This window comes from Leopardus geoffroyi, chromosome D2 (assembly GCF_018350155.1).
Source record: "Leopardus geoffroyi isolate Oge1 chromosome D2, O.geoffroyi_Oge1_pat1.0, whole genome shotgun sequence".
NCBI lineage: Eukaryota > Metazoa > Chordata > Mammalia > Carnivora > Felidae > Leopardus > Leopardus geoffroyi.
Genome location: NC_059334.1, coordinates 14,165,753 through 14,309,931, shown reverse-complemented (window position 1 = coordinate 14,309,931; position 144,179 = coordinate 14,165,753). Strand labels below are relative to the sequence as shown.

Below are 144,179 nucleotides of genomic sequence, written 5' to 3'. Positions count from 1 at the left end.
TCAACCCAGCAGCCACTGTGACAGAATGTGTGATCATCCAGCTGATGAAGATGTGAGTATTGTTGGGATCTGGAAGCATTCCCTTTGCAGTGTCATAGATACCGAAGTAGACAACTTGGTAGGTGATAATACCCTACAAAGACACACTAAATGCTTGGCACAGGCCCTTAATCCCATGAGATTTGTAGATCTTAACCAGGCAGCCACTGAGGCCTCTGAATTCCTCTTTAGCTCCAGCTTTGCCACATCAGCTGCTAAACGCATATGGGCAAAATTAGGAGGATACACGAAACACAAGGATATATAACCCCAGCAGCACTACCTGATGCCAGATTCCCTGCAAAGTAGCACCAAAACTGGGTTCTCTTGTCCACACCACCCAGGAAGGTCTGCTTGTGTTTATCTTTGAAGGCAAAGTTGAGAGCCTGGGTAGGAAAGTATCGGATGACATTGGCCAAGTTACCACACCAGGACAGGACTGCCTGCTCCTTAGGGATATGAGCCATGCAGTCTATAGTGCCCTTGTATTGCTTATCTGTAGTGATTTGCCTACTGGCATGCTGCACCTGCAGCAGCAGCTTGACCTGCTTGATAGGACCTGTCGCGGTCTTAGAGATGGCCACGGCCAATTCACCCACCAGGAAGTCCTTGGCAATGAAGGATATAGCAGCATCTGTCATGCTGAAAGGAAAGAGGAGGGAGGCAACTGCCTGGTTATTGAATTCTTCATCTCTGACTTGTTCTGTTTTATGTTTTCTATCTCTTTGTTGAAGTCAAAGAACTCCACTCTTCTCAAGTCCAGTGTCTTTATGATCATCACTTTGAATTCTTTATTAGACATATTGCTTATCTTCCTTTCACTTAGCTGTTTGCTGTGATTTTGTCCTGCTCTTTCATTTGGGACATATTCCTCCATATCCTCATTTTGTCTAACTCTCTGTGTGATTCTCTGTATTAGGGAGGCCAGCTTTGTCTCTTGGTCTTGAAAGTAGTGGCCTTGTATAAAAGAGGTACTGTGGTTCCCTGAGCACAATGCCCCGTAGTCACCAGAACCAGATGCTCCAGGGGGCCTCCTGTATGCTCTGCATGCATTCTGCTGTTGTGCCTGGGCTCCACTTGCCTTCAGCCCAATCTTCTGGAATAACTTGCTTTGCCTTCTTTGGGCCCCTTGGGCAGGGTCTGGTCCGGGCACTATTGAGAGGCATATCTGAGGCCTCTGTGAACTCCTCAGTGGGTGGGGTCAGAGTTGTGTTAAGTGGTTGCAATTGGCCTTTCTGTTGCAGCTGCAGCTGTACCAACAGCAGGGCTCTCTCCCTGCATGGTCTGCTGAAAGGTGTGGCTGCTGGAACAGCAGATGCACTGGGGTGTGGGGTTATCTCCCCCTCTCCCTCAGACTTTGGAGTAGCACTAGTCCCTGCAGGGGCTGCTTTGGATGGATGACTGGGTGGGTTGGCTGGGAAGGGTCCCCAGGGGAATCCAGGGATAGGTTACGTGTTGCTGGGAATATAGGTGGAGAGTGTTAGGGCTGGTTCCCACCAGCATCTTGCTACCTAGGCTGGGGGAGGGGAAGAGAAAAGGCACCTACCAGCATTTTTGTTCTTGGAGAAGTCCCCTAACAATCCCTGCCCCTCCAGCACGTGCTTTGAGATTAGTAAATAGGTCTTCATGTATACGTATATCTCAGGTGCTTTTCAAGTTGCTGCTTCAGTGCTGTGTTTCAGGCCAGGTGGTTACATATGCTGGCTCTTTAAGGACATAGATTCCATTTCCTACCTCACTCTGACTCTTTTCGAGTTAAGCCTGCTGATTTTTAAAGTACCCAGAGATAAGACCCGTTGGTTTTCAAAGCCAGAAGTTATGGGGACTCACCTTCCCAGAGCAGATCTCCAGTGCCTAGGGTGCCGATGTGGGGTCTGACCCTCTGCTCTCTCGGCTTGTGGTCTCTCGCCTGGGGTTTGGTTCCCAGCTGCTTCTCCCCTGCTACCCTTTTCAATGTGGCCTCATCTCCACGATTCACCGTGGAAGGTCTTAACACACCTTCCAGTCTGTTGGGTCTTTGGGTCATTTCCAGAGTTTGTTGCACAAATGTGGCTGTTAGCTCGGTGTGTCTGTGGGATGAGGTGAGCTCAGGATTCTCCTCTGCCATTCTCCTTTATCTCTCGTGAAAATACTTATTTAGCAACATAATTTTGCTGAAATGAAGAAAATGCATTTTGTAAAATAAATATATACTTTTGTATAAGTTAGTGTAATACCACTAACCCATTGCTACGGTCTAAATATTTGTGTCCTCTCCCCCCGCCCCCCCCCCAATTCACATGTTGAAATCCTAACCCCTCAGGAGGTGGGGCCTCTGGGAGGTGATTAGGTCACAAGGGAGGAGGAGCCTTCCTGAATACTATTCGTGCCCTTATAAAAGAGATCCCACAGAGCTCCTAGCTCCTTCTGCCATGTGGGGATACAGGAGAAGTCTGACCCGGAAGAGGCCCCTTACCTGACCCTGCAGGCACCCTGACCTCAGACTTCCAGCCTCCACAACTGTGAGAAATGATTTCTGTAGTCTATAAGCCACCTAGTCTGTGGCGTTTTCTTATAGCAGTCTGAACAGATACCCATCAATAGGACTCGCAGATACGCAAGATTTTAATTCATCCATCTTTGACTTTTTGCAACTTTTAGTCATATAGAAAGTATATCTTTAAATGTACTGTGTAATGTTGCCATGATGAAGCCATACTTATCAAGGTAAAGGATAGAACATATTTTGTTTTCAGCTTGATTCATAATCTTTACTAGCCATATGAACACGGGCTCCCATTTGTTCCAATTTCCTAGAAACAGGTCAGGATAGGCTCAATAATGTGCAACATATTCATAATCCTTGTGAATGAAAACATATTGCAATCGCCCATTTAAAAACAGGTTCTCAGATGAGATTTTAAAATGTCACTGTAGGCTGTGCATAGTAGGTAAAATGAACACAAAATCATAGGGAAAAAAGGTAAAAATAAAGGATTGAACAATATATGTACCGGGGAAATGCCACAAAAAAGAAAGATGAGATAATATCAGATAATGTAATATCATTCGAGGCCAGAAATATTAAACAAGTAAATAGGGACTTCATATTGGTGGAATATAGAATTCTATACACCTAACAAGACAACTGTGAGCTACTAAAATGGTTTAGGAATACAAAAAAGAGAAATAGGTAAATACATAATTATAGTGACATACTTTAATATACTTCTCCACGGAATCAACAAATAATTCATAACAACAGAAATGCATGGGGTTTGAGTGAACAACACAATGTAAGCTTAGATAATAGATGATAGATTCATAGATAGATAAATAGATACATGTATACACATATAGTAGATAGATAGAGTGACGGATTTACCCCGCAGAGGCTATAAATATTACAAACACCCATGGATTCATCTGAGATCTGAAATTAATGCAGCAAGAATGGAATGTTCATACTGGTATGGGACAATGGAATGAAGGAGGTGGGCACAGATTTCCATTTGGGGAGATCTGATAGGATCTGGTGAGCAAAGACTTGGAGGAAAACAGGTGGTTGGGAGGAAATGTTCCAGGCAGAGGGACTCCAGGGACCAGCCGGCACAAGGGCTCTAAAGCAGGGAAGTGCTTAGTGAGTTTGAGGAACCATAAGATGGTCCGTAAATCCCTTTGACAGACAGCTCCGGGCCTTTCACGTGTGGGTCTCTCTGTTGCAAATGCCCTCTTTCCCATTCATATCTGGAAAATGTCCACGCACACTTTAAGCTGAGCTCAAAGTTCACGTCCTCAGCGAAGGTCCCCAGCTCTCCCCGGAAGGATGTGTCCCTCTGTCCTTTGCGCTCCCAGCACTTGGCCCGTAGCTCGGTATTTGCATTGATCACCTTGTGGCTTGTGGATTTCATGCCTGACTCCCACCTCCAAACTAGGAACAAAGGAAAGGTAAGAACAGCTCTGCTTCCCCGTAGGTCAGGCTTGGTACCTGAGACCTTCAGGAAGTGTTTGTGGATCAAGCGAGGGACGTCCTGTACTAAGCAATGCAAGTCCTCTTTCGGCTACTTGTTTCCTGTCTTGCATGCAAGTGGAAAGTGTGCTCCTAAGTGCCTTCTGCGGGCAGTGGCAAGGTCTCTGTGCCATGCGGAATAATCGGGAGCTAATCAACCCCTGCTCTGGGTAGAGCTGGGAGGATCAAAGGACAGACGTGAAAGGAGTGGCGAGGGTTAACTGACAGCACAAAATGAATGTGGTGTCCTATCCCCCAGGCTTCTGGAAGGATCTCTGTCAGCTAAGTCTGGCAGAATGTATGGGATAGGCTGCTGAGCGGGGAGGAGAAGGGCATCAGGGAGGCAACCTGAGGCCAGGACTACGTCTGCATCACTGAATCAACCCCAGACCGGTGGCACGGTTGAAGAGATGTCTGCTGATATGTGAGTGGGTGACCGAAAGGGTCAGAATTTGGGCCAGAAAGAGTTGAGATGGGCTCCAGTGAAGGAGGGGACCTCATATCCGATGTCCCAGCCAAAGTCAGCCATTTACAATTTTAAGAGACCTGCTTTGCCCCAACTCTGAACATTTGCATCCCCTCCTGCTCTGCCTAGAAGGTTCTTCCCTCCTGTAGGAGGCAGGCCATAAGCACAACCTTTTGTCAAGATCCGAGTTGGAGTTTGTACTCTGCCCCATACTTAATGTGAGTCTTACAATTTATACCTGCCATCTGTAACTTTGCTGTCCAGCTGCTGGCCGTGTGTGGCTATCGGGCATTTGAAATGTGACTAGTCCAAGTTAAGATGTGTTTAAGTTAATGGGCGCCTGGGTGGCTCAGTCCGTTAAGTGTCCGACTCCGGCTCAGGTCATGATCTCACAGTCCATGAGTTTGAGCCCCACGTCGGCCTCTGTGCTGATGGCTCGGAGCCTGGAGCCTGCTTGGGATTCTGTGTCTCCCTCTCTCTCTCTCTGCCCCTCCCTCAGCTGTGCTCTGTCTCTCTCTCAAAAATAAACATCGAAAAAGAATTTTTTAAAGATGTGTTTAAGCTAAAATACATGCTAGATTTAGAAGACTTAGTATGAAGGGCGCCTGGGTGGCTCCGTTGAGCATCTGACTCTTGATTTCGGCTCATGTCATGATCCCAGGGTTGTGGGTTCGAGCCCCATGCCAGGCTCTGTGCTGAGTGTGGAGTCTGCTTGAGATTCTGTCTCCCTCTGCCCCTCCCCTGCTCGTGCTCTCTCTCTCTCTCTCTCTCAAATAAAAAAAAAAAAAGAAGACTTAGTATGAAAGAAAAGTAAACTACCTGATTAATTACAGGATAAAATGATAATATTTTAAATATATTGGGTTAAAGGAAATATATTACTGCAATTAGTTTCATCTCTTCCTATTGTACTGTGTTAATGTGGCTACTAGAAACTGTAAAATTGCAGCCCTATAAAAGGGGGATAATGGAGCGCCTACTTCAGGGGGTGCTTATAGAGAGATTAAATGGGATTATAATTATGAAATGTTTAGCCCAGTGCCTGACAAAGAGCAAATGCTCAGAAAAGAGATCACCACGTTATTACTGCAGTATTTCATGGACTCTAATACCCCCAATTTTGTTCCCGCATTTCTGCCTCTTGGACACTTGGATGTGTCCTACAGCTGACAGTAGACTCCCCAGATCCCAGTTATAAAACATGGTCGCCACCGACTGCCTACCCTTAGCCATCCAAACTTGCGGCGTCAGTGGCTTAGACGAAAATCTAGGAGATCTGAAGGGGGCGCTCTTAACCTCTACCAATCAAAATGTTAAGGGAAGGGGGTGGGCAGAGGGCAACTCCAACTTGTTGAGCAACATCCCCAAAATAGGAATGAAAACTGGGCGCCTTATACCTACTTACAAAGTGGGCAGCATTGTTCATCACCCTTTTGTGGCTCTGAAAAGTTTCACAGCCCGGGGAGGCGGGGCGCCTGGGTGGCTCAGTGGGTTAAGTGTCTGAGTCTTGACTTCTGCTCAGGTCGTGATCTCACAGTCATGAGCTTGAGCCCCCTGTTGGGAAGCTTCCCCAGAGAGAATCAGCTTAAGATTCTCTCTCTCTCCTTTCTTTCTGTCCCTCCCCCATTCTCTCTCTCTTTCTCTCTCTCTCTAAAAAAACAGCAAACAAACACACAAAAAAACTTTTAAGGGCCAAGAGAAGGGAAGGGGAGAAGATGAGGACTTGCTCAAAGTGCTTAAAAGCATAGGTGGTGAGATTGGTGGAAAAACACATTGGTGACTAGGTCAGAGAGGGACTCCAGGGACTAGAGCTCTAAATATAAAGAAGCTTTAGGAATACAATAGCTTAGTCAATTTCTGCTTTTGTTTTCCTTCTTATGTGTGTATGTAATATGATTTTTAAAAATTCATACATAAATATGCCTAAATAAGTTTACTAAATTTAAGATTAGAACCCTAGTTAAGAAAAAGGAATTGCATTACGGTTTAATTGGGAATGCTTTTTCTTTTCTTAGTGGAACATAAAATAACGGTGCAAATTATTTATAATGAATGCATCTTTGATTTGGTGAAACATGGTATTCTCTTCAAAGGACTTCTCTTCCTTGAAGTCCAAGGTCAAGTGACCTCTCAAATACAACATTAATAACTTACACTTACCTTTTTCTTTGTCCTGTAATACTTCTCTATAATACTACCTATAAAATTTCTTTTTTATGTTTGTTGTTCGTTGTCTCCCTGTTAGAATGCACATTCCACGAGGGCAGGAGTGCTCATCTGTATCGTTCCCTGATGTCTCGCAAGCCCCTAGACCAGCGCCTGGCACACACAGAACAAGCAGACGAGTGAAATCCTTTTGTGTGTCGGGCACTGTTCTGAGTGCTTTGCCGGGATAATTTCATTTAACATTTACAAGAAACCTAAGGTAAGTATGACTACCATTCACATTCTCTGTTGAGGAAACCAACGTAGGCAAAGTTCCAGCAACCTGCCGAAGGTCACATAGCTTGTCTCTGGGGGAGGCAGGATTCAAGCCATCTTGGCTCCAGAATCTACACTTTGCTGCCTCTACTACAGCCTATATTTCCCTTCTGGATCGCTTTGGGAGAACTCCTATGTGAGCTCCCACTGTCCTGGGCACAGGCGTGCCTCTACCATAGCTCTCACTCCCGTGTGTTAGAGGACGACGTGCCCCCCGTCCCCCCCCACTAGACTGAGCTTCTCGAGGGCTGAGACCTGTCCTCGTTCATCTTTTCCCCCCACAGCCTGGCACTGTGCCTGGCACTGAGCAGGTGCCTAATGTCTATGAAATAAACTGGCTGCGTGAGTACAGAGCAGGAAGCGTAACAGAGGATTCATAGGTCCCTGACTGGCAGACAAAAGACTTGTGGAACCAATGAAAAGGGAAAAACTGTTCTGGAGAGAAGACACCGTGGGTCCAGTTTTGAGCTTACTGGACTAATGGAAGGACATACAAGTGGGGATGTCCGGGAGGGACTTGGAAAGAGAAAAGTGGCACAGAGGTTCCCTTAGGACGAAACTGTAGGCTCAACAGGTCTTTCTGATAAGAGTGAATCAGCTCGCCAAGGAAAACGGAGCAAAGAAAATGCAAGCACAGGAAAAAATGAAGAAGGAAGAAGGCCAGCACCTTGGAGAGCAGATCTGTAGTTCACAGGAGGAGAGAGACCAGGGGCCGGCGCAGAGATCGCCGGGAAATTCACAAGGATCTCTGCAGCAACACTCAAGTCAAGGGAGGCTTTCTCCTGTTTGTGTGCCTGCGTAGGTGTCCGTGACACTGGTTGGTACAACAGTGCAGATTATAAATAAAAGTCTGTGGGCAGCAACAGAGAAACAACACATACGCTTTCCGTGCTCCGGGGTCTGTCTGGCCCTGCCCAGCCGTGCTTTGGGGATCGACTTAGCTCAGACTAGAGATACACCCACACGAAGTTTCCTCTGGATGGCAACAGCCAGCACAGCTCTCTTCCACCTGTTCACGCGGACCTCTCTTCACCCCCTCTCTCCTCCATACACGAGCGGAGACGACACTCCCTTGGTGGCAGGACAACACATGTGAAATCATCTTTTGGCAGCCCCGTTCTCTTCCTTGCCCACAGCCTTCCAGATTTTATAAGGCGAGTCTGGCTTTTGCAGTTCTTACCCTGTGTCATTTTTGGCTTGTCTTGTCAGCCTCTCAAAATGTCTCTTTCCTAGTTGTTTTGTGCTCTGTTGGATAAATCGGGCTTTCTCCGTTGGTGAACCACGGACCTCCTTGGAGGTAAGGGTGGGGACCATTACTTTAGTTCACTGAACCTCTTTAGTAATACTTTCCTGACTGGGGGCGCCTGGGGGAGGGTGGTGCTCAGTCACTTCAGTGTCTGACTCTTGATATCGGCTCAGGTCACGAACTCACGGTTGTGGGATCGAGCCCTGCGTCAGACTCTGTGTTGACAGCTCAGAACCTGGAGCCTGCTTCAGATTCTGTGTCTCCCTCTTTCTCTACACCTTGCCTGATCACACTCTGTCTCTATCTCTCAAAACTAAATAAACATTTTTAAAAATTAAGAAATAAAAACTGAAAATTGTGGCATATATCATTCATACAGAAGAGTGAATAAAACATGCTTGTACCATTTATTTAAAGAATAATTAGAAAGCAAGCACCCAAGTCCAGAAATAAAACTTTGTTGGCCCCTCAGAAGGCCCCTGTTCACCTCTTCCTTTTGTTAATAGTTTTACTACTCGTCTATGTGTCCCAAACATAGCTCAGTTTTGCCAGTTTTTGAACCTGAGGTAAGTGGAAATACACGGTATCTATTCTTTGGTTGACTTGCTTCTCAATATGAGATACATCCTGTTATTGTAAGTGGACTATAAATGCTCCTCTCATTGCTGCATCACGTTTCATAGTATGACTATACCATGCTTTATCCATTCTATTGTTGATGTAAGTTTAGGTTGTATATGGTCTCTAGCTAGAACAGACATGTGCGTGTAGAAGTCAGTCTGTAGAAGTGCTGAGCCATAGTGAATGTGTATCTTGAACTTCACTAGATGATGCCACACTGTTGTCCAAAGTGATTTATATAACCATCGATTTATATACCCATCTATAACCATTTATATAACCGTCTGTGTATGAGGATCCTTCTTGCTTCATTCTTCTTAAACTGGTTACTGTCAGATTCTCTAATTAATCACTCTTTGGTCTGGTTGGTGTCTAACAGCATTGCATTGTGATTTGAAAGTTCAAGTCCGTGGTTACTAACAAGGATATGGGTATTTTATTTTATCGGTCATGTGCATTTCCTCTTGCGTTCTGTGCTTATGTAAGCTTTGGCCTATTTTAAAAACTACATTGTCCCTTTCTTATTGATTTCTAAGTGTTCTTTATATATGCTGGGCACCAATTCTTTGTTTTACAAACTTCTCCCACACTGTGGTTTTGTCTGTTCCACTTGCTTTATGGTATTGTTTGGTAAACAAAAATTCTTCATTTTAATACAAATTTATTGATCTTTTCTTTTATGGCTAAAAATACTTCTTGACCCCCAAGTCATAAAAACATTCTTCCATACAGGCCTATGCATTTTATCTGAAATTCTTGGAGCTGGATGTGTTTTGGAATACAGACTTTTTGGACATTGGAAAGGTACTGTGGAAAATACAATATATATTATTTATGTAACACTCTCAGCAGGTACTGGGAGAGCACCTCTAGTCAATAACCAATATTCAAACATTACTATTTCTGCGGCAAAACATGTAATCACCTAAGTACATAAAGAGCCTATATAGGACTATAAAGAGCCTCACGTCACTAAGTCACATTTTCACCTAATGAGTTCCAAATACTTTGGTGTTTCAGAAGTGGGGGATTTTGTAATTAGCACAAAAGTTATGGTAGCCTCAAACAGGAAGAATGTAATTATTTCAGAGTTTAGAGGAACTTACTGGTGGAGCTGTGGACCTGGAATTTGTGTGTGAAAATTTTTTACTACTGATTCAAATTATGGTTTAGGCAGATTCATATTTTCCACTCTTGAGTCAGCCAGCTGTGTTTTGCTTGAATTTGTGCATTTATCTAAATTTTATTTGCATTAAATTGTTTATAAGATGTCCTAACTTTTTGGATGTCTATAGTTTTCATTACTGATACCGGTTAACATACCTTCTTTTATTGTTCAATACTCTCAGATATTTGTCAATTTTATTAGTCTTTTATTGTGTGAATACTACCATCATGGGCAATTTCAAACCACTAACTTGATGTTAGTGACCATGGAGTTGGGGAGAGGTGTGCACAATTTGCTCTCCTGGGTCAGTACCAACTGTCTCTAGCACACTACTTTTGTTTCCCATTTCATTTATTCCTGCTCTTAAAATTATTTGTCCTTTAATTTTTTGTCCTTTTACTTTCTTTAAATTTTCTCTCCTTTTTCTAACTTCTTGAAAAGGGGTGTTTCGCTAAAAACCTTTTAGCCTTTTTCCTAATATACTTAAGGCTACAAATTTTCCTCTAAGTTCTGTTTCAGCCTCACTCCACAGGCATTGCTGTTGTATTTTATTGTTCAGCTCAAAATATTTTCTAAGTACCATTGTGACTATTTAACTAGGTTTTATATGGACTTGTTACAGTTCTTTTTTTTTTTTTATTTAAAAAAATTTTTTTTTTCAACGTTTATTTATTTTTGGGACAGAGAGAGACAGAGCATGAACAGGGGAGGGGCAGAGAGAGAGGGAGACACAGAATTGGAAACAGGCTCCAGGCTCTGAGCCATCAGCCCAGAGCCCGACGCGGGGCTCGAACTCACGGACCGCGAGATCGTGACCTGGCTGAAGTCGGACGCTCAACCGACTGCGCCACCCAGGCGCCCCGACTTGTTACAGTTCTTTAAAAAATGTTTTTTTCATTAATTTATTTTTGAGGGAGAGAGAGACAGAGTGCAAGTAGGGGAGGGGCAGAGAGAGAGGGAGACACAGAATCCGATACAGGCTCCAGGCTCTGAGCTGTCAGCATAGAGTCGGATGCAGGGCTGGAACTCACAAACCGTGAGATCATGACCTGAGCCGAAGTCGGATGCTTAACCGACTGAGCCACCCAGGTGCCCCTGGACTTGTTATAGCTCTTTATTGATTTCTAGCCTAATTGTGTCATGGTCAAGAAACACTTACCAAATGATTTCAATCTTTAAAATTTGGTGAGAGTTGCTTTACAGCTAAGTATGTGGTTGATTTGGGAATCATGCCATGTTTACTTTGGAAAAAATGTACATTCTGATTTTGGTTGTGTTCAGTGTATATTCATTAAGTCAAGTTTATTAATCATGTTATTCAAATTTTCTATATCCTTATTGACTTTTCTTTTACTTGTCTTAAAAATCACTGAGAAAGGCTTATTAAAATAACCTAATAGGACTATATATTTTTTCTTTGTAATTCAGTCAAGTTTCACTTTTATATATTTATTAAGTACAAATAGCCTTAAATTTTTTAAAAATTTAAATGTATTTTTTTCAACTCACACGTCATCCAAGACCCGTTCTTTTTTTCTTTTCATCCTTTTTATATTTCATCAGTCATACTTAGAAGATATTATCTTTATATAAACTATCTTTGATAGACATAGTGTAAAAGAAATGAGTGGCTGCGGTAAAGATAAAGCATTCCACTATCATCTGAGTCCATTAACTATTACAGAAATACTTCCCCTATTGTAGAACATATGTTTGGTAGTACTTAGCTTCACATAGCTGCCCTGAAAATCTGCATATATTTAATTTGGAAAATATCAAACACCTGCATCGAATGCAGAACTGTACATTGCTTATGAGTTTTATAAGCACTTCAGAACAGGATTAGATGATGCAGGTGGAATATGTTAAGAGAACCAGACAGCAGATGACTGCCTGATCTTTATCCATAAACGTGCTTTTAAAGATTCTGCTCAGAGATATTAACTTGTTTATTAGAAAAAGGACACTTTTGAAATATCTGGAGCAGCTCTTTCCATTCTGTTTTAAGATACCTTGGCGTTTGGGGAGTAAAAAGCCACAAGACTAAATCAATATTACAGATACTGATTTTCTTCATTCTCCTGACCAATTTGTGCTACCTTTCCACAAATTTTATATCCAAGTCCACAGATCCTATCTGTAAACTATAATCAGGCTCACATTTTAACTATCACATCTCAGCCGAACGGCACTTTGCTTTCACATTCTCTTTCACTAGATGTCTCCCAATACCAACTAAAAAGACATTTTCTTTGCACAGAAGCAAGCCTCAAGGGTTCAAGGCAAGCTGGTGATGTTGAGAAATGTACCAAGATGAAATCTCAACCAGGGGGCTAGGAGTTCAAAGCCTAGGGTTCGCAGCTTGATGCACTTTTTTGCCAAGTCTTCTGGGTCGTGTCCCTTTCCCTCTCTACCCATCTCTCTTCCCCTCTTTCCTCTCCCCCACCTCCCCTCCCCATCTTTCTCTCTCTCTCCCTCTATCATCTCCATCTCTGTCTCTCTACAAATCTCTCTCTAGGAAGCGATGAGTCAGGCTTTTCATCTAGGAAGCGATGAGTCAGGCTTTTCATCTGTAACACTTTGTCTAGCTCTTATCCCTCAGGGGCAAATTTCCACCCCAAACTGCCTTCTCCCACAGGGCTGACGAGTCAAGCCTTCCAGGCGGCGCTGGAGGAAATATACATAGCCATTGATATTTACGAAAGGAGCACAGTTCCTCACAACTTTTCAAAGCTGTGGGGGGGAGAGACTTTACACACCAATAAGGTTCAGGTCCCTCTAAGCGGTGACAGAGTCACACCCAGCCTCCACCTCCACACCCCCAGGCACCGCCTCCCACAACACCGGAGATCCGGAAGGAAGTAGCTGCAATACGAGAGAGCGGAGCCGGAAGTCCCGCCTTCCTCGAACCGTGAACGGGATCCCGTAAGGGTCATTCCAAGCTGGAGGGCGGATTCACCGCGTGAGTTGCTTTCTCACGGTGGGGTTGTCTAACGCCGCTCGAGCCCCAGCGGGCGAGGCGACCCTCCGGCGCCAGGACTCGGCACCGCGCCTTCTTCCCCCAGTGTGTTGGGCTCCATGACCCCTGCCTCCCCCCACACCCCCGTCGGTGCCGAAGGGAACCTGGTTCTGGGCGGGTGAGAGGTCAGCGCGCGGTTGGGTCCGGGCGGGCGAGCGAGCGTGGAACGAGGACGCGGCGGTCACCGACTCCGCGCTCCTCGGGCTCCTCTTCTGCAGGCCTGGGTAGCACTCCTGGCCCTTGCGGGGTGATTTCGCCCCCGTGCACTTGTTTGTGCAGAAGTTTGGTTCCATCGGCAACCTTGTAAACTAGGCACTGCTACCCCGTTTCACAGATGGGCGGCAGGTCCTAGAGGATAAATGAGCTCCCCTAAGTGACAGCCCCGTGCCAGAGCCGTACTTCTAACTCGGGCTTCCCGAGACCAGGCTGGCACCCAGCAGTGGATGCGGTTCCATAGAGTAGGAGCTAAGCTTCAAAAGCAGGTGTTCTCATGGGATCGTTAATTTAGAACAGATTGATGTCAGTTGCATCATTTTTTTTTTTTTTAATTTTTTTTTTTTTTCAACGTTTATTTATTTTTGAGACAGAGAGAGACAGAGCATGAACGGGGGAGGGGCAGAGAGAGAGGGAGACACAGAATCGGAAACAGGCTCCAGGCTCTGAGCCATCAGCCCAGAGCCTGATGCGGGGCTCGAACTCACGGACCGTGAGATCGTGACCTGGCTGAAGTCGGCCGCTTAACCGACTGCGCCACCCAGGCGCCCCAGTTGCATCATTAAAAAGAGGAAGTGGGAGGGAACTGCGGCGTTGTCTGTGAATTGACCAGTTCCTCGTTAATGTCACATGTTGTTTCGGCCGACAGCTGGAGCCCACTGGGAATGGCGGCCCCTTCTATGAAAGAAAGGCAGGCTTGCTGGGGAGCCCGGGATGAGTACTGGAAGTGTTTAGATGAGAACACAGAGGACGCTTCTCAGTGCAAGAAGTTAAGAAGCTCTTTTGAATCGAGTTGTCCCCAACAGTGGGTAAGGCACACTCGGATGCGTTTCCCTCCGCTGTTAAAATGCATAGAGCTTACAGGGTGAGTGGTCGATGACGAAATGAAGCCTTGTCCGAGGCGTGTCACATCTAGTTTCTGTGAGCAGCAGAGAGACCTCTGGTAATCCAGGCGTGTTTTGTGCACTTACATCAGGGAGGCATTTGGGAGATGTTACCTGACACTTTAAAGATCACTGAAAACAAACATACAGACAGTAACCAAAAATTGTGACCCACTACATGGGTAGGTTTCTCCAGGATCTTAAGAGTCTTGAATCTTGGGCAAGGGTCGGCAAATTCATGGGCCTAGAGCTACTGTCGGAAATAAAGCATTCCCTGTCACCCACCCCAAATCATAGGGCCATAAACCCAAAATGCTCTGAGAATGGTTTAGAAAATAGAAGAGGATGCCCTTATGATGGCTTCTGCCACCCTCTGCCCCAGATGCCTCCCGGACAGGCCTTTCCCTGCTCTGTACTGCCTGCCCTTCTGGGAGTGGGTGGAGAGGGGAACTAACATTGAGCTCAGCAAATGGTCCTAAGCGGTGGACACTCCTGTATCTGCATCCTTTCAGATGGACGGTTTGCTCTTTGTCCGGAGGAGGCATCTGAAGCTTGGGGTATTGAAATAACTTACTCTATTGGTCCGTCAGTGGCAGAACTGCAGTTCGAAGTCAGGCCCCGCTGGCCCATGGCAGATTTGAACCTGAATTTGTCTGTGCTTTTTCACTCCCATCGTGCTGCTGCAGAGTGTGCTAGGTAGCGTGCGAACAGATCATCCTAGAGATGAGACGTGCCTTTAGGGTCTTTGCCACATTTTTAGAAGAGCGGGAGGTGTGCGGGAGACCAGGTGGAGGGGCGGGGGTGGGGGGGTCCTACCGGAGGGCTGGGCAGGGAGTGAGGCAGTCCGAGAACCTGCTTTAGATGAGCTCCTGGTCAGATCAGCATCATGCCATGTACCTCATGGGATTCCCATGGAGAGTCGATGTCTAACTTGACACAGAAACAGAAACCTGATAAATGTGGGGCTTTGTGATGATTGTATCATGATTTAGGCAAAAAAAATGTTGTGCCTCCCTGGTTTGCCCACTAGCCGGATGCACTGTGAACTGCCTGGTTTAACCAGCAGGTGGAGTTTGGGCTGATCAAACCCGACTCCTGGAAGGCCCTGATCCTTTACTGACTGTGCTGCCCACTTCCCACCGGGCCCTCCGCCCCGTGGTCACAAGGGGTTGCTGAGAACAGGGCAGGACTAGCCCTCCCCCCACCCAGGCGGGCCTCAGCTGGGGTGTTGGTTCCGTTCTCGCCCCACCCCCGCATTTTCTCAGGAGAATTTTGTCACTAGACCCGTCTTTTGACAAGTGTTGCCCTGATTTTCCACTCAGATTACGTCTTAATCATGTGGACGTTTGCTGAACAGCCATGTCCCAGACCTCACCTCCGATTTGCCGAATGTCTGGAAATAGAACCCGAGCTTTTCAAACTGGCTGTGGTTCTACAGGTGATTCTGACAGTAACCACCCTTGGGAATCACCGTCTTAGCCCCTGGCAGAGTCGCACTTCAGTCCTATTTTTATCCTTTCTCCATGGAAACCCACTGCTTTCTCTTCAACCCAGGGTTTGGCAGACCCTCTCCCTCCCCTGCCTTCAGGGCACCTTCTGTTCTCTGCATCAGAAGGGTTTTGTTTTGGTTTTTGGTTTTTGTTTGTTTTTACTGCCAGCCAGTTGCTTCTTCATTCTGTGTCCCTTCCATTCTGACACTGGCTGAATGTTGCAGCCCGAGGGCCAGCCCTCTCCCCAGGTTCCTGTGTCCCTGTAGCGCCTCTTATTTACTGAGGAAGGGCTCTGAGCATCTCAGATGTGTTCCTCCTAGCAGCTGCCACCTAGTTTTGCAGACAGGGACCCCGGGCACATTGAAAGGAAATCACCTGTAAGCGCGGAGCCTGGATTTGAGCCCAGGAGTCTGAGTCCAGACCCCACGCTTTCCCCTTCTCCACACGCTGCCGCTTGTGCTTGCCCCGCGCCACCGCGATGCCTGAAAGCAGCCTGCACGAGCCTCCTGCTGTTCTTGAACCTCAGTCCTAAGTTTCCAGTCCGTTCAAACGCAAGAGCCCCTTCTCCCTGGGCGCCTTTAGGGTTCACTGCCCTAGTTCCCCCTGCGTGTGCAGCAGCCACGCCTTTTGGAACGCCTGCCTAGGCGTGTTAAGGGCTGTGCCCGCTCTCCCGGGGCAGGCTGGTCTTAGTTGGTGCCCGATCTGCAGCTCCAGCTCCGGAGGCACCTGTCGAGCGGTCTAGTTAGATGTTCACAAGCACCAACCTTGCCCTCTGCGTACACAGGACTGAACTCCTCCCCATCCTGTACCCAGCAGGCCTCTCCTCCCATGCCCCTCACCTCGGTGATGGCCACCTGCATCGACACAGGCCCGGAGAGCAGGGCATCAGCCTTCACTGCGGGGCGTACTGAAGGAGCATCCTCAGGAGGGCAGCGGGACAACACAACGGCCCTGCTGTTTAAGGAACAGCAAGGAGGGAGCAGCGGAAGTCAGGGTCGGAGAGGCGACCGGAGGCCAGGGGCCGTGGCATTTAATCTGAGTGCTGCGAGAAGCCATTGGAAAGCTTGGAGTTTGGCTGTGAGGCGGCATGAGGAAAGGAGAGGGAGCCAGTGACAAGGTGGCGGGTGGGTTATTGGCGTCTGGGTCTCACAGAGAAAGGGAAGAGCTGGTGGTTGGAGAGCAGGATACTCAGAATTGGGACTGCGGACAAGCTGGATTTATTGGCAAGGCCGAGGCCTACACTTTGATCCTGGGAGGAAGGTTGGGGGACAAGGTCACGGATGAGGTCAAGGAGCCAGGAGGCCTGGGCCACGGGAGGACTGACCCCGCAGATGCTGGAGCCCCCTGAGCATTAGGACGGGAGCGTTGGTGGAGAGAACGAGTGTAGCCTGCAAAGCCAACCCCAATGCAGGAGGGCGGTGGGTAGTGCAGCAAAACAGTGAAATTGACTTCTGCAGCCTTTGACCATCGTGGCCACTTTCCTGGTTAAAACGGTCTGATTCTGCAGTGCGGTGCTCTTTCTCAGCTACCTCCCGCCTCACCGGAGCGCTCTGCGCAGGTATCAGCTGTTGCAGCCTTACCCCAGTAGCCAGAGTCTAGAAACGGAAAGATGTTTTCCGGAGCGGTGTGTGAGAAGGCAGGGGGGTACATGGGCAGGGAGGGGTCAGAAATGCAAGTATCGTTTGAGTCCATCCTGGGTGAGACATTTTTTTTTATGAGCTTTATTTTTCATTCGGTCTCGTGAGTACTTGTGTGTCTGTTTTACACGGTAGGACCTAAGGCTTAGAAAGGTGAAGTGACTTGTCCAAGATCAGCTGAGGTCCGGTAGGAAAAGGACCTTTGTTACCTAAGAAGCGTGGCCAACAGCTGAAATGCTAGGTGTCACCACAACGAATTACTCTTCGCTCTTGCTTTGTGGCTTTTAATGGTGCTCGTCAGCCTAACTTGTGTAACAGGCTGTGTAAAGTCTCCTGTCGGTTCAGCAGAGGAAGGAGCAGGGATGAGATCCATCATTCCGGCATCATCCGAGAGACCCGATCCCATTATCAATTTCAGATACTGTCTTTTTCGTATAAACCTTTGATACGTTGTGGAAATTCCAGAGCGTTGCCATTCGCACTGCTGTCCCGTATCTCATGTAGCGGCTTAGAGGATGCTAGCATTTCGCGTACACGGTCCTTCTCGGTAACTGCTCGTTGGCTTACTAGCTTGGAGAGAGAGAGCGCGTGCGCCATGTCGAGGATCCTGGACTGTGAACCGAGGAGGGGAAGGCCTGGGAAGAGAGCGGTTCGGGCAGAGGGTGGAGCACACAGAGGCCTGGAAGTACAGTGCGCAAGAAAGAAACACATCTAGGAGCTGGAGGGGCTCTGTGGGGCCGGCATTTCAGGGAGGACAGAGACCAAGCCACGAATGGCCTTGTCTGTCTTGCTGAGGAGTTTGGATGTGGACCTTAGAGTGCAGGGATACCCGGAAAGACCTTCCAGCAAGGGATGGGACCAGCTGTGGGCTGGGGAGAGACCATGCCTGGCAGCAGCACGACAGACGGATCAAGGAGGGTCAGGAACCCAGTTCGGGAGCTGTTGGGACAATCCGAGCTAGAAGGGAGGGCCTGTGCTGTAGCGACGAGGAGGGGGCAGGATCGAAGTGTGGGGGTGCGTACGGGCACATCCACCGAAGTGTTAGAGGACAGACGCGTTTGAAGCGGCGGCTGGGACCGAGGTGTTAGTAGGACATCTACGTGGAATTGTCGGTTAAGTGGTTGGCGATGTGACAGATGTTACAAAGATCTGTTAACTTGCCACAGATGTCCAGACCCTGTCCACTTCTTCCTGTGGGATCTTTAATAAAGAACACCCGTCCCAGCCACCAGGGATGAATCTGTAGTCTGACAGATGTATTAACACATAACCGGGGAGGGAGGCCACATATCAGAGGAACTGTGGGCACCTCACCAACCGGAGGAAAGGAGTCCTCCCTCCCCAGGCATAGGGGCAGGATGGGATACAGGCAATTGAAATGAAACAGGGCTGCATCTAAACAGGTTATTGTCAGCCCCGGACTGAGAAGGGGACCGAGGGGCCTGTTTTCTTAAAGATGAACATCGTGTTCAGAAATCCCTTGAGATCCTGCCCCTGGGTTGGAAATGAAGGCTGCTGCTTTGTGTTAGATTGCTTTAGATCCTCCAGGCAAAGGTAAGAGGTTTCACTTTTATTGATAGAACCACTAAGAGCAAATTTCTGATAGTCTCTGGTTGCAGAGGACAAGGTTTCTTGGTGAGGCAGAAAGCAGTAGTCCCTTAGCGGGGTCTGTCAGGACGTTCTGTGGCTGCGGTGTCCTGGGGAGAAATGGTCTGTGTCTCTCATTCCAGCTGGAGATAGGTTTACATTCTCAGTCTGATTTTCACTTAGGATTTAATTCTTAAATTATTTAGTGGATTCTAAGGAGGGCTTTTATCAAAAGAACTAGTGTTGTTTATTCTGCCAGTGAAGACGTGTAGTATTCTGCCTTTGCCTGGTCTGCAGAGCAGCTCAGATATAGACACGGAGAGTTTTGTGGTTGACCTTGATTTTCTGCTGGAATTTTACTGTTTCAGGATATGGGGCTTTAAGATACTTCAAACTCCCTAGGCAAGAGGAGGATGTAAATAAGAGGACGTCTTTGAGTGGATGGTAAAATTTCAATAAATTAGTTTATAAGTAAAATTTATAAGTATAATTTTTAACTATGTGTTTCTGGATGAGATCACCTTGCTAAAAATATGGTTGGTGAACTACAAAATTTATTGAAACTACAGTTGATAAGAAAAACTTGTACAATGTCTTTAAATCATGAGTGTTATGACCTATGAACTCTCAGCCTGCATGGCAAGATTCATACATCCAGGCACAGGGGCATTTTTCGAGAAGGTTCGTGGGTTCTTTGAAGTCTCAACAGGATCTATAACTCAAAAGGGGTCAGGGCTCACTGGTTTACATCCTCTTTGGAGACTCATATATCATATGCACGGATTCAAAATGATTCTAGAATGCAAATCACTTATACCACTTACTCAACTAAATCTGCACTTTTGTTTAAACTGCAAAACTTTCCCTTACTTCACTTTTTTTCCCCAACAGATAAAATATTTTGATAAAAGAAGAGACTACTTAAAGTTCAAAGAAAAATTTGAAGCAGGACAATTCCAGCCTTCAAAACCAACTGTGAAGTCCTAGGCTATTCCTGAACTTGTCCGAAGGGTTGAAACGATTCTCTCTGCACCTGCAGCAATGCTCCGCTGACCGTGGCAGTGATGGGACTCACCATCAGTACTTGTTCCACACGCAAATGGTCAAGTAACAGATTCCATCATTCACACTATGAAGAGTCGAAATGGTATGAAGTATGCTTAGTTTTAATGTAGTCAGAAATCTATATTTTAAGAAAAATTAAAGCCTATTATAAAAACCCACGTACTCTTTTTTTTTGTTTGTTTTGGTTGGAGTGTCAGTAGTAGGCAAATATGACAGATACAAATACAGGCAGACCTTGGAGATGGCACACGTTCGGTTCCAGACCACTCGATAAGGCAAAGAGCACAACTAAGCAAATCAGATGAATGATTGCTCAGGGTACATAAAAGTTACGTTTACACTATACTGAAGTCTTAAGTGTACAAGAGCACTATGTCTGAAAAAACAACGCACGTACTTTAAAAAAGATGATAACCATCATTTGAGCTTTCAGTGCGCTGTACTTTTTTTTTTCCCTGCTGGTGGAGGGGCTGGTCTTAATGTGGACGGCTGATCAGGGTGGTGGCATTCTCTTAAAAGTAATGAAGTTTGCCCCGGGTTGACTCTTCCTTTTACAAGTGATTTCCCGTAATATCTTAATGCCGTTTGATAGCATCTTACACACGGTACCGCTTCTTCCACATTGGGTGTCCATCCTCTCAAACCCTGCTGCTGCTTTATCAACTAAGTTTCTGTGATATTCTATTGCTGTTTGTTAGCATTTCAAGAAACTTGACAGCATCTTCACCACGGGTGGATTCCGCCTCACGAAACCACTTTGCTCGTCCATAAGAAGCACCTGCTTCTTCTATCAAGTTTTAACATGAGATTGCAGCTGTTCGTTCAGTCCCGTCTTTGGGCTCCGCTTCTGATTTCCGTTCTCTCGCTGTTTTCCACATCTGCAGCAACGCCCTCCCCTGAAGTCCTGAACCTCTCACAGTCATCCGGGAGGGCTGGAGTCAACTTCTTCTAAACTCCGTTAATGATGTTCACCTCTTCCCATGAGTCATGAATATTCTTCATGGCATCTAGAGTGGTGAGTCCTCTTCCAGGTGTGCTTTGCCCAAATCTGTCAGAGGGGTTCACCATTTCCGGCAGCTCTGGTGTATTTCTTAATAAGATTTGGGAGCTGAAATTTTGTGATCCACGGGCTGCAGAATGGATGCTGTGTTAGCAGGCATGAAAACCACAATCTGGGTGCATCTCCAGAGCTCATAGGTGACCCGGTGTATTACCAATTAGTAATATTGTGAAAGGAAACTTTTTGAGTAGGTTTAAAACCTGCAGTAAAACTATGTTGTAGACAGATGTGTTGTCATCCAGGCTCTTCCATTTATACAGCACAGGCCTTTATTGTATTATTATTACTTTTTACTTTATTTGATTTTAGAGAGTGGGGGAGAGGGAGAGAGAGAATCCCAAGCAGGCTCCATGCTCAGCACAGAGGCTGATCCCATAACCCTGGGACCATGACCTGAGCTGAAGTCAAAAGTCAGATGCTCAACCGACTGAGCCACCCAGGCGCCCCAGCACAGGCTTTTAGTTAAAGGCACCAACTGCGTTAGCCCCTAACAAGTCAAGCAGCCTGTGCTTTGAAGCCAGGCACTGATTTCTGCTCCCTAGCTAGAGAGATCGTAGATGGCCTCTTCTTCCAATAGAAGTTAGGCAGTTCTGCCTACACTGACAATCTGTCATTTAGTGTAGCCGCCTTCACTGATGATCTTGGTAGGTCTGGAACACTTGCTACCTCACCTTATACTTTGAGGTTATAGAGACGGCTTCTCTCCTTCAACCGCATGAACCAGCCTCTGCGCGCTTCAAACTTTTCCTTTGCAGCTTCTTCACCTCTCTTGGCCTTCATAATACTGAAGAATTAGGGCCTTGTTCTGCATTAGGCTTCAGTTTTAGGGAACGTCGTAGCTGGTTTGATATTCCCTGCACGCCGCTCAGATTTCCTCCGTATCAGCGGTAAGGCTGTTTCGCTTTCTTATTATCCATGTGTTCACTGGAGCAGCACTTTTTAACTTCCTTCAAGGGTTCCTCTTTGCATTCACAACTTGGCTGTTTGGCCAAAGAGACCCAGCTTTTGGCCTGTCTTGGCTTTGGACATGTCTTCCTCACCAGGCCCAATCATTGCTGATTTAAGGTGAGATGTAGGATTCTTCTTTTCGCTGGGAGACACTGTAGGGTTATTAACTGGCCTAATTTCAGTGTTGTTCGTTCGTTCTTAATAGCCAGTCAGTGGAACAGTCAGAACACACGCAGCTTTAAGTTTGCCACCTTCTATGGACACCCTCATGGTGCCCCAGAACAATTACAATAGTAACACCAAAGATCACGGATCACCGTAACAAATATAATAATGGAAACGTTTGAAATACTATCATAATTACTAAAATGTGACACAGAGACATGGAATCAATGGTGTTGGCAACGTGACATCAATAGACTTGCTCAACAGTTGCCATAAACCTCCGATGTCTAAAAAAAATGCAGTACCTGAAAAGTGCAATAGAACGAAGTATACCTCTATAGCTAAGGTAGTGAAGAAAGTCGGCTGGTGTGTGTCCTGGGAATTAGCATTTTAATATAGGCACAAAAAAAATGAAGACTGGAAGAAAAAAGTCGAACTTAAAACATAGCGGTAAAATAACAAAGACCATCTATAAAAAAAACCCTACAGCTAATATCATACTTAATGTAGGAAGATAATACATGCTTCTTCCCTAAAATCAGCTGTAGGGTAAGGATGTCCCTTCTCATGTCTGTTCAACATTGTGCTGGATTCCTAGCTGCTTCAAAGACAAAAAAGAAAGAGCATACAAATTGGGAAGGAAGAAATGAAACCAGCTCTACGAACGTAAGACACAACTGACAAATGTGGTAAGTTCACCGTCTTACGTGGGCATGCTTAACTGCTCCCCAAGACAATTTCAATAGTGATGTCGAAGATCACGGATTGCAGATCACCATAATAAATAATATAATGAGAAAGTCTGAAATATTACAAGAATTATGAAAACGTGACAGACACAAAGTGAACCAGTGCATTGGAAATACGATGCCTAAAGTCTTGCTGAACACAAACTTCAGTTTGTGGCAATGACAGTGTCTCTGTAGAAAGTCTCAAAGAACTGACCAAAAAGCTCCTAGAACCGAGCGAATCTTAGTCGGCAAGAAACAAGGTCAGTATACGCAAGAAAATCCTATTCCTGTAGACCAACAATGAATAATTGGAAGTTAAAATAAAAAGCGTACCATTTATAGTAGCACTAAAAAAATTAAAATACTTGACATAAATCTGCGTATAGGACTGTATCTGAGAACTACAAAGCCCAAAATATTTGAAGTCAGAGAAGATCTAAGTAGATATACTGTAGTCAAGATTTAGAAAACTCGTCTTAATTTTCTCAATACTCTTAAATCCTCCCAATTTGTTCAACACAACCCTAATCAAAATCCCAAGCTTTTTTGTGTAATTATTGACAAAAGCTGATACTAAAATTCGCATGGAAAGGCAAAGGACCTAAGATAGCCAAAGTAATTTTGAGAAGAACAAAAAGTTGGATGATTCATGTTACGTGATTTCAAGGCTTATTATAAAGGTACGGTAATCGAAACTGGTATTGGCGAAGGACTCCCACTGAGCTCGGTGGAACAGAAGAGTCCAGAAATATACCCACACAAATAAAGTGAACTGACTTTGAGCAAAGGTGCAAGGCAGTTCAGTGGAGAAAGAAGAATTTCAACATGTGGTGCTGGAGAAAGTGTCCTCCCACACACAACAAAGCGAACCTTGACATACCACACATCTTACTAAAAACAAACTCAAAATGGATCATAGACCTAAATGTAAGATACAAAACCACAGAATTCCTAGAAGAAAATACAGAGGAATTCTGCATTTTAATTTTTATGTAATGACATCACAAGCACAATCTGGAAAAGGACAAAAGTTTTGTAAAAGCTGAAACTGTATAAAAACTAAAAATGCTGTGTGAAAGATACTATTAAGAAAACGAAAAGATAAAATTACAGACTGGGGAAAAAAATATCTACAAATCACACAAAAAATTTGTACACAGAATAAAGAAGTTTTCCAACTCTTGACAAAAATAAATCACCCACCCAAGCTTTAAAAAATGGGCAGATTATGTGAATATTGTTGCATATCTACTCGTAGTGTTGACTATAACATTAGGAAAAGAAGCTTAATGCAAATTAAAATGAGGATGATCTCTCACACCTATTAGAATGGCTTAAAATTAAAAAGCTGATGGTACCAAGTGCAGATGACACGACCGAACAGAAACTCGTAGTCACCGCTGAGGGGAATGCAAAACAATAAAACCCCTCTGGAAAAGTTTGGAATTTCTTATAAAGTTAAGCATCTGCTTACCTTATGAGCCACCAATCACACTCCTAGGTAGTTCACCAAATGAACTGAAAACAAAACCTGTGTTTATAGCAGCTTCACTTATAATTGCCCAAAACTGGAAACAACCCAGATTCCTACGACAGAGGAGCAGAAAAACAGGTATAAAACCACTCAGCCATAAGAAGGACAACTTCTGAGTCTCACAGCAACAGGCACGAACCTTCCATGCATTTTTCTATGGGTAAAAAGCCAGACCCACAAGGCTACGTGTTATATGCTTCCATTTACAGGATTCTGGGAAAGATTAAAATTAGCATAGAAAACAGATGAGTGGTTGGGAATGGGGAAAAGGGTCAACTACGAAGGGGCCACACAAAGGAATTTTTAGGTGTCGAGACGGTCTTCTCTGGCCCTGTGGTGGGGGATTCGTGAGTATGCACTCGTCAAAGCCCAAAGAACTGTGCACGCTAAAAAGTGACTCTGTATGCACATTAAAATAAAATCAGCCAGGACTTTGGAGGGATTCCGGTTTGGAAGGTAGATAATGACAAATGAGTCTACTCGTATTAGAAACATATGCCATATACTCACTGGAAGGGATGGCTAAGAGAGGAGCTGACCCATGTGACTTTGAAAAATGGTGTTCTGACTGGATCCCGTAAGGCTCAAGACAACTTACAGAAATTGCGAAATTTCACAGGTTCCGGGTTAGCAACTCTCAAAGTACAATGAGAAGCATGTGCAAGTCAGAAAAAGCAGTTAAAAATAAGCTGTGTCAGAATTAACCTTGTAGAGCTGGACTGGTGTCCGAGAGCTCTAAGAATTCATGCTTACATTCAGACGTAGATGTTGTGTTTCTGTGCACATGCGTGGCAGACGCCTAGATTCCTTAGCTCCAGCCGCCGACAGGGCCTGCAGGGATACTCGGGCAGCCACGGGCACATCTGGAACCAGTGGTCCTTGGAGAAATGGCTGATTCTAGAACCAGGGTGGAGAAAATAAAAGAGCCTGGAGCACTGTGTACTGCCAGAGAGTAAGGAAGGTTTAAGAAAGAAAAAAGAATGGAAGAATGGGAACAGGTGAAAAGGACAGGAGCCATCCATCCACGCTGATCTAAACAGATGACTGAATAAGAAGGGACTAGTCTTCCTTCTAGCAGAATCCCAGGTCATGGATGTAGAAGAAATGAGGGAGACGGACTCTCACCGTGAGAACACGGCAGGCAGTACCCACTGACAAGTACTAAAATGAGTGGGCAACACACTCAGGAGCCACCTATCAGCATAGCCTCCCAAGTATCTCTCCCACAGCATTAATTATCATGGTCGTTTTAATAGGTGCCCCCAACAGAGGTTGAAGCTTATCTTCTACCCTTGAGCGTAGGCTAGGCTTAGTGACCCCACTTCTAACAAAGAGACCACGGGAAGCAAAAAACAGCAACTTCACTGAGGAGAACACGGCAAACGTTGCCTTCAACAAACGACCAGGGTGATGGTCGTGCTGCGATGTGAGGACAAGGGCACGTCATCCCTGCAGTGTCCTTCCTGAAACCCCGGACGCCTCAGTCCGACCATGAGAAGACGCTAGACAAACCCAAATTATGAGACATTTACAAAATACCTGACCAGTACTCCTCAAAAGTGTCAAGGTCAGGAAAGACAAGGAAGGATGGAGACCCGTCACAGATCACAAGACACTAAGGAGACTTGAAACCCTAAAGCGATGTAGCGTCCTGGAGTGGCTCCTGGGACAGAAAAGAGATGTCAGTGGGCAAATAAATCTGAATATAGGTCAGATTTGTAGTCTGCAGTTAGTCAACGGCACCGTTACCAAAGTTAATTTCCTAGTTTGGATAAATGTCCACAGTTGGAGAAGATTCTACTACAGGCATCTGGGCGAAGGGCATATGGAAACTGTGTACTTTCTTTGCAACTTTTCTGCAAAACAAAAATTATTTTAATAAACCTACAGAAGGAAACATATACACTGGTAACAGATTCTGAAATTTAGCTATTATTAAAAAGGACCCAGACATGACTGAAGTTCATTGCTGGATGGTGATAAATGGTCACCATTAAATACTGAGGTAATTGCAGTATCAAACAAAAGCCCCCTCAGAACAAGAGAGAGAGAAAATCAGCCTTCTTGGGCTCCATTCTCACTCTTGGTGATGATGTGCAAGAAAAATTCACGGTCTTTGGGTGGAGAGAGTGGGGAGGAGCAGAGAGAGAGGAAGGAGGGCAGGGCGGAGAAAGAGAATCCTAAGCAGGCTCCGTGCTGCCAGTGCAGAGCCCAATGCGGGGCCTCAAACTCAACAACCGTGAGATCATGACCTGAGCCGAAATCAAGAGTCACATGCTTAACCAACTGAGCCACCCAGGCGCCCCAGAATATAGTCTATTTCTGTGAACTCTGTGACCAGAAGTAGTATATGAAAAATTTCCCAGAACTTCCTATGAATGATAATGGCCTATTGTCTGAGTATTACGCATTCAGGAGGGGAGCTGGTTCAACATCCTGCTGAGCAGGTTCCCTCCCTGGGAATAAGGCGACAAAAAAGCAGCAAACAGAGGCTGAGGACTCCTCTCCCGTGCAGGACCTTGGCCTCCACCCCACCGTGCTTCCCGAGGACATTCGGGAGTGGTGTTCACAGATAAGAGCCGCTGTCATTCTGCCTTAGTCCCATCACTGTCCACATTTCTGACAATGCTAGCCCCTAGGAAAGAAATAAATCTTAAGACACGTTGTTTTATTTCCACAATTGCTTAAAATATTTTATTAAAGACAATGCAATTTAGCTAAAAATATTTATTAAAGGGGACGATATATAGTAATGTATTTAAGGCACATGAAGAAGTTTTGGCATTAAGTTGCAAGAAAAGGAATACAAATTATCCCAGTAAATTTCAGACTCTATTACATTAGCACACGTAGTTTTTAAAAAACGTTTCAAGAGCACCAGTAATCCATCCCCGATAAGGCACAAGCTTCATGACTCGGTGTCCCCATGCTTGAGCAGCTGCTGTCTGGTATACTCCCAAATCAGCAGCGCCCCACTCACGTGGACGTTGAGTGAGCGGATAATACCCTGCTGAGGGATTTCCACGCAAACATCCAGCTGCTGGATCAGGTTTGCTGGAATTCCTTCACGCTCGTTTCTGATGAAGAAAAATGAGAGAAGAAAGGTTAGTTTTTGTGTAAGACACTAATTTTTTCTTAGCTGTCATGAACGTCAGCGCAGAGCCAGATTAACAAAACGAAGTCTGTGGCCCCGGGAAACAACATGGAGATTTAAGGGTTGATCTCTGTTCACCTGACCATCCCAAACAGGTGACAGAAAACAAAAACCAGGGGTCTTTCCATAAGCGGGACACGTGAGAAGTCCTGATGTGGGCGTAACATCAGGAGTCTCGGTGAATCCTAAGATTTCCGAAGCATTTTCCAGACCGACTGCAACGCATCTTCTTACCCCAACAAGAGCAGAGACCGCTCAGGAAAGCTGTACTGGGTTAGGTCTACGCTTCTGGCGGTTTGTTCCACACCGATGACGGTGTAACCTTCCGATTTCTTCTGTTGCAGAAAATCGATTAGCTGAGGTGGTCTTACCTTAAAGTGAGTTTTAAAACAGAAGAGTAGTAAATTATTCATTTATAGCCTTGTCTGGAGTAAAATCAATTTCATAAAAGTTTTTTTGAAACTCAAGTCTTTTTACAAGGAAAAGGAATTATACGCCATAAAAAAGAATTCTCCCCAGCATCATATATATTTATAAAAGTATTCCTAAGAGTGAGTTGCAACTCACAGGACATATGTTACTGAAAAGAATTCTATGTTATTGAGGATCTCTAAAAATACCACAATGTGAAAGATAATTTGGACTAGGAGAACAGAGGGGACTGTATTTTAATTTAAGTTTATTTTAGGCTGTTTGAGGGCTGGACAACTGTAAAATACTCCAAAAGGACAGACACCTGAAGATAGAGGGCAATGAAAGATTTTAGTGAAGAAACATTTTAATAATAAGTTACTTTCCACCCACCTCCACTAAAGGAAGCCACTGCTCGGCCGAAACACTCAGGCACTGAAACTGCTTGTCTCGGGTGCACTGCAGGCTGCCTACTGTGAGCGCCGAAGCCCCGAACACCTCGCAGGTGCGGCACAGTCCTGGCAGAATGGGCCGCGTTACTGTTTCGCACGGTGCCGCGCTCACTGTGGCCCACACATCCCTCCAAAGCTCCCAAGGACGATTAAATGTGGAAAAGACAGGCAAAGTGGCATGGGACTGATTGTAGGTTTTCAGGATCCAGAGATTTTAAGCAACCCCCCTGGAAAACTAATTTTACCTCCTAAATTAGTTGGCTTATCAATGAGTGAGGCCACTACAATCAGTCTGCTAATCGACTTTCCAAGTTTGGCAACACGATCCTGAAACACGAGCTCCAGATCTAAATCTGGAACGTTATTTTTCCACGGGATAATCTTCTTCTGAACATCAGTCCACTCTGACTGGTCATCTGCTTCACCTGAGTTAGAACCTGGGAGGGAAAAAGAAAATAATCCCGTATCTAAAAATCTATTTATTTAAATACACACTTTTTTTTTAAGAGTTTAAAATGATAGTTTAGGATGAGATTCATTAACTAAAGAACTTTACTTGGATTGGGACACAACTGCCATTTTCAATAGTAATTTTAAATGTTCCAATTCAACTCTAACAACCAATGCTACATTTCATGAAAATTTAAGATGCACTGTTGTTTACGTTTTAGCATATGCAAACTTAGGAAGCATATTAGTATCCACAGGGTCTCATAGTTTGGTAAGATTTTCACATTTTTTCTTAGAGGTCCATAAAACAATGGTGTATCTTAAAAACAACAGAGTATTAGTATGGAATTTTCTGTAGAAATAGTGTATTCCTGAAAACAAATAGACAGTCTTTATCTTAAATTATTGGACAAGTACTTGGGCGAACTTTTCTAAAACAAAGGATATTCTCCGAAGCGATGCACCGAGTACGCAGAATGTTGTTGACCTCTCTCATGCAGTGTTGTGAGCTGTAGTGCGGGACTGAGACTATCCTTCCAGGCCCTTCCTCAACTGCTCCACTCAAAAGTGTTCACTGAACCATCAAGGAGCACTTAGCTCACGGGGATGGAAGAGACACACAAATACTAGAACACGGTACGACAGTGAGGGTAGGTAATGTCTGCTGGGGGAGGAAGGGAGGCGCAGAGACCCAGGAAGACTCAAGGGAAGTAAGAGTTTGCAAACAGAGAGGGGGAAGGGCAGCACTGACTGTGGGGACGGCGTGTGCATGGGCACAGGACGTGGAACGAAGACGACGGGCAGTGGCAGGACTTTGGTATAAGCTCACAGCCTGCCAGGATGGAACGAGGTGGCTCAGACCATGCGAAGAGCATGAAAAGCATGTAGACAATGATAAAGAATTTACAGGCAGGAGCCATTAGAGGCTGTTGAGAAGGGGGAGCACAGTACTGGTTTTGTGTTTTAGGAAAAACCCCTCATAAAAGTGAGGTGGAAGATCAGCCGGAGCCTTTGTACCAGTCCAGGCAAAGACAGAGACCGTCTAAATTAAGGCAAGAGCAGAAGCAGCCAGATCTGGGAGGCAGAATTACCACGATTCAGTAACAGATCAATGTGGCTGGCACGAGGGAAAAGAATGACCTCTGTGATGATCCAGTGACACCCATAATGGAAAGCGTTTATGGAGGAGGCAAGTTTGGGCAAAGAGGGAAATCCAATTTGTGTATGCTGAGTTTAAAGAGTTTATGGTGTATCTGGGTGTAAATGTCCAGCAGGCTCAGGAAAGAGGCCACAGAGAGATACAGATTAGAAGTTAGGCTAACTGGCAGTGGTTCTGCATTGTGGAAATTAATAAAAAGGTTCAGGGAGAGCATGCAGAATAAGGAGACCAGGCCCATGAAAACATTCAGGGGATACAGACACCTAGTCCTGCCATAAATACCGCACTGTGATACCCTTCTCCTTACCACACACCCAACAAAACAGACACAGACCTCCTCAGCATTTTTCCAACCAAACAACACCTGATTTCCCAGCTCCGCTCTATGGCCCAGCTCAAACCAGCTGCCCACATACGTCGTCCTTGTCTCTCCTCTGTCTCTGCTCAGCCTGCCCTGGCGGGGCTGTCCCCACTACACTGATGAACTAGCTTTTGTTGCCATCTTTTGCCCCCAAATCTCCCTGACTGATGTCCTGCTTTGGGAAAGCCCTTTCTCCAGATCTCTGCTCGACCTGCTCTCCCTTCACATGGGTCTCTGCTCATTGTCAACTCCTGAGAAACGTCTCCTTGATCCTCTGTCACTATCTCTATCTGCTCTGCTCTCACGGTACTGTTTTCATAGGAACGTAAGCTCCTCGAGGGCAGGGACTTGGTCTATGTCTAGCACACAGGAGGCAATCGCTAAATCTCTGTTGAAGGAATGAATAAACTTAAGGTGGTAGGTCGAAAAATGTATTCACAAACCATCTAGAGTGTCTGATAAAAAAAATTCTCCAGACATAGTGACTTAAAATCTAAGGGTGTCCCCCAGTATCTGTACTTTAACAGGCTATCCAAGGGATTCTTGAAAACATTAGCATTTTAGAGGAGTACAGATCTAAGGGACAAAGAGGGGAGCTCCTGAAGGGGCTCAGAAGAGTCAGACTGAGGAAGAAAATCATAGCAAGACGCTAGCAAATACATGCCCCATAAAGGGCAGTCCTTAGACTTTGTGAAGGAGGCGAAAAGACCACTTCTGATTTTCTGAAAGAAGCTTCAGTGGTCGTGGGTCAGGGAGGGCCAGAGCAAGCAGCGGCACTGCGACAAGCGTGGGGACTGTGGACCATGGCTACAGTCACTCAGATCAGCTGTGGTGTGAGAAGAGGTGGCATTCGTCCTTGGATGGGAGGAAGAGGAGATGAGCAATGAAGGAAATGAGAAAAAGGCCCCAGGGAAGCAGGAAGTGTAACAGAAAGTTGGGGAGACAGGAGAAAGAAGGCTGAACAAATGGGTGAGGTCCAACCAGTCCCCACAAGGGACTAGAATCAAGGGCTCTGCTTTACTCCTAAATGGGCAAAGAAGTGAGATTTCATAATTTGGCCCTTTCTAAAATCTATACTTTTACAGGAATATATATAATGGGAGAGTGATAAACAGTAATAATATTTCAAAAAAAAGAAAAGCTACTAGCTTGATATAATAACGCAATCAGGCTCTCTTGGCTTTTTAGAGCAAAGCTAACAAATTAAAATTGCTAGTTAGTTATACCACGTTTTTTCACAGTCTTTTCTCTAAGCCATCAAGCAGAGTTCACTTCAGTGAAAAGTGGTCTTATCAACTATGTGTTCTCAGTAACTGCACTGAGTAAGCTGAACCAAGTCAACAAGGGGAGGGAAAAATAAAATTTTTTTTTACCTATGTCCTGCTGAGCCCAGTCACCTGGTTTTCGTTCACAAAGTTGAGTTGGAGAAAGATACCACTGAAATCCTGAGTCTAAAGGAATGTCCGTGAATCTGGTAAATTTACCAATGGCAATCCATTCATCTTCAACAAGGCCTGAGAGGCGTGGAAGGATGTAAAATATGGTCTGAAAAGAGAATTGTAGAATCTCAAATTTTTTTCCTTCAAAAATAACAAAGAAACACATGGTAACATGCCTAAAATACAACTTTTACTTACTCTTACTGATGTATTCTCCCAAACTACCACAATGATCATATTATGTACTTTTATGTACATTTTATCTTGTAGCAACTCTCTCGACATATTTCTCATCTACTCTAAAGAATCAGGGGATTCATTTAGGAAAGCCTTGAGGGCAGGCACATCTTCCACCCTGGTACTTCTGTGTAATAAACCACTCTGTGCTTGATAAAAGCAAAAAGTGTTCAGTAGGATTGAGCAATATTCATGGTGGCAACATTTAGATAAGTGCTATTTATTGATAACCGGACACCTCCATAAGCGGTCAAAGTCAAGCTCTTTTGATGCCAAATCTTTACTCTTGTTACCATGAGACAAATTTGGAATCTAAACTTTGCATTGGCCGTAGATTAGCTGTGACGATAGGCAAACCACTTAGGCTTTCTTGGCTTCAACTTCCTCATTTGTAAAATGAGGATAAAATCAGGTTCAAATGGCACATCGAGGTGTCTATAAACTGCACGTTGTGACACCACTGAACATGGTAATTATTTAGTCATTACATAAACTATCCCCCTTTCCTTTCTTTACCTACGAAAAGAAACAGAACCAGAGAATCATCAAAGGAGAAAAGGCACATACAAAACAGAAGCACAAGTAACAGGCAATGTAAAAATGAAATGACGAACACCCGACAACGCGAAGCCTTCATGCTGGCCCTACTTGTACGAATTTAAACTGGTGTGAGGACCGCCCCACAGTGTCCACGGAGTAGAAACCAAGTACAGTCCAAATGTAGAAAGAGGCGGAATTTGTGAGCCGTTGTGTTATTTATACATACAAGTACAGCTCCTATCGTTCACGAGGAACAGAATACACAGAAAGGAGGCAGTGAGGAGTCGGACAGGGAGGAAGGAAAGAGGGAAGAGGGACTTACTCCTGCTGCAGAACTGAATAGAGAGTGCTGACTTAACACTAGAGAGCTAGTAAGAGTCCTTCAGAAAGATGTCAAACAAAGCATTCTGGGCACTAAAGAACACAGAACAGAGCATGTTAAAATAATCGAAAAATCCTACATTTTTTGCAACGAAGCAACAGAAGCACACGTTAATATTCTGGAGCGAATATCTCACAATATAAAGATTAATATTTTTTTAAAGACCAGCTTATTAGTAACCAATCCCCCCAACTGCATATGCACAGCAGCTCAAGTTACTGTGGAAAAACCCTAGGTCACCTGTTTTAAATTCAAAGGCAGAACACTGGAGAAAGTGACACGACTTACACACATTTTAATAATCTGTATATTAAGTTCACTCACATGCTAATTGTAATAAACGTGTTTTATGATTCTTAAAATTAAGTGAACACCTTTGGATACAATGAACGCAGGGGTGTGTGTGTGCTGTATAATTCTAGTCACCCAGCATCGGGAAAATGCGAGTGACAAAGGGACAGATCTTTTTGCTTTCACAAACAGCTTCGTCACAGCAAAATCTCACCTGCACACACGTTCTCACCCATCTCCTTTTAATGTCAGAACAGATTTCTGTTTAGAGTTAAATATTCCCCCTTCCAGTGTTTACAAGCCTGAGAAATAGAAAGTGACGGTGACTCGCCAATTTTCACTGCCTATGAGCGAAATGCGAGCAAGAGTCATCTGCACGAAGTGGCAAAGTTAAACTTAGGATTTTACGCCGTGAGGGTGATGCTGTAAGGAGGAAAAGTTCACCTCGTCATAACCCTCCAAGAACTGTGGCAGAAAGGGAGCGCCAGGATTAAAGACACAGTAGGGAATTTACAAACGACACTCTCCACTCACCTCCAGACAATAATCCTTAAGCGGGTGAAATGTTTCAAAAAAGAAATGCTCTTGGATGCGTTGCCAGTTCTTCTTGGCGTTCCTAAGGAGTAAAGATACAGTGTGAGGTCCAGACAAGTGAGAGAACTCTGGTGGGGGGCGGGGAGGGGGAATCAATCAGATAATCCTAGGGAGTGCAGAGGTTAAAATGCATGGAAAATCTTGGGAATTTTATCCTAAGGTTTATACACCCCCTGCCTACCTCCCAGATCAACGTACTTCATACAAACTGACACTGAATTTGACATTTTGAAATGAAAGTCAAAGAAATGACTGTTTCACAGTCCCACAACCATGACTCAACAGGACCCGAAGCCAGGTCTCCGTGCTTAAAAATACAGAGATCACTCCCATAGATGGTGCAGAGGCCTGCGCTCCATCAACACTGATAGGATGCGGAAATGGCTGTCCGCTGGCAGTGATGGGGAGCCCTCACAGGAGCAGCCTGTGACATGTAGCACTTACGTGCTCGGGGCAAAAGAGCTCTAAAAGGGAACCGTGTGAGAAACCTGTCCTTAAAGAGGACAGTCCTCAAGTCCCCACCTGGCAGTAAGCGCTTTTCCTACCGCGAAGATTCACAACGCACGCCAAACCACCGGAGCTCCTAAACCACACGGACAGAATAGGGAAGGTTTTAAAGTCTTAACACATCTGCCACGTTTTCAAAGGCAAAGGGGTAGGGATAGAACTCATAACCCAGCTGGTGGCAGGTTGCAGTGTGAATTCGTGATCAACAGCCCATAAGCCAAGTAGTTTCGAGGCTCCCACGCTGGCCTGGCCGGTGTGCCTTCCTTACCCCTCAGACCCCCATCCCGCCACCTGCTCTGACAGCCGAGCCTCCGGGCACTGCGGGGAGAGGAGAGAGTTCTCACCTCCCGCACCTCCTACCACCTGCCTGCTTGGCTCCCCACCCCAGGAGTCTCCTAGACCCGGGCTCCTCTAGCCTGGTCAAAGGGCTCCGTGTCTTATAAAAAAAGAACCGTACTGAAGCGCCATCAGGTGGGGCTGGAGAGCTAGCCTGAGGCCCACCACATAAGGGGACACCCACGCACAAGGGGATTCCTTTGGGGGGCAGGGGGCCGGGACGGGGGGAAGGAGACGGTCTTGCCTTTATCTGACACCTTTCTGCACTGTTCAGCTTCCTAACCACAAATCCTTATTTAAAAACAACTAACGTGGGGCACCTGGGTGGGTCAGTCGGTTAAGCGTCCAATTTCGGCTCAGGTCATGATCTCACAGCTGGTGAGTTCGAGCCCGTCATCTGGCTCTGTGCTGACAGCTTAGAGCCAGAGCCTGCTTGCTTCCGATTCTGTGTCTCCCTCTCTCTCTGCCCCTCCCCTGCTTGCACTCTCTGTCTCTCTCAAAAATAAGCATTAAATTTTTTTTTAATAAAAAAAACTGATGTTACCAAAGATAAAATACAAGCCCTCCTTGACACCACATCCTCTACAGCTGTTCTATGACAGTTCACAGAAGAGTTTTGGGAGAGAATTATCCCCTCAACATGGCTGTGTTTTTACCTTCTTCATTGTCTTTTAAAGACATGATGTATTTCAAGTATGCAAGTGAAGAAACTAAGCTAATAGGCAGCAATGAGGCCATCACCGGATTTAACATAATATATTGTCCCAACCACTCCTAATCCACTTTCATTTGGTTTCTGCCCCACCAATAAGGCTACTGAAATGGCTCCCCCTAAATCCAGGGGGTGCTTTTAGGCTCTCATTTAACTTACCTCAAACCTGTCCATTTCTCTACCCCCCAGTAACCTAACACATGACTTCCTCCCATTCTTTTTTTTTTCTTCTAGTTTATTTATTGTGGGAGAGAGAGACAGAACATGAGCAGGAGAGGGGCAAAGAGAGGGAGCGAGAGAATCCCAAGCAGGCTCCGCGCTGTCAGCGCAGAGCCCGACATGGGGCTCAATCCCACGGCCCTGGGATCTTGACCTGGGCCCGAATCAAGAGTCAGACACTTAACTGACGGAGCCACCCAGGCGCCTCTCCTCCCATTCTCTCCTGCGGTCCCCTGATCTGTTCTTCACACTTTAAAAAATGCAAAAGCAAACCCAATGATGTCATTCCTGAATTTAAATAATTCACTCAACAGAAGCCCAACCGGCCTGGCCTCTGCCCCTCGCTTCCTGCATGCACTGCCCTTGGGCAGACCAGCCCTGTTCAGGGCTCTGAGTGCACCATGCACACCGGCACACCAGCTTCGGGCCGCCCAGACATCACCGTCCTCCATTCCTCCATAATGGAAACATCATGTGACTTAGAAAGGCCTCCCCTCACCCACCCAGCCTGGAGAGGCCGCATTTTCTCATCACGATCCTTCCTTTTCCACTGGGGTACCTGCCATGATTTAATTTATTATTTGTTTTTTTTTTTTTTTTAATTTTTTTTTCAACGTTTATTTACTTTTTTGGGGACAGAGAGAGACAGAGCATGAATGGGGGAGGGACAGAGAGAGAGGGAGACACAGAATCGGAAACAGGCTCCAGGCTCTGAGCCATCAGCCCAGAGCCTGACGCGGGGCTCGAACTCACGGACCGCGAGATCGTGACCTGGCTGAAGTCGGACGCTTAACCGACTGCGCCACCCAGGCGCCCCTTAATTTATTATTTGTATGAGTGTTTACTTGATGTCCCATCCACCTGACTGGGAGCCACACGGAGATGAGAACTGTGTCCACCTTGCCTGCCGCTGATGCCCCACAACTCAGCCTGCATCGGTCACAGAACCGATTCTGCCATGCATCAGAAGAGCAGAGATGGTCCGATGCCCAGGGTTCCTTATCCTTATTGGTTAAATCTCCTACCTGGTACGAGGATTTTGAAAAGAATTAAGTTACTTTGTAGAAGAGTGTTTCACTGCTTAAGAAAGGAGCCGACCCAACTGTTTTTAGAAATCAACACACAGCTGCCCAGGAACTCTGACCAAGATCAACCACCAACCCAAACATCCCAACAGCAAATGATAAAGCCCTGGTTTCATCATAGAGAAAACCGTAAACGGACAAATGCCTATCCGTATGTAAAATGTATTGGTTTCCCTCAAACTTCCTTCCACCAGGGGAAGGCGGTGTGCTCCCACCCACCCACCCACCGAGGGGAAAGGAGACCTGCAGGACTGCCCGAGAAAGAGGAGGGATTCCAGCTGCCACCACCTATCTGGAAAGGTAGGAACTCTAAGCACTGCTTGGTCAGCTACTAATTTTAATGATCAGTCTTTGTCGTGACCAGAATTTCTATACAACGAACTGTGTACAATGTGTCACAGGTGACCGGCACCTTCCTTTGCACTTTTGTCCCTCACCTGTGAACCTGCCCTGTGTCCCCAACCTAATTCTCTCTTCTGGTTTTTCCCTGTTGTGTCTCACGCAATTGTATTTTAGTATTTGTATTTGCTGAATTGAGTGTCTTCCTCCTGACACGCCAAAAGCTCCCTCACCCACTCGATCACCTAAATGCCTCTTTTCAACCAATGTATGGGAAGTAAAAGCAGGCAGAAGGGCTATCGGGTACTTTGTGGCCGCAGGAGTACCTCAGTCCTGGCCCCACATGAAACTTCGTAAGGACTCAGTCTTATTTACACCATCTGTTAGCTTGATGGTCAAACAAAGACCCCCCCCCCCATATGTTACTGGTTTTCCAAACACTATTTCATGTGCTTAACATGCTGCCTCAAACCTTTATCTGTCTGTTTATAAGAATTTGTAACTATTTTTGAGCTTCTGAAAGAAACTTTTTATGTATTGACTGATATTGCCTGGGTCTCTGGAAGTTATAAAAATCCTGGCGTTCTTGGATAGTGATAATCAATGATAATCAATGATAATGAAGAAACAATAAAACAACAACACTCCCTTAGAGCTGGGGAAACAAGTTCAGATACCAGGAGACAGGATACTCGAGCCTGCCTTTGTGCGCTGAATTGAACAGGGCTGCGTGTGGGAGAAGCGGCCTGTATAGAATACCGAGCCGGGTGGCCTCCCTCCCCCATCCTGTACCAGTGGCATTTTATCTGTTCGATACTGAGCCTCTGTGCAGGATTTTGTTTGGGAAATAGAGACACTCGCTTAAAAAAAGGAAAAGAGAAAAGCTTCCATCTTTAATTAGTACACCTGGGCAGTTGGGAGCACGTCTTTAAAGCCAGATCGTTCTGCTTCCCAGCGCTTCTTTGACAACAGAGGATGGGGACATTCAGCTCTACTGAAAAGGAGTATCTAAAGGTATGTAAAACATTACTGTAAAATAAAGGATCAAGGATAAGAAAACAACGACGAAAAAGGTTGAGATGGAGCTGACCACAATGAGAAGTGTGACGGAACGAGGCATCCCGCGGTGCTCTGCCCATGCCCCACCTTATCCGAGCTCCAATATCCACGCGCAGAGTGATGACAGGCTAACGGGACAGAGGCACCTCCTCGTCCCCTCTGCTCTACTGGAAGTAAAGTGAAGGGGAGGGGGTCTGCTTACCCTGCTCCAGGCATGTTTTCCACTTGACTAAGACTGGACTCAATAACAGAAGTCAAAGCGTCAAATTCTTCAACGTGCCATGTCTTACACATGCTCCAGATTTTCTTAAGGGCCACTAACGCGTACAGGCGGATACTAAAATTGTGACTGAAGCACCACTGCAGGACGATGATAAAGGCTTGCTTCAGAATTGGTTTCTGAAAAGAAAAGGCAAAGATTCTTCAAATGTAAACCCGGGCCCTTGACTGTAGAACCACAAAGCAGACAGAAGATGATCTGATTTTGCCGGTTCTGCATTAGCGGGGCTCCTCAGACACACCCAGAGTGCTGGGGTTTGGGTCTCCTTGAGGGAGAATTTCCTCACAGCTCCAGGTTCTGCTTACAACGCAGCTGCAGTACATCCTCCCCACACTCCAGCACCTGCGGTACCATGGACAGCACCTCCACCCAACCCTTACTTTCCCACAATACATCCTCCCCACACTCCAGCACCTGAGGTACCGTGGACAGCACCTCCACGCCAACCCTTGCTTTCCCACAATGTGTGAACGACAGCCCCCATCACGTATGACCTTTCCCTGGGCTGGAAAAGTCAGAATGTTCTCTAAGAGCCCCACTTCTGGTGCACTCCAAAGTGCTTCTAGAGCAAGGCATCTCACACAACATTCTTTTCCTCCTCGTCTTTGATGTGAATGACTGTTTCCCCAATGGTACTGTTGGACTCATGTGGCACTGAGTGGTGGCAGGAAAATTAAAAGGTGGGGAGAAATATAACAAAGCAGTTTAAACTTCCCTGTAGTCTTTTCCTGTGAATTCACAGACTGTTCTATCTTCACAGCCTGCAGACTTCATGCAATGCCAGTCCCTGATTTCCAAAACCACACAGTTCCACAGATATCGAAAGGCAACAGAAGCGATGTAGATTAACGTGGAAACCAGATGGACTGAAACTTTTAATAAAATATCAGGAGCTACCTCGCTGCTTCTACCATGTGGGTCATCTGTAAATGTTTGCAAAGCTGCACCTAGCCAAGAGTCCTGAGGTTTCTACTGAAACAACTGTGCTCACAGAAGACTTTTACCAATACGTGGGCATGGTTAACAGCTCACTTCAATTTCCCAAAGCTCCTCAGAGAAGGACAAAATACAGACATATATGATCCTCTTATTTCATTCCTTTATTCAAAATATGGTCAACAGCTATCAAAGGTCACTGTACTGCCAGCATCACATGGACACTGTTGGGATATGTGAAAGTACACACACACGAAACCGTAATACGTAAACGACCCTCTCTGTGTGATGAGCAACCAACAAAGGCCATGTTTACGTGGAGCAAAGTGTGGTAACTAGTCAGATGGGGTCCAGCAAAAAGGCATCATGTAGGTTCCCCAACATAGTGCTTGAACTCACGACCCTGAGATCAAGACCTGAGCTGAGATCAAGTTGGATGCTTAACCGACTGAGCCACCCAGGTGCCCCAAGGAAGAACGAGTTTTAAGAAGAGGAGCAAGGGAGCTGAGGGGCACACCACATGTACAGCTGAGAAAACCAGGACATGCGGTGCAGAGAAAATATGTTTACTTGGCCAGGAGGAAGATGAAGAGAAGTATCTGGGCGCCGAAGGAAAGAGGCAACTTCCAAATGATACATGATTGAGTATTTAGTTGTATTTTACAAGTTGAAAACCAAGGCAGGTTATCCAAGACAGCCGAAACACCATGAGGAGTGAATTTAAAAATTAAAAGAGGGGAAAGAGAATGTTGATTATTAATTACTAATATATTACAGTCCTTTACAATTTTACGAAGCATACACGCGTGAGTGCCTAACCATGAACACTACTGCTGGTGTTAGTTACGTAACCCCGGTGTTTGTAACACGCGCAGCTTCACACGTGTGTCTTACTATCCATGAGCTCCATGTCAGACAACTCGTGTGAAGATGACGTGTACCAGAACAGCATCAGCACAAGGCCCGGCATCCCAGACACGACATGTCCAACACTGAACTCCTGACTTCTCCCACAACCTATGTGGGGTCCTACTGCCTCCACGCCGCCTCCCTTATTCCATGCCAATTGCTCTGACCTCCCAGGCAGGACAAGACCACTCACCTACGGCCCGCACCTGCTGTTTGTTCCCTTGTCCTGGAAAGTGTCCCACACCCTCATGTGGCTTGCTCACTCACTGCTTTTGGGTACATGTTCAGGATCACCTCCTTGGGCAGGTCTCCCCTGAACCCACCTCCTGAAATAGCTGTCCTGCCCCAGACACCCAATCTTCAGCCCCTTGTTCTGCTTTTTTCTTCACAGCCTGTGTCACCACCTGACAGTATCATGTCTAGTTGTCGTCCCTCCCTGCACCAGAATGATGGTAGAGATGGTTTGATTCACTGCAGAATCCCCAGGGCCTGGAACAACCCACCAGGACACACAGAAGGCACAGGACAAACACTGGAGGGGGGAGGGGAGGAAGAATTGCTCCAAAGTACCCCTCTGACGGGGCCTGCGGCCAGCTGCCCGCACTATACACCCCTACTCCAAGGTCTGGCTTCTCCCGGCTCCCTCAGAGTTTTCTCCCCACCCCTTTCATCCCTTCCCCTGCAGCTTCCAAGCCCTCCTTCCAGGCATGGTCTCCAGCCCCTCACTAACCTTTCTCTCCCACCTCCCTAAGTCACGAGAAAGTCTGCGCCTGTTCCAATCCTCAGCGTGACTTCTGGACCATCACTTCTCCAACGTCAAAGAAAAAGCCACGGCTTTTTCTACCCAGAGCCATGGCCCACACCTTGTCACAGAACCTGTAACTGTTCTCTTTTCTAAAATCTGAAAATCAGGTATTCCTACTGCTGACCCAAAGCACCTGTCTGCAGTCTCTCTCCTGGCCACCCCACCTCTTTGCCTCCTGTACTCATGGAATTCATCTGAGTCACAACCTCCTTGTCGCTGAACACTATGGATAAAGCCCTTACCTTTCCTGACCTTTCCAGGGCACCCCACTCTCTTGACCTTTCTCTCCTTGAGAAGACCTCTTCCTATGACCCTTAGAACACCCCATTCTTAAGGCTGCCCCCCTCGCCTTCTTCCTGTTTCTTCTCAATCTCTTCCTCTCCTGTCCCGTAAATGCTGGCGCACCTCTGGGCTCTGTGCTCGGCTTCCTCATTTTCTCAGGCTACACACACACACAGTCTGCATTTGTTTCCGTGGCTTCAGTCCATTCACGGCTCCCAAGCTTGTGAGTCACAGCTCCTTTTCTTCTTTTAACCGACACGTTCCTGAGATCACTGTAGATGCACATGCAGTCCTAAGAAATGATAGAGAGACCCCCTGTGCCCCGTACGCTTTGCCCAGCTCCCCCTACTGGTAACATGTGGCAAATCATAGTATGGTGTCACAACGAGGATGCCGTCACTGACATCACCCATGAATGTAACCTGGATCTCCTCAGCTTTACTGGAATTCGTTTGTGTGTGACGTGTGTCTGTGTTCAGTCCTATACCATTTTATCACACGTGTGGGTTCACATCCACCATCACGGTCACGATACTCAACGGTTCCGATGTGCAAGGATCCCTCCTGTTGTCCTTTTGTAACCACCCGCCTCCTTCCCACGCTCCTCTCCCCACACCCATTTTTTATACAACTGGCACAGGGTTTTGAAAACTATTTGAATTCGGGGGCACCTGGGTGGTTCAGTGTCCCACTTCGGCTCAGCTCATGATCTCCTGGTTCATGAGGTCGAGCCCCACATCGGGCTCTGTGCTGTCACCGCAGAGCCCGCTTCAGATCCTCTGTCTCCCTCTCAGTGCCCCTCCCCAACTTGCGTTCTCTCAAAAACACACATTAAAAAATATGTATTTGCATTTTAATCTGTCTGAGGTGAGCTTCTGGCGGCCAGTTTGGCAGAAATGGGTCTTCACCACGGAATCACTGAGGCACTGAAGAAACGGGCGCTCCGCTCTCTGCTGCACCACTAAGCTGGGGGTTACCAGGAGCCCTGGCTACAGGACGGTTTCAAAATAGAGGTTTTTGTGTTTCGGGCACTACAGCCCAGGGCTCACCAGACACAGAATGTGGTGAACCCCGACCCACGGCTCTTCGTATCTTCAGCAGGGTTCACCCCGGTTCACCTGCAGCCCCTCAACGCTCTCCGAGATACACTGGCAACAGCACCCATCTATCCGACACACCGTCCCTCCTGGTCTCGCAGCTGTGGTCCCAAAGCCAGTGACAGCTTCTGAGCTGTAGTTCCTATTCAGAGACCTACACGCGGCTGCTGCCTGCCATGCCTATGGGACACCCTGCGGGTGACACACTCATAATCCCATCCACTCATCGCCACCCTCCCCCCATCCTGGTCTACTCTCCTACTACTGCCCTGTTCCAGTGAAAGTCACCACCACCCCTGCCAGCCCAGGTCACTTCCCTGCTTCCCTCCACCAAAGCCATCCTCCAAACTCTGGCGTTTCTCACTAGCACGTACCCGTCACGCCTATCCACCCGCGACCTCCATGCCACATCCCAGCACCGCTCGAAGCATGAAGGTAGCTTCCCAGAGGTTTCCGGTTTTACCCCCATGACCGAACCAATCCTACACACCGCACTCACAACACCAAGTCTGCTCATGTCACGTTTCTGCTGGAAGTTCAGCAGCATCTCCCCAGTGCCCTCTGGATAAACTCCAAGTTCCTCCCATACGGAGTATTTACTGTACGTCTACATCACCGTTGAGTTACTTGACCGAGTTCACACACCACATAGGAAGTGGAGCCAAGATCCAATCGCAGGGCCCATTCACTCAAGCACTGGGCTCACCTCCTCCACCTGCCTGACAAGGGCCCTTCCGTGCTGGGCCCTGCCCGCCCTGCAGCCCCACCTCCACCCCAGCCAGTGTCTTCCGGATCCCGACTGCACCAGGCTTCCCTGCACTAGCCTGTTCCCCTCCCTGCCGTGCAGACCTCTGCACTCAGCTACGAGACTTGGGAGGTCTCGCCCGCACCCCGCAGTCTCGTGCACGCCGCGCTAGTCTGCATAGATCTGCGTCTTGCCTCCCCAAACCTCCACGGTCTAGTGTTGTACTTCGTTACAAGAAGCACTAAAACATATTCTGAATGAATGAATGAATGAATGAGAAAAACGGAAGCCTTGATCCCAAACTCTGACAGGTATCAGGAAGGACTAAGGACAACCGTGACAGGAGAGAAAGTACCTTCCGTGTTATTTAATCCTCACAAACATCCCGCCAAGTAGATAGTACTGTGTCCACTTTACCTAATAGGAAACCCGAAGGGATCAAGTCCAAACGCCTACCTTCCCTTCCCAGTTTCTTACGGCTCCTCTATAACCTTAATCCTCACTCCAGGCTTTGTTCAGATTCCCTTAGTCTTCACTGATGTGCCTGTCCTGATCCCGATTGCACCCCGGACACCACGGTACATCTAGTACCCTTACCCTTACCCTCCTCCCTCCTCTGGGCTGTGACAACTTCTCAAACTTTGCTGGTTTTTGACGATCTTGTCAGTTCTGAGGAGCAGTGGGCAGGGATTTTGTGGAATGTTGCTCGGCTGGGCTTTGGGGGATGTTCTTAAAACCTCATGATGAGACCGGGGTCATGGTGTTTTGGGAGGAAAACCACAGAGGCCATTTTCATCCCATCCTATCAAGGGCACAGACTGTCGTACGACTGACCGCTGTCGTGGGTGCCCCTGCTGCAAGGTCACTTTCCCTTCCACGCTCTAGTCTTTGGAAGGGCATCACCAGGGCAGCCCGCGCTTAAGGACTGGGCGGGTTATGCGCCCCCTCTTGCGGTCAGTGTCCATGTAAGTTATTTGGACCCTACACATCTGTCTTTCCCATTTGTTTATTTAGTCAGTCATTTATTTGTATCAGTATGAACTCATGGATATTTGTTTTATGTTTTGGTTGTAATCCAGTATGACTCTACTGTGTTGCGGGTCTCAGTGTTAGCAACTGGGAGCTCCTGTGCCCCTCTGCAGAAACACCCCGTGTCAGTGTGTGTGTGGAAAGCACTTCTTTTCTGGTACTACAAGATGCTCCAGATTTACCTTGTGTATTGTCTGCCCCAGTTCTAGAATCAGCTGTTTCTCCAAGAAGCCCTGGTTCCTGGTGTGAGAGAATGATACTAGAAACCAAGATCTGGGAGTGAGGTATAGATTACTCGTGAGTACGAAACAAAAATCCAGTAGAATTCTCAACAGGGAAAAGAATGCTTTTATGAACACTGCTCAAGATACACTGGTATTGCCTGTGACCATTTGCCTTGGCCAAGACTCAGCTACACACCGTTCACACTGGAACACTGGCAATGCCACCTCATGTTAGCTGACGAGGTTTGGACACAATGCACAAGACGACAGGACGACACAACGATGTGTGTACTGGAGAAAGGGGTTTTTGATTTCTCCCCCCTCTGCTTTTAATTTCCATAGAACATTTAGGGTTCTGACCTCTGTCCTGTTTGATGGTAGTTCGGAATCTTCTCGGACTACTTAGCACAGACCCACAAGGTTAAGTGCACATATTTCCATACTGTGCGGAAAATGGGAAGTTTTGAGACTGTTCCCAAGAAGTCTTTAAACAAAAACACATCTGTCAATTAAAAATGGACTTTACAACAGACACTGTGAGGGGTATGGAAACAGACTAACAAAAGTAAAGTAGTCTGGTCTTTACTTAGATGTCTGAATTTAGATTTTTTTTTTTTTTAACAGAGAGCACAAGCAGGGGAGAGGGGCAGAGGGAGAGAGAGAATCCAAACAGGCTCCACACCCAGCACAGAGCCCAACACGGAGCTTGATCCCATGACCCTGGGATCATGACCCAGGCCAAAATCAAAAGTTGAACGCTCAACCAACTGAGCCACCCGGGTGCCCCGAAATGGTGATTATTCTAGTCCGCTAATCAGCATTCCTTCTTTTGGATGCTTAAAAGTAAAAAATAAACCTAAAATATGTAATATACACCAGGTGCAAACAGGGCTGGGTGGGAAAATAGCCTGTTATTTATAACAGACCTAGCAGGAGATCTTCTAAGATGAATTCATTTTCAGAACTTGCCTGAATGATTCTTAAGCTATTCCAGCCACCCTGCCACAGGACAGTCCCTTGTCTGTCTTACCTCTCATGGTAGATTGCAAGCACATCTCTTTCCTGCACATATTTAAAATAGAAAGACAACATGTGATGTTATTCGATGCTCGAGCTTGCCTGATCTCTCCAGAAGGTGTTAACACGAGTTTTTACGTAACTGTAACTCACACACTGCCATCTGGCTGACAGACACTGTAAGACACGAGCAATTTTAAGATCATCATGATCTGAGGAGTTAAAATGTGGTGGGGGAAAAGGATGTCAGTCTTAGAACTGATGAAACAGGTTAACAACTGAATTTGACTGCTACCACTGTGTAAAGACAAGAACACAAGAACACTCTGAGAAATTCTAGGAAACCCTTTTCCCCCCGTACTTTTCTTCCACTTTTAACACCAAACAATACCTCTTCTTCTACATACTCAGTTTTCTCCTCGAGTTCACATCTCAGCGTGCTCTTTCCTGTGGGTTCAATAATGCAGAATCTTGCTCTAAATCTTACTGGCAGGTTTTCCTGAATTCTTACCGGCTTTGCCAAATTGATTAACCAGAATTAGCGACGATCTCTACTGGTCTGTGGGGTACAGCGCTACAGAGATGGCTCAAAGCCTGAGAAAGACGAAAGACTGGCCTCACGCTCCCAAAGATGATGACCACAGCTCATCAGCCTTCATGCAAGCTCCTCTGCATGAGCACATGCTCGATAACTATGTCAGTCAAGGAACAGTTAAAGATGCAATAAGAGAATTCCTACCTAAATAATCGTATGTAAATACCTGCATAAAATTGATGACCTATCACTAGAAATTGCCCATTATTTGTCTGCAGATTTAATACAGGCTCAGGCATCCCTCGGTGTGTATGTGTGCAGGTGGGTAACACCTGCCTGCGTATTTGTGTCGTACATGTGCACACTAACAGAGTAGTACAAGGGAAGAGAAGTAGCAAAAATCACAAGAAATACTTACGTTAAAAAAAAATAGTACGGGGTGCCTGGATGGCTCAGTCAGTTAAGGGTCTGGTTTGGGCTCAGGTCATGATCTCACGGTTCGTGAGTTCGAGCCCTGCACTGGGCTCACTGCTGTCAGCACAGAGCCACCTTTGGATCCTCTGTCCCCCTCTCTACCCCTCCCCTGCTCCCTTGCTCTCTCTCAAAAATAAATAAACATTAAAAATATTTTTAAAAATTAGTCCAAATCTATATAATTCTATTTTGATAGACTGCTCAAACTCCTCTTACAGACACATTTAAACTCACCTTTTCTGGAACATTTTGCGTAATGATGTCCAAATGTGACAAAACTGATAAAAATGTACAAATGCTTGTTTTAAGATTTTCTTCACCCTGGAAAAAAGTCAGATAAATAAAATAGTCATTCAAGGCTCACCGTGGCGCTGTGGGGCCCAGAACAGAGGCGGGATGTGAGGTGGCCGGGCCTGGGTGGGGATCTAGGATGAAAGGAAATAGCTTCCTAGAGCCAAATGCCAACACAACACTCAGCAGACACCACAAGGTTACAAATGAATTTAACTGTGAAGTAAGCGGTATGGCCAAGGACACACTCACCTCAGAAGAGACGTGGGCAGCACGGGGAGGGCAGGAAGGAAAAAGAACTTGTGAGAAGTAAACATCATGCCACTAAGTCTGAGATGATGGGGAGGCAGAGGTGGTGAGGCAGAGAGATGGGGGGAGGGGGGTGGATGGTAGCAACAGGCTCAAAAGTTAGACAGGACCTTGCAGATGACTTTAGAGCCAGGACAAAAAGCTACATAAGAGTGTTCAACTGGGGTTCAGAAACCTTCCCAATAACAGGGATTTGGAAGAACACAACATTCCAGTGATAATAAGCTGATGAACCCCAGACAGACTGGAAAGAGACTACAGACCCTACAGTCCAGAAATTGCTCCAAAGGCAAACAAGATGATTAACCTCTTTATGCACCTGGCAGTTACTGGTCTTCCGTGTGCCAGGGATGATGCCAGAAATCAGGGGAAGCAAAATTAGATAAGGTTCCTGCCTTCTGGGACCTTCGTCTAGTGGGGAAGGAGGACAAAATCACCCAATAAAGTAAAATCCCCATTATAACAAGCACTATTTATGTGCTACAAAGACCTCTAATCAGGGGATCTCCAAACCACTCTTCCTTTAAGAAATGACACCAAGGACATGTAGGTGGAGATCTAAAGGAAGAGAAACAGTTCTGTAGATGAAGACGAGAAAGGGCAGTTCAGGTAGAGGGCACAGCTCATGCAAATAGCCTGAGAGCCAAAGGACATGTGACAGAAAAGGTCAGAGTGACACTCAGTCCCATCTGTAGCTGCCAGTGACCCCGGCTCCCCTGTGTCCATGCCCTGATGCAGGCCCCGCCCACCGTCTGAGGCTCGGTCGCACCATCTGCTTTGGCCTGTGCGTCATCAGCGAGCAGGATGCAAGCGGAAGCTGGGGAAGCACATGCACGCCACGACACGACCTTCTGGGTTGCTCGTTCCGGGAGCCCGAGCCACCACAGAAAGAGGTCCAGCCACCCTTGCCGGTCAGAAGAAGCCCGTTGGAAGTTCTAGCCCCAGCAGGCACCACATGGAGCAGAAGTGCCCAGCCAGGCCCATGTGACCCAGAATCGTGAAAAATAAAACACTGTTGCCTACACTCATGTGTTCTGGACTGTTCTAGCAACAGAAAATGGGAGACCGTCAGTAGAAGTGTAAGAGCACCTGAGACCCGCAGGCCATTCTGAAGACTCTTGGTCTTTATTCCAAGAGCAATGTTTGAAGCAAGTGGGTAACCTGACCAAATTTTCATTCTGAAAAGCCTGCTCTGGCTTCAGCATGGAGAATGGATTCAAACGGAGGCAAGAATGGACGCAGGTGGCCCAGCGAAAGAAGGACTGCACTGGGTCACGGCGGCCTGGACCGAGACAGAATGCTAGAGACAGAAGGGAGGCAAAGGAGAAACCCTTGGGATGGAAGGGCCATAGGAGCAGGTCACGGATCAAGGTTTCTGTTCTGTGCAACTCTATGGAGCTGTTCACATAGTTGGAAGATCAAGTGTGGGGAAAATATGAGGCACATGGTGTCAGATATCCAAGTTCCAGATGATCTACAAACATTCAAGGAGAATGTCTGGAGCAGGGTGGGCTGACTTCTTCTGTAAAGGACCAAACAGTGGTCCTAAAAACGTGGCTTTGCGGGCCGCACAGACTCTGTTACAACCGCTGAACTCTGTCATTTGGCACAAATGTGGCCACAGATAGTAAATGGGCAAGGCTGTGTTCCAGTAAAACCATGAGGCCGAACTTGGCTGTAGTTTGCCAACCCCTGATTTAGCACTTAGGGGAAGGTGTCTGGAATCAATACAAATTAGCCATTACATCAGATAAGTGAAACTGTACCTTAGATACACCTGAAACTAGAAAACAAGGAAAAATGAAGGGGGGTTAAAAAAAAAAAAAAGGCCCAGCCTTGAGAAGCACAGACATTTCATGTTTGTATGGGAAGGGAAAGGCTGGAAAGGACACAGGAAAGAGGAAACAGAGGGAGGAGAGGAACCTGGAAAGTGTGTCAATGAACCGAAACCAAGGAAGTCATCAAGAGCGTGGATGGGGCCAAAAGAAGAAAGAGCAGGGTGATGACAGACTCTGGACAGTGTCCTCTGCAAAGCGACAGCGCTGGACTGCAGGGTCGGTGGGAGGAAGTGGGAAACCCAGCTGTGGAATACGGATGCCCCCTGCAGGACTTCTGACTATAACACAGGAGTGAGACAGGGGGACCACAGGGGAGGGGCGGGTGGTGCAGTGCAGACATCCATAAACAATGGAGGAGACGTGAGAACATGGAAAGCAATGGAAACCATTTGGTTAAGAAGGAGAGACTGAGTACAGAAGACAGACTGAAAACAGAAGGTTCCTGAGAAGGCAGGGGAAGAGGAGCCAGAGAAAAAACAGAAGAATGATCTTCAACAAAGATTCAGGTCCTTTATGATACAAGCAGGGAAGAAGTCTCAGATGGATACGGACACAGGCAAATGTGTACCGCTGTGGAGAAGGTAAAGGTATCCCTGTGTGAAGACTTCTGTTTTCTCTGAAAAATAAAAGTTGAGGTCCTCGGCTTCCAATAAAGGAAGAAAAGGGTGTAGTGGATATTTGCCTTCATTTGGGTATCTACCCTGAATCCCCTTCCGAGTTTAGGAAATTCTCCCACCTTATAGGTCTTGTGGGGAGCGAAAAATGCCTCATACACTCCTCTTCCCAGCCTCTTGGCAGCTAAAGAGAAGGTACCTGAGACTTGGATCCAGAAGCATCCACCCTGAACTCTGAATCGAGAACTCTTAACCTATAGGGGCAAAGCCCACGGAGGCAATAGGCGTACAACAGGTTAGACGGCACGTCATCTCCGGTGGGGTAAACCAACGTCCGCCAATGGACCAGCTCCATGGCATGGCTATGGTGCAGCTGTGGGCCGTTCAACCTCCTTTATTCTTATTTTCCAGCTTTCTGGGCATTCTGCATACCTCCTGACTCCCTGCTCCTCCTCTGCTTAAGTCCCCCCCCCCTTCTTTTTTTGAGAGCGAGCGAGCACGTGCATGCACAAGACAGTGGGGGTGGGGCATGGAGAGAGGGAGAGAGAGAATCCCAAGTAGGCTCCAAGCCCAGCACAGATCCCAATGCAGGGCTCAATCTCATGAACCGTGAGATGATGACCTCAACCAAAATCAAGAGTCAGATGCTTAACCAACTGAACCACCCAGGTGCCCAAAGTCCCTTCCTGATTCAATCAAAAGTTGTTTTATTTGCTTACAAGGAATACCCCTGACTGATATCCAGAGAAAGAGACCTGAAGACAAGATATAAGGTCTGAAAGCTCTTTATGAAGAGAGAGACTGAACTAAGTGGAAAAACGTCACAGAACTGCTGGCATTGCTGGGGCTACAGGAGAGACAGGATGTCTCAGAAGGACACCAGAGCCAACCTGCCTTTCCTGAGACTTCCTGAGGCAGAGCCTCCCCACCGGAGAGCAGACAAAGTAGACGATGTTAATAAAGCAGCAGACAGGGGAAGCAATTCAAGGGAAAATGATGGAGTGTTTTTCTTAGTTCCACGTACACGAAAAGGGGAAGGAGGAGCCAGACGGGGAATCTCACAACAGCGAAAAAGAACACAGCTTTGGAAATTAAATGGAGTTTGAATTAAAGCTATGTCATTTCTTTTTAAAAAAAATTTTTTTAACGTTTATTTATTTTTGAGACAGAGACAGAGCATGAACAGGGAGGGGCAGAGAGAGAGGGAGTCACAGAATCTGAAGCAGGCTCCAGGCTCTGAGCTGTCAGCACAGAGCCTGACGCGGGGCTCGAACTCACGGACGGTGAGATCATGACCTGAGCCGAAGTCGGACGCTTAACTGACCAAGCCCCCCAGGTGCCCCTAAAGCTATGTCATTTCTTACTGGTGTGACAAGTCAATCTCTCTGAACTTCAGTGTCTTCCTAAGTAAATTGTAAGAAAAAGAAAAAAAGAAAAGAAAAGAAAAGCCCGACAGATCTTTCAGGCTGAAGGAGCAGGATGAAGGAGCCCCAGGCTTTAGGGACACGCGGGTTTCGAGCGAGGAGACTGGGAGAAAAGAACGAGAGAAAGGAGATCGATATCAGGGAAAGGTGCTATCATCAGGCCGGGTTTACATGCGGATCGGAAGTGACCCTGTGAGAAAGCCTGGCCAGTGGCTGGAGGGGCAGGGAGCCACACACGTGGGTTTAGAGAGCAGAGTGCAGAAAGAGAAGCACCAGGGGCTGAATAAGGATTCTTCTTGTTCTCATACTGAGAGAGATTTCAGTTTATTCCAAACAATGTGGACGGGGCCTTCTTGTATAGATCTCTTCTTTATTAACAAATGTTTGTATTTGAGTACAGCTGACACATTACATTAGTACATTCGTTTCAGGGATTACAGTTCCTAGTGACTCCACGTGTTTATACATTATGCTTTGCTCACCACGAGCGTAGGATTCTTAAGATAAAACCAAGCGTGAGGGTTGAGGGAAGGAAAGGGAACACATCAAAGAAACAGGGAAGCCGTCCATCAACCTGACAGGGAAGGGGCCACATGGTTCACTGCAGCGGACGTCAGCTGTAGAGAAAGCAGGTGCCAGCACAAAACGTAAGGAAGACGGAGACAGAAGAAGGCGGTCTGGAGCTGCGTATGAAATCCTCAGTATAGGATTTCTGAAAACGTAGTTGACCACAGTCATTTACGTAAAGGAAGAGAGGAGGGCAAAGTTCACGCATCCGAAAGTGTAATTCAGGCATGCCTGGGAAACACTTCAGGCTTCAGGCTTGGTTCTGGACCATCCCAACAAAGCAAGTATCACAATAACAGGAGTCAAGCAACTTTTCTGGTTCCCCAGTGTATATAAAGGTGACATTTACTAGACTCCATGTACACCAGACTATAGTAGACTATGAAGTGTTTGGTAGCCATTATGCCTAAAAATGCAATGTGCATACTTTAATTAAAAAATACTTCACTGCTGGGGTGCCTGGGTGGCTCAGTCGGTTAAGCGTCCGACTTCAGCTCAGGTCACGATCTCGCGGTCCGTGAGTTCGAGCCCCGCGTCAGGCTCTGGGCTGATGGCTCAGAGCCTGGAGCCTGTTTCCGATTCTGTGTCTCCCTCTCTCTCTGCCCCTCCCCTGTTCATGCTCTGTCTCTGTCTCAAAAATAAATGAACGTTAAAAAAAAAAATTAAAAAAAAAATACTTCACTGCTGAAAAATGCTAACCATCACCTGGGCTTTCGGCGAAAGCCAAAAATGACCATAGATCACCATAATAAATGTAATAATGAAAAAGTCTAAAATATGGTGAGGATTACCAAAATGCAAACACAGAGCCCCACTGTGACTAAGTGCTGTTGGAAAAATGGCACCAGGAGACGTGCTGGATGCAGGGCTACCACAAACTTTGCATTTGTCTGGATCACGGTGTCTGTGCAACGTAACAAAGCAAATCACAACAAAATGAGGGGTGGCTGCGGTAAGGGAAAGATGGCACTAAGACAATGGCTGGACAGAAGAAAAGTCAACAGAAGAAGAATGAGGTCCCCCTAAAATACAAATAAGGATGGGGACAGATGTGACAAAGACAACAATTTCTTCCCCTGAAACAGAAAGGAAGAGTCGTAGGGTAGATCTATTTTTAATTTTTTGAGGAACCTCCACACTGTAAAAATTAAAAATAGGTCTACCCTATGACCCAGCAATAGCACTGCTAAGAACTTACCCAAGGGATCCAGGAGTGCTGATGCATAGGGGCACTTGTACCCCAATGTTTATAGCAGCATTTTCAACAATGGCCAAATTATGGAAAGAGCCTAAATGTCAACTGATGAATGGATAAAGAAGTTGTGGTTTATATACACAATGGAGTACTACGTGACAATGAGAAGGAATGAAATATGGCTTTTTGTAGCAACATGGATAGAACTGGAGAGTGTTATGCTAAGTGAAATAAGTCATACAGAGAAAAACAGATACCATATGTTTTCACTCTAAGCAGATCCTGAGAAACTTAACAGAAGACCATGGGGGAGGGGAAGGAAAAAAAAAAAAGGTTAGAGAGAGAGGGAGCCAAAACATAAGAGACTCTTAAGAACTGAGAACAGGGGCGCCTGGGTGGCGCAGTCGGTTAAGCGTCCGACTTCAGCCAGGTCACGATCTCGCGGTCCGTGAGTTCGAGCCCCGCGTCAGGCTCTGGGCTGATGGCTCAGAGCCTGGAGCCTGTTTCCGATTCTGTGTCTCCCTCTCTCTCTGCACCTCCCCCGTTCATGCTCTGTCTCTTTCTGTCCCAAAAATAAATAAACGTTGGAAAAAAAAAAATTAAAAAAAAAAAGAACTGAGAACAAACTGAGGGTTTATGGGAGGTGGAAGGGAGGGGAGGGTGGGTGATGGGCATTGAGGAGGGCACCTGTTGGGATGAGCACTGGGTGTTGTATGGAAACCAATTTGACAATAAATTTCATATTAAATAAATAAATAAAATAAAATAGAACAATTATAACTGGACTGTAATAAAAGTTATACGAATGTGCTCTCCCCCCAAAAAAAAAAAAAAAAAAAACAAAGAAGAAGAAGAAGAAGAAACAGAAAGGAAGAGACAGAAAGATACGTTGAGGAAGGAAGGCATCTCCATTTTCACACAAAGCAGAAGGCAAGGTCATTTGTATTAAGAAAAGGAAGTTGCTTTGGGGAACCAACGAAAAACATTCAGGGCAAGTATTTAGAACTGATGTTTAGAAAGAGTTCATTATTTGCCGGGAGACTGCAATTGTAAACCCTATCACTTATCCGTGCCTTAAAAATGATTTGCAAGATACAAGAAATGTCAGGCAGAGAGGAATGGGGTGGGGGTGGGGGATGAGGGTAGAGGTGAAGTAAGAATGGAAATCAGTGGATATTTGTTCTCAGCTGGTGAGGGGGCTCCCTCCCAGTCTCTCCACTTGGCTTGTGTGGAATTTCCCTACTAAAAAACTCTTTTAAAATGTAAAGACTGCATTTAATTCCTCTATGTTCTTATTTTTTTTATGTTTATTTATTTTTGAGAGAGAGAGAGAGAGAGACAGAGCATGAGTGGGGGAGGGGCAGAGACAGAGAGGGAGACACAGAGTCCAAAACAGGCTCCAGGCTCCAAGCTGTCAGCACAGAGCCCAACATGGGCCTCGAACTCAGGAACTGTGAGATCGTGACCTGAACCTAAGTCAGACGCTCAACTGACTGAGCCACCCAGGCGCCCCTCACTGTTCTTATTTCTAAAAACAAACACAGACATTGCTTGGTGAATAAGGATAGAGAAGGCACCCATTTCTCTGGACTTCCCAGTAACATAAGCCTTTTCCATCCTTACTTTGTGGGAACAGAAGACTGATAACTCGGGAGGAATGCCAGGGATCTCTGTCTCTTCATCTAATTCAGATTTTGCAAAACAGAACACAGGAAGTCAATACATCAGGCACAGGACAACTGACAGGCAAAAACACAACTATTAAAATGAAACAAATCTCCCAGCATAGCCAAAATATTTGAATTTCAAAAATTATGAAAAAATGTCTTTTACTTACATAAGAAAAACAATCCCAGAACTTCGGAAGAAACTGAGGAAATTTATGAAGAATCAATATGATAATCCATTCTATAAAATATTTTATGGATGCTTGATTATTGATGAAACCAGCACGGAAAATCCTGTCAATAATTCTATTCAAGAAATTCTGAGAAAAATAAAGTTCATAAATTAAATGGTTATGTTATGGTGATTAACTGTTTTATTTTATTGAGATATAACTGACACATAACACTCAAGTTTAAAGTGTACATCATGTTGATTTGATACACTCATGAGCTGCAACATGATTGCCACCATGGCATGACCAAGGTGGTAACAATTAAGATATAGTCTTGTAGCAACTTCCAAAATGGCTATTGGGGCACCTGGGTGGCTCAGTCAGTTAAGCATCTGACTTTGGCTCAGGTCATGATCTCATAGTTCGTGAGTTCAAGCCCTGCATCAGGCTCTGGGCTGACAGCTCGGAGCCTGGGGCCTGCTTCAGATTCTGTGTCTCCCCCTGTCTCTGCCCCTCCCCAGCTCAAGCTCTCTCTCTCTCTCTCCTTCAAAAACAAATAAACATTAAAAAAATTTAAAAAGAAAAAGGCTATTAATTTGAACTTAAATAGTCACCATTAAAAAAAATAATTTCAAGGGTTTTTTTTTGTTTTTGTTTTTGTTTTTAAATTAAGCTCTACACCCAATGTGGGGGCTTGAACTCACAACCCTGAGATCAAGAGTTGCATGTCTGGGGAGCCTGGGTGGCTCAGTCAGTTAAACATCTGACTTCGGCTCAGGCCACCTCATAGTTCGTGGGTTCAAGCCCCACGTCAGGCTCTGTGCTGACAGCTCAGAGCCTGGAGTCTGCTTTGGATTCTGTGTCCCTCTCTCTCTACCCCTCCACAGCTTGTGCTTTCTTTCTCTCTCTCAAAAATGAATAACTAAACATTTAAAAGGAGTCGCATGTTGGGGCACCTGGATGGCTCAGTCAGTTGAACATCCGACTCTTGATCTTGGCTCAGGTCAGGATCTCACAGGAACAGGAGTCTGAGCCTGTTTAAAATACTGTACATATTACAGCTCAACACTAAAATGCATTTAAAAAGAAACACTAGAAATGTTTGACTAGGTTAACTGAGAATATTTTTTTTGTCTTGGCACAGAAGGGCCCCGAGGACGAGGGGAGTGTTGGGGAGAGGTGGGGGGCACGACAGAGCAGGTGGGCTTGTCAGGAAGAACTCCAGCATGTCTGTTAGGGAGCAGCCACTGCTGAGAATTTTAAATTCTTGTACCTTGTGGTTGCACTTAACTTTCACACCCATCGTGCAAGGCAGGCCACGTGTATTTCCCTGTTGCCCAATGGGACACTGGAGTTCAGGGAGGCGGGTGTGAGTTTGAGCCCCACGTTGGGCTCTGTGGTGATGTCACAGAACCTGCTTGGGATTCTGTGTCTTCTTCTCTCTGACCCTCCCCTGCCTCTGCATGCATGTTCTCTCTCAAAATGAATAAATAAACTTAAAAAAATAAATAAATAATAAAAATAAAAAGGGCTGCATGCTTTACTGACTGGAACCCTGAAATAGCTTAAAATTTTAAGTAATTATCAGATCTACAACTCTCTCAACAGCAAACCTAAAAACTGTTTACTGAATCATAATGATAAGGTACTTTCCTGGGTACTTTATAATTTGCTTGGACATAAAGTCTATGAGGAAGGTTATTGCTCTGTATTTTCATAGGGAAAAGAAAAGATTCAGAAAAGTTAAATATTTTTTCAAAACCTGGCAGGTGGCAGAATTCAGATTCAAACCAGCATCCGTCAAGATGTCATGGGCTTAAAACTTGTAACAGGAAGGACTGATGCCAGAGTCCACAGGAGAAGCAGATCCGGAGCCCCTTTCTCCCTTTGGACTGCACATCACCTGCCCTTACAGCCTCCCCAGTTCTTCTGGCCAAGACCTTGAGCTCCCACATCATCCTCGCTCGCCCCAGCCTTCTTTTCAAAATTGTACTTCCATCTGGGTAAGGGAACATATCTAAGTAGCAGGTAAAAATATGTACACATATATACTTCTGTAACACATAAACACATTTATGATGTATATTTCTTTATTTTAAAGAAGAATCTATCTTCAAAACATTTCTCATTGGCAGAAGAGGAGCAGACAAGCTCATTTGTGGGCCCTGAGACAGCTCTGTAAAATCCGGCTTGGAGTCGGGTAGAGCCGGCTGTGAAATTCCACCCCCATCGTTCAGCCGTCGAGTTATCGTGCAGGCAGGTCACCTGCCTCCCTGAACTCCAGTGCCCTGCTAGGCAACAGGGGCACACGCGTGGCCTGCCTTGCACGATGGGTGTGAAAGTTAAGTGCAACCACAAGGTACAAGAATTTAAAATTCTCAGCAGTGGCTGCTCCCTAACAGACATGCTGAAGTTCTTCCTGACAAGCCCACCTGCTCTGTCGTGCCCCCACCTCTCCCCAACACTCCCCTCGTCCTCGGGGCCCTTCCGTGCCAAGACAAAAAAAAATATTCTCAGTTAACCTAGTCAAACATTTCTAGTGTTTCTTTTTAAATGCATTTTAGTGTTTAACTATAATACGTACAGTATTTTAAAAATCAAATAACATGAAGAGGCCTATGATGAAAATCAGCAGCCCCCACACATCTGCTAAGATTCCTCCCCAGAAAGGACACTTTTAGCTATTTCCTCTTACATTTATCCAAACAATTTACTTGGACATACTTCTGTACTTATAGTTACTTAAGTGTTTATCTCTCACAGATAGAAGGCTTCAAAAGTTGTATTAAAAAGGAGTTTGCTATGTTTTTAAAACTCTCCGAAACATTTAAAAGACTTTAGGAGGGAAGACAGGGTGTCTGGGTGGCTCAGTGGGTTAAGCATCCAACTTCGGCTCAGGTCATGATCTCGCGGTCCGTGGGTTTGAGCCCCATTATCGGGCTCTGTGTTGGCAGCTCAGAGCCTGGAACCTGCTTCGGATTCTGTGTCTCCCTCTCTCTCTGCCCCTCCCCTGCTTGCATTCTGTCTCTCTCTCACTCACTCAAAAATAAATAAACATAAAAAAAAAAAGACCTTAGGAGGGAAGAACAGGAAACTCTGAACTTTTTTTTTTTTTTTTAATTTTTTTTTTTCAATGTTTATTTATTTTTGGGACAGAGAGAGACAGAGCATGAACGGGGGAGGGGCAGAGAGAGAGGGAGACACAGAATCGGAAACAGGCTCCAGGCTCTGAGCCATCAGCCCAGAGCCCGACGCGGGGCTCGAACTCACGGACCGCGAGATCGTGACCTGGCTGAAGTCGGACGCCTAACCGACTGCGCCACCCAGGCGCCCCAACTCTGAACTTTTTGCATTCAAAAATGCTTTTTAAAATTGTGTGAGATATACCTAACTTTCCAATAATGATCTATTTTCTTGACAGGAATACTAAGCAAAGATGATCAGAGAAATCAGACAGATTCCATTCACTCTTCCTCAGGGAAGAGAAAAGTAACTGGACAAAGACTGTTGTAATAGATTAAGATCTTGGCCTTGGCTTAGCTGGTTTATATGATCACAGAATTCATGAAATTAAGGGGGGGGGGGGAATCAGCCATGGGAAATGACTCTCATTCAAAACAACAGCACTCCAAAGTAACTTAGCTGTGGGAAACGAGAAGTGAGCGGACCTATATTTTCTAATCAAATGGCACACCAGACATGAAACAGTTACGATGTTATTTACATTAGGTAAGAAAAAAAGGAGAAAAGATATTAAGTAGTGCCACGTAAACTAGTTTCCAATTTATTTCTACGATGCCTACTTGCCTTAGGATTCTTTCCACTAAACAAAAACAAAATAACAAAACAAATGAGTAACTTCAATTTTAAGAACCGAAGAATAAATTTTAAGATTACTTTCTCAGTATTAAAACAGCACATGACAGTTTTTACTATTTTTTGTTCCGTATCAAAACATCATGCTTAAAGGTACCGATGGAATACAAATTATACCTGATCAAACCTGGGGAGAATCACCAGTAGCGCCTGCCATATTCGGTTCTTCACTCTGTGCTGTTGAGAATTCACGTAGTATCGGGTTCTGGACTTGGACACCAACTCATCCTGGGGTGGGGAGAGGACAAGGATCACATTACCCACAGAATTTGTGATCAGTGAGAACAAAACCAATGACAACTTCAAATTTAAAAGGTGTCAACAGTGCAGAGGCGCTCACGACCCCTCCCCGAAGGCAGAAAGGAAGGTAAGTAAAGACGCTTTCTTATGAACACTTGATTTCCCTTCAACACCATGAAGTTAGTTGCTTTTGTTAATTTATCTGCTTTTCAAGTTAGAAAAGGGATCATAAAACTGTAGTTGGCACAAAAAGTATTTGGAAATATCTGTCTGTGCCTTTGTGGCCACTTTAATGTGGAGATACGGGGTCACGGGGGTGAGGAGATGGAGACAGTTGACACGTTTTACGATGCAGCAATATACGCGCTTCTCAGCTGCTGCCTCTGCGTCCTGTGGAAATTTGCGGTAATGGTATCTGCAGTTTGATGTGAACACCATTAAGGGAGACACCAGAGAATGGCAGCAGGGGGACTCTTCCATTTCTTGCTTGTGATGGTCCGTGCTGTCTAAATTCAGCCAACTGCCAGGCCGACTTTTGTTCTGTAACTACTAGTGCTTAGCTGATGAGTTATGATTGCAATAAAGAGCGTGCTAACATTTTCATGGGGCACCTGGGTGGCTCAGTCGGTTAAGCGTCTGACTTCAGCTCAGGTCATAATCTCACAGTTTGTGGGTTTGAGCCCCGTGTAGGGCTCTGTGCTGACGGCTCAGAGCCCCCTCTCTCTCTGCCCCTTTCCTGCTCACACTCTCTCTCAAGAATAAACATTAAAAAATTAAAAAAAAAAAAGTGTGATAACATTTTCAAATATCCTAGCAATGAAAAAGTAGGTCATCCACTATCTCCAAACCCAGTCATCAAATGTAGACAATCCTCATCTACTTGATAAATTCTGTGATCTTTCTTCACTGATCCCATCCTATGCATGTCAATATGTATACAATTTCATGACAATAGCTAAGTTAATGTAGAGTTTAATGCCTCCTGACGATGGTTAAGATCTCACAGCCTCCTCTCTTGCCATGATTTCTTTGGGGACATTTTCTTCTGAAAGAGGTGATTCAGGTTTCATGTCCTACTCAGCCTGGATGCAGCTAAGAATGGAACCATCACTAGGGCGATCACACAGCACGCTGGAGCATCACTGGCCCAGTACACTTGCCACCGGGGCCTCACTGGAGTCACCGTCCTCACTTGGAAGTGCTAACATTCCCTCTTCGGCTCAAAATTTCCTGTCCTTTCACTTGTTCCACTCAATGAACTCTTTTATTCGGAAACATTTTTCTTTTCTCTGCCAGTCCGTCAATCTCTCTAGTTTCTTGCACCTCCTGACCCACCCTGGGCCCAAGAACAATCTCTAGCTATCTTCAAGAGCACATTCAATTTCTTTCACTATACCCTCAAACCCATTTGCAAATTCCCTACTTTTGAAACAACCCAGTGGTCTTATGTAATCTGATCCTACTTTCAAGTTGCCAGGCACTGCTGAAGAAAAGAAAAATCATCTGCTCCAACCGACTTCATCGAAAGCATGTATTCTGGGCCCTGACCGCCACTAGACCGGTGGTCTCCAAGTCTATAGAGTTTCAGGATCACCTTGAGGGCTCCTTCAAACAGACTGCTGGCCCACCCCCAGAGCTTCTGACTCAGCAGAAGGCGGATGGGGCCCTGGAATCTGCATTTCTAACATGTTCCCTGGTGATTAAAGCTGCCAGTCCAGAGAATACACTTTCAGAATGATTCCACTCATAAATGGAATCGAAAAAAACCAAACCCAAACAAACAAACAAACAGCAGAATGGGAACTCCAAATACGGAGAACTGATGGCTCCCAGAGGGAACGGGGGTGGGGGGCTCGGTGAAACGGGTGAAGGGGAGAGGGAAATACAGGCTTCCAGTTATGGCATGAGTAAGTTGTGGGAATAAGAAGCAGAGCATAAGAATAGCCAATGACATGGTAAGAGTGATGGAGGAGGACAGGTCGCAGCTACACTTGTGGTGAACACGGCATAACGTAGAAACCTATCCAATCGCTAAGTTGTACACCTGACGCTAATCTAACATTGTGCCAACTACACCCAATTAAGAAAGAAGTACTGTGTTCGACCATCATTTTGCTTTTCTCAAGTCTTGCCCCATTCCTATTTCCACAGAAACAAGTTAAAATCTTTCCCACTTTCCCAAAGCCTTTAACACGGTCCAGTTTTTTTACTCTGACCATATGATCTTTCCCACTTCAGCAATCCTCCTTCAACCTTCCTCACTCAACTTTCTGTCTCCAGCCTTCATCTTCTCGTATCCGAGGAAGAAAGGTCCTTGGGTTTCCTTCAGAGATTCATCAAATCAGTTTGTTAAAAGTACAATTCTTGCGTTTTGCGCGTGTCCGCTCCCCCTTCACTCTACCGCAAACCGGCCCTACCCAGTGGGCTTCCGCAATCTCAGAAATGCCTCCCAGCTTCTCTCCTCGGCGCCCGACCTGCTCTCAGCTACAGTGGATGCCACTGGTAACAGCCCCTAGACACAGATTGTGGTGGAAAAGAAGAGGCTCTGAGTTTGAACTCGTGCTCTGAGATTAAAGGTTACAATCATGGACAAATTCATAGAGGTTTCTATGCCAAATTTTCTACAGATAAGGTTTTTCTTTTTTCTTTTTTTAATGTTTATTTTTGAGAGAGAGAGAGACAAAGCATGAGGGGGAGGGGTACCGAGAGAGGGGGACAGAGGATCTGAAGCGGGATCTGAGCTGACAGCAGCGAGCACGATGCAGGGCTTAAATTCACGAACCATGAGATCATGACCTGAGCTGAAGTCAATGTTTAACCAACTGACCCACCCAGACGCCCCCTGTAGACAAGAGTTTTAAATGAGATCAGTCAAGAACACTAGCAACACCAGGCCAGCACCATCTAATTCTGCTTCTATTCTCCTTTCTCAGACCTCTTTTTCATGATCTTTCTCTGGTTCTTTTTCCTATCAACATACTTCAAATGTCAGTGTTTTCTAAATTCCCGTTTTTAGCCTCCTCCTAGACGTTCTTGTCTTCAAAGTTTCAGCTATCACCAGGTAGGATGGCTTCCATTTCTTTCCCAAATATCATACTCCTGTCTGTTACTGGGTAATTTCACATGGAGGCCCTAATGCAACTCAAGTGTAATATACCCAACACTAAGTTATATTCAGATTTTCTCTTTTACCTGACCGAAATTGGGATAAGGGACTGAAACACACCAATATGTTTAAGTTAAAAAATAAAATAAAATAAAATAAAATAAAATAAAATAAAATAAAGTAAAATAAAATAAAAAATAAAATAAAATAAAAAACAAAAAACATCACTGATCACCATTAGAAGAAACTAGAATACACTAGGAAGCTAATTTAATTCATTATTTTGAAAACTGGTAAGTAACAGGAAAACAGCAAGTATTTATCCTGCTTTCCTATAGGAAACATATCTCAGGGTATCTAAATACTTCATTTTGGGTACACAGGAACTTCAGCCAATAGATGAAAAAGGAATAAAACAATTAGAGTATCACCATTTTGAAAGAATTAATGGAATGAGACAATTCATCAGTGACTAACATCCCAAAAGAAGAGACAGCCAAATACTCTCAGCTTCCTGATGGATGTACACTCTTGCTCCACCTCTATCCCCAAAAGGAAAATCAAACCTAAATCTGATCAAGGCTCTAGATCTCAATACCATCTTGTATGAAGGGGTCAGAAAAACATTGTAAATGGCACCCCAGAAATTCAAACAGCAAAATCCAGTTTGTGGAAGTCTCTACAATGAAAACAATCCGCTTTCTGCAAAAAATACATTCAAGTTTAAAAAGAATGAGGAGGGGTATCTGTAGATTAAAGGACATTAGAGACATCTCAACCAACCGAAGGAATGGACCTTATTTGGGGTCATGTTTCAAACAAACTGACAAAAATGTAAAGCAATCAGGTAGATTTAAACACTGACTGGATTATTTGATAATACTAAGGAATTATGAATTCAGGTGTGAAAATGGTATTGTGGGTGTGGCTAAAAAAAGAATTCTCATCTTTTTGAGATACATACTGAAATATTTAGAAATAAAACTCATGTCTGGGATTGGCTTCAAAATGATGTGTGCTGGGGGGAACGTCAGACCCGACAAGACTGTCCATCGCTGAGAACTGGGCCAGGAACTGATCACTTTGGAAGCTACTTTGACTAAATCTTTGCAAGTTCCCAGTAAAAGGTAAGCAGAGAGCTACCCACACAGGCCTCAGTAAAGCCTAAAGAACTAGAAGAAGAAAGAGCGGGCTGCAAAGGCCAGGCGCTCAGTAGCCGCTTGCCCACGGGGTGGCCAGGCCGCCGTGAGCCTGGAGCCAGGCATCGGGGGCCCGACGCACTCACGGCGCCTCTTTCCAAAGCAGGTCTTCCGTGGCGCCAGGCGGCCCTTGAAGATCTGCCCAGGCAGCCACCACGTCCTCTTGCGTCCATGCACTTGAAACTATGTGCGTGTCTACACATGTGCGTGTCACCTACGATGACACGTTAGACACACGGTTGTCTAAGCAGTGACACGGTGGTGCGGAATTCCACCCTCTGTGGCTCCGGCACTTTAACCATGACCGTGTATTAATTCTAACCGAGATCTTTGCTACAACTTCAACCTTCACCTCGGTTTTCAAACGCCAACCGTGTTTCTGTGTCTTCCCTCTAGAAACGACCCTGCCTCCTGGCTCAGAACACAAGGGCGTCAGGTGTTCCCTCCTTTCATGCAGACTCAGCGCCGCCCCCCTGCTCTGTTCCCCAGCTCGGAGGACGCGGTGTCCCTCCGGACTACAGCTACCCAGCCCACCCCGGTCTGAGTACGATCCTTTTCCACTTTCTCGAGGATTATTCTTTCATTTTTTATTTTCAAATTGCCTTTTTCATGTATTATTTGCTCTGCTCAGTTTTCTTCATCTTCGAAAAACAACTCCTGGGCCTGAGCAAGTGTCTAACATAACTTTTTTGTCTTTGCTTTTCAAGCTCTTAAATAAAGCTAATCCTTCTGTTGGACATTAGGGTCAATCTAGACTATTCAAGGATTTTTTAAAAAATATAGTTCGTGTGCCATAAAAATCACCATTTTAAAGTGTTCAATTCAGTGGGTTTGTGTGTATTCACAAAGCTGTGCAACCATCACCACTGTTTATTCCAGAACATTCTCATCACTCTGAAGAGAAGTCCTGTGCCCATTAGCATTCGCTTCCCGATCTCTCACCCTGACCCTGCAGCCACTAATCTATTCTATCCCTACAGTTTTCCCTATCCTGGACACTTCATATAAATGGAATCGCACAGTATATGGCCCTTTATGATGGGCTTCTTTTCACCTAGCACAACGACTTCAAGGTTCACCAATGTGAACCCTCTAAGAGCCAGCCTGGTGGATGCGAAGTGGCTACTTGAGGATTTCACCTGTGTGACCACCCTGGCCTCTCCACTACTATCATCCGCCCTCCACCCCGATCATTTCCTTCAACATACAAACAAGCCCCTGACCCACGCCCTCCTCCAGATACCATCCCGTTACCCCCTCTCATCAGAGCGAACTCAAGAGTGCCTCTGCTCATCTCCACTGGCTCCACAACCATTTTCTTCTCAGCCCTTCCATCGAGGCTTCTTATTCTCACCATCCCAGTCAAAGGTCTTTGTAGAGGTGGCCAACGGCAGCCTTCTTGCTGAATCCCACGGACGACGGGCATCCTCGTGTCCCTCCACGCCTCCAGCCTGCACTTCCCTCATGTGGCCTGGGGACACCAGCCTCTCCTGGAGTCCTCCAGCCTCACTGACAATGCACCCAGAGTTCCGTCCAATGTCACCTATCAGAGAGGCCCTCTCTGACCCTCCAAATAGCTGTCCCTTGTCCTTATTCTGCTTTTCTTTGAAACACTCTTATATCTCATATCACGTATCAGTGTTCACTATGATACATCTGTGTGTTCTATCTGACGGAGTATCCTGCAACTCTAAAGTCTACTCATCCCTCAGGAAACCAGTAAAACACTATTTCCTCAGAGACATGCCCACCGACTCCAAAAGTGCAAAGGGAATTTTTACATTAAAAAAACCCCACTTCCTAGATTGTACCTGGCGCTGATCTGCTATCTGCAGAACATAAATGCATGATGAACACTGTTATTTCAGTACAACTGGCTTAAGTGGGTGCTATGGCCATCAGTTATAACCCAGCTTGGCCCAGAGGTGACAAAACAGACCGGGACTCCATCTATCTCAGCCTCAAATTCAGAAGAGAGCATTAGATTTAACTTTACTCCTTTTACCTTCTTCCTAGATTTATAAATGATTTTGCAAACAAAAAAAAAAAATCAGTTCTTCAAATCACGCCACTTCCTAAATTTTTTACCTTTTTATTCCATTTCTTATATAAAGCAATGTATGGATATATGACTCTAAACATAACCGCTTTTGACTGGTACTAGGAAATACACTGAGCAAAGTTTAGACAGTACAGGGAAAATATTCTTCTTCTCTAAAACCAAACAATTGGACAATCGCTAATGTTTAACTAAAAACGTGTTTTTTTCTTGATAAAAAATATTCAGAATACTACCGTGTTGACATAGTTAGCTATCAAGAACAAAGATTTAAAGTATAAAATAAGGCATATTTACTTTATCTAATAGCTTGATTGCAAGATCTTCCACAAACAACTTATGAGACATATTTGAGCCATCTAATAAACACAGGAATTTGACAGCACAAATTCTCACATAATGGTCTTCTCTTTTAGTACTAAAAAAAACGTAAAATGACAAACTATGTTAATACATTTTCAAAACAGAAAAATAGGTCACGTATTCGTTTCAAAATATCAAAACCTTCCAAAGATTTCTAAAATTAAGGAGCTCCGTACTTGATGACTATGCTTTTTCGTAGTTTAGGATAATGCAAGATGACAAATGGATATATCAAATGAGAGCCTGTACTGAAGGTCCGAATGAGCACAAATTCACCCAGACTTCTGGTAAAACAGTGCACACACCACCCATCCTGGGTCAGTAAGATCTCTGTGGACAGAACAGATCACACAGCTCATGAAATGGTTCCTTAAAGACAACCACGGACACCTGTTTGCTGGGGGGCATGAACGCACATCAAACACCCGATCACTCGTCTTTACTGTGCACACAGTGTATGCACGTTCTCCGAGTGCTGGGCAAACTCAGGAGCAGTGCACGCTCTGAGCAACCTGTATGCTCAGTATCCACATGTGGGAAGATCAGTTAAGTGACATTGTTAATACATGTTTCCAAAGCTCATTAGAGCTGTTATAACGTCGGCAAATGTCACTTTAACAACAAAACATTCGTCTAGTAGAGACCAAAGTATTTTGAAACCATCAAATAAAAAATTTCACTTTTATTGCTACTTTCAACCAGCCAAGAAAACAAAAAATCCGTTAAACAATTAACAATGAAAAATGTATTAAATATAAGAGTGGCAAGTGATTTAAAAAACAGCTATAACTTTTGGAATAATTAACACTGTGATACCTATATGCAATTATCATTTGTGCATTTTTTATGAACATCTAAACACACATTTTTGAAAAATATGTGAAAAAAAATTTTTTAAAAGGCTACTTGACAAGCTCTAAAAAAATTAATTCAGAGGTTAGATAAGAATAGTCTTACCCCAGAAATCAAAACTTTAGGGCCTATTCCAGAAGTAATTTTGTTTTATGTGTAGTATGTTGATGTGTTAAATGGTAAGTTGTGACCAAAACTAAGAGAATATTATGTGTATGTTGATGACCACCCCTCCACCTAAAAAGGAAAAGGGATTGGGGTTTTGCGATCCCTGTAGTCACTTTCTTATTTATACTGGACTTTGCAGTAAAATGTGTTTTTCTCCAAGAAAATTCTCATTTATTCCCATCAAGAATGTGATATTGGGGCACGTGGGTGGTTCAGTCAGTTAAGCATCTCACTTCGGCTCAGGTCATGATCTCATGGTTTGTGGGTTCAAGCCCCGCGTCGGGCTCTGTGCTGGCAACTCAGAGCCTGGAGCCTGCTTCAGATTCTGTGTCTCCTTGTTTGTCCCACCCCCACTCATGCTCTGTCTCTCTCAAAAATAAACATTAAAAAAAAAAAAATTAAAAAAAAAAAAAAGAATGTGATAACATTGTAAAAAGATGTCTTCCAATGTCATTTGTTATAATTTTTTCTCACTTTTTCTTCATCTTCAAAACATTTTTTGAGCTTATCAAATTTTAGTAAAAAGTTTTACATCTAGAGAAAATATATTAGCCAGGGAATGTAATTTCTAACATGCTTTTGAAGGCTCTTTCACTATCTTATAGATATCACTGGGAACCACTTATTAAATGTAACAAACACAGGATGTCTCTCATCTGATGTTAAATTTTGAATATTCCATTTATATCAAGACATGGAAAATCCACCAGACTTACTTTTCTATAACAGTGTTGGCTGCACAATCATGGCCAAGATTTTCTATGTAGGTCTGCACATCCTGAATAAGTCTTCCCATAAAAAATATTTGACAAAGAACAGGTTTTAGACAGGAAAATATTAAACCCCCCAAATTTAAAGTTAAGTAATACTTTATATTTGTCTAATTGAAAGCCTCGAAGTAGGGGCACCTGGGTGGCTCCGTCCGTTGAGCGTCTGACTCTTGATTTTAGCTCAGGTCATGATCTCACGGTTCATGAGTTCGAGCCCCACATCAGGCTCCATGTTGACAGTGTGGAGCCTGCTTGAGATTCTGTCTCTCTCTCTCTCTCTCTCTCTCTGCCCCTCCCCCACTCTCTCACTCTCTCAAAATAAACTTAAAAAATAAATAAAATAAAAATTTGAAAGCCTCAAAATAAAGACATAATCCTACTCAATACTTAATAGAAATTGGTACTTAATAGAAATGAAGACAGGTTGAAAATGGTATCTTTTACCTTTGATCACGCCTAAACACAGTTCCAAATATACAGGCCTCAAGGACAAGTTCGCTGTAATTTTTAGCAGTTGATAAAGACACTTGGGACACATTTGAAGCAGAAACTATCCAAGATTTGCAGCAATAACTTATCAGTGTATTGAAGACTCCAGTTTTTATAGCAGACATTTCAATTATCTTGTACATAATCTGGAATGAAATACAATGGTCATTTTATTCTTTGACCCATTTAGGTTAAAAAAAAAAAAAGTGTTGCTAAAACAACTTGTTTGATGGCTTCCAATGACAGTTTCAACCTAACCATAGAGGATAAAAAGTTAAAAATTCTTTATCGTTAAAAGTTTTCCAAGATGATTGATAATCACACAATGCTTATTTTTCATTCCTCGGTAATAAAACTAAATGCAATTTCACTGATAGTGATATTCTCCCCAGACTCTCCAAAAGAAAAAACTGCCCAAAGTAATAGAATGGAAGGGAGAAAAATCTCTCACCCTTTATATTTTCAGTTTCCTTTGCATTTTGTCACCGCCTCCCTCCCTTCTCTGAGGCAGCAAAGACCCTGGTCTCTAGGTGTGTGCTGTGGGACAGGCAAGGACAGAGAGGCAGTGCAGGGACAGCAGCGTCATAAAAGGACTTCATTTTCCATTTCCCCCTCTGGATAACAAGGTCTACACGAGTTCCTAGACATGACGTCCTTCCACCACGATACGTCCCCTACCGTGTATCAGTGGTTGCAAACGCCAATGCCTTCAGGAACCAGGAAGACCTTTTGATTACGGTTATATTCAGAGAATTGTTCCTTTATACAAGAAAAGCAACAGCATAAATGTGGTGACAGAGGGCACCTGCCGTCTGCCATTGGTCTCCAGGATGGTCAAGGACTGGTTGTGGAGAAATGCAAGGGGCGTGCCCTATCTGGACGGGCAGCTCCTAGGAGTGGCCAGGTCATCCAATTCTCCAGCATTCCAAGAGAAGGGAAACACAGACTTTCATGCCAATTGCCTAATTCTTAAAAGTTGGCAACTAATTAAAAAACCTTTTTAAGCATTACATGAATCAAAGGAAGTTTCTGTGGCACGTGTGGTTCACAGGCTACCCTTTTGCACATCTCTTCCATTTAACAGGTTCTGTTCTTACTCATGACACTGAAGAAGGTTCAAAATACATACTGACTGAATGAATACATAACAGCAAATCCAATACGTAATTACAAATAGAACTCTCTTCTTCCTCACGTGCTACAGGTCACACAAATTAAAAAAAACAAAAAGTTACCTCCTTTTAACCTAAAGTAGTCAAATTCCTAGAACCAGAAAGTAGAACGGTGGTTGCCGGGGGAGGGAGAGAAGGGGAGCTGTTTAAGGAGTACAGAGTTCCAGTTCAAGTTCAAAAAGTTCTGGAGACCTGTTACAACATGACCATACTTAACTCTACTGAACTCGAAAAATGTAAGATGGTAAATTTTACATTATGCATTTTTACCCCAACGTAAAAAAAGTTACCTCTTTTATTTTGAAGTACGCCTGGCCCTTGATTTTTGCAGCAGTGGTAAGAACTTTGGTATCAAAAACAAATTGAACAAAAGCTTTTAAATTAGACCAGAATACCAGCTGAGTGTTGCTTAAAGCAGATATAATTTTCCAAGCCATGTCAAAGGACTCCACACAGAGTGATTCAGAGGAGGTCAAAAGCTGGTAGGAAAAAAAAAAAGAAAGAAAGAAAAAAAAAAAAGAAATACGTAATTATCTCTTAATTTCAGAAACTGATCTCTGTTCTGTAGTTATTCTTCACTTCAGGTCTCACTTTCTCTCACCTTGGGAACCAAAATTTTCATGCAGTGGAACACAGGCAGGACCTGATCCGAAGGCAGGACCGTGAGGGCTTCGAGAGCGGCCTGCAGGGTCCTTACTGGCATTTGGACGGCAGGTAGGATCGGTTCCAGAATTTCACCCTCTGAGGTTGGTATCAGGGTGTGATATTTCTTCAGCAAGAAAGAGAGGCAGACCCACTGATCATGGATATATTGTGCAACTATTTTCCCCCATCCTTGGGAAGACGAGGATTCTTCGCAAAGACTGAAACAAAAGATCAAGTCACTGCCCCAGGCCTCCGCCAGTCTGTGTCGGCTTCTTCTGCATGTAGTGCACTATCCTCACGGGGGGAGAAATTCAACAGTCATTATTAAATAGCCCGTCTACCGAAAAGCAAGGGAACCACATAAACCTCAGTTTTCTAACTCTGAAGGTAGGTATTTTCATTCACTTTAAGGGGATTCACCGAGAACCGCGTGCAGTCAGGTCAGTGGGTTTCTGGTAACAGAGACGAATAACGCGAGAACACGGGCTCATCCTGAACGCAGCCTCATCTCCAAATTCCCATCCCCGATAAATAAGGTTGGGCCATCGCTCATTATCTCAGTGACTACAAACAAAACTGAAACTGTAAACGTGAGCAGAAAGACGCCCTTCGTGTCGAAGCTGTCCTCCAGAGTGCACACACCTACCTGCTCTCCTCCTCTGCGTGGGGCTTCTGCAGCGTGTGATTGAGCGGGAGAGCGGAGAGGAACCTCTCCGTGGGCCCAGCCTCCAGAGAGCCGAGCTGCAGTTCCGGCGTCCGGTCGGTGGCCTCACACACCGTGGCCAAGGCAGCCATGCTAATGACCCTCTGGACCTGCGTGCCCAGCGTGGGCTCCTGAGGGGGAAACGGAACAATCTTTTTCACGTAGGCCAGTCCCACCCAGGCAGGACCCGAGAGCCCAGCCTACGGACGCCTCACACCCTCCCGTCCCCCTCCCGGCGACCGCCCATCAGTGAGAACAAGAGGGAACCCGACACCGCACGTCAGGTTCGTTCGCTTCTCCACTTCCGTACAGATGGGCGGTGAACAAATGTAAGGTGGCAATAAAAATTCAGCAGTTCCGACTAAGAAGACAACTGGATCGCTTCGATTTGGGGGGTGGGTCCCTGGAAGCAGTCCCGTGACGGATGAGCCGCACACAGAGCCCGCGAGTATACGTGAAGCAGCACTTCTCCATCTTTTTCCTACCCACGCATGCATGCGGACACATTTCTACGGGGGAGTCTCGCTTTCACTGTCTGGCTGGAGTGTGTGAAGGGAAACAAGGCTCCAGGCGTACATTCAAATAATTGCTCCGCTCAGCTGTTAGCTGCCTCGGGAGAGGGGACACAGCACCGCGACCAGGAGCTACTCATGAACCACCGGGAAGAGGTCTGAATCCTGGCTCTGAAGTCAATACCAGTTTGCCTGTGGACACGGCGCACCTTAGCTTTCTCACCTGTAAAATGGGGACAATAACAGAATCCACCCTTCAGTGTTACTGTGACGGTTAAACAGATGGGAGGATTTCACGGGTAGCGCTTGATGCTCTACGGGCAGGAGCGCAAAGGAAGGAAACCAACACAGCCTGGCGTCGCACTGAGACGGGAAACCCATTACCGCCACCACCGAAGCCAGGAGTGCAGGCCAGAATCCAACACACGGAAAACAGCTGCCTCAAGAGTCTGAAAGAGGGCTCCCCAGTACCACCAGCCCGAGAGGACCTCTCTGCTACTCATTCCGTCCCTCCCCCCCCAACCCCCCGTAAAATAAATCCACTATCTCTACGGATAAATTGTGCGTAGCGACACTGTCACCACAAGAAGTAAAATTCAGTGTTACTTGTAGTCAGTATGGTCCCTGTTAACCTTAACATAATTCAGTGAATTACTAAAACAAGCCATCTTTTAAGAATCACTGTGAGGGGCGCCTGGGTGGCGCAGTCGGTTAAGCGTCTGACTTCAGCCAGGTCACGATCTCGCAGTCCGTGAGTTCGAGCCCCGCGTCGGGCTCTGGGCTGATGGCTCAGAGCCTGGAGCCTGTTTCCGATTCTGTGTCTCCCTCTCTCTCTGACCCTCCCCCGTTCATGCTCTGTCTCTCTCTGTCCCCCAAAAAATAAATAAACGTTGAAAAAAAAAATTAAAAAAAAAAAAAAAAAAAAAAGAATCACTGTGAGGGGCGCCTGGGTGGCGCAGTCGGTTAAGCGTCCAACTTCAGCCAGGTCACGATCTCGCGGTCCGTGAGTTCGAGCCCCGCGTCGGGCTCTGGGCTGATGGCTCAGAGCCTGGAGCCTGTTTCCGATTCTGTGTCTCCCTCTCTCTCTGCCCCTCCCCCGTTCATGCTCTGTCTCTCTCTGTCCCAAAAATAAATAAACGTTGAAAAAAAAAAAAAAAGAATCACTGTGATAGGGTTCATGATTTTGGTCTACATTCAAAGCTCACAAAGTCCTCTCACGGTGCGAATGCATTAATACATACTGGACAGGATGCTGAAGTACTAATCAGGCTTCCTTATCATTTTCTTTCGGGACAGTTCCTAAAAACAACTTTAAAAACTACATTATTAAAGCAATCATGTACATTCTCTGTTTTAATTAGCAGCCTGGACTTTCTGTGTGCCAGACGCTGTTCAAAAGTCTTAGCATGTATGAGCTCACTTTAACTCTCATGATCAACTCTGTAACCCTCATTTTGCAGTGGTGGTAAATGAGGCACAGAGACGTTAAGTAACTTCCTCAAGGTCACACAGCTAGCAAGGTTAAACACAGGATCCACACCTAGGAAGTCTAACCCCAAAGCCTGTGCTCATAACCACTACACCTTTTTATGCCACTTTTTTTTTTTTTTTATGAAATTGATTGTCAAATTGGTTCCCATATAACACTCAGTGCTCATCCCAAAAGGTGCCCTCAACCCATCACTCACCCACCCCTCCCTCCCACCTCCCATAAACCCTCAGTTTGTTCTCAGTTTTTAGGAGTCTCTTATGTTTTGGCTCCCTCCCTCTCTAACCATTTTTTTTTCTTCCCCTCCACCATGGTCTTCTGTTAAGTTTCTCAGGATCCACATAGGAGTGAAAACAAATGGAATCTGTCCTTCTCTGTATGACTTATTTCACGTAGCATCACACTCTCCAGTTCCATCCACGTTGCTACAAAAGGCCATATTTCATTCTTTCTCATTGCCACGTAGTACTCCATTGTGTATATAAATCACAATTTCTGTATCCATTCATCCATTGATGGACATTTAGGCTCTTTCCATAATTTGGCCATTGTTGAAAATGCTGCTATAAACATTGGGGTACAAGTGCCCCTATGCATCAGTACTCCTGTATCCCTTGGGTAAATTCCTAGCAGTGCTATTGCTGGGTCATAGGGTAGGTCTATTTTTAATTTTTTGAGGAATCTCCACACTGTTTTCCAGAGCGGCTGTACCAGTTTGCATTCCCGCAAACAGTGCAAGAGGGTTCCCGTTTCTCCACATCCTCTCCAGCATCTATAGTCTCCTCTGTTTTGTTCATTTTAGCCACTCTGACTGGCGTGAGGGGATATCTGAGTGTGGTTTTGATTTGTATTTCCCTAATGAGGAGTGACATCGAGCATCATCTTTTCATGTGCCTGTTGGCCATCTGGATGTCTTCTTTAGAGAAGTGTCTATTCATGTTTTCTGTCCATTCACTGGATTATTTGTTTTTCAGGTGTGGAGTTTGGTGAGCTCTTTATAGATTTTGGATACTAGCCCTTTGTCCGATATGTCATTTGCAAATGTCTTTCCCCATTCCGTTGATTGCCTCTTAGTTTTGTTGATTGTTTCCTTTGCTGTGCAGAAACTTTTTATCTTCATGAGATCCCAATAGTTGATTTTTGCTTTTAATTCCCTTGCCTTTGGGGATGTGTCAAGTAAGAAATTGCTGTGGCTGAGGTCAGAGAGGTCTTTTCCTGCTTTCTCCTCTAGGGTTTTGATGGTTTCCTGTCTCACATTCAGGTCCTTTATCCATGTTGAGTTTGTTTTTGTGAATGATATAAGAAAGTGGTCTAGTTTCATCCTTCTGCATGTTGCTGTCCAGTTCACCCAGCACCATTTGTTAAAGAGGCTGTCTTTTTTCCATTGGATATTCTTTCCTGCTTTGTCAAAGATTAGTCGGCCATACTCTTGTGGGTCTAGTTCTGGGGTTTCATTCTATTCCATTGGTCTATGTGTCTGTTTTTGTGCCAATACCATGCTGTCTTGATGGTTACAGCTTTCTGGTAGAGGCTAAAGCCTGGGATTCTGATGCCTCCTGCTTTGGTCTTCTTCTTCAAAATTACTTTGGCTATTCGAAGCCTTTTGTGGTTCCATATGAATTTTAGGATTGCTTGTTCTAGCTTCGAGAAGAATGCTGGTGCAATTTTGATTGGGATTGCATTGAATGTGTAGATAGCTTTGGGTAGTATTGACATTTTAACAATATTTATTCTTCCAATCCATGAGCACGGAATGTTTTTCCATTTCTTTATATCTTCTTCAATTTCCCTCATAAGCTTTCTATAGTTTTCAGCATACAGATCTTTTACATCTTTGGTCAGGTTTATTCCCAGGTATTTTATGCTTCTTGGTGCAATTGTGAATGGGATCAGTTTCTTTATTTGTCTTTCTGTTGCTTCATTATTAGTGTATAAGAATGCAACTGATTTCTGTACATTGATTTTGTATCCTGCAACTTTGCTGAATTCATGTATCAGTTCTAGCAGACTTTTGGTGGAGTCTATCGGGTTTTCCATGTATAATATCATGTCATCTGCAAAAAGTGAAAGCTTAACTTCATCTTTGCCAATTTTGATGCCTTTGATTTCCTTTTGTTGTCTGATTGCTGATGCTAGAACCTTCAACACTATGTTAAACAACAGCGGTGAGAGTGGACATCCCTGTCGTGTTCCTGATCTCAGGGAGCAAGCTCTCAGTTTTTCCCCATTGAGGATGATATTAGCTGTGGGCTTTTCATAATGCCTACTTATGATGTTTAAGTATGTTCCTTCTATCCAGACTTTCTCGAGGGTTTTTATTAAGAAAGGATGGTGAATTTTGTCAAATGCTTTTTCTGCATCGATTGACAGGATCATATGGTTCTTATCTTTTCCTTTATTAATGTGATGTATCACATTGATTGATTTGCAAATGTTGAACCAGCCCTGCAGCCCAGGAATGAATCCCACTTGATCATAGTGAATGATTCTTTTTATACGCTTTTGAATTCGATTTGCTAGTATCTTATTGAGAATTTTTGCATCCATATTCATCAGGGATATTGGCCAGGGATATTCTCTTTTTTTACTGGGTCTCTGGTTTAGGAATCAAAGTAATGCTGGCTTCATAGAATAAGTCTGGAAGTTTTCCTTCCCTTTCTATTTTTTTGGAATAGCTTGAGAAGGATATGTATTATCTCTGCTTTATATGTCTGGTAGAATTCCCCTGGGAAGTCATCTGGTCCTGGACTGATAAGAATATGGTAATTGCAGGGACTTTAATACTCCACTTACAACATTGGATAGATCATCTAGACACAGGATCAATAAAGAAACAAGGGCCCTGAATGATACACTGGATCAGATGGACTTGATAAGATATATTCAGAACTCTGCATCCCAAAGCAACAGAATATACTTTATTCTCGAGTGCACATGGAACATTCTCCAAGATAGATCATATACTGGGTCACAAAACAGCCCTTCATAAGTATACAAGAATTGAGATCATACCATGCATACTTTCAGACCACAATGCAATGGAGCTTGAAATCAACCACAAGAAAAAGTCTGGAAAACCTCCAAAAGCATGGAGGTTAAAGAACACCCTACTAAAGAATGAATGGGTCAACCAGGCAATTAGAGAAGAAATTAAAAAATATATGGAAACAAATGAAAATGAAAATACAACAATCCAAACGCTTTGGGATGCAGCGAAGGCAGTCTTGAGAGGAAAATACATTGCAATCCAGGCCTATCTCAAGATACAAGAAAAATCCCAAATACAAAATCTAACAGCACACCTAAAGGAAACAAAAACAGGACAGCAAAGACACCCCAAACCCAGCAGCAGAAGAGAAATAATAAAGATCAGAGCAGAAATAAACAATATAGAATCTAAAAAAGTATAGAGAAGATCAATGAAACCAAGAGTTGGTTTTTTGAAAAAATAAACAAAATTGATAAGCCTCTAGCTAGGCTTCTCAAAAAGAAAAGGGAGACGACCCGAATAGATAAAATCACGAGTGAAAATGGGATTATTACAACCAATCCCTCAGAAATACAAGCAATTATCAGGGGATACTATGAAAAATTATATGCCAACAAACAGGACAACCTGGAAGAAATGGACAAATTCCTAAACACCCACACACTTCCAAAACTCAAACAGGAAGAAATAGAAAGCTTCAACAGACCCATAACCAGCGAAGAAATTGAATCAGTTTTATGCCATGTTTAAGAAAAGCTTATAGGTACTAAAATCTAGAGGAAAATACACATACACATAAGTTATTCCAAAAACAAGAAAGACAAATACTACAATGGAGGCATAAAGAATAGGTAAATAAATGAATCACTGACCCAAGTTGGGCCCTGTAAGGATCGAGCAGATTACTGACAAGCATTGTCAGTGGAAGGAGCGGACAGAAAGCCTAGATGGGGAAGGATGTGGCATGTGCTTGTCGTCTGTGAAGCTCTACGAGGTGGCCTAGCGTGACTACAGCAAAATGGTACTGGTTGGGGGAGGAGTAGAGGGGGAACAGTGTAAGACCAGGGCAGACAATGAGGTCGAGAGGCAAGGATGCGGGATGCTGATGTGTTAGTCCATGTTAAATGTCATATATCAGATATTATGTATATGTCACATACCATATATTGTATACACTTACACATTAACGTGTCCCTTACTGGTTGGTATGTAGGCAAAGACTCAGTGCAAATCCACAATCTGTATCTAAATGGTCTTAAGACTGAAGTCACCACACCTTTGTTATATACCTAATATTAGGATAGGAGTCCCAGTCTTCATCAAATATTATGAACAAAGGATACTATGTTAAAGTTAAATTTCAGCGGACACTTTTCATGTGAGAATATTGTATGATAATCAAATACGTATTCTACGTATGCCTCATTCAACCGAACTATACACCCCGAATCAAGGATTACCTGTCCATGGTCCATCTCTTGAAGATGCCGAATGGATGCATTTTTCAAAGGAGAAATAACTCTCCAAATGGGGCTGCCTCGTTTCCACCCAACCTTCAAATGGAGATTTATAAGCTCAGTTAATACCATCAGGTATAAATGGCAACGATCCAGATCGGAAACCTAAGACAGACAACAAAACACGTTAACACGCAGGGCTCGTGGTTTTCATCAACCTGTGAGAGTTCAGACAGAAAACAAATTACCTTATTTAAACGCAGTAGAACAAGATATTAATAAGAGAAAACAAGCCATCTCCTCCAAGAGGCCCTCCATAATCTCCCCGTGCAGAGCTGAAGACATCCTTCCCTGTGCTGACACAGCGACTGCACTTAACGCAACTGCAGCACATGTCACCATTTACTCCTCTTGCTGGCGCTCTGATCACGAGACCCTGGAAGGCAGAGACTGTGTCCTGCCAACTCTTGCGTCCCAGGGCCAACACGTCATAAATAATAACAATTAGAACAAGGACACTGCCTTTGTTTCGGGCAGATTGCGACACTCTGTTCTTACTAGGAAGGCTGCGGTCCCACCTCCCTAAGACGATGACTAAGTTTCAGAGAGGACACACGGCCCACCCAGCATCTCAGGGCTGGTGTGTGGGAGAGGCGGAACTGAACGCCTCGTATCTGAGACTTGTAGACACGTGCTTCAGTCCAGCTCTACCACCCACCGGCCCTGTGACCTAACCTCCGCAGACCTGATCCCTCTTCCACAAAATGCGGAGGGTAACGTCCACCCGTCACAGGGGTTCTGAAAGAACTGAAAGTATGCTAAGTGGACGAGCCCCGAATGGTGGCCCTGATGATGACTACCGTGCTCATTACGGATGATATCCTCGGAGGCCTTCCACGACAACAGGAAGCACAGAATTCATCCATTTAATCAGTTTTTACTGAGCAACCACCACATGTGAGGCACTCCAAGGGCCGGGCCCCCGGGGCAGACAGGAAGAAACAGCTGCAGGAGCTGGCGGAGACCGGACACTGGGGTGACACTGAGAGACAGAGTGCCAGGGAGGATTCTCAAATGAGAGGCTACAGAAACTGGCCAGATGGTGGTACATTTACTGAGAAGGGAACGGTGAGGGCTTCAGTTCTGAATGGCTGAAGTGTGACAGATGCAACTGGGCCATCAAAGAGCGCTAGGCTGACGGGGCGGTAGGCTGGGGAAAGCACCCGGCGGTGAAGACGGAGAGGTAGGGTCCCTGGCACCACCAAAGCTGGGGGTGCAGCCTAGAGCGCCTCCCTCAACAGAAGAGCGTGAGAAAATAAGGGCCTGGGCCACCCTTACAAAAGTGCCGACGTTCGGGGTGCCAGGGTGGCTCAGTGGGTTGAGCGTCCGACTTCAGCTCAGGTCATGATCTCATGGTTCACAAGTTCAAGCCCTGTGTCGGGCTCTGTGCTGACAGCTCAGAGCCTGGAGCCTGCTTCGGATTCTGTGTGTGTGTGTCTCTCTCTCTCTGCCCCTCCCCCACTCGTACTCTCTCTCTCTCTCTCTCTCTCTCTCTCAAAACAAAACAAAACAGAACAAAACAAAAAACACTAAAAGTGCTGACGTTCAAGTCTATGTAGTAGAGAACGGACGGTCAAACAGAAGTGGGGGTGACGGCAGAGCAATGGGGCCACAACCAGGACAGGAAGGTGTCACAGACACTGAGGACGACTGGTGTTTCCAGGGGGGAGTGGTTGATGTGTCCAGCAGGGCTGAGGAGTCAAGGAAACTAGGACTTGAAAAGCACCCATTTGGTTTATGACAACTTTAGAGACAGCTGTTTCCGCGTGACAGAAGAGGCAGAAATCAGAGAACAGAGTGGCAGGGCGTGTTTATAAACAAGCTGACGAAGAGAGGAAAACTGAATGGACCATGGAATTGAGAGGGTCTTTAAGATGAGGGGCTCTTAAGTTATTTCAATGCTCATGAAAAAAAATCCAAGAGACACGGAGAGGCTGAAAATACGAGAGACAGAGAGAGAGAGAGAGAGAGAGAGAGACAGAGAGAGAGACAGAGAGAGGAGGGAGGGAGGGGCGAGAGGGAGAGGGAGGGAGGGAGAGAGGGGATGGACAACCGTAAGGTTCTTGAACGGATGGAACGGTGCAGACTGCTGTGCTCTACAGGAACCCAGGAAGGCGGGAGATGGGTTCAGGTGTGGCAGCTGCTGGTCCCATGTTGCGGGGATGCAGTGTTCCCCGGGGGGGTGCAGTGTGCCTGAGGGGGGGCAGTGTGCCAGAGCAGCTTGCAGCCGAGCGAGGGTCCTCCCTCGCTCTGATTCCACGGCCTCACGTAGGCAACTTGAAATCAGCCATGGAAACTGATACGATACTACGAACCTGTCTTTTTTTTCCCTGAAAGCTGGCTGTTAAATAAAATCACATTAATCCTTCCCCCTTTTTCTTTTAAAAGTTTGTTTATTCTGAGAGACAGAGACAATGCAAGTGGGGGAGGGGCAGAGAGAGCAAGAGAGACCGCGAGAGCAAGAGAGAGAGAGAGAGCAAGAGAGAGAGAGAGAGAGAGAGAGAGAGAGAATCCCAAGTGGGCTTTGTGCTGACAGCCCAGAAGCCCGACTTAGGGCTTGAACTCATGAAACCACAAGATCATGACCTGAGTGGAAATCAAGAGTCTGATGCTTAACCAACTGAGCCACCCGGGCGCCCCTAGTCCTTTCCCTTTTAAAGCTATTTTTAGCTTTAAATTCCAAACAAACCAAAACAGTTACCTTCTGTAACGGGTACATGGAGGCTCATTATACTTCTTTTGTGTATGTCTGAAAATTTCCCGAATGGAAAGATAAGGTAATACTGGTGGTAATAAAGTGATATTGACGCAAAACAAACCCAAAGAGTTACTTCTTTATGAACCGCCTTCTTCAGAACATATGTGTAGCAATGCCACTATGAGCAACTGCTTAATAAGAAGAAAGCTAAACACCCCCCCCCCCACCCCACTCCAACGGGCTTTTTCTCCATATATCTTTGCCTTCCTGTCGTAACAATTCAGGTCTTGCAGCATAAAACTTGCCTTTTTTGTATTTTCACACTTGCTCATGAGGCTTTCAAATATACTTAAGTGAGTATTCTAAAAAAAGGTGAAATAAGCATATTTTCACACTTTGTTCACAATCTATTGATTCTAAACCTTTGACATTTGCCCCTAGAGATTTCAACCAAAAAAAAAAAAAAAAAAAAAAATAAGAATAAGCATTCCTACGTGAATTGGCATTTTCAAAATATTCTTGAAGAAAAAGGGAAATTTCTTTCTTTCTTTTTTTTAAATTCCAGCATAGTTAACATACAGTGTTATATTAGTTTCAGGTGTTATTTTTCTCAGCTGTCCTAGAAGGAACAGTCTGTGGAGAATAGAGACAGAGCAGGTAAGGGGGACACTTACCTCAGAACTGACTGCTTTCTACTCTGTGTTTCAGAATCACTTGCAGAGCTTTGGAAACATATATGTACTATTACCTGGTCCCACCCCAAACATCCCAAGTCAGAATCTCTGGATCCTAAGACCAAATACACATCGAATATGCTAAATATTCCAGATATGTTACACCATGCAAAACTCCCTAGCCCCTGGGAAGTAGATGTATTATCTCCATCTTGCAGATGAGGAAACTAAGGCTCAGAAAAGCTACATAACTTTCCCAAGGACTTGGTTATGACTCAGATGGAATGAAAGTAAGGAGGAGACTCCGGAGCTTGTGTTTTTTTCTGCTTCCTAAGGTGTCTTCTCCAGAAACTATCACATTAATTTTCTCAATTTAATACAGTGCCTGCCAGTAAGTAATCACTCAAATATTGACGAAAAGAATGAAAAGTGACTCCTAGGAATACTTACACTGCTCAGTTCATTCATGGTAAGCCGTCGGAGAATAAATTCAGAAATGCTCTCTGCAGTAGACATGACAAAGTTCTGAAGAAGAGTAAATACCTCATCTGTACAGGAAAAAAAGCGTGCAACTGAATGACAGATGTAAGTTCCTCGGTACAAAAAAAATGCCAGATTTTCTAGTCAAAGTACATCTATGTTAAGCACGTGAGTGAATCACTAACCAAAACTGAATTCCAATAAAACAGCAGTCATTAGTATTATGGGGAAATCTATAATTCACCTTAAAGCTCATTTAGGAGTTTTAGTTCTGGATAAGATGGAGCAGGGACACACCAGCCTCTCTCACTATAAAACCCAGACCGAATAACTGAGCAGCTATGTGGAGCCTCTACAAGGTAAAAATAGTGGGAGGATTCAGAAAGCAGTAACACCAAACACAGTGACCTTGGTCTTCCTGCAGACTGGAACCACGTGCAGGAGCAGTCAAGAAAGCAGGCAGCCTGCTGGGCCCTAACTTTCTCATCAGAGAATGAAAAGGGGGGAACCCCAGAGGAGCAGACAATGAGTCCTTAGGAGATTCCTGAGAGAGAGGTACTCAGGAAAATGGCCCCAGAAAGTGGTCTGTGAACTGCTGGGCTCCCCCTGAGCTGCCCTGCATGGACCGGCTACTAAGCAGCATCCCAAAGACTTTTGGAACTCAACTAACAGAGAGACAGCTGCCCACGTCCCAGACTGGCCACTGGGAGGATCACATGTCAAGGTCAAGACCACACCACAAAGGATCGGAAAACAAAAGTGACAGCAGAACGAACGTACACAGAAGATGGGACATCCGGAATTGGGGCTGAACCTGAAGCTGACTGTCATCGACACAAGAATATCAACGTTCTCCACAGGATGTAAACAAGACCCAGAGTCTCATAACACGATATTCAAAATCTCTAGGATACGATCCAAAACAAGAGGGCACATGAAGCATCAGGAAGTTCCTACCCCACGAGGGAAAAGACAATCTACAAAAGCCAACAAGATGATGCAGATTCTAGAATAATCTGACAAAGACTCCCAAGCAGCTAATGATAAAATGCTTCAACAATCAATCAATACACCCTCTGGAAACATATGGGAAAATAGAAAGTCTCAGCAAAGAAATATAAGATATACACAAAAACCAAATAGGAATTTTGTAGTTGAAAAGTACAATTACTGTAATTTTAAAAACTCACTGGATGGGAACAATAACAGAAAGGAGATGCAAGAAAAAAGAGTTTGTGACCTTGAAAACAGACCAACAAAATAAAATAAATCATATGCAATATGATAGAGTATAACCAAACTGCTGAAAACTAAAGACAAAGAAACAACCTTGAAAGCAGAGAAAAACAGTGTTATTACCTACACAAAGAACACTTGGAATTACCAGAGAATTCTAATGGCAGCCAGAAGCAAATGCAGTATTTTTAAACTGCTGAAAGAAAAGACCCATCAAACCAGAATTTTCTATCCAGCAAAATATTCCTCAAAAGGTGAAATAAAGACACTCTCAGATGAAAAAAAACTAAGAATTCACTGGCAGCAAACCTGTTCCAAAAGAAATGCTAAAAGCTGTTTTTCAAACACAAAGCATATGATGCCCCAGGAAAACACGGGGCATCAGGGATGAGAGAAAAGCAAAAGAAACCACGAACATCTAGGTAAATACAATAGGCTACTCTCTTGAAATTTTTAAAATCTCTTTGAGGGTTAAAAGCAAAAATTCTAACATTGTCTGGTAGTTTTCAGTAAATGCAGATAGAAGACAACTATAATACATGGGGGAGAAAGGGGCAAAGGGAGTCCAGAAGGTGGTCAAGTCTCTACATTCATTTCAAGCAGTAAAACATTAATTCTAAACACACTGTTAGGTATGCACACTGTAATCCCTATAGCAATCACACACAAACACACACACAAAGCTTTAGATGTTTAGTAAAAAACACAATGGGTAAATTAAAATGGAATATGAAGTAATGTTCAAACTGCCCAAAACAAACCAAAAGAGGGAAAGACGGAAATGAAAAACGGGAATAAATGGAACACAAAAAATAAAATGACAGACCTAAACCCAAACATCTATGTAATTACATTAAATGCGAATATTCTACACCAACTAAAAGACAGTGTCAGAATGGCCAAAAAATCATGACATATGCTGTCCGTAAGAAATTCACTTCAAATCTAAGGATGTGAATAGAATAAAAGTAAAAAATACCAGGGAATGATACTATGCAAATTCTAATCCGAAGGAAGTAGGAGTGGTTATATCACTACCAGGCAAACTAGACTTCAGAGTAGAGGAAATAACCAGGGATAAAAAGGGGTATTACATATTGAGGAAAGAGTCAACTCACCAAGAAAACACACTCTTCTAAATGTGAACACATAGGCACCTAACAACAGAACTGCAAAATACAGGACGCCAAACCCACAGAACTAGAAAGGAAAAGAGGCAAACTCAAACTCAGACCTGGGGACTCCAGCACTCCCCTCTCAGTAACAGAGGAAACAGACACATCAAGTATATAAAATTGAGACGCACCACATAAGTCTTGGATCTGACATTTATAGGACACTCCACCCACCAACGGCAGAATACACATTTTTTCCAGGTGCGCATGGAACAGTAGCTAAGACAGACCATACCCTAGATCATAAAACAAACCTTAATGAAGTTGTAAAAACTGAAAAGTGTACAAAGTATGCTCTCTGCCTAGAATAGAGTAAAAATGACAGAAAGATAATAAGAAAATCTCCAAACACATTTCTAAGTGATTCACGAGTAAAAGAGAGAGTCTCAAGAAAAGTTAGAAAATACTTTGCACTGAAATACAACACACCAAAAGATCTGGGATGCAATTAAAGCAAAACTTAAAAAAAAAATTATAGCATGAGAGGTCATTTTCAAAAAGATCTAAAATCTACAACCTAAACTTCCACCTTAATTTTTTTTAAATAGGCAAAATAAACTAAAAGCAAGCAGACAGAAGCAAACAAAAAACAGGAAGGAAATTGGAAAAAAAAAAAATCAACAGGGGCGCCTGGGTGGCTCAGCTAGTTAAGCGTCCAACTCTTGGATTTTGGCTCAGGTCATGATCTCACAGTTTTTGAGTTGGAGCCCCACGTCGGGCTCTGTGCTGATAGCGTGGAGCCTGCGTGGGATTCTGTCTCCTTCTCTCTCTGCCCCTCTCCCACTTGCTTCCACTTGATGCTTAACTGACTGAGCCACCCATGGGCCCCAAATTTAAAAAATTTTAAACACAGGGCACCTCAGTGCTCAGTCAGTTGGGTGTCCAATTCTTGATTTCAGCTCAGGTCATGATCCCAGGGTCATGAGATTGAGCCCCGCATTGGGCTCTACACTGACATTGAGGAGCCTGCTTGGGATTCTCTCTCCCTCTCTCTCTGCCCTTCCCCCACTTGCGCTCGCTCTCTCTCTCCAAAACAAATAAACAAACTTTAAATAAATGATTTAAAACACAACTCAGTCAAAGTTGCCCCAAAGAGCATACTGCCAAGCCTCAATCCCAGCAGCTCACAGTAAGTCTACCTGGGTATTTCTGACTTTACCCTTATTTCTTCACTGCCCCTCGTACTGGTAATTAATTCCCAGACTGTTTCCTCATTTATAAAATGGAAATAGCTCTTTTCTATTTTCCTCTTCCTTCATAAAAGAAATCTTCAGGATTAAGGTCTAGTTACAGTTAATGAAGCTTGATATGGTTTACCAGTCAAATGGAAGCCAACGGCTATCAAAATCAGTATTTCCCTAGCTCTTCCTTGGTGACGTAAAGAGAGATATGCCTGAGGTACAACAGGAACACTGACATTCTGTGGGAAAGAATATAAAGCGTGTACACATTTAGGGACGCGAAGCTGGAAAGAAAGACACTTCACGACCTTATAAAGCTGAATGTGCACATACCCTAGGAACCAGTACACAACGCTGGAGAGAGACACACACAGGCCCACAAGACATGGAGACACATGTTGGTGGCAGCACACATGTGACAGTCATAGCCACACTCCAACGTCCAGCACTAGGAAAGCGCATAAATAGCAGTGCCATCATACGAAAGATTACACAACGGGGAAAGTAACGAAGTCTAACAAAGGATGTGGAGGAAGCTTAGAAACACGTGAAGTGGGAAAAGTTACAGAAGACTTCCTACGGTGAAGCGACATTTCTGTAAAGCTCAAAAGCAGGAAAACTGGACAGTACGTTGTTGAGGAATACCTACAGATGAAATAAACCCATTTTTTAAAGTGCACGGAAGTGATAAAGACAAAAGTCAAAATTAGGAGGCAAACAGAGGGGACGGTGGGGTAACAGGTAACATTGTTCTTAGCTTAGGTAGTAAGTTCACAGGTGTTTGATTATCGGGCATTGTAACTTACATATAACATCACACACTCGTGTGTGTGTCAAATACCACAGTTTTCCAAATGGTGCCTATGACCCAGTCCTGCACTTGAAAGCACTGAGCTTAGTACAAACAGTCAACACATGTCAAAGGAACCCAAATTCATGGCCTTAGCGAGTTGAAAAGCTTATAAAAAGTTACCATTACATGCGTCCAGCACCTGATTCTGCTGCCAGTATCAAAAATATCAGAATTTGGAAACTGGCTTTAAAAGTTCACAGGCCACACGTTAAAATATAATCCCATCAGTGTTTTCCTCAGGCTTTGCCTCACAGCAGCGCTTCTCTAGGATTTTCACACAGCAAATTTCTAAAATGCCAAGTGAAACTGGTGAGAACGGACTGGGAATCAAGGCTCATCCATGAATATTCTTGTCTCTAGTGTCTGTGCTTTTCAGCTACTGTTCTGCATGTATCTTTGTTTAAGGAGAGACGAACTCAACGTTTCCATTACCACTACACTTTCTGTATGAATTATTTTCTACTTAAAAGGTACTTAGAGGGGCGCCTGGGTGGCTCAGTCGGTTAAGCGGCCGACTTCAGCTCAGGTCATGATCTCGCCATCCGTGAGTTCGAGCCCCGCATCGGACTCTGTGCTGACAGCTCAGAGCCTGGAGCCTCTTCGGATTCTGTGTCTCCCTCTCTCTGACCCTCCCCCATTCATGCTCTGTCTCTCTCTGTCTCAAAAATAAATGTTAAAAAAAAAAATTAAAAAAAAAAAAAGGTACTTAAGAGGGGCACCTGGGTGGCTCAGTCAGTTCAGCATCTGACTTCGGCTCAGGTCATGATTTCATGGTTCATGGCTTCAAGCCCTGCATTTGGCTCTGTGCTGACAGCTCAGAGCCTGGAGCCTGCTTCAGATTCTGCGTCTCCCTCTCTCTCTCTGCCCCCTGCCCCTGCTCGTGCTCTCTCTCTCTCTCTCTCTGAAAAATAAAGATTAAAAAAAAAAAGGTACTTAGAGACCAATGTATTTGCAAACAACTCTTTATAAAATGACTACCATTCTCACGCTTTAGCTTAATCTCTGCAACATCTATCATAGTGGCCATGAGAAAGGGATCTTGCTGTAACATATATGAAATAGGGATCATTTTCATGGTCTGGAAATCAATGACTGAGCATAAATGGAAAAAAAAAAAAGACAAGCAAAGAAGATCAAGTTGTAAAATCAACAGTAACTGGCACATATGCAAAGGCTTTGTTGTCAGCTCCATGAGGGCAGGGGGCTTGTACCTTCACTGCTGGATCCCCAGTACCACCGGGAAATAGTCGATATCTGCTGAATGCATAAAGTAATCCTCTTATTTCAAAGACTCAGGAATGTCCTCTCATTCCAAACACCAACAATATACCAAGCAAGACACCAACAGAAACTATTTGTCCTCACCATCTTGGGTACTGGAACCTTTCAACATGCAAGTGTGCAATAACTTCACCAGCAACTGCAGGCATCTGTCAGTTTTCAGCAAGGGCATGTAGGCATTTGTGCCCAACTTCATAAGGGATTCCAGAAGAGGATCTAAGAATATCCTTAATACATTCTGTGTTCTCCGCTTTTCACTAGATATTAAAAGACATGCCCAAATCAAGCATTTCAAAACCATGAAGAAATTCGTTTCCATCTATAACTTGCGGAACTGGTTATATAACTAACGGATTCAGTTAGACAGAATTAGTCTTCTAGATGATGCAGACACGTAGCACCTGTTAGGACGGATCTCTCCCTCTGGCCTCTTCGCTGACCTCTCCAGTCTGTGCTTTCTCAGGGAGTACAGCATTGCACTCACAAAGAAAGCACAGGGAAGAACGTCCCACACTCAACTTTAAGCACAAGTATAAAGGGAATCCTATACCCAATTCATTCGGAAATTAACATGCTGAGACCCTGCTACAATAATTTAAAAACAAAACAAAACAAACATATGCTAGCCAAGGAAATGAGATGTTAACAAAAAATACAAAGAATTAAGGATTTATAAAAAAAACATCATAACCAACTTTAGTACTAAAGCTTTGTCTGGAGGGGCGCCTGTGTGGCTCAGTCGGTTAAGCGGCCAACTTCGGCTCAGGTCATGATCTCGCGGTCCGAGAGTTCGAGCCCCGCATTGGGCTCTGTGCAGACAGCTCAGAGCCTGGAGCCTGTTTCAGATTCTGTGTCTCCCTCTCTCTGACCCTCCCCGTTCATGCTCTGTCTCTCTCTGTCTCAAAAATAAACAAACGTTAAAAAAAAAAAAAATTAAAAAAAAAAAAATTTAAAGCTTTGTCTAGAAAAGAGATTTGATGTTAATCAAATTAACTGCATATCATGCAAATACATGAGCAAGTGGAAGTTGCTTTCTGCAACAATCATAATCTGGTGAGAACCGATCTGCGCACATTTTCAAAATATAAATGAGATCGCTTTATCTTTATTACATTAATAAAAAGTACACGTTTTACAAATGTGTTGGGTTTGACCAACCCAGTAAATTTCTTTACCCAATCATATGCGAGAATCTTAAAATCTGTTCTAATATTCTTATATAAAACCAGTGATTATTGTATATAGTGTTTCTGACCTTCTCGAACAGCTGAACTTACTAACCTAAAAGCCTAATAAGGCCCTATTCATATTAATTTATTGTTAATTTTAGGCATTTCTTTAGTGTACTGACAATGCTCTAGTTTCTTCTTTTAATACCCTGTGATCAACTCCATACAAATAATCATGGAAAAGTCTGAACAGGTACCATAAATTTGATTAGCCTTTTTTTTTTTTTTTTTTAGCTTGGAAACACTTACCTGTATTGAGACTTCATTCCTTCCACATCTACAGCCAACAAGACCATCATTGCAATAAGCTTGGCTTCAAACCAGTCAGGCATAAAGCAGTTTTCTCCTGCTTGAATAATAATAGTCAAGGTTTGCAAAGTGTTAACAAAATCCTTCAAAGATGAGGTTTCAAAACAAAACAGCCAAATGATTATGTCTTATCAATATCAGATTATAAGAGCTGAGATGAAATGCAGGACAACACCTTACAGTATAGCTCATCGTTACACGTGTTTAAATACAAACAAACAGGGGCACCTGAGTGGCTCAGTAAGCTAAGCATCCCACTTCAGCTCAGGTCATGATCTCACAGTTCGTGTGTTCGAGCCCTGCATCGGGCTCTGTGCTGACAGCTTAGAGCCTGGAGCCTGCTTCAGATTCTGTGTCTCCCTCTCTCTCTCTCTCTCTGCCCCTCTCCTGCTCACGCGCGCTCTCTCTCTCTCTCTCTCTCAAAAATAAACATTAAAAAATAAATAAAACAAAACCAATGCCTTCTGCAGCACACAGATAAAGGAACTGACCTAGGTACTGAAGACACAATGGCTCCTGTGCTAACGGAATCTACGTTGCAGTAGAGGAGAAAAACATTCGTCAAAGAACAATGAAATGTGAAATGACAACTGTAGTGACTGGTATAAAATGTCACGAGGGAAGTGCACACTAGGAGGCTATGCCCTCCTCTCTCTGGGCAGTAAAGAGAAAGTCCCTTGAAGAACGAGTAGGCTGAGCACAAAGGCTGGGAAAGAGTACAGTAGTTGAAGGGATGCAAGGCCTTCCCAAGTTAGGAAGAGCACATCAAGGGTCCTCTGAAGCAAGCCGTGCTCCAGGAGATAGAGGGGCGCCCATGCAGCAGGGACTCACAAGTGCGAGGAGTGCCAAAGATGAGGTTGCAGAAACAGCCAGGGAAGAGACCAGAAGACTCAGCAGGCCATGCAAAGAATTCCTGTCTTGACCCTAAAGGCAAGGGAAGCCACTGGAGGTTAAAGTGAAGGCATATAAAACAAAGGGAGGAAACATCTGTAGATCCAAATTAGTAGTTTAAACAGATTTCTCCAGGCACAATGTGGGAGACAGACTGTAGGGGAAGCAAGAGGAGATTCAAGTGGATGGGTTAAGAGACAATTCTAGTATTCCAGTTGAGAGAAGAAAATTCCCTAAAATGTAACCAGGAGGAGGATGGAATAGATATGGACACAAAGGCTCTGGAGCCTCAGACCTGCATCTGAACCCCAGTCCTGTGCTCGTTAGCTGTGGGACCCTGGAATAACTAACTGCTTATCCTCTCAGAAAACTTAGGTCTATGCTGAAACTAACCTAACACTGTGTGTCAACTACACTTTAAAAAAAAAAAAAAAAAAGTTTAGGTCACCTTCTATGAAATCAAGCTAACAAATAAGACTTTCCTTGGGTTTATTATAAAAATACACGAAAAGTTTCTAGAATAAATTTTGGAAGAGAGAACATGGTTAACAGATAAAATGAGTATTTCCCATCTCTGAAAGCCAGTTAAATTAAAATAAGGCATGAAGAGAAGATTTCTTCTTTATTCGTGGTGTATTACTATAGGGAGGTCACACTTTTCACCTCAATTTCCAAGAAAATTTTCAGCAAGAGATCTAGTTTTCCAGCCCAGAAGTTTAAATACTTAAACCATTTTCTTAAACACTCTAATATATTTTGGGGATAATTTATTTTGATACAAATTTATTGGAATAGTACAGAAGATGGACAATAGTAAAAACATGTTTGCATGTAGGAGAACTCAGTTAAAAAAATACAACAAAAGGAAAAACTTTGTTAGATATTTTAAAAAATCTTATAAATGGCACTTAGTTGCCGTCAATAAAAAATCTGCTCATATTTATTAAAAAAATCCCAATGTTGGTGCTATCTAGAAAAATTAAGTAAGTCACATTTATCAGTGTAAAGATGAGTTATTCAAACTTATCCTCTGCAACATCTTTTCTCTCATTAATGCTTTACATCCCATATTTACACTGAAAATTCATTTATAAACACAGACTAAAATGAAATCAAATGTCAATACGCTCTTCAGTTCCCTCTATGCTCTTTTTTTTTTTTTTAGTTCCCTCTATTTTGAAGAGCATTCATATAATCAGATACCCTTGACCTCACAGGAGGTGGAGGGGGTGGGGGTGCTATTTAAGAAGGAAACCTTTCCAAATCACAGTGGCCCTTAAGCATCTTCTCCACTTACACAGCATGTGAGCAGGAAGCCTTTGTATGTAAATACTACATGTTTTGGTATGAACAACACCAAAACATGAGCTGGGTCCTCAAAGTGGCTACCCTGACAGTTCTCACTTCCTCCGGCAAAATACCAAGAGCACATTTCTAGAAGCACAGACCCTGTCTGAAATCTTGAGCAATTTTTCACCTTGGATACTGAAAGGGAAGGTTGTAAATGAGAAGTTTAGTGGATTTTTAATGCCTTCTGCTGTCAAGGAATTCACAGTACGAGGCCAGTAATAACTGGGCGCCTTACTCCTCCAGAGGAAGGCACACCTTTGCAGGGAATTTTGCGGCAGGTTGCTTCCTGAGTACTTCGTCTCCATACTAAGCAAATCCATGCTTCAGTGCAGTGGGTCTCAAACTTCAAAATAACTGGAGATTTTATTAATACAGAGGGTGAGCTCCTACCCAGAAGTTGATTCAACAGGTTTGGGATAGAGCTGGAGAATTTGTATTTCAAAACAGTTTCCAGGTGATGTTGGCATGGCTGATCTGGAAACCATACTCTGCAAACAACTGGCAGAGAATTCCTATTTATGCTCCGTTTTCTCTCCCTGGAGGTAGAAAAGTGGAGGCAACAGTGGTTTTAAGGAAACAAAAGAATCGCTGGCTATTATTAATCACCTTAATGCAACTTAGCCCTGAATCACCAGTCAAACCTTGCCACCGTGAATTTTAAAAACGGAGTGCAATTCTAGAAAATGCAAACTAATCCAGTGTCTTGAGAGCACATCAGGGCTCGTCTGTGCTTGGAGGAGAAAGAGGTAGAAGCAGGAGGTAAGAATTATAAAGGGGTGCGAAAACACTTTTGAGCCTGACAGTTATGTTCGTCACACCTTGCTATGCTGGTGGTTTCATATATACATAGGTCAAAACCCATCACACCGTACAGCTTACGTATGAGCAGTTTAACATACATCGATTATACCTCAAAGCTATTTTTGTCATTTGTTGTACAACTGCAATATACTACTTTGGGGTTATTCCATAGCTCTACATTTCTTAGTTACATTTCAAGTAGGCATATTAACCTCAAAATCTTCACCTATCAAATATCCTTTCTGAGGACCACTTGATTTCAGTATAAATTTCTTCAAATGTATTTCACATTCTGGTTAATCTTAGCACATCCAAGTTCTGACAAGCCTTTGGTGCTATTTCCAAACTGTTGCACTTTCTATAATTTCTGAAAGTTCTTTAACATTTTTGTTTGTTTGTAGGTGATGCTGGTTCTGTGTGGTTTTTGTTGTTGCTTTGTCCTATTGTCTTAGGTATCGTGTGAACAACACAGCGTGTGTGTGTGTGTGTGTGTGTGTGTGTGTGTGTGTACCTCATATCCATCCTTACCTCTTACCATTCTTTCTTGAGCTCCGTGTCATAAATACACTGATGAAAGATACACAGATATACAAATCCACAGATGGATAGTTGCCTGCCTACTTTCTGCTCCCCGGATGCAAGTTCATCCAAGCCTTGTGGGATGCTCCTTCCCTCTTTTCACCATAATTTCTATTCACACGTCAGACGTCACCCACCTGGTGACGTCCCGCTACCTCCGCTGGTCTACCTGTTCTAAGCAGACAACTGCTCGTACAAGCTCCCCATCCCAGTGCTTATGGCTTTCAAGGCACTGTGCTAGGATTATCTGCTTACTTATCAACTTCCTTGCTAGATGATGCTCCTTCTGAGGGCAAGGGATACAGCTTTTATCTCTGTAATTCCCATGCCTGGCACTTAGAAAACACATGATATGTGCTTGCTGAATCAATAGTATGAAAGCTACCTGTACTAACTGTATACCAAAAGCCAAAGAAAAAGCTACTTTAGATGTAGAACCTGACTGAAAATAGTGTTTTGGCCAATGAGTCTTTATATAAAAATGAATGTGAATATTATATGTATCTTACATTCAGAAACTCAAGATAAGTATCGTTTGCTTTGGAATTTATTCATTTGGTCTCGGAATTGCCCAGTAACTGTCAATTAAACTTCATAAAGGCACTTAGCCAAGGGCATTAAAAATCAAACAAACAAAAATATTAAAACACAAATGCTTCCTTTGCACTTGAAATCAAGTTTTAATTTTTTTAAAAACTTAAAATAGCATGTTATATATTAAATAGTATATTTTAAGTTCTAGAAATATTAAAGAAATTCTAAAAATATCGTTTCATCCGATTTTGAGTATCTAATCAGATCTGACACTGTTATATACTCTAAATTATAAAACAAGTTCTATAGATATTTCAGGGAGCTTAACGTGTGTTTACTCTAGTAGGAACTAAAATTTATTTACTTTTGTAGGCCTAACAAAAGAATCCTCCAAGTAACAGCACAGAATTATTAGACATAGAGTAAAATACAAAAGAGAAATATTCTACCAAGGAAGAAGAGATGAACTCACACATTTTGGAAAGATAATTATCTGATCGTTTAAAACCTATTCCATGATCAGAGAAATCAGTACATGAACACAACTTAGTCTGAGACAACGCTAGGAAATTTAAGACACGTTAAATTCAAAGATGTAATTTACCCAAATTATCCCTAACGACTTCAATGAAGAAGCATTAGAAATGTAAGAAGAATCCTAATTAATGAATCTGCTAATAGTTCTTCCCTTATGTAGTCTTACACATTTCCCCAAAGAAGTTGGAAAATTGATATCGGCTAAGTATCTGGTAAAAAGAAAAAAAACTAACAAAACCACCCTTTCAAACATAACTTTTCTCTAAAACTACTTTTCAAAATCAGTTCATCTTACATGTGATGTTTTGAAAACAAACACATAAGAGCTACCCATATTTATCTACAAATATTTCCACTTACAGAGGCTCTAAAAACACATAGGCGGTATGGAGCCTGTGAAGATTCAGTAATTATAGAATAAATTTGTGTCCAATTCCTACTTTGGCAACCTACTAGTTTCTTAAAACATACAAAAATAGTTTGAAAACCTCAAGCCCTAGAACAGATAAAGTACAAGTAGGAAACGTATTTTTACATTCCATTATTCACATCTGGCTGAAAATAGGAGTTGGATACCAGTATATCACGCATTTCTTCGTTAAGCGTGTATCTTGATCTGAAAAACTAGTTAAAAGTCCTTTGAAGACAATTTGGTGATACCAATCCATATAAATGATTTCAGACTTACTTTCCAAAGCAGGTGACTTCATATACTCTTGAACTAGGTTCTTCACGTAAGCATTTAGAGAGGACGTCTCAGGAAGTCCAACGCAACTACAATCTGAGGCTCTCCTAAAACAGTTTTCATTAACACGCAACCAATCACAGAGCTAGGAAGAAAAAATAGTTTTTATTTTAAAAACCTACCTGAACAAAGGGTTTCTAATTGCCCTAAGCCAATTTTCTTTCTTCCACAATAAACTGAATTTAAATAACTGAACACAACAAAGTAATAAAATATTTAGTCATGATGGAGTTCTACAGATAATAGTGCAGACAGAAAAAAAAAACGTGTATATGTATATACATGTAGGTATCTGTGTATATACACATGTGGGTGTTTCAACCTCCCTCAGAGAGTGTGTAAACTTCATTAACAGGCAAGAATTTTTAAAGAATGGCGGCACCTGGGTGGCTCGGTGCATTAAGCATGCAACTCTTGATCTTGGCTCGGGTCACGATCTCACGGCTTGTAAGATCGAGCCTCCCAGAGGGCTCTACACTGACACCATGGAGCCAATTGGGATGCATTCTCATTTTCTCTCTCTCTCTCTCTCCCTCTGCCCCTCCCACGCTCACAGGCCAACAGGCACGCCCACACTCTCTCTCTCCCGAAACAAACAAACTTAAAAAAAAATTTTTTTAAGTACCTAATATATAGTACACATTTTGATAGGGTCTTCTAAAGAACATCTCTGTGAAAAGTGACACATTACGTAAAACAAATTACAACCTTAAAATTCATTCCAACTTAACACACAAAAATAAAGATATGTTTGAGAGAATGCAGAATGTATTAAGTTGTAATTAAAGTTCCCACCTTCCTGACAAGGCTACTTTCTATCATACGTACCTTTTGAAATGCATGAATTAAAAAGAGAAATACTAGTCCTTTCCCATTACATCTTTTGGAAGATGTACAAAACTACAAGTCACAGAATTCAACTTTGATCACGCATAATTGTGAATTCTGTTTTGAAATCTAATTATGTTCTTGGTTTTCCTTTTACAGCACATCTCTTACTGTACACATTCAACATACAATTTTTTTTTAATTTTTTTTTTTAACGTTTATTTTTGACACAGAGAGAGACAGAGCATGAACAGGGGAGGGGCAGAGAGAGAGGGAGACACAGAATCTGAAACGGGCTCCAGGCTCTGAGCTGTCAGCACAGAACCTGATGCGGGGCTCGAACTCGCGGACCGTGAGATCGTGACCTGAGCCGAAGTCGGACGCTTAACCGACTGAACCAACCAGGTGCCCCACAACATACGAATTTAAATACGAAGTCAATCATTATGAAAGAAGTCTTTCTAAAAAATAAGAATTTTCTTAGAATTTTCTCCTTATTGAGGTCATCCAAAATTACATGCAAGGAGACCGTGATGCATCACCTGACCAAAGACAAACTTCATGAATGAATGAATCAGTCAAGACTAAAACCAACATCCCATAGGTGCCAATGAACGAGCAGTTCAGAAACACCAATGTGTAGCTCTTTATTATCAAGTCAGAGAACTGTAAAATCTCACAGGGAGGCCAGCGAGGATACTGATCTCTCAACAGAATATACTTTTTCTTTATATTCCTCTCACACTGGTCAGGCTACGTTTCTTAATTACTGCTGTAAAACGTGTGAGGTTTTCCAAATCTTGCATTTCCCACAAGCGGCATCCTACTATGACAAAATAACCGACAGACAAGTAAAGTCAAATTCATATCTGCTTCTTCCTTCCATCAAATCTGTCACAAGACTCAGAATGTTGTCTTCTTCAAAGAGTTTTCATGTCAGAATTATGATTTAAAATGGCATCTACCTAGCAGTCTCTGGGAGACAGGTTCCCTTGATTTCCCATTAAAATACAAGTCTCAAACGTTTATTTGGATACTGTCAAGGAAACGAGAAGATGCCACAGACTGAGGAAACTATTTGCGAGAGACACATTTCTGGTAAAGGATTGGTATCCAAAATAGACAAAGAACTTACCGTTACGAAAACAAATAACCCGATTTTTACAAACAAGCAGATATCTGAACAAACGCCTCATCAAAGAAGATACACAAAGAGCAAACAGCATATGAAAAGGCGTTCAGCATCACATCACTAGAGAACCGCAAATTAAAAAACAAGATAGATACCACCACACGCCTCACAGAATGGCTAACGTTCAAACCACTGACAACACCAAATGCTGATAAGGATGGGGGGCAACAGAAGTCTCCTTCGCTGCTTGTGGGAATGCAAAATGGTACAGCCACTTTGGAAGACAATTTGGGCTCTCCTTAAAAAACTGAACATTCTCTTAACATAATCCACAGCAACTGTGCCTTTTGGTATGCACTCAAATGAGTTAAAACGTTATGTCCATATAAAAACCTGTATGTTAATGTTTAGAGCAGCTTTATTCATAATTGCCAGAATTTAAAAACAACCGAGGTGTCTTTTGGGAGGTGAATAAATGAATGAGCAGTGGTATATCAGACAATGGAATGTTATTCAGTGATAGGAAGATGTGAGCTATCAAGCCATGAAAAGACATGCATATTTCTTAGTGAAAGACGCTAATCGGAAAAGGCTTCACAGCATAGGATTCCAGTTAGAGGACATTCCGGAAAAGGCAGAACGATGGATGCAGAGAAAGTATCAGTGGTTGCCCAGGGTTTGGGGCTGGGGGGAGAGAAGAAAGGGACAAGTAGGTGGAGCACAGGGGATTTTTAGGGCAGTGAGACTCATCGGTGTGATAGGGTAATGGTATTTGTGTCATTACACACTTACCAAAGTCCATGAAATATACAAAGAGTGAACCCCAATGTAAACTATGGACATTAGTTAATAATCATGTATCAATACTGGCTCATCAATCATAACAAATATATCCCATTAACGCAAGATGTTAATAATAGAGAGGGAGGAGGAGGGGACTGGTGAGGAGGTGTAGGGACCTCTCTGCACCTTCTGTTCAGTTTCTCTGTGAACCTAATACTGCCCTTGAATTTTAAGAATTACTTAGGTTGAGCTATAGGAAAATGCCATTTCCACAGGTTAAAACTGACCGAATATCAATGATTTTACGTGATTCAACATAATAGAGATTGCTACTGCAATGAGGACACTACCCCATATGCACTATAGCCAGAACTATGCTAAGGTACATATATACATATTTGCTTCTATTTTTAAACAGAAAGAATTAAAGTTCGGGTTCAGCTATAAACCACCAGCCTGTAAGCTTTGTGAGGACAGTGGCCATGTGTATCCTGCTGACCACGGATTCCCAAAACTCAGCACGGAGTCCAGTGTGTGCAAAGTGTGCACACGACAGTCTTCAGTAAACCAAGACATTAAGGGATAAGCAAACAGACCAAAAGAAAGTTAAAAAGAAGGAAAAAGATGAAGACATAGGAATGACTCAGAGAATAGAGAAAATAAGTGGAACTAATTAAGAAATCTAAGGGGGGCTCCTTGCTGACAAATAAAACAAGCATCCGGCTGGTCAGAGGGGAAAGGACAAAAATGGTAGAGTGTGTCAGACTTAGTGTGGATCAAGCATAGTCTGAAACATTTTCACACGCATTTTCTGAAACCTTACCATTCACACTGTGTCCCAAGATAAATTTCAGATGGATTCACCACAATTTACAAACTGTACACATCAATGCCATGAAGTGACCTCATTTGAATACTTGAACAAAGCTGAATATTTGAACAAACAAAAAGCAAAGTACAAACACACTTACTGGGCATCTGGAGAAATTTAAACATCGAATATTTGAAATCAAGAAATTATCATGAACATTTTTAGGTATGATAAGAGCCTATTTCAGCCCTTTTTAAAAAAATGTTTTTAATGATTTATTCATTTTTTGAGAGAAAGAGAGAGAGAGAGACAGGGTGTGAGTCAAGTAGGGACAGAGAGAGAGGGAAACACAGAATCCAAACCAGGATCCAGGTTCTGAGCTCTCAGCACAGAGCCTGACACGGGGCTCGAACCCATGAACCACGACATCATGACCTGAGCCAAAGTCGGATGCTTAACCGACTGAGCCATCGAGGTGCCCCTATTTAGCCCCTTTTAAAGTCTTTATCTTTTTTTTTTTTTTTTTTTTTTTTTAATTTTTTTTTCAACATTTATTTATTTTTGGGACAGAGAGAGACAGAGCATGAACGGGGGAGGGGCAGAGAGAGAGGGAGACACAGAATCGGAAACGGGCTCCAGGCTCTGAGCTGTCAGCACAGAGCCCGATGCGGGGCTCGAACTCCCGGACCGCGAGATCGTGACCTGGCTGAAGTCGGACGCTTAACCGACTGCGCCACCCAGGCGCCCCTAAAGTCTTTATCTTTTAGCAGCACATACTTCTAGATGAAATGATGAGATCTGACACAGAAGTCCAACAAAAAGAACTGATTCAATAAATTCTAAAAGATTTAATCACCTGAAATTTTAAATATCACATGGTGGAAGATTATTTAGCAACATGTTAAAATGCTCAAATGTACGTGAAGATGAAAAATAAAATTCGGTGGCACAAAAACAGACACATAGACCAATGGAATAGAATAGAAACCCCAGAACTAGACCCACAAACGTATGGCCAACTCATCTTTGACAAAGCAGGAAAGAACATCCAATGGAAAAAAGACAGCCTCTTTAACAAATGGTGCTGGGAGAACTGGACAGCAACATGCAGAAGGTTGAAACTAGACCACTTTCTCACACCATTCACAAAAATAAACTCAAAATGGATAAAGGACCTGAATGTGAGACAGGAAACCATCAAAACCTTAGAGGAGAAAGCAGGAAAAGACCTCTCTGACCTCAGCCGTAGCAATCTCTTACTCGACACATCCCCAAAGGCAAGGGAATTAAAAGCAAAAGTGAATTACTGGGACCTTATGAAGATAAAAAGCTTCTGCACAGCAAAGGAAACAACCAACAAAACTAAAAGGCAACCAACGGAATGGGAAAAGATATTTGCAAATGACATATCGGACAAAGGGCTGGTATCCAAAATCTATAAAGAGCTCACCAAACTCCACACCCGAAAAACAAATAACCCAGTGAAGAAATGGGCAGAAAACATGAATAGACACTTCTCTAAAGAAGACATCCGGATGGCCAACAGGCACATGAAAAGATGTTCAGCGTCGCTCCTTATCAGGGAAATACAAATCAAAACCACACTCAGGTATCACCTCACGCCAGTCAGAGTGGCCAAAATGAACAAATCAGGAGACTATAGATGCTGGAGAGGATGTGGAGAAACGGGAACCCTCTTGCACTGTTGGTGGGAATACAAATTGGTGCAGCCACTCTGGAAAACAGTGTGGAGGTTCCTTAGAAAATTAAAAATAGACCTACCCTATGACCCAGCAATAGCACTGCTAAGAATTTACCCAAGGGATACAGGAGTGCTGATGCATAGGGGCACTTGTACCCCAATGTTCATAGCAGCACTCTCAACAATAGCCAAATTATGGAAAGAGCCTAAATGTCCATCAATTGATGAATGGATAAAGAAATTGTGGTTTATATACACAATGGAATACTACGTGGCAATGAGAAAAAATGAAATATGGCCTTTTGTAGCAACGTGGATGGAACTGGAGAGTGTGATGCTAAGTGAAATAAGCCATACAGAGAAAGACAGATACCATATGGTTTCACTCTTATGTGGATCCTGAGAAACTTAACAGGAACCCATGGGGGAGGGGGAGGAAAAAAGAAAAACAAACAAAAAAAAGAGGTTAGAATGGGAGAGAGCCAAAGCATAAGAGACTGTTAAAAACTGAGAACAAACTGAGGGTTGATGGGGGGTGGGAGGGAGGAGAGGGTGGGTGATGGGTATTGAGGAGGGCACCTTTTGGGATGAGCACTGGGTGTTGTATGGAAACCAATTTGACAATAAATTTCATATAATAAAAAAAAAAAAAAACTGAGGTAAAAAAAAAACCAATCCAATATAAATTCCAAAAGAAATTGTTAAATGAAATATAGGATGTGAGATTATACCTTGTCTGAAACATGTAATTAGTTATCAATATGTTAAAAATGTTTTGAAAAAGAAACACAACAAAGATAAGTTGGAACAAGATGAAAAGAGTCTAATAAAGACAGTAGTTGGGGATGTAGTTTCGAGAAGAGAGGGACAGGAGTGACATCTCTGAGTACACACTGTTACAAGTCGACTTTAAATGTAAATGTGTCACATATTAAAAGAACAACATTAAATGAGAAAAGATAAACTGAATAGAAATAAATGCAGCTAACTTTTTACAAATTGCTAACTTTAAAGTTTAGGAGAAAAATGCAAAATAGCCCAACTACTAATTCAAGTAAATTGCTTATCCTGCAGTCTGATCAAAATCCTTTAAGAATGTCAATAAAATAGTGAACTCAAAAAAAAAAAAAAAAGAAAAAAGAAAAATAAAATTCGGAACAGCATAATTGTAACTTTGTTTAGATAATCACACATATTAATATTTATTTTATCTTATTTTATTTTACCTTATTTTATTTTTAAGTAGGCTGCATGCCCAGCATGGGACCCAGTGCGAGGGCTTGAACTCACAACACTGGGATCAAGACCTGAGCTGAGATCAAGTCGGACGCTTAACCGACTGAACCACCCAGGCGCCCCTAGTACGTTATTATGTGTATATGAGGTGAGAAAGCAAGACTGAGAATACATATACTGAAAACATTAATAATTAAGGCAAAAATTATGGATTTAATTTGGTTGCAGGCATTACAGGTTATTTTTATTTTCTTTATATGCTTCTGTATTTTTCAGATTCCACCTAATGAGATGCAGTGTGATCAAGAAAATACGATGAAATTCTAATTTTTAAAGGCCCCGATTTTCTCCTCCTTCTTCATTCCATTGCCCTACTCTATGCCCTCATGATTTCACACCTAAATCATTTTAACATGGTTCAAGTTGATTTCTCTTGTTTCTGAGCATACATAGACAAACTTGCTTTCTAAAATAAATTAATCACACCCCTGCCCTCGGTAATCTCAGTAATTGGGAGAAATATAAATCTTTTTTTAAAAAGCTCCCTGTCCTCAAAAACTGTAGAACTGTATAAGATTAGAATTCAACCAGCTAGACCCATCATATGAGCTGACGTGAGCAGTGTGGAGTCCCATGGTTTCAGACAAAGCAAAGAGGTGGAAGCAGACCAATGAAGACCGCACGGACAAAAGGAGCACCGCAAGGCCACAGTGGCACCCCGAGGCTGCCAAGGCTGTCGCGGGTGAGGCAGTACTAGTTAAGGGTCTCCGCAAGAGCAAGGGTGGCAGAAAAGGAAAGGCACTGAGGATTTCATGGTGGGTTCGATGCATAAAGTCAGGAAGAATCAGGAATTACCAAAACGTGAGACTTGGGCAAATGGGTAGATGGAACTGCCATTAACGGACAGAACAAAAACCAAAAGAGGAGGTCTGTGTTCCCGTTTTTGAGTTATCGTGACTCCTAATACATCTCATCCAGACTCGAGATCTGCCCACGAGCCCTACCTTCTCTTCTAAGTAAGTCTGTCTCTATCCCCAACATTCTCCTGTCTCCCCATAAGAATCCTAGCTGCACTGTTAGGTCCATTCAAAGCAAATATACAATATTTTAAAAGCTCTGTTGGTAGGGGCGCCTGGGTGGCTCAGTCAATTAAGCAACCGACTTCAGCTCAGGTCACGATCTCACAGTCCGTGGGTTCGGGCCCCGCGTCAGGCTCTGTGCTGATAGCTCAGAGCCTGGAACCTGCTTCAGATTCTGTGTCTCCCTCTCTCTCTACCCTGCCCCACTCGGACTCTATCTCTCTCAAAAAAAAAAAAAAACATTAAAAAAAAGAAAAAGAAAACCTCTATTGGTAGATAACAAAGCCATCACTGTATGTTACATAAGAGACTAGTAGTGAATTAGAAAAAAATTTTTATAACATTTCAAGGACCTTATCATTAAATTATTTTCAATCTCACCTCTGTCCACAATGAGGTTCCTCGTCCTAAGGACTCCTCTTGTCTCAGACACATGAGAAAAGTTGAAATATCAGAGAGTGACACCTTCTCCTATAAGATGGCGGGGGGTCAGGGAGAAGGTGTCAGGGCAGTTAAAAAAAAAAAATCACTCATTTAAAAATTTTTAATCAAATAAAATGAAATCACTGTAAAAGCAAAGCATACTACTTAAAGTAGAATATTACTAGCTAAATCAAAAGAAAGCTATTTTTTTAAAAAGAAAATACTCAACCTTAGAAATGAAGATACTGACTACAAACGTTACATCATTATACAAAGTCAATGATTATTTTATACATCTATTTTCCTTACAGTCAAGGCTACTACCTTAAAGACAAGATGGTCACAGTCTAAAAGCAAAACAGAAACATTCTGTAAGAAATTACTTAAGTCGAAAAGTGATGCTTCCTTTTCTAAGCCCTGCTTTACGAAACGACACCCTGCCTCATGAAAACCACCTAAGTCTTTTCATTCTCTTAAGACTGTACATCTTGAATTAAGATACCTTGCTCTAGGCCAGGAGTCAGCAAAACCACTCGCAGCTGTTTTGTAAATAAAGTTTTAGTGGTACAGAGTCCCTTTATTTATAAACTGTCTATGGCTGCGTTTAAGTTGTAACAGATACACACAGAACCTTAAAAAAATGGGACTTTTTCTGGCCCTTCACAGGAAAAGTTTGCTAACCCCTATTTTTAGCAATCGTAGTGGTGTGGCTCTGTAAAAAACAAAGATACCCTACATTCCTCGAAGGTGGATTTACAGGAAGATGTGAAGAGGAAACCCCTCTCCCCCCAGTGAAATCAGCCGAAACAGGTTTAATCCCTCCAGCAACGAGCTGTAACAACATGCGAAATGTTGTCTACCAGGGAAGAGACTTATGGCCCCGGGTTTTTACTGGGAGCTGATCACACAGCCATCTCTCCAGAGCACCTACCAAAATCCCAGACTCCGAGAAGGAGGAGGTGTTCAGTATAAACGATGGTGTGTGTAAACACCTGAGGCATAGTACATCGCTCTTACCAGTGACGATAACCTCCTGAAATCCAAGTTCTCAGCCACGAGCGAGGGCCGGGCTGACCTTATGAGCAGGGCTTTCTAATGACAGCACCACAGGCCTGCTATGTTGACACTTTTCTGCACACCTGCTCATGGAGAAAGACTTGTAAATTGAAGTATCATGAGTAAAGAAGACAAACTTACCACGTCTACCAAATTCATGGCTGTCTGAAGAAGGTAGCACTGAGCCGCCCCTCTCAATAGAATCTGATGGGTGATCATAGTACACTGAAGAACATCCCTGACGTCAAAAAACAAAAACAATGCATTTCCATGTTCTCAAAGACAATTCTGATAACTCGTAAACATTGACAAGCTGATTTCTAGTATCTACGATTCCCATTGCAGAAAGTCACTGTCAGTGCAACTTCAAGGCTACTATTTTCCATGAGGTCTCTACTAGAACTCAATTTACTATGAAACATACCTCTTTCAAAGACTATAAATGACACTTTTCAAATAAGAAGTTTACGGTTTTTGAAATACTTTACAATCAATATTACCGTCTGGTATTTTAGTTCTAGTTTCCTACATTATCAACGTAATTTAAGAGAACCTTACTGGCCTTGTTTCAAAATCATCAAAATCCAACAGCATGTATCATGGCACAAACTTACATCAGTATTTCATAAAAACAAAGTAAGCTCAACCACATACACAGATTTTTTTTTTTTTTTACTACTTAATATAAAAATTAAGGGCTCAGAAGTCCCAAGGCCAATATTAACCCAAACCACTCACGATAGATGAGAGCAGAGGGGAAAACAACATTTACTGATGGGAAGTCATGGCAGATAACCATATGTGAACACACAAACGTATGTGGGCAGAAAGTAAATTACCTGAGAGCAAGAAGAGCTTCGATACCCAGGGCCTTACATCGTGGGACGTTTGCCAAAGCCTTTGACAGAAACAAAATGGGAATGGCACACCAATGTCTACTTGACATCTTCTGAATACACTTTAATAGGAAACTGCCTGAAAGAAAACGTTGTAAAATATCACCGTTGCCAATAAGCACCTGGAAAGCTTCTCAATGTCAGCAGTCATTAGGTATGAAAATGCACATCAAAAACCATGAGACAGAACTTCACACCCACGAGGAGGGCTACAATCAAAAGGATCAACAGCAACGAGTGCTGACACAGACACAGGGAAATTGGAACCCTCCCACACTGCTGGTGGGAGAGCACAACGGTGCAGCCAGTATGGAAAAGTTGGGTAGCTCTTCCATGAGTTAAACGGAGAATTACCAGAGGAGCCAACAATTCCTCTCCTGGGCATATACTCAAAAGAACTGAAGGCATACGTTCATACAAGAATGTGTATGTGAATATGCACAGGAGAGTTATTCATAATATTCAAAAGTGGAACCAGGGCACCCGGGTGGCTTAGTTCGTTAAGCATCTGACCCTCGATCTCGGCTCAGGTCATGATCTCAGGGTTCATGAGTTCGATACTGAGTGGGGCCTCTGTGCTGACAGCGTGGAGCCTGCCTGGGATTCTCTTTCTCCCTCTCTCTGTGCCCCTGCCCTGCTTGTGCTCACTCGCCTTCTCAAAAATAAATAAGTAAACTTAAAAAACAAAAGTGGAACCAATCCAGATGTCTACCAACTGATAAAAGGACAAATAAAATGTGAGATATCTATACAGTACAGTATTATTCAGTCACAAAAAAGAATGAAATATTGATACATGGGTCATTATTGGATGACTCATCATGGATTAATCTAAAAACATTATGCGAAATGAAAGAAGCCAGACATAAAATAAAAGGCCACATACTGTATGATTCCATGTATATAAAATGTCTAGAATCAGCAAACCTGTAGAGAAAGGAGATTAGTGGCTGACAGGAACTGAAAGGAGATTAGTGGAAACTGATTGATGATGGGCATAAAGTTTCTTTCTGGGGGTGATGAAAATATTCTGGAATTAGAAATAATGGTTGTACAACTTTGTGAATGTACTAAAAAACAAATGAATTGAACACTTTAAAAGGGTTTTATGGTATGTGAATTTTAGCTCAACAAACCTGTTGGAAAAAATCAATGTTATTTCAAATTGCATTCCTATAAGTATTCTACTCTATTGTAAAGATTCTGATAACCATGCAGCTATAGTAGTAAAAAAAAAAAAAAAAAAAAAGCTTAAGGTAAAAGATCAACTTTTTACTGTTAAAAGCCATTCTTCTGTTGGAGATATTAAAGAAAAACAAGGTAAGAATGGGTCTAATCAGGGCGCCTGGGTGGCTCAGTCGGTTAAGCATCTGACTTCGGCTCAGGTCATCATCCCAGTTTGTGGGTTCGAGCCTCACATCAGGCTCTGTGCTGACAGCTCAGGGTCTGGAGCCTGCTTTGGATTCTGTGTCTCCCTCTCTCTCTGCCCCTCCTTTGCTCACAGTCTGCCTCTTAAAAATAAATAAACGTTAGAAAAAAAAAAAAAAAAGACATTTCATAGCTTTCAAAAAACAAAAAAAGAATGGATCTAATCACTGTTTATTTTTCTATTTTGAGATACAAACATCAGGTGCTCTGTCCTGCCTTCTCTGCTAATATGTGACTTCTTAAAGGACCCTTAAGTCATGCAATTAGCGTAAATGTTTCCTCTGATCATCCCTATAGAATGACTTAAGAAATCCTTGGAAGCTGCTGAAAGGAACTTGTGTTTCATGTTTTACTTATAAAATAATACTTTATACTACTTATTTATAAAATATCATGCATTTTGTATCTTCCAAAGTATCTAGCACAAAACTAGATACATTTTTTTTTAAATTTTTTTTTAACGTTTATTTATTTTTGAGACAGAGACAGAGCATGAATGGGGGAGGGACAGAGAGAGAGGGAGACACAGAATCGGAAGCAGGCTCCAGGCTCCGAGCCATCAGCCCAGAGCCCGACGCGGGGCTCGAACTCACGGACCGCGAGATCGTGACCTGAGCTGAAGTCGGATACTCAACCGACTGAGCCACCCAGGCGCCCCAAAAAACTAGATACATTTAAGATACTCACTGGAAATTGTTGACTAAAAAACTACCAAGTAAAACCTGAGTAAACAAACACTTTACTTGCCCTCTTGTGGGACTAATTAAGTTCCCCCTTTTGCCTAACACCTCACTCACAGCACAGAAGATGGCGATGGCCACAGACAGCAGGCACTGAAACCCCGGGGGCGCTGACCCCCACCGCCTCCCTCGCTCGGCGCTGATCTGGGATGTGCCAATGTGGTCGGCACAGTAATCTCCGTATGGCTGACTTCGGGCAAACGACAGAGCGTCTGAGAGTTACCTTCTCCAGGAGTGGATTTTTTACAAAAGCAATCAAAGTAATCAATTTTCCATAAGTCTGAAGTTGAGATATACAGATCATCTTTTCCCTTTTCTCCTGGCTTTTAAGGAGATATTACCATCGGTCACTTGTTTCGCTATACTTGCAGATGAAATACAAAAGGAAACATGCATATATTTCATACCCAGGTTCACTTTACAAGCCACAAAGCCACGAGTGAAAAGGACCCAGGAAGTAGAGTTAAGTCTTTCTGCTCAGCAAACAAAAGAACACTGGTTTTGTTCTTTGCTTATACAACTTTTTCCTAAACCCAGGCTTCTCTTTCTTCAAACAATTTTACTGATTTTTAGAAAACGAATAGAGAAAACTAGAAAAGACAGCCAACTGCAGCACCCATTCTAAAATTACTTCTATGTTGGGGCGCCTGGGGTGGCTCAGTCGGTTAAGTGTCCAACTTTGGCTCAGGTCATGATCTCACAGGTTCATAGGTTTGGGACCTGTGTCGAGTTCTGTGCTGACAGCCTGTAGCCTGCTTCCGATTGTTTCCCCCTCTGTCTGCCCCTCCCCCACTCGTGCTTGCTCTCTCTCCCTCTCTCAAACATAAACAAAAAAAATTTTTTTAATTACTTCCACTTTACTCATGCCAATACTAGTAATTACGTATTATATATAAAGGCAAAAGTGTGCACTCAATTACAATAAACACCTGTATAATTCTGACAAAATAGGTAAATTCCAAAACAAGGAAATTACTTTGATAACATTGATTATAATAGTTATAGGATAGTGCTTATCACCAATATACTAAAAAAATTTTTTAAGCCTTAAAGCTAATAAATTAAAAAACTCTTTGCCAACACATACTCTTTATTTCTTCTGGAAGAAGAGAAATATAAGTGACTAAAAACTTCTGTAATTTCAGTCCCAATGGAGAACCACTTCCTATCAGCTGGCCTGGGGACCTATAGACAAATGAGGGAAAGAAACAAATATTTAAAATTTACAAATAAGGATACTGAAACTAGATGAACTATGGCTCAAAAGTCTTTCAACAATAAACATCTTTTTCTGAACCTGCATTTTATTTTTCAGTGAAATTTTGAAGCTCCTTCTGATTACAGAAACATCAGGGTCTTCTAGGAAAACGGACATGGGTTAATAACTTAACATACTAAGTAGCCGCGAATTTCCTTTTTGCGGTAATTTCCCTGACACGCATATAGGACTCTTGCTAAACAGCGTCAGTTTTTAAAAAGTCTAAAAATGATCATTTTCAATTATACTTCATTGTTTCCAACATATAATCCAATGATTTCAAATCTTTAAGTATTAAATAAAAGAAATAACATTCCCAGAAAAACATATATGGGTAATTAATTACTTCTGCAAGAGCATTTAACTACTCGGGTCTACGAAAGTCGTGGGTTTTTTTCTGCCATATGCTTCCGCCAGGGACATTATCTGTTAATTGAACACATTAGAGTGGGCGAAAACTGAAGGCATTTCATAATAAATGTGTCTGCCGGCTCCTTTAGAGGCACCAAGTAGATTTTACTGCTCTCCAGCTGTCTAATTGCTTCACAGAACTATTCAATAGTAATGAGTTATCTGAAAACTAATTGGCAAATCAAGCATTGCTATGTTCTTTCAATATTTATTAAATAGGATTAAATATTAACAGCAGCACAAACTAACTTAAACATCTCAAAGAGACTGGCAGTGGGTGTTTGTTTTTCTGTTTAGAGGTACACCGAACAGAAGACCTGCAAGTATAAATTTACTTCATCGATGTTGGAAAGACAACGTAAGTTCAAAAGCAAGGGGAAATTCTGAAGGTATAATTCAAGAGTACAGACAACGCTGAAAAACTGAGGCCATCGCACAATGACAAACTTTTCGCTGTCTGACTTTTCAAAGTGGAGAGGGGGCAGGAAGTGATATATTCTAGACAATGGCAGCCGCTGTCAGATTTGGAAACGGCAAGGTTAGTGAGCCCTGTGGTATCAGATTGGCATCGGAGGTGCTGCTGTGAACTCCTGGCTTTTCACGTGGATGGAGAGGCAAATAAATGGACAGACAGACTGACAGACCGACCCTGAAAAGGACACAGATGGGTAAGTCCGCCCAGCAGACAGAGCTGCTGGTTAGCCAAAGTCACTATGATTTGCAAAAGGGCAGAAAACAGAGCAAGGGGAAGAAAGTAAATAAACTCTGTGACCTATACTTTCCAGAAGCCCAAGAGTGGAAGGGTTCAAGGTAAGAAATAAGAGAAAAAGAAGGAACACTTGATACGCTAATAGAAAGAGAACAAGAAGAACCACAAACACAGAGGGACGTTGTAACGAGAAAAAGTTTCATGTCTCTTCAGCAACACGTAAGATGTACCAAATGCATTAAACTGCCTGGTCCTATTTCACAAACATGTTAAATTTATACATCAAGTACATATTCCTACATTGCTGCTAGGTTACATACTGCCTGTTTACCTGCTATATAGAGAGCTCTCTGAAAGTGCATCCATTAATGGTCCAATAATAAACTAAAAAAAAAAGAAAAAAGAAAAAAAAGTAATTAATGTTAAGCTACAGCTGCAACTTTGAAAAGTCAGCTTTGCCCTAACTGCATATCCCAGTAGCGATGCAGACGAGCTGGTCTATGCAAAGCTGATCTCTTACCCTGTAGGCTAATTCCATGCTAACCTTGGAGGGTCCCTTAAGTCCACTGCCACAACAAATACAGAATTTTCCCACCTGATAAAAACTTAGGAAGAGCGTTCATATAGGGCCAGGAAGGAAGAAACAAACCCCAAGAAGAAATACACGATGGAAAATAAGCACAGTTACAGAGGAAAAAACCAAAAAAGATACGCAAGAGAAAATGTAGGCTCCTATGCCTGGAAAATAAAATGGGGGGAAAATTATATTTTCAAAAATATTACCCGACATAGGGCCAAAAAAGCAAGAGTCTAGGAAGCGCAGGGAGGACAGGAGAATGTGGAAAATGAGACATCTCAAAACATGACAGCAGGTCCTCAGTTAGGAAAGTTTACTAGGGTGTCTCTAAATAAGGGGTAAATCACTGTGCACCCAGTGATCACGTGACTCACCGGCACTGTAAGACTTAAATCACGGCTATAATTCTCAGTCTCCGCTTTGTGTGATTTCTGATCAACGGACGTATAGATGCTAACAAATACAGCTCAAAAGGCGATCTCTGCTTAATACAATAGCTAACACTAATTCAGGGATTCAAAACTGTGGAAGCAGCATCGTTATGCAAATCTGTAAAGTGTTACTTGCTATGTGAGAGCCCCAATATACATATTTTTTGAAGATCACTTATGATGCAACAAATGCCTTTTCCTCTCATCTCCTGACAAAGGGAACGGGGGCGGGGGGGGGGTGGCGGGGTGGTGGGGAGAAGCTGTCAGTACCTCAGAAAATTCTGGCGAAAACGGAAGAACCTTCGTCTCATATAGCTCCAAAAAATGGAGAACACCTTCTTTGGTCAGGATTTTATTTTCGCTTTCAAACATTCTTTTATAAATACACATATGCCAGGACGGGTGAAAGAGCCAATTTCCTGTGGAAATAAACACCCGATGTTGTTGACAGCTGATTCTCACATTGTGTCCTGCCACACAGACTATAGATTCCTAAATAAACACATTTACACACAGATACGTTAACTTCATTAGGACACTACAGCACTGAGTTTTTAAATCATATCCAAGGGTGCTCACCGAGTGACCAAAAGGACTTCAGTCTTCAGTGTTCCATGATCAGATAGTTTCACTTAGAGAGACCACAGGCAACTTTACCACCTCTACGGCGCACAGGGTTGGGACTTTAGATTTGGGGCCATTTCAAACAATCCCTGTCACCCTACTTCAGTCCATTTTTCACATAGAAACCTGAAACTGTCCCTCCTCCACTTAAAACCCTTGAGTGGCTTCTCATACGTGGAATAAAATCTTAACGGGGCACCTGGGTGACTCAGCCGACTCTTGATTTTGGCTCAGGTCATTATCTCTCGGTTCGTGAGATCGAGGCCCGTGTCGGGCTCTGTGCTGAGTGTGTAGCCTGCTTAGGACTCACTCTCTCTCTCTCTCTCTCTCTCTCTCTGCTGCTCTCTCCTGTTCCCATCTCAGGACCTCTGTACACAGTGTCGCCTCAACTCTGAAGTTGGACGTCGTTTCTCAGGTAGGCCTTCCCTGCCCCGCTCACTATACACTCCATTTCAGTCCTTTGTTTGGTACTTTTCAGAACTTATCACGCGACTTTTTTTTCACGGAAAAGAGACAAAAGTTAAATCAAAAATAGTACATCTGTCTCACCGCTTTTTCCCTAGCACTTAGCATATACTGGACACTAAGGAATTTCTGTTAAATATATAAATGAGTGAGGGCAAAAACACACAAAAAATGGAATAAATATGTACCTTAGAGATTTTTTTTAAACTCTTTTGAAATATTCTTTAATTCTTCTAGGAAAAAAATTATTCAGCATTTTTAACTCATGGCATTCTAGAAATAGATTGGTCCATTATTTGTAATTTACGCCAAGATGCTTGTTCAATGCTTTGGCAATGGTAATTTTTCAAAATCTGTCACTGCTATTTGATTTGGCTTGCCAAGAGCTGTGGGCAAAACATGGTAATAAGAGAATCATTTTAATAGTAAACGCATAAGTGAAGTCACAACAGGATTCAATTAAATTCTAGCCCCAGGTGACTACAGATTCTTTCGCTCTGTGAAAAATCCCAGTGTATCCAAAAACAACTACAGCGCTTGGCTGAATAAAAGCTCAACTCCTAAGGGGTCAAACTATTAAAGTTGTAATTATCTAGAGAAGGCACTAAAACCCATTTACCTAGGTTAATTCTCACGGGTAAACATGATAATGTAACAGTTTATCATTCATATGCATACTAACCACTGTCAGCCTGCATTTAGCGGTTTTGTTGACTCAAACTTCATTTCATAAAATAATTTCAGGAAGCTCCGCTTCCTTCTGTGTCTCCTAAAAGGCTCTCAAAATACAGTACTAGGGAAGGGCTTAAAAAACCGTTTTCCAAATTCTGTCTTGGAATCTTCCTAAGAAGTCCAAGTGACAGAGTAGTAATTGAACCCCCCAAAAAGGAACCAGCAAACAATGAAACGGATCTGGAGAATAAGAACGGAGAGCAGTTAAAATATAGAATACCAAGGAGCTATTATTAAAAACGTAGACCACACCGACATCAAAACGTTAGTGAAGAGCCCTTATCTTTTAAGGATATACGCTGAAATAATTATAGACAACATGACACGCTGTCTTGGGGTGGCTTCGCAGTCCCTGGTGGGGAAGCAGCAGGACAGGTTGAGAGAGGATAAGAGGCACCGGTTGGCCACGTGTTGATCACTGTCCGAAGCTGGGCGAGGGGGTTCATTTTACACGCTATTCTCCTTCTGTGAGGGTTGAAGTGTGCCGTCACCAAAAGTTTACAGAGTTAACCATACCTCCGACTCACAGAAAACTCTGCAGTCATTTAAAATTATGTTCTCAAAAACTATTTACGGATATAGGTAAACGCATCTGAACACAAGCCTAAGTGAGACAAACGTTATGATCAGTCAATCCAGAGGCGTCGGTCTGGAACGTTAACAGCCATTCTCTTGGTGGCAGCAAATTCACATTATCCTCCTTACACTTTTAAAGTTTTTCCCAACTCTCTGTAATGAGTAAGAGGCAGGTATACAAACGAGGAGGAAAAAAGAAACTCTAAATGTCACAAGAATCAAAATAAAAGTAATCATTACCATTTTCCTCGGACACCGCATATTCAAACAGACTGTTGAGCTTTGGTAAAACTGGCTTTATAACATGGATCTGAAAACAAAAACAAAACACCATATGAAATAAAAATTCACCTTTGAAAACTTCGAGGTGAACTTGAAAAAAGAAAATGAATCTGCTTTTCATCCGTTTATAGAACAGTAGCTCTTCTGTTTTTTTTTCCCCATAGAAAAACTATGCAGAAGGTGCCAGATTCTTCCAGTTGTTAAATCATATGAATTCTGGTGTATGAGACCGAGTGCGGCAGAGCTAACGAACACAGCCTAGGATAGAGTAACAGGACCGTCACATTTGTACAGTGAGAATCATAAACCACGTCATGTAATCCTCAGCTGTGCTGGGAAACAGGCAGAGCTGGTAATACCAACAGATTACAAAACAGGGAAAAAATATTCTCTCTAGTCTCTCAAGTTGTTCAAGGCCATACATTTAGAAGTAGGGCCAGTTCAGAGTTCAGTGTTCAACTACTTAGACTACGGTAGGTAAATCAGAGTTTCTAAACAAATTATAGGGATCCTATGTATATACTCATTAAGGAAAACCATAAAAGTTTATTTGAATTTGGAAACGCTTTTTTTTAACGTTTCTTTTTTGAGAGGGAGAGAAAGTGCGAGCAAATGCGAGAGGAGCAGAGAGAGGGGGAGACAGAAGATCTGAATCAAAGCAGGCTCCACATGAAGAGCAGCGAGCCTGAGGCGGGGCTCGAACTCACAAACCAGGAGATGATGACCTGAGCCGAAATTGGAGGCTCAAACAACTGATCCACCCAGATGCCCCGAATTTAGAAATTTAGTGGTGCCTGGGTGGCTTAGTCAGTTAAGTATCCAACTCTTGATCTTGGCTCAAGTCATGATCTCACAGTTCAGGATTGGCCCGTGGGGCTCCATGCCGATAGCCCGGAGCCAGCTTGGGATTTTCTCTCTCTCTCTCTCTCTCTCTCTCTGCCCCTCCCACACACATGCACAATCTCTCCCTCTCTGAGAGATTCCTCTCACCTTAAAAATTTCATGATTCTACAAAAACTAACTCAAAGTTAACTGAAAATGACTTTTCAAGTTTCCACTTGCATGACTAGGTACACACAGATATAGGAACTAAAACAAGAAAGAAGGAAGGAAGGAAGGAAGGAAGGAAGAAAGGAAGGGAGACCGGCCTACAAAATTAAAGGGCAATTATTTATTTAACAACAATTCATCTCAGAATCACCTTAAGTAACATTTTCCTAAGTGTGTATTTCTTTGGAGATTATTCAGAACACTGAGAAAGTAAAAACTAACACTTTAGAAGGAAATGTCAAGGGAAGAATAAACAAGGCTAAAAGTCTCTGAGTCACAATTTAAGTCGATTAAAAATACGCTTTAATTTCCTGAGTTAACAGTTTTAAATTGCATTTATGCCAGAGAACAAAGGGCACTTGTATCCCATTATGCTTTATCCAAATTCGTCTTTTTTGCACTGCTTTTACAAAACATTTGAAAAAAAAATTAAAACTGCATCTACATAGGATTTGTTAAAATATGAAAACACCCACCTGATTTCCTTCTAGAGTTTCCATAATTAAAATATAGTTTTCCCAAAACTTGAGAAGTTCATCCTTTTTCTTCTCAGACCACCAAAACAGACTCGGGCCTGATGTGGTTTAAAAAGGAAAATTAGTTCCTCCTTTTGCGTATTTCTTAGGTTTCTTAATGACAATCATTTTTAAAATCATGCCACTGTTACCAGATACTGTATCCTCTAACAATGCAGGGTACCACTGTATCAAAGCCCAGAGAGGAAGCTCGGGCCAACAAGAATCTCAAAAGGAGTTGTGTTTGTTGTTTTTTGTTTTTATTTCCTTTGCTTTTAAATAAGATTCCTGTTTTGGAGTTCTGGGTAAGAGTCATAAACCCTGCTTTCTCTCCCTAAGAACCTCGCTGTAACAGCCAAAGATTTTTCAGAGGCAAAAGCCCAGAAGTGTGGAGAAAACAGGGAAGCAGACAACAGCAGTGAAGCTTAGCTTGAAAAATTAGAGAAAAACTAAGCAGACTCAAGAAAAGTAAGTATTAAGTACCCACAGGGAAAGCCAAGAAAAAAAACTGATTTCTACTTTAAAAATTTCCCCAGACCTAAGGAATTGCCGGCAAAAGCTAACTCTGTAAGTAGAAGCAAAAACCAAGGACAAACTAAAAGAGGATGTGTTCAGTGTGTTTAAGTAACAGAGCCTTGGTGCCCCTTCCTGTGCTCTGAGCCAGAAAAAGCCTGGAAGTGATTCTCCGGAGAAGGTAAAACTCTGGGTCTCTGGAGGGAGAGGCATTGGACTCTGCTGAGGTCAGGAATGAGTGCCGTATGAAGCCGGGAATTAAGTGACCCTGGAAGCCCCCGGGTGCTGAGATCCCCCTCTACCTGCCCCTTCTACCACATGAGCCCCTCAGGTCCCAGAATGCTGACCAGGACTTCACTAGGCAGCAGCAGACTAGAAGGTCTCCGTGGAATCTGGCCAGCCCGAGAGGAAAGACCTGTCATGGGAGATCACCTTGCACTGAAGTTCACGCAGGCTCTGCTCATGTGCTTAGAGACTTAACTTGGTTTTTGGCTCCTTATTCTTAAATAGAAACAGGTATCTAAGGATCACCAGATGTCTGCGGGAACGTGCTCATTAAAGATCAAGACCAAACAAACAGAGGAGATTTGGAGAAAACACAACTAGGGGGAACAAGATAAACCTCAGGCTGCCGTAAGAAAAGGATACGATTAATAAGGGTGCATTGTAAGAACAAGAAAGATCGCGTGAGAATAAAAATTTGATAGCAAAAAACAAGAAGCACAGAGAAAGGACCGGAAATAATGCTGAGAGAGTCACCCAAGAAACAGAACAAAGAGACAAAATCATAGGAAACAGGAGAGAAGACGCTTTGCTAACCAGTCCAGGAGCTTCAATATCCAAACATGAGAACAGAAATAAGAAAGGAAGGAAGGAAGGAAATAAAGTAATTCAGGAGAAGTTCTCAGAACTGACGAACATGATTTCCAGATTGACTAGGTCCACCAGTGGCCAGCACAGGGATGAAAACTGACCCAAGCCAAAACTGTGAAATTTCAGAATGATGGGGGCACAGTCCCTACTTCCACGGAGAAGAAACACAGCACATATAAATAAACATGATTCAGGATGGTTTCAGACTGCACAAGAGCAACAACGAAAGCTCTAGCTTCGAAGACAATAGATCAATGCCTTCGAAATTTTGAATGGAAACGTTTTCCAGGCTAGACTTCTACCCCCCGGTCAAACCATAAATCAAATGTGATGGGAAAACAAAGGCATTTAGACATGCTTGGTCTTAGCTTTCACTTAGGATATAGAAAACCACAGAAGAACATTCCTGCCACACTGACAAAGGGAAAAAGCTGGACAACACACAAAATCTTGAACTCCTGAAACCTAAGGCTGTCGAGCAACCTGGTGATCTGAACTCTAAAGGGCAGAAAGTCTCTCCAAGAACAGACAGGACACGCAAACTGACCTACCTCTGGCCAAGTGCAGGAAGAGGTGGTCACCAAAAAGTAGTTTAAAAAAAACAACGAGGGGCACCTGAGTGGCTCAGTCAGTTAAGGATCCAACTCTTGAGTTCGGCTCAGGTCATGATCTCGCTGCTCGTGGGATCAAGCCCCATGTCCACTCTGCGCTGACATCACAGAGCCTGCGTGGGATTCTCTCTCTCTCTCTCTCTCTCTCTCTCTCTCTCTCTCTCTCTAAATAAAGGAGCTTGAAAAATAGAGAGGCAAAGAAACAACAAACGTTTGGGGAGTTTCTCAAGGCCAGCTGTGGACTAGTTTAACAGCCTAGCACCTGGAGAACTGCGAAGGGAATCCACAACCATTCACCACCAGCTCAGTTCCCTTAGGCCTCCTCCAGCGGTTCTGAGAAAGACTGTGGGAAAGGCAAGAGACTTTGCAGCGCAAGCATGCAGGCCCCACCCAGGTTCGAAGGGGCAGCAAGACTAACTGGAGAAGCCCATCCTAGCCCTTCAAGGGTACAAGACGGTGGTCAGCTGCTTAAGCCTGTCTGCACCCTGGACCCCCCCTCACACCAGAGGCCACACCTGCCCGCCCCTGGGGGAAAGCCTTGGACGTCCCCATGCCTGCCGCAGTCCTGATACCAGGCAAAAGCTGGCCGCCCTGAAGGATGGACAGAAACCTGCACCGACAGGAGGAGACCGTCTCATGCCCAGAGTCCTGCACTGGGACTGGCAGCAGGTCCGCTGCTGGGAGAGGGCAGGAAACCAGCAGCCAAGACCTCCCGCAGATACAAGCAGAACGAAGCCACCAAAGGACAGGGTAAGGGAACTCTAAACCCTCCACCAAGCGGGAGGCAGAGGTGTGCTAGCTTCGGCAGCACACAGACTAAAAAGGGTAGGAGACAGAGGTTATTGGCCACGGGGGTGGGGGCAGAGATGGCATAGAAAGCTGGAACCCTGAGGTTCAGGCACATGGGGCCTAAGAAGAGGCTGGCGCAGAAGATATGAAAAGTCCCACCCCCCTTCACCCTCCACCTCCAGCCTTGCACCGAGGGACAAACATCAGCGGTCTACCCCTGAGGGAAGGACCCCAGCTGTGGTGTTAGCATCAAGGGCCTCAGAAAAACAAGTACACTGACCGAACCCCTGGGTACTCCCGACTTCCCACTGAACAGAAGCCAGCAATAATCCACAACCACAGCAACAACAAGATCCAAATACACACTAGTGTGACTCAACCCCCAGCACTAATGGCCTAACAGAAGAGCGGCCTTCTCTATGCATAAATATTTACTTCAGTCTCTACTGAAGAGAGTGACCCCACCGCCAAGAAATAAAACAAAAACCCAAACCAAACTTAGAAATGGCCCATGCATACACACATGTCTAGGATGAGTATGTTGAAGATGTTAAAGGACCTAGTGGAGAAGGCAGAGAGCATGTATGAACAGATGGGGATTCTCAGTGAACGGAAGTGTCAGAAATGATGGAAATAAAAACATATCAGACACAACGGGTTCTTTGATGGATTCATCAGATATGCTCTTAAAAATTTCGATCTCTGGGGGCCCCTGGGTGGCTCAGTCGGGTAAGCTTCCGACTTCAGCTCAGGTCATGATCTCACGGTTTGTGAGTTCAAGCCCCGCGTCAGGCTCTGTGCTGACAGCTCAGAGCCTGGAGCCCGTTTCCGATTCTGCATCTCCCTCTCTCTCTGACCCTCCCCCGTTCATGCCCTGTCTCTCTCGGACTCAAAAATAAATAAACGTTAAAAAAATTTTTAAAAAAAATTTCGATCTCTGGAAAATGCTGTACATCAAAACAAGTGAGTAAATCAAAAAAGGGGAAGGTAAGAACCCCAGGAAACAAGAGTTCCAAGACAGGACTTGGGTGAAGGCAGATCTAAGAATGGCAGCTGGGCCCCAGGCTGAACTTCTACAGGCATCTAACAGAAATGATCAAGAAATGATCAAGAAATCCAAGGGGCGCCTGGGGGGCTCAGTCGGTTAAGCGTGGTCTTGCAGTTCGTTGCTTCAAGCCTAGTATCGGGCTCTGTGCTGATGGCTCAGAGCCTGGAGCCTGCTTTGGTTGCTGTCTCCCTCTCTCACTCTCTACCCCTGCCCTGCTCACGCTGTCTGTCTCAAAAATGAATAAACATTAAAAACAAACAAACAAACAAACAAACAAAAAACTTGTCAAAGAAATCTAAGAGAAAAACCAGGAAAATTTTGTAGAAGAAAAACTGAGACAACTAGCTAAAAATCTGAGGCTGAATTAGTGATACAGAGAGAACCAGATTTTTAAAGGACGTAATTCCAGGAAAAACTTGCAAGAAGGAAAAAAAAAAAAATCGTAGCTTACTACACAGATTACCTGTGAACAGTAATTTCAGTCATACCTTTATAATGAATTCACATTTAACCAAAGGGTAACTATGACAATGCATGTCACTTTACCCAGATCATTGGAAGACACAGAGGTAAGTACCAAAATAATCCATTAAAAGGGTATAAGACGTTGTTTTCTGAAATGCAAACTAGAAGTGGGAGAGCACAGAAAAACTATTGCTTATCTTTAAAACTCTGCAGAATGATTCTTTAAAATCAATGGCTTTAATTTTGGTTTGTTTTTTTTTTTAATTTTTTTTTTCAACATTTATTTATTTTTGGGACAGAGAGAGACACAGCATGAACGGGGGAGGGGCAGAGAGAGAGGGAGACACAGAATCGGAAACAGGCTCCAGGCTCTGAGCCATCAGCCCAGAGCCCGACGCGGGGCTCGAACTCACGGACCGCGAGATCGTGACCTGGCTGAAGTCGGACGCTTAACCGACTGCGCCACCCAGGCGCCCCTAATTTTGGTATTTTTAAAGTCTTCTCCAGGGGCATCTGAGTGGCTCAGTTGGTTGAGCATCTGACTTAGCTCAGGTTACGATCTCACCATTTGTGACTCTGAGCCCCACATTGAGCTCGCTGTCAGCGCAGAGCCTGCTTCGGATTCTGCTTCAGCTCCTGTCTCCCTCTCTCTCTCTCTCTCTCTGCCCTGCCCCTCCTTGAGCTCTCTCTCAAAAACAAATAAAATATTTTTTTTAAAAAAGTCCTCTCCAGTGAAAACTCTAATTAGATGATCACCAATTCGTGGACTGTCAAAATATTTACTATCTAATGTTTTAGACAAACAGGAAAATCTACTCTCAACTTCAACCAAACAAAAATCCTTTACCAGTAATAGGCAGCTATAGCTGACAAAGTAGAAATTTTCTGTCTACTGAGACAATGTTGAATCAATCTATTTTCGGTCTTGGGAGAGCTCAAAAAGATGACGAAGGGCATGTCCACACATTTCAGTGAACAAACCAATTAACAGTAAGTACCAAATAGAAGGCAGTCCTGGTTATTTCAACTACTCTTGTAGGAAGCCCAGGCTCAAAAGGTTAAAAAAAAAAAAAAATTACTTAAAATCAACAGCAAAAATACCCTCAAAAGGTCGACTTAAGGACTACACATTTAACAAACTTCAGTAACTCCCAGAAAGAGAATTGCCAAGAGAAACTTTCAAAGAGTGTGACGATTTCGAGTTCAGAATTCTAACACTCAAACCTCAAGGCACTGGTTAGGACAGGGAAATAATTTTTCTTTCAGTCTGATGGAAGCAAACCCTTTCTTTCTGTTAGGATGGACCTACCACGAAATCGCGCAAATGTGGTCTGTTAAATCCTGAATGGGCTCAGTCCTGTTCCTAATTATTCCACGGACGCAGGGTTCCGCCCCGCTCTGGGTCAGAAAGGTTAAGAAACGCTGACTGTTCTCAGCTGCAGTGATTGGTGACACTTGGAGCACATCCTCTCGAGGTGAGGCTCCCAAGGTGTCCGGGCTTTAAGGTCAAGGGGAGGCACATCAGGCACGGAGGGCGGAGAGCTGGGTTTCAGAAGCGGGGGGCCTCCCCAGCGGAAAGCCAAGCGGGGTGGGGCCGGGGGCAAAGAGGCAAGTACCGTTTCCTTCCTGGGGGCCGCAGGCGCAGCGGGCCCCCAGCTCCGCCGACACCTCCACCGCCCTCTGCAGCAGGTAGCGCGCTCGCTTGCGCGTCAGAGCGTCCTGGGCCTGGGCCAGCCCCGCCTGCACCGTCCTCCAGAAGCGCCAGCAGCGCCGCGCGTCCGGGCCCTCCTCGCGCGTGCGCGGGTCGCGGTCGGCGCCGGGCTCCGGCAGCAGCCTCTCGGCCAGGGCGCTCAGCACCAGCAGCTGCGGCCCGACGCGGCCCGGCCCCGGGGGCGCCCCGGCCGCGCCCAGCCCGTCCCACACGGCCCGCAGCGCCGCCCCGCCGCACTGGCCCAGCGCCGGCAGCAGCCGCCCGGCCGCCAGCGCCGCCGCGTCCTCCGCGGGCCCGGCCTCGCCCCCGTCCCCGTCGGCGGCCAGCGCCAGGGCGAGGGCCGCCTGCGCCACCCGCTCCAGCAGCGGCCCGTCCTCGCGGGGCCGCAGGCAGGGCCCGACGGCCGCCAGCACCTCCACGGCCGCCTCGGCGCCGGGCGCGGGCCCCCCGGCGAGCAGGTCGCGCAGCGCCTCCTCGGCCAGGGCGGCCGCCAGCTGCGAGCCCCCCGCGAGGCGGGCGCACGAACGCAAGGCGGCGCCCGCCGCCCTCAGCACGCGCCGGCGCTGGCGGGCCGGCGGGCCGGGGTCCGAGCCGCCCGCGGGGCGCCCGCGCAGGCCCCGCAGCAGCGGCACCAGGTACCCCGCGGCGACCTCGCGCGCCGCCTCCGGGAGCGCGCCCCTGCCGCAGCCGCCGCGCGCCTCCTCGTCTTCGAGTCGCTGCAGCAGAAAGCACAGCGTCTCCACGCGCTCCGCGGACGCCTCCCCGCGGCACAGCGCTCCGAGCAGGACCCGGGGGTCCCAGCTCTGCGACAGCAACGCTTCCGCGAGGACCCACTCCATTTGCCCCCGCGCGCGCCGCCGACACCCGGCGCCCAAATGAGTGGCCGGCGTGCGCGAGTGCGTGCGCGTGCGCGGCTGGCCCGGGCTCACGCCTGCCCGGAGGGGGCCTTCAGCCCGCCCAGGTCCGGCCCTGCGCGCTCTGGGGCTCCCCCCAGCAGCACCGCCTGCAACCCGATCCCTCTCGCCCCTCCCTTACTATTTTGTAGTGGAAAGAAAGCCCTCGTTAAACGTCACTGCCGTCAGGGCATCAACTCCATCAATTCCTAATTGGAGATGGGCCTGCCCCAGAGCCCTAAATCAAGCCGGCGTGCCTGCGACCGTGGGCCAGAAGCACACCTCGGTGTACTTCAGTCTCCTAGAAGCTTGTTTGCAAAAAGGCGCAGGTTGACACCGCTCACAAAGAGACTGACGCAGTGGGTCTGAAATGGGTTCCGGACACCTGCAAAAAAACTAACCAAACCAAAAAGCCATAAAATGAAAACTGAGAATGATTCAGAGGCCCTGAAAAGTACTACAGCTATGTGTTAGGGACAGGGCAGAAAACGATGCCAACGCCAGTCGTTGCGGTAAATGCCCAAGCTGATGTAACATGCAGATGTTTCCACATAGTGCTTGTGCTCCAACGAGCGATCTCAAAAATTGCCCATCTGTGTATTTTCTGTGCATCTAGAGCTACCCGCAAAAACAGAAAACCGCACCTTAGCATGTACCTTACTGGTTTGGTTCCTGGCTTAATCCTAGGCAAACAATCTATCACATGGGTTTTCTTTGCCTTCTAACCATAAAGATCTCTCTGGCAGTCAATGGGGAGGACACAAGCCCATCTTCAAAGAGCTTGACGTGTATTAAACATAACTGATGAGGTATCAAGTTACTTGAAGTTAGGTTTTTTGTATATAATTTTAAGTTATTTTTACATTTCTGATTTTCTATAATTTGAAGTTACCGGACATCCTATATGCAAGATTTTTTCTGTATTTCAGACTCATTCAGTTTTCCGTTAATAGAATGCATAAATGGTTCTGTTGTAAACCCACTAAGAATGTGTCAGTAAATATCAATTGCCTTCATCATATCACATGCCAGTAAATATCAATTTCCCTCAATCTACATTTTTCATATACCTAGCAAACAAAAATGAGCAAAACTCTTGAGCAGACAACCGCAAATGTAGACCTCTGAAAAGGTGTTCAATATTGGCTGCTAAAGAAATTCAAATTAGACCATCAAAGACATACCACTTCATACCCATCAGGATGGCTAAATTTTAAAGGCGGAAAAGAGCCAAGGACGTGGAACAATTGGAACTCCCATACATTACTGGTGGGCGTGTAAATGGGACAATCACTTTGGAAAGCTGTTTCTAATGAAGTTAAAATGTACCTCCTTGATGACTCGGCCATTGCACCCCTAGATATTTGCCTGAAGTAAATGAAAACATACCCCAACAAAAATGCTTGTGCATGAACATTTTTGCCAACCTTCGTCATTACCAAAAGTTTATTACAACCTAAATGTCCATCGATGGAAGAACACATGAGCAAACTGTGACCTACTCATATAATAATGCTATTCAGCAATACAGAATGAATTACGAATCCGTGCAACATGGATAAATCTCAAAACCCTCATGCTGAACAAAAGAAGCCAGAGAATAAAGTTTACATACGGTCTGATTCCAGGTATATGAAATTCAAGAATAGACAAAAGTAATCTTTTGGGTAGAAATGAGAATGGTAGTTACCTGTAGGGAGTGGAGATTAAAACAGGACACAAGGGAACTTTCTAAGGTGGTGGAAGTATTTTATCTTGATTAGGGTGCTGGTTACACAAGGTTTCACACTCGTCAAAGCTCCTTGAATCGAATCCCCAAGATCTATGCATTTCACTGCATGTAAGTTTTACCTCAGGTTTTTTTTAAAGTTTATTTAGTTATTTTGAGAGTTTATTTGGTTATTTTGAGAGAGAGCACACGCGAGAGCAGGGGAGAGACAGAGAGAGAGAGAGAATTCCAAGCTGGCTCTGTGCTGTCAGAGCCCTGTGTAGGGGCTCGAACTCACAAACCGTGAGATCATGACCGAGCCGAGATCAAGAGTCGGTCGCTTAACCGACTGAGCCACCCAGGTACCCCTACCTCAGTTTTTAAAAATGACTTACTGGGGCGCCTGGGTGCCTCAGTCGGTTAAGCAACAGACTCTTGGTTTCGGCTCAGGTCATGATCTCACAGTTTGTGGGTCATGAGATCGAGCCCCCATTCCGGCTTAGCACTGACAGCATGGAGCTTGCTTGGGATTCTGTCTCTTTTCTCTCTGCCCCTTTCCCACTTGAGTACTCTCTCTCTCTCTCTCTCTCTCTCTCTCTCTCTCTCTCAAAATAAATACATTTTAAAAACAACCTTTAAAAAAATGACTTATTAAAAATACACTCATAAGTTGGCCTATGTATTCATTCCCTATTACCTACAGAATAACGCCCAACTTTAGAGCACGCTGGTGGCTTCTTGGGCATCCGGTGAAAGCCAACCAGCCTCATAACCTAATTTTCCCTACTCTGCCCACGGTTCCAGACACATGGAACTCCTCTGTTGCCACATGTTTGCACTAATTCTCTCTGCCCGAATTATCTCCCCCAGTCACCGCTTCCCTGGCCCACCAAGGAGGGCAGGGGTCTCCTCACCACAAAAGCCACCTCTTCCGTCCTTGTGGTAGTTCACGGTTGAGGACTTCCTTTTCCTGAAACACTGTTTTTCTCCGGTTCTCATGACCTAACTTCTTCCTCCTCTTTGCTCTTCTCGACTTTTCCAGCTGTTTCTTCTCCACCTCTTTGGGGGAAGACTCCTCTTTCTCTTCCTGGCCCGTTTCCAGGGTTACATCTTCAGGCCTCTGTTCTTCTCACTTTATAAGTTTTCCCTGAATAGCGTCACTAAAACTAAAGTGAGCTCCCATTTACATACTAACAATTCGGGGGGAAAAATCTAGATCTCGCTCCTGAGCTCCAAACCTGTCTATCCACTGCCTACCAGACATCTCCTTCGGCTTACCACCAGGGCATCAGTCTCAGTTGCCACTTTTTCAGACTTCAGCCTACTATCCTCATTCCCCAGCATCCTTACTTCTCGCCAGGTATCTCCCATTTAGGGGAATGGCCATTTTCAGTCAGCTGCCCAAGTCAAAAACCCTGGGACCCTGTAGACTTCTCACTCCTTTCCTTGACTGCCACGTATGATCACTCCTCAAATCTATCCGTGGATCTTTCTAAAGAGTTTTTGACTGATGTCATTTCTTACTAAGATAACAGCAACAACCTCCTACTCGCATCACCCTCCACTCCAGTACATACTCGATGTTGCTACCATGACGATCTTCCTAAAATCAAACCATCGGGTGCCTATAGCCCTTTTGACATACAGTTCAAATGTCATCTCTCCAGAAAGTCATTTCTTAATACCTCACTCCCACCAACAACACCCACCCCACCTAAGTAGGTGACCCTCTTCCAAATTCCCAAAACACCCTGGCATATCCACAGCATTTGTCATGCAGTGATATCATCGCAGGCTCACTTTTCTGCCCACTTCCCCACCATGAGCAATTGGTGGGGAGGAGGAATGGAGTTATGTCTTTAATCACATTAATCTGGCTTCTTGCATCTCTCGCTGTAACGCGCTCCAGGAATGCTCACTGAGTGACTAGCCATCTCCAACTCCTCCACGAGGACCCAAATTCCAAGGCATCTCCAGAAAGCTGTTCCCAATGCCCAGTTCTGTACTATCCAGATCTTCCATTTAGTAATAATTTGTCCATTATCCTTACAATGAAGAACACATAGTAACATTTTTATATATGCATTGTTGCATTTAACTCTCAAAACAACTCATAAATGAAGCGCTATTATTTTTCTCACTTTACAGAAAAGTAAACCAAGAATGGGCGAGGTTAAGTGACTTGCCCAATGTCACACAACAAAAAAGCAGCAGAGGGGACTCGAACCCGTGCCTTCTGCTACGTTACCTCTAAAACATCAAGAAAGTCTACGATTAGTATGTGAGGTTTACTGCCTCGTAATCTCTGCACTCCCCGTGTCTAGCAGAGAGTAGCCACTCGGTAAATTTACTGTCATACGAATGGATGAATATGTACGTTTCCACCACGGTTTACGAGCCCCTTAAGAATTAGGATTTTGCTTCAATTCATTTTGTATCCTACACAGCAAACACAGTACCAGAAATATGGTAGCTCTCCGGTAAATGTTTGAAACTGGATAAACAAGAATTCAGGGGCCCCCGGGTGGCTCAGTCAGTTAAGCGGCCGACTCTTGACCTTGGCTCCAGTCATGATCTCACGGTTCGTGAGACTGAGCCCCGCATCAGGCTCCGCGCTGTCAGCACGGAGCCTGCTTGGGATTCTTTCTCTCTCTCCCTCTCTCACTGCCCCTCCTCCACTCGCGCTCTCTCTCTTTCTCTCTGTCTCACAATTAATAGACATTAAAAAAAAAAAAAAGAATTCAGTATTTTGTAGTGGTAGGTGTGATAAATTCATCAGCCAGAAAATTTGCAGGGACACAATTCCTCTTGAAACACGAGCATCTGAAAGCTGAAATCCTTGTCGCCTGGACCAACATGTAATAAGCGTGTTGCTTTGATAGAGGAGACTCAGACCCTCCAGCCACCCCTCCTCACCCTTGCAACTGCCAGTGATAGAGTAGTGTGGAGAGAGGTTTGCTGCCCCTGATCCTTGCAATTGTCCTGCGTCACCCGCAAATGAGTAAAAGTTTATGGCGGTTATTTTAACGGCAAAAACAGGTGCCAGGAGAGACGAGCGTTGGTCTCCCCTGCCTTCTGTTTAGCTACTTTAGCTCAAGTATTCATGTATTCAACATTCTCTCTTGCTTCCCTTACACCCAAAGCCTGCCGCGTGCTGTTTCCTCCAACAACAAATGTGTATGCTTCTGAGAAAGAAGCCCTGCCCGTCTGGTGCGTGCAAATATCTGGCAGTGGTCCCCTGAGGAGCTACTCCCTAGGATGTGACCCCCTCTGCTCCACCTCTGGCTCTCACGGCTGAATGATCACCGTGCGTGGGCTCTCACCACGCAAGTTGCAACATGCAAATAATTCAAATTTTTGGGCATTCGTTGCCTGCACCGTATATTCTAAATCTTCCCATGAGATCTCTAAAGATGGGTATCCTGGATTCCCTTCGAGGCTGAAATAGTGCACTTGGAAATGTGATTGTTTGATAAGGGAAGGGAAGCAAAAATAATATAAAAACAGAGAGAGGGGCAAAACATAAGAGACTCTTAAATATAGAGAACAAACTGAGGGTCACCGGAGGGGTTGTGGGGGGGAGGGATGGGCTAAGTGGGCAAGGGGCATTAAGGAGGACACTGGTTGGGATGAGCACTGGGCATTATAGGTAGGGGATGAATGACTGGAATCTACTGAAATCATTATTGTACTATATGCTAACCAACGTGGATGTAAACTAAAAAATAAATGAAAAGAAAGTGGCTGCAAAATGTAAAGGAAAAATAAACAAAATCTAATATACTTGTCTTCGGGGCACCTGAGTGGCTCAGTCGGTTAGGTGTCCGACTTCGGCTCGGGTCGCGATCTCGCGGTTTGTGAGTTCGAGCCCCGCGTCAGGCTCTGTGCTGACAGCCCGGAGCCTGGAGCCTGCTTCGGATTCTGTGTCTCCCCCTCTGTCTGCTCCTCCCCTGTTCATGCCCTGTCTCTCTTTCAAAACTAAATAAACACTTAAAAAAAATTCGATATACTTGTCTTCAAATTAAAAAAAAAATAATAAAATAAATACGATTGTTGGGCAGTGCCTCTGACTTTTAATCCCAGCTCTTCTCATGTTTCCAACTTAAAATGAATACGGCTTCCTTCTTAGCAAGGGTAATGGAGAGTAGTGAATGGGGAAAAAGAAGGGTAAGTTAGGGAAAGCCATCCAGGTAAACATTTTCTCAGATGGGTCTTATAGGACTGTTTGCGTGAATTCCCTGTTTGCTGCTGCTGAGGCACCTTGCTGGTACTTACCCGGATCTTTCATGATGCTGTGGATAATAGATATCCATAGAAAATAGTGCATGATGAACATCCATCCAGAGATAGGTATCCAGGGCTCAAAACCCACTGAAAAAGTCCTCTTTAAATGCCTGAATCTTGGTTGCATGCACACGGGCTCTGGAATGAATGCACAGATATGTCACCAAAACGGATCTGGTTAGGGGCACCTGGGTGGCTCGGTGGGTTAAGCGTCCGACTTCGGCTCAGGTCATGATCTCACGGCTGGTGAGTGCGTCGGGCTCTGTGCTGACAGCTCAGAGCCTGGAGCCTGCTTCGGATTCTGGGTCTCCCTCTCCTTCTCCCTCTCTGCCCCTCCCCCGCGAGCGCTCTTTCTCTTTCTCAAAAATAAATAAACTTAAGAAAAAAAAAAGATGGATCTGGTTAGAAGCTGACACTTCCTGGGATAGGAAACGGTGCTGTTGTCAATGTAGTGCACTTTTCCATCCTCTGTGTTCACAGTTGCAAAGTGGAGGTCACATAGAGAAAGAAAGGATAGCAATTACTAGCCAGATTTTAGCTGGCGTCTTCGGCTGTTTACCTCTGAGGGTCTAAGAAGGAGAGAGAGCTGTCTGAGAGGTTCCGTCTGCGACTTGTGCCTTGTGATGTCTCCCATGCCCCGAGAGAATCTCCGTGGAGAAAATTGCTGCGGCCGTAAGAGGCGTAGGTTCGTGTGAAGGGTGACTGGGGCAGACACCATTAGTTGTTAACCCAGTATCTTACCTCCCTCCTCCATTGCTCACAGAACCCTGATTTTGTTCCAGGTGGCAGTATGTTATACACCCTCCCCCTCTTCCCAGAGCAATGGCTCACCCTTAGGCAGCCAGCGGGACAACCGTGTCCCCTACTCTCCTTTCCTGAGAGTTAGGGCACAGGGGCTGGCTGTGTGTCCCGTCTTTGACAAAGAGACTTGGGCTGAACTCTGCTAGGGATGTGGCTGGGAAAGCTTTTGCTTTCTGATAGAAGGAATGGGACCGACACCGCCCCAGCTCACCTCTCCTCCTTCTTCTCTGAACACAGTGTCCTCCCTGGACCAACGGCAGCCATCACAAGCCCGTCAGAGAACTCTGCATTAGAGGGAAGAAACCGCGGGAACAGTCTGGCCTCCTTGGAGCTGCGCGGCCAGGGCTAGAAAGTATCCATTTCAGGACTTAATGTTATATGAGAAAAATAAGCCCCTTGTTTGCTGGAGCGTCTCTTGTTGAATATTTCATACTTATCATCAAGTATTCCTACCGGATACAGGACTCCTGCCCAGCCTCACATTATTTAGAATTATTGGCTCACTTAGCTCTGACATCTCCCTCTTTCCGGGCTGAGGGGCCTCTTTCTGACCAGTTGCCACCATCATTCCTGCCTTGAACCTCACATTCACCGTTGCTAAGCCTTGCGACTCGTGGCCCAATACAGAAGGAGGCAACACGATGGATCCTGGCTGGGCATCCATTCCTTCCGTCTCTGTTTCTCAACTTGTACTCAAGTAGCTGATCAAGGGGAAGTCTGGGAGAGACAGTCATTGGCCTCCGATGAATACGTACCTTCGAGTTCTGCCTTTCTAGCACGTAAGATCTTCGCTTGTGTTGGCCAAAGCCAGAATCGTGTTGGTTTTCGGCACCTGGGTGCCGATCAGAATCACCAGGGATCCTTCATCCCCGGAGCAGCTCTGCTCATAGAGAGCATCTGGCCTCACTCTGGACCAATTAAACCAGAAACTCAGAGCACAGGGTACAAGCATCCATATATATATATATATATATATATATATATATATATTTTTTTTTTTTTTTTTTTTTTTTTTTGAGAGCTCCACAAGCTGGGTGAAACCTGTTGGCTTCTGTCATGCACTTTCCACCCCTCATGGTAGACATTCACAGCAAATTGGGGGAGGAAGGGAGAAAAAGAAAAGTTAAATATTTGGGGACAAGCCATCCTTTCGACTGTCCGCCAATCAGTCTATTAGAGACAGATACTGTCCCACTTCTGTCCGGGACTGCCTTGCTCATTGGAAGATGCTTAGAAAGAAAGGCGTGTAGAGCCCAGCGAGTCACTGGCCTCACTAAGGGGAGGGAAGGAGGTGTGACCATGCTCACAGGGGGACACGTCCATTTGCAGTGTTGTCTCCCCTGAGAGTGCAATGAAACGATGCTATGGGGGTTGTGAAATTTTCGATCAGTTCATCTCTCAAACACAATCTAAGAGCTTTTAAAACAAACAAACAAAAAATTGTCCTTGCTCCTACCGCTAGGTCCTTTCCTATCCTTTTCTGGTTTTCTGCGGAGAAGGGGGTTCTGCATCACCGTGCTTCTCCATTCTGGTGAGGGCAGGACGACCCACTGAGGCTGCTCTAATCCCTGGGCCCGGATCCCTAGGAGTTTGGCAGCAAGAGAGAGCAGGCTTAATCCCGCTTCTGAAGCAAACCATCCTGTTTCTGAAGCAAAATCCGAATTCTCGAGCTTTGCTGTGACTGTCAGTGTCTCTCCCTCTGCTGTTTCCGCCCCGGGGAGAGGATGGCCGTGCACGGTCACACAAGGATTACTGTTAAATGATGGATTGTGATACCAGGGAAGGCGGCGAGTCACTGCAGGGAGAATTTGAAGCCGAGGGAGTTCTTGCCCACGGCCAGTGTGAGAGCGCTGGAGGAGCCTTTCATGGCGGCATTTGCAATAAAGAAGGAGGTGAAATCCATTACCAACTGTCTTTATTTTGCTAGCCCACTGATAAGCCATCGAGAGGCTGCGTCCAGCCAGACTTGGACATACCAGGCCCATCAAACTCTTGCCAATAATAGCTGCTCCCCAAGTAGCTTTTCCTGAAATACTGGGAATTTCCTTCCCCTGATGGAGAAGTACGGATTTACATTTTTGTGTCTGAGCTCAGAGCCAGAGGGCATTAAGTCGATATTGCTGATTCCTCGCTGGGGGGTGTGACAAGGCTTTTAAGGTGAGCTCTTGAGACAGTTTTCAAGATTTCACACAAAGGTATCGTGTGGCTCATTCTTTTTCCTGTGTAGTTGAGGGAGGACGTGGTTTCCACCCCACGAAGCGGGTGCCATGGGTGACACTCCCCTCTGCGAGGCTCGGTTCTAGTTCTCGTGCAGTGTGGCCCCTGTGTTTTTCCTCATGGAAATATGTCCTCTCCTGGGTGTTTCTTTGTCAGCGTGCACAAACAACATGGGATGGCTAATTTCACGTGTCCATTTGGAGAGTGCTTTTGCTTGAGATTAATATTACGTGGAGGAACTTTGAAGTAAAGCAGATTGTGGTGGGCCTCATCCAATGAGTTGACGGCCTGAACAGAACAAGAAAAACCGGCCTCCCCGAGCACGAGGAAACATGGCAGCAGATGGCCTTCAGAATACATCTGCACTGCCGGCTCTCTTGGGTCTCCAACCTCCTGAACTACACTGTAAACTTGGAGTTGCCGGCTTCCATAATCATGTGAACGAACTTACAAAAAATCTCTTTCTCGGGGCGCCTGGGTGGCGCAGTCGGTTAAGCGTCCGACTTCAGCCAGGTCACGATCTCGCGGTCCGTGAGTTCGAGCCCCGCGTCGGGCTCTGGGCTGATGGCTCAGAACCTGGAGCCTGTTTCCAATTCTGTGTCTCCCTCTCTCTCTGCCCCTCCCCGTTCATGCTCTGTCTCTCTCTCTGTCCCAAAAATAAATAAACGTTGAAAAAAAAAATAAATAAATCTCTTTCTCTGTGTGTGTATATATATATATATGATATATATATATATATATATCATATATATCATACATATATCCTATGGCTTCTGTTTCTCTGGAGAACCCTGGCTAATACACAAGAGCTCCCAAATGCTTAACTACTTCTGAAAACATTGCTTACTAAATGCAATGCTAAGTAAAAAAAAAAAAAAAAAAAAAAAAAAATTTTTTTTTTTGCTGAATGTTAGAAGTTCATTTTACAGACTATCGTGCTTTTAAGTTGATAATCTCTTATGTTTCTAATGATAGGCAGTTTTAATTGTTAAGTTCAGCATTGCTCTCATTGGCTAATAAATACTACAGTGTTTCTGAGTTTGTAAGAAACAGGTGCTATTTAACTATTTAACTTCTCTCAATCAACCAACCAATTGAGATAAATTCATTTAGCATCCATCCACCATATACTACCTAAATGGTTTATAAAAGCCAGTGCGTGGGAGTGCCTGGGTGGCTCAGTCAGTTAAGCATCAGACTCGGTTTTGGCTCAGGTCATGATTTCACGGTTTCGTGGGTTCAAGCCCTGCGCTGGGCTCTGTGCAGTTCAGAGCCTGGAGTCTGCTTAGGATTCTATGTCTCCCTCTTTCTGTCCCAACCCTACTCACACACACTCTCTCTCTCAAAAATAAACATGAAACATTTTCTTTAAATAAATCAAAATAAATAAAAAATTGAAGACCACCCTACCCTACACACACACACACACACACACACACAGCATTCCACCCCTTGTCCAGCAGCAGGTGGTGAGAACAGAAAAAGACTGAATGTCCTGACTTTAGGAGGCCTGATCCCAGAGCAAGAAGACTTTGGGAGCAGGTGGTGCTGGGGGGGTGGGGGGGGGGTGGGGAGGAGAGGAGGAAGCAAAAGTGTTAAAAAGGACAAAGAAACAGTGAGAGAAAAACAAAAGTAAGTTGTCATCGGATGTACCACCCCATCACCAATATCCAGTTCCTTTTGCAAAGAGGAGCGGGATGCTTGGGGTGCCCGTAGAGGAGGAGAAAGAAACAGTTTTTCATCCTGTTGGCATTCAATTTGAAAATCTAGCTATCGGTAACCTAGCCTCAAAGCTAGCAGTATTTGGGCGATTTCTTTTATAACTAGAGCTGACATCGTGAAGAATATTAACGTCCGTGTGAATAAGCAGGACCATGAGTTGAGCGCCCGACCACAGTTCTCTGTGAATATTGATTCCCCTTGGTTAAGAATGATGGCAGAACTCTTTATCGCTGCCACTTTGACCTTGTTTGCATTAGGGGATGACCGATGGCTACACGTGAAGTGAATTTACTTTGCCTGGGGTCTTAGCACGTGTCATAGCCCTGACGATGGGGCTGGCAGAAAGAGTCCACATCACAAAGGGACAATGTGACTTCAGGCTTGTTCCTCTGGCCAATGTCCGAGTGCCTGCAACATGCCAGGTACCGTGTTGGGGGCAGTCAGCGTCTCTGTCCTCCTGATGCTTCTTGTCTGAATGATTTTGTGAATAATTAATAACTGGTTCAGTACATACTCTGCAAGACAGGCAAAGAGCGTGCAGAGAGCCCACAACCAGAGGCCCCAACTGGTCTGCGTGGTAGGACTGGCTTCCCTGATAAAGGGTGTGTGTTAGCCGATAGGGAAAGAATGAAGGGAATTAGTCAGATAAGTCCTGGTGGACGCTTCCCCCCTGGGGGAAACTATGTGGACACCCTGAGACAGGAGAGAGAGCAGAAGAAAAGACAAAAAAATGAAGGACGCGTGTGTGTGTGTGTGTGTGGGATGAGCTGAGAATTTCAGACTCAGCTCTAGGTGGGAAGTGACCGTGGGGGTTTTGGGGGAAGGGGGGAATGTTGGATGAAGCGATTTGCAGGTTTCAAAAGTGTGCTTGTGTTGAGGACTGCACAGTTGCGGCAGAAATCACTCACCGGCTCCCTGATTCAGCATTTAACATTCAAAGACTGTGTCCTTTTTTTGTTTTAATTGTGGCAAAAGACACAAACATGAAATTCACCATTTTTTCAGGGTGTATTTCACTGGCATTGGCAATATTCTGTTGTTATCCAACAATTACTGCCAGAACTCTTTCCATCTTGCAAAAGGGAAACTCTGTACCCATGAAACAATAACTCCCCGTCCCCTCCCCAGCCCCTGGCAGCCACCATTTTCCTTTCTGTCTCTATGAATTTGACTCCTCGCGGAACCTCACGTCGCTGAAATCGTACAGTATTTGTCCCTCTGTGACTGGCTTATTTCTCTCAGTATAAGATCCTCAAGGTTTATCCAGGTGGTAGCCTGTGCCAGAATTTCCTTTTATGGGGCGCCTGGGTGGCTCAGTCAGTTAAGCATGCGGCTCTTGGTTTTGGTTCGGGTCGTGATCTCATGGTTCATGAGTTTGAACCCCATATCCGGCTCTGTGCTGACAGTGAAGACCCTGCTTAGGATTCTCTCTCTCTCTCTCTGTCACAGAATAAATAAACTTAAAAAATTTTTTTCTTCCTTTTTAAGGCTGAATAATATTCCACTGTGTGGATAGACCACATTTATGTATCCACTCATCTGTCAATGGACATTTGGATTGCTTCCACCCCTTGGCTATTGTGAATAATGATGCCATGAACACAAAAATGCAAATATCTCTTTAAGTCCCTGCTTTTGAGGGACTATATACCCTCAAATATTCTTTTGAGTATATACCCTCAAAGTCTATTTCTTGGACTTCCTTTCCAGGAATGACACTACACCGAACTCTAGGGAGGTTTAGACAAATGAGTATCGCCCAGTCTCTGCCATCCCAATGGAGACAGGAAACTTTAAAAACAGAGCAATCTTCACTGAACTGGGCTACCGATAAACGATTTGGGAGTCCGTAAGGAAGGTGCACCGCAGTGGGCACCACTGGAGACAGAGAACCCAGATGAGAGGCTACGGTGACAACCCAGATAAGAAAAATCAGCATCTTAAATATCGTGACATCGGGGCGCCTGGGTGGCTCAGTCGATTAAGTGTCCGACTTCAGCTCAGGTCACGATCTCACGGTTCTTGAGTTTGAGCCCCACTTCGGGCTCTGTGCTGACAGCTCAGAGCCTGGAGCCTGCTTCAGATTCTGTGTCTCCCTTGATCTCTGCCCCTTCCCCGCTCATGCTCTCTCTCTCTCTCTCTCTCTCTCAAAAATAAATGAACATTAAAATAAATATATATATTGTGACATCAGTGGGGATGGAGACAAAAGCAGTTTTCTTGAGTTAGTGTAAGTCATGGCCAAAGGCCATTTGCTCTTGGTTGATTTCAGGATGGTCGGTGTCTGAGCCCACATTGTGCCTCTCCCCTCAGGACCATCAGCCTCTGTCTCCTCCTCCAGGGCCTCCTTCAATTAAGGAGCATCTCTGCCCACCTCAACCCCTGCTTCCCTGTGACCGGATGAAAGACAGCCCAGGAAAACCCCCACAGCTCACACCGACTGGGAGCTCTTTGGAGCAGCGGCTTTGAAGGACAGATTCCCCGAGCAGGAACTCCCACTGGGCAACTCAAGGAGCCTCTGGGCAGCTCGGTCCCGTTAGCTATTTTTAGTTTGCCTTTTAGATTTAGAAACAGGCAGCATTCTGTAAAAACTCATTTTTTCTGCTTCCCTCAGGCAGAAAATTTCAATCCCAAACCTTCACGCTAAGTGACATGATGTTTGAGCATTTAGCCGACTTTCTTCCCTCATTGTTACCTTGCCATTCATACCTCTACGGATGCTGAACGCCCCGAGTTTTCTAGTCCCAACTCAAGCAGCAGACAAATGACAATTAATGAGGTCCCTAACTGTGTCAAGATCGTGATATCATTCTGGGGTGGGGGTGGGGAGCTGGTGAATGCACTATCTGTACATAATTGAGAGATACAAACCTCAACGCCCATCCCCAAAAGTAGTACCCTAAACTTGAACATGAAATCCTCCAAGTGGGTTCTCAGATCCTGGGCTCATTTGAAAATATTTATTTATTTTAATTTTTATTAAATATTTATTTTTGAGAGAGAGAGAGAGAGAGAGAGAGAGACAGAGCACCAGCAGGGGAAGGGCAGAGAGAGAGGGAGATACAGAATCTGAAGCAGGCTCCAGGCTCCGAAGCTGTCAGCACAGAGCCCGACGCGGGGCTCGAACTCACGAGAGATCATGACCTAAGCCGAAGTCGGACGCTCAACTGACTGAGCCCCTGCCTGGCGCCCCTGAAAATATTTCTTTTCAAAGAATTCTTCGGGAAGATGAGAAATCCGGTCAACGAAGCATTTTACCTTAACATCTCGGTCACTTAGTACCATTAAGGACTCTAAAGAAATAGAGCCACATGACAAGAGAGACACCAGTGTTTCATTTACTTATGCTTCTTTGTGGCCCCAGCTGCAAAGACTCAGAAAGCTAACAAATGTCTGTAATTGGCTGCTCTCAGAAGTATCGCAGAAACACCCACAGATATAGGACACGGAGCTGGCGACATGCTGAGCTTGGAATATGCCATAACCTTATGCCTCCAATTTTTTAGTTTGCAAATTGTCAAATCTGTGGAAAAGTGGAATGGGTAGTACCATTCAGGTTCATCGCGTGGCTTTCATCCAGATGTACTTGTTCTTAATGGTTTATCATCTATGCTTCCTCTTTCTCTCTCTATTCCCCTGTATACACATGATATATGCATAAGTGCACACACACACACACACACACACACGTGTATATACACATATGCCAAACCGTTTGAAAGGGAATTGTAGACATCATGACACTCCTCCTTAGATGCTTCAACACGCATCCTCTAAGAACAAAAATATCTGCCTTCATAATCCCAGCACTATTATCACACCCAAGAATAACAGCATCGACATGTCAAAGGGAAATTTTCAGAAAGGTAAAATTTTGACTCTCGTCCATATATAAAATGACCATGTGTTACAGATTTTTATCTAACTCCTGGTTAATGGGGGCCCTGGAAGACGTCACCAGCAGTTCAAAAGAGGATCCAAAGAGCCGTCACATGTAGAGGTGAGGAATGTTGAAGGGAATGAACACACGGAGGCAGAACTGGCTTGTCCGTGTCCATGAGCAAGGATTATTTTGCCGGGCTATCTATTATCTACAACTTGCTGAGTTGTAAAATAGCTCAAAGGCATGGAAAGCGGCAGAGCCCCTCTGGAATCAGAATTAGATAACCTTGAGGGGTGTGCTCTAGACCAGGAATTTGGCAAGTGTTTTCTATAAAGGGCCAGATAATAAATGTTTTAGGTTTTTGCAAGCCACGCAGTATTCGAACGTGAAAGTAACCATAGACATCCCTGAAGGAATGAGCATAGCTTTCTGCCAATCAAACTTTATTTATAGACACACGGGGCAGTCCCTATCTGGCCCCCTAGCAATAGTTTTCTGGCCCTGCTCTAAAGAATGAATAATTCTGCACTGATGCACACATTTTCTCCAACACTTAAAAAAATAATAATAAGAGGCTATCCTGAGTTGAATTGTGTCCCCCCCTCAAAATTCATATGTTGGAGACCTAACCCCAATACCTCCGAATGTGACTGCATTTGGAGATAGGATCTTTAAAGAAAGTAATTAGGTTAAAATGAGCTTACGAAGGTAGACCCTCTCTCAATAGGACTGGTGTCCCTATAAGAACAGGAGATTAGGACACAGAAGAAAGGCCATGTCAAGTCACACAGAGAAGATGGCCATCTACACGCCAAGGAGAGAGGCCTCAGGAGAAGCCAACTCTGCCCACACCTTGATCTCAGACCTCCAGCCTCCAGAACTGTGAGAACATAAATTTCTGCTGTGTAAGCCGCCCCAGCGGGTGGTACTTCTGTTATGGCAGCCGGAGCAGACTGACAGATGTCTTTCACTTGGGAAAAGATGATTATCTACTCAAGTGAGTAGGTTAGGCCAACTTCTCCCTAAAGTTATTTTGTCAAACGCAGTATGGCAAGAAACGCTGCAGAGGCGGAGGTGAGGAAAAGGTTGTGATGTCAAATCAGTTTAGCAACGATAGCAAACCGTTGTTCCTTCTTAAAAATTTGCTATGACCTCAGAGCGTCAAAGCTTTTGAGATGTCCCACCATGACACCTGTTTTAGCTTGGGATAGCCTAGAGCTTCCCAAATTGGAATGCTTGTTTTTTTTTTTTTTTAAGGTACAATTCTTTCTTGTTTACGTTTATTTATTTATTTTTAGTAATCTCTACATCCAACGGGGGGCTCGAACTCACTACCCCAAGATCGAGGGTCACGTACTCTTCTGACTGAGCCAGCCAGGTGCCCCAAAGTTACAATTTTTAAATAACAAACCCAGTATTCTTGGACCGCGCTTTGGAAACACTAGGGTGAGCAAAGAATGAGACAGGTATTCTGAGAATGTAAAGATGCCTGCAGGCCGAGCCTTGGGGAGGGCAGGATTCAGAAGGCTGGAGTCGAGAACATGAGTGTGTTCCAGGCAGGGGCAAGAGGGGGACTCCTGTGCCCAGACCTGGGCCAGCGAGGTAGACAGGAGACCATGAGGGGCCAGACTGCTCAGCGATAATCGCTCATCGTTATGTGTCCGAGGAAGGCTGGTCCTCAGGGAAGGATCGTTATCTGTTTTCATGGAGAACCCGAGGTCTCAGTATCCTGTTGCAGAATAAGGAATGGGCTTCGGAACACCTGGCCCCCGGCGTTTTCCTTTGGGGCCCTGGCGATCACCTCCCAGCAGAACTTCAGAGCCCTCTATTCACTCCTCGGTGTGCATCTCGCATCAGTGGGGTGACAGCCGGTGCACACGATGTCAGCCTCAGGCCACCAGATGGCGCGCGGAACCCACGGTGCACGTGCCCCGTCTTCTGGTTTGTCCCAGCGCTGGCCCAGGGCCGGTAGGAAATGTGTTACTATGTCTCCTCTTGCCCAGCGTCCTGCAAGGTTTTCACTCTTTCCAAAGCTCATCTGTAGAGAAACATGTGAAACACCATACTGCGCAGCTGTGCTTTTCCTCTCCTTTTGCTCCTGGGGACAGGCCAGCAGTATTTCCCCTTGTCTGAAGAGTCTCAGAGCCCAGGGTCCTCATGCATGTTCTCCCCGGAACAAGAAGTGGGGAATACTTAGCTTCCATTTTGAAATCCGCAATCCTGATGAAATGTAATTGCTGGGGGGAAAAATATCTCAGGGATTGTTTATTAGGGCAACCGCATTCCTGGCGTGAAAACAGACTGCAAACGCTTTGTTACTCTGGTATTCTGACTGTTAACACAGTGGGGTGTAAGGTTTTTACGTAATCCCAAACCTCAGCCGGGAAGAGTTAATGATGTTACTCATGCCACCAGGGCATGAAAGGAAAGCTTGCATTTTTGGGTGGTTATTGCTTGCCCAGAGCGGTGGAATGAGGCATAAGGCTGAAAGCCAAGGGACTTGGGCCACCCATGCAGTGAAATAATCCCCGAGAAATGCACTGCTTGGAGTGGAAATGAAAGTGAAGGGAACAGTCATTCCAGGGCATTTACTAAATATTATTGACAGTCATTCAGTCTCAAGTTTGGTTGATGCTCAACACTACAAATCTCGGATTTGGGATCTATTACGTAGATCACAGGAAATGACTGACATCAAGCAGTTGGAACACTGTTCTCATCAAGCTCTGGGTCGTCAGCAGTGAGCTCTGTTCTTATTTTCAGTTCCAGTAGGAATGAATAATTAATAACCTCGTTTCTGAATGGAAAGTACATTTCAATGGATGGGTGATGCTTTCAGAAGGGCATCTGAGGGTTACTGCTTATTTCCTTTTTTTTTTTTTTCTCTTTCTGAAGGCGGGGGGGCCCTGGATGAGAAGAAAGAAGCAATATTCAAATGTACGACGGCCTCTGTTTTTGACCCATCGGAGCCTCACGTGAATAACGAAAAGCAGAATCTGATGCTGACATCGGCATCTACACTAAGCTAGGCACTCTCTCCCACGTCCCGTAAGTACTTTCTTGACCTTTACGGCAACAATTTGATAGTTGGCATCGGACCAGTTTTTCAGATGAGGCTATGAAGCTCGGAGAGGTTCAACAGTTTGCCCAAAGTCACACCGCTTAGTAGATTCGAGAGCCGGCACTCGCAACCGGGTATGCCTGACTTCAAAGCCTGGGTTCCTTCTCCTTCCGCCACGGCACTTCCTGAACTCGCAGGACCTCCGAGTCGGGAATGAGCTGGGAGACCATTTAGGTGAACCCTCGAAAGAATGGAGGCATTCTTCTGGTGCTCTCCAGGAGTTGAAAGGCAAAGAAGTCATAAATGTGCCTGGCGAAGCCTAGAAGAAATCGGAGCAACGCTTCAGAATGCAGACAGAGGGCAACACGCAAATGTGGGTTGGGGCGGGATGGCCGTAGTATCCTGAAGTTGTGTGTACTGTGTTATAGGACTCAGAGGAATGCTCAAAGTACTCTGCCCCGTGCCCGCCCCCCCCCCCCCACACCTCCCAGAAAGGTAAGTCGTGGTCAAAAGCGCCGTCTCCATACGAGGGCGAGTTGGCCAAGTGGAGTGAGAGTGGACGGGCGGTTTCAGGCCACACAAGTTGGCAGAACGGCCAGAAATAGAACTTCACGCTGTGTGTCTCGCTCGTGCCTCAGTGGGGCTCGTCCTGCCTTACACGTCTCTTGCCATGACTCGGTCCGCGTGAATTTGGTGAGGAAACCCAAAACCACGTTTCGGTTTTCATTACACAGCGGAAACTTGGCCTCAGATCACTAAAAAGTTCACTGTGGTCTGTGAACCTTTTGAGCACGTGAAGCCAGGCTTCTGCCACGTGTCTGCACCCACCGGTGCCCGCAGGGATTTATGGGGGTGAGCGGGAAGCGGGGCCCCCCGGGGCCCGCATGGCCGGTCCAGGCGCACGCAGGCCTGGCCTGACGCGGGGCACCGGGGAGCCTCTGCAAATCACGGCCCCCCCGGCAGCCTTTTCTCGGAGCTCCAGGGGAATGGCTTTCAGGGAGAGAGGGAAAAGGAGGGAGTGATTTAGGAGGTGTGCATATTCATTTGCAAATGAAGTTATGGAAGTTGCTAGTGAGATTTATGTTGGTAATTAAGTGATAATGGCTGTGTGAGGCTCCGCTTGAGTTGGATTTCCTGTAAAATATCTGAGTCCCGGTTTGAGAAATGTCTTCTTGTTGGGCATTTTCAGAAACAATTTCGGTTTCTACGGTACTTTATACTCACCAACTAGTAGCTCCTGGAAGCACCCTTGTAAGGCCAGAAGGGACTGGGCCAGTCCCTTCGCGCATCCCCCAGAGGTTGTTCGTCTCTGCACGGCATGGATCCCATCTCCCCGACTCCCGTCCCAGAGTAGCAGAGGAAGGACAAGAAGGCGCCCTTCAAAGGGCATGGCCAAGTGGAGAATGTTTTGTTTTGTTTTCTTTTAAATCCTCAGGGGCGCCTGGGTGGCTCGGTCGGTTAAGCGGCCGACTTCGGCTCAGGTCATGATCTCACGGTCCGTGGGTTCGAGCCCCGCGTCGGGCTCTGTGCTGCCAGCTCAGAGCCTGGAGCCTGTTTCCGATTCTGTGTCTCCCTCTCTCTGACCCTCCCCTGTTCATGCTCTGTCTCTCCCTGTCTCAAAAATAAATAAAATGTTAAAAAAAATATAAATAAAAAAAATAAATCCTCAAGATCCTCGGGCCGGGGGTGCCTGAGTGGCTCAGTTGGTCAGGCATCCGACTCTTGATTTCAGCTCAGGTCATGATCTCGCGGCTCACGGGTTCAAGCCCCACATCAGGCTCTGTGCTGACAGTGCAGAGCTCCTTGGGATTCTCTCTCTCTGTCCCCACCAGCTCGCGTGCTCTCTTTCTCTCAAAGTAAATAAATAAATAACTTAAAAATGAATAAGTCCTCAAGATCCTTTAAAGAACCAGCCTGAAATGACCCAGTTTAATTAAGGAAACCAAGGAAATCATGAAGAAACCAGGTCCGAATTCCATGCAAAGATCTTGCAAGAATTCAAGTCCAAACTGCTACGTAACCAAGTGATGGCCTCCCTTCCCATGCAGGCTGTCCGTGGGGGGCTGGAATATCCACGAGGGCGGGAGAAAGGAATAAAGGAGAAAAACAAGCCTCTGGGTCAAACCCAGACTGGCTAATCAGTCCTTGATTAATTAATAGCTGCCTCCTCTCCACATGCATTGTTTCATATTTCAAAAGAGAGAAAGACACCCAACTACATAGGTGTGCTGTAATGAGGTACATCCCTTAGAAAGTAATGGGGCTGTGGTTTTCTTAGTTTCTCCTTTCCTTTAATGGTGGAAGTCTAAGTAAATATTCAGTCCTAGGACTAAGCGAGTAGAAAAACACTTTGTGCGATAATTTACTGGTTCGTACATCCAAGGCGCAGCTCGCTTAATGGGAAGTGCTGAAAAGCTCAGCTTCTTTTCACGTTTGTCCTCGTTCAGGGTTTTTAGAATACTCTTTCAATTCTTTCGGTTACGTGAGAGAGGGCTCGAGGGTTCGTACGTCTGTGAGCGGAGAGACGGGTTTTCAAAATCATGGCGCACCTTGGTTCAGTGAAAGAAGGTAAGCGCTGACTGCTCCCTTTGCATCTTTGGGACTGGAACCTACCGCCAACATCTATGAATAAACCTCGCGGTGGGGGATTCGGCGAGGCACAAAAGCTCGGCGGTGGTCCGTATCAGACGCTCGCTCGGTATCTATCTGGTCGGAAGAGAAGAAAGTGCCAAACAAGAGGCACCATCAGGAGTTCAGAGGGGGCCTCTTTTGGATGCTGTGGCAAGACGAGGGAAGTTCAAAGACAAGAGGAGGTGGGCTTGCTGGGTCCTGAAGCCATCCTACGACTAAGGTCACAGGAGAGAGAAGAAAGGGGAGATCCGGGAATCAAAGCGCTGCTGGGCCTGCTGATGCCCTGTCAATCCTGAGAGGTCGCTGGGAAGGGCAAATGAGAGGCGCGAATGCTAAGGAAGGGAGTCCGAACGTGCTCATTTACTCGAGAGGATACTTCATTGTCCTCAGAGTATGGAAAGAAAATAAGCTAAATTATTAAATGGTTAATCAAATGGCTAAAAGTGTGACATGCTAGTGATGCAGCATATGTGTAGACACACATAAATATAGACACATATATACACATATATAGACACACATAAATATATACATATAAATGCACATATAGACACATATAGACATATATAGACCCACATAAATATAGACACATATAGACACATAAATACATACACACATGTACATATGTAGACACACATGTATACATATATAGACACACATAAATATATACATATAAATGCACATATAGACACATATAGACCCACATAAATATAGACACATATAGACACATAAATATATACACACATATACATATGTAGACACACATGTATACATATATAGACACACATAAATATATACATATAAATGCACATATAGACACATATAGACACATATAGACCCACATAAATATAGACACATATAGACACATAAATATATACACACATATACATATGTAGACACACATGTATACATATATAGACACACATAAATATATACATATATACATATATACATATATAGAGGCAAGTAAATATATACATATTTAAGGCCTATACATATATATGTACACATACATATATACATACATGCACACACACATATATACATATGTACATGCACATGCCATATATATATACACATAAATACATATATATACTTAGGGCATATATATATATATATATATATACATATATATTACACACACACATACCACATATATATACACATAAATACACACACTTTTATATATATATATACACTTGGGGCTTATACATATATACACAAACATGTATACACATAGACACACACATATATGTGCACATGTCATATATATATATATATATATACACACATAAATATATATATACTTAGGGCCTATGTGTGTGTGTGAGCACACATACACACATATACCCATACACATATCCTTAAGGCCTATGGTATTACATCATATATATATATATAGTAGCAAGATCTTTATTAGTGCAGAGTAGTATACGAAGAATATTTTGAGATGGCCGCTGGCTAGGGTTTCCAGGAATGAACTGAATTGTCATATTTAGTATAATTCATTACCTTGTTCTTCTCTCGCTTGGCTAATTCGGGTTCTTCCCAAAAGATGTTAGTTTTAAAAATTCACCACCCATCTCCAAAACCTAAGGAGAAGGCCAACATCTTGGTTCTTACACGACTGTAAAGCACAGTCATCTTTCAGAATTACCCAAAGGCACGTAACAGAGAATAGGAGGGAAAGCTGTGAGGCAGGCATCTGAATGTACAAAGGCACAAATGCACAAGCCACCCACTGAAAGCTTGCTGCGTGGCAGACGTGTCCTCGAGCACCGTGCACACGTGGGGCTCTTCATACAGAATAAGTGAACAGCCAGCCGGACGGATTTGCTGTGATTTCATTGTTGGTTCCCCTTTTTCCCTTACCGCTGGCCCCCACTGACCTTTTCACTTCATCATCAAAGATTTAAACGTCCGCGTTTTCCTCACCCCTCCCAAATTTCCATTCTTTTCTGTGCCTTTTCCCCTGTGCCTACAAGATCGCTTTACCTGTCCACCTGCAACAGGAAAGAGGTGAGAGCCAGCTCAGAGCAGCAGGTCCCGCTGGACGGGCTGGGCAGCCCTGGGTCAGTCCCAGGAAGCCAGACGCCCAGTCTGGAAGCCAGACGAGGCCAGGAAGAATTCTCTACAGGCTGCGGAGAGAGCAAGGCCCTGGTGACATCCTCATTTCAGACTTCTGGCTTCCAGAATCACAAGGCCATGAGCTCGATTGCCAAAGCCACCGAGTTTGTGGCCCTTTGTCACAGCAACCCTGGCCACCTAACACAGGGCGCTGTGGCGGGGAGCGTTTGAAGACGCTTTGAGATCCGATCTGAATTGGAGATCCAGGTTGAATTACCTCCTCGCTGATGGTTTGGGGCAAATTTCTCACCGAGCCTCGTTCTTTCTGTAGACCTAAGTGGCTTATGCAAGGGAACCATAGGACTGCTTCCCCTGGATGTATGCACACCTGCTTCTTCCCCCTTCCCTCTCTCTGTCTCTCTCCCTCCCTTCAGCCCTCCTGCCTCTACTTTTCCAGTCTTCCAAATGTGGCTTCTTACGGCTTCAGCCACCAGAGAGAAATACCTGTGAACCACGCTGGGTTTCCGAATCCAAAAGTCCAACTTCGGCCCCCAACCCTCACCCCAATGGGCTGTGCTCAGAGATCGGGGTCATATCTTCCTAAACTCGTCCAGAAAGGTTGACAGGCCGAGATGAAGTCACAGGACACAATATATAGAATTACTCTGAGATCCGTGATAAACGTAAGGTAGTGCTGTGTTTTTGTCTGAATCTGTCACATCCTGGCGAGGACTTTCTGTCCGTCCTTCTGGCTCTTACACCCTCAACTCCCCTCTAGCCCTCCCCATGTCCTTCTTCCTATCTTCCCACCCTCTGCCCAGACCTTCCCAGGCCTCATGTCCTCACTCGAGACTCTCCTCCCGCCAGAAGGTCCTCCAGCTACCCGCATCCACCCATGTCCCTTCCTTTCTAAATCCCTCTTGCCCTTATGGTTGTTTTCATGTCGCTTTTAGTTGGTTCCTGGCCTAGATTCTAGGCAACCTGAGGGCAGGAAGCCTGCCTTATTGCGCTCTCAGGATCCTGGTGCCCTTTGGCACATTTTCGGGCCACAGGAGGTCGTGGCAGCCACCCTGGCCGGGTCACAGCCTTGTCTGCTCTTCACCTGGAATTCTAGAAGCTCCATGCTAGACAGAACTAAAGCCCTTGTGCCTTGACCGATTCGCCTTTCTGCACCCCACTTCAACTCTAGGCTCTCAGAGTTTCCGTCTCCCCGAGGTCCCAGATCCGGGAAAGCTACTCTCTCTTAATCTCCACCGGCTGGGGGGGCATCTCCAGCCTGTCTCCTACCTTCACCCTGGGTTTGTCTCACTCCAGAAGCCGGGGCAGGCGGGACGGGGGCCCTCTGGGCTGCTACAGACACGGGGTCAAACTGGGAGATGTGATAGAAAAGGTCCATTATGAGGGCAGCGAATTAGGACGTTTGTCAAGAGGAGACAAAGCCTTGCCTGGAGGGAGAGGGCCCTTCTCAGAGGCCAGGACTGAGCTGAGCAGATCGGGCCCTTTGGGGACTTTCGAGCCCCAGAAGGTGACAGGGCCCATCTCCAAACGTAACTTGATATAAGACCACACTAAACACGAAATCCAAACTGTTCAGGTATGCCGAAAGTAAAGTGGCTTCTTGCTAGGTTGTTTTTTGTCAATGAAATCCTAAATATGCTCATTGAAGCCAGACTTTTGTTTTCCCCCTCCCTTTCTTCCTTCTTCCCCCTTCACCTGCTTCCTCTTTCTTTTTGTCCTTGTTTGCCATTTCTCTGAGCAAGAACATAAGCAATTTATGGAGAATGGGGGGGAAATATTGCTGCATTACTGAGAGGGCTCATCGACATGACCTTCTGGACCGCTCCCGGCTCGGAGGCTCCATGAGTCCGTGAAAGGACTTGATAGAGAGAGAACAAATCTGGGCTTTGCAGTCAGACGTTCCTGGTGCCAACCCCGAGCTCTCGTGTTTACTTGCTGTGTGACCTCGGGCAAGCTGC

The 144,179-nt window shown here is 44.5% G+C and overlaps 2 protein-coding genes, 1 long non-coding RNA gene and 1 pseudogene across 11 annotated transcripts; 1 reads left to right on the top strand and 3 right to left on the bottom strand.

Annotated features, from left to right (window-relative positions):
- Positions 1 to 680, bottom strand: part of LOC123577479 — an 898-nt pseudogene extending 218 nt beyond the window's left edge.
- Positions 681 to 12,844: 12,164 nt separating this feature from the next.
- Positions 12,845 to 20,062, top strand: LOC123576455 (cytochrome c oxidase assembly factor 6 homolog). 3 transcript variants are annotated; one of them, XM_045437332.1, is made up of 3 exons: positions 12,845 to 12,971; positions 13,891 to 14,050; positions 19,731 to 20,062. In XM_045437332.1, the coding sequence occupies exons 2-3, from the start codon at positions 13,907 to 13,909 to the stop codon at positions 19,824 to 19,826; spliced, it is 240 nt and encodes a 79-aa protein (XP_045293288.1). In that variant the 5' UTR covers positions 12,845 to 12,971; positions 13,891 to 13,906; the 3' UTR covers positions 19,827 to 20,062. The 3 variants fall into 3 exon arrangements, with proteins under 3 accessions (XP_045293288.1, XP_045293286.1, XP_045293287.1); XM_045437330.1 differs by lacking the exon at positions 12,845 to 12,971 and adding an exon at positions 12,978 to 13,146; XM_045437331.1 differs by lacking the exon at positions 12,845 to 12,971 and adding an exon at positions 12,978 to 13,146 and having other exon boundaries at positions 13,891 to 14,106; positions 19,731 to 19,834.
- Positions 14,044 to 19,063, bottom strand: LOC123576456. Of its 3 annotated transcripts, none has more exons than XR_006701410.1 (4): positions 16,455 to 19,063; positions 14,942 to 15,051; positions 14,700 to 14,842; positions 14,044 to 14,257 (listed from the first exon to the last, which is right to left on the bottom strand). It is a non-coding gene; the product is annotated as an uncharacterized LOC123576456 (long non-coding RNA). The 3 variants fall into 3 exon arrangements; XR_006701409.1 differs by lacking the exon at positions 16,455 to 19,063 and adding an exon at positions 15,991 to 16,108; XR_006701408.1 differs by lacking the exon at positions 16,455 to 19,063 and having other exon boundaries at positions 14,942 to 15,251.
- A 6,946-nt stretch (positions 20,063 to 27,008) lies between the features above and the next one.
- Positions 27,009 to 119,821, bottom strand: TARBP1 (TAR (HIV-1) RNA binding protein 1). Of its 5 annotated transcripts, none has more exons than XM_045437326.1 (30): positions 118,842 to 119,819; positions 112,888 to 112,985; positions 111,320 to 111,389; positions 108,953 to 109,101; positions 108,006 to 108,058; positions 106,384 to 106,481; positions 103,072 to 103,207; positions 102,374 to 102,470; positions 101,135 to 101,224; positions 93,126 to 93,267; positions 87,686 to 87,785; positions 86,292 to 86,464; positions 80,452 to 80,549; positions 76,573 to 76,734; positions 70,066 to 70,253; positions 69,376 to 69,637; positions 69,065 to 69,253; positions 67,558 to 67,748; positions 67,060 to 67,131; positions 65,258 to 65,378; positions 58,474 to 58,584; positions 54,478 to 54,627; positions 46,637 to 46,723; positions 38,272 to 38,468; positions 33,753 to 33,834; positions 31,703 to 31,874; positions 28,605 to 28,796; positions 28,301 to 28,425; positions 27,731 to 27,867; positions 27,009 to 27,419 (listed from the first exon to the last, which is right to left on the bottom strand). In XM_045437326.1, exons 1-30 carry the CDS (start codon positions 119,773 to 119,775, stop codon positions 27,251 to 27,253), a joined length of 4,845 nt encoding a protein of 1,614 aa, XP_045293282.1. In that variant the 5' UTR covers positions 119,776 to 119,819; the 3' UTR covers positions 27,009 to 27,250. The 5 variants fall into 5 exon arrangements, 4 of the variants coding, with proteins under 4 accessions (XP_045293282.1, XP_045293284.1, XP_045293283.1 ...); XM_045437328.1 differs by having other exon boundaries at positions 76,573 to 76,665; XM_045437327.1 differs by having other exon boundaries at positions 87,686 to 87,782.
- Between the last annotated feature and the right edge of the window lie 24,358 nt (positions 119,822 to 144,179).

Excerpts from the sequence above, each read along its gene's own strand:
- LOC123576455 (XM_045437330.1), top strand. The coding sequence starts at position 13,088 with ATGACCCCTGCCTCCCCCCACACCCCCGTCGGTGCCGAAGGGAACCTG. Across the intron at positions 13,147-13,890 it reads GGGAACCTGGTTCTGGGCGG|CTGGAGCCCACTGGGAATGG; the intron begins GTGAGAGGTCAG and ends TTCGGCCGACAG. Across the intron at positions 14,051-19,730 it reads CGAGTTGTCCCCAACAGTGG|ATAAAATATTTTGATAAAAG; the intron begins GTAAGGCACACT and ends TTTCCCCAACAG.
- TARBP1 (XM_045437326.1), bottom strand. The coding sequence starts at position 119,775 with ATGGAGTGGGTCCTCGCGGAAGCGTTGCTGTCGCAGAGCTGGGACCCC. Across the intron at positions 69,254-69,375 it reads TGAAAATTTTGGTTCCCAAG|CTTTTGACCTCCTCTGAATC; the intron begins GTGAGAGAAAGT and ends TTTTCCTACCAG. Across the intron at positions 27,420-27,730 it reads CGGTCTCTGCTCTTGTTGGG|AAACGAGCGTGAAGGAATTC; the intron begins GTAAGAAGATGC and ends TTTCTTCATCAG.